We start from the raw sequence: 130138 nt of genomic DNA, 5'->3' as shown, positions 1-130138 counted from the left end.
TGCTCTGATGACATATTACCTCCTGGGGAAAGAGTGTCTCTTCCTACATGCTTGGACAGTGCCTAGAAAAATGGGAGCCTAAACTAATTTTTAAGCTCTTGGTAAATCTGTAAGACAAAGGAAGTATTAAATCCAGTTCTAAGAAATTTCCATCTCATGCTATGTTGAGTCTTCTTTTTACTGCCTCAAGGCATATTTTACTCTGTAGTTGCAGTTGTAATATGCACAAATTCATTAAATTGTGGCATTATAGAACATAACAGTGGATGAAATAATAACTTTCCCCATTGGTGCAAATAGAGTGTGGTCACACAGCTAACAAATTTGGAGTGGTGTTGCATTTTGTTAGAGAAAACTCCAGATTTCTTTCTGAAAGATACTGATAATACAACAGGATAGCATTTAAGAGATAGAAACTATATTATGCTCAAAACACTGTTTGTTGGCAAAGAGGAAGTATGCCTACCTCCTATTTAACTAAGGTAGTAATTTGTTGAAAGTGTAACTGAAATTCTATGTGTCAGATTATTATGAGTCCAGCACTGTTACACAAAAATAAAGAATAATGGGGTTTATGCCCATATTTGCTTCCTTCCTCTGTTCTTGGTGCTATGCTCACCCTTCTGCAGCTGCTCTGGATCCTGAGGTTACTGATTTAATTCTTGGGTAGTGGTGAGAGGAAAGGACATTACAGCAGGCTGTCAGCACCTGGAGCCCATCTCTGAGAGGAATATGATATTTACATCGCTGGTTTCTTCTTCCTCACTTCAAGGGGTTGCACTCATACTTGAGGCAAATTCTAAGAAGTTTTTGTAAAATAATATATGTTTTTCTGGTTAGCTGTAACCCCATATTATGTTTGAATGTACTACATAATATGCTGTTTACATATATTGGATAATACTTTGTTCTGGTTTTGCTCTAGGTGACTCTGCTTAAGTGGGGCTGATTGGGTAAAATTACCTCAAAGGGAGTCTGTAAACATCTTGTGCAACTTGTATGCTGCCTGTATCTGAGATCACTCACCAGGGATTACATCTGCTACAATGACTGCATTCATAATAACTCCCATCTCTACCATTGAAAGTATTAATTTAAACTGTATGGAGTGCTGGACATGAAGTTAGACTGGCAAAGCTGAGGGAATGGTAACCTGTTTTTGAAAGTAGGAGGAACAGTTTGAAAGCTTTCTGTTTGGCTTAGATGTGTCAGAGTAGCACATCTGCCACTGATCACAAATTTCTCAGGAGAACAGACACACTGTTCTTTTTCTTTACGGCCATCCAAAACAGAGCTCCCATGCAATGCAAACAAGCCATTCTGGCTCATGAAGCAGCTTACTCAGCTTCCTTGTTTAGGCAAAAAGTAAAACTGTTACCACAGTGGGTGAAATTTAATTCATGAGCCTCCCTGCTAGTTTCAGATGCTGCTTTGGGAACTGGTGAACAGCTTAACACAGTTGCCACACAGAGATGCTCCCACTGCAGATTCTTCATCCTTGGACATGTGTCTGACTGAAAGCTGATAACTCGCAGCACTATGCACATTGTACTACACACACACACACACACACACACACACACACAATCTAGTGGTGCAGATTTAACTTCACTGTAAGGCAGAGAAGCTGGTTCTGTTGCTTACCCACTTGGCACTCTAACCTGAGTTCTGTCTTGATGCTTCTGAAACATGAGCAGCTACAAAGGGTAGGGTTAATAGATGATGGCTAATGGGAAAATAACAAAAGCGTTAGTTCAAAGACCACTTCCCAAAATTTCCCAACTGCTGCAGGAATTTGTTTTGATGCTTAAAGCCCCTGCTATACATTGAGATGTTCCCTGCAGAAATACAGATCTGGTGTCACTTCTCTGCAACAAAAGGCATTAAAGTTCTTCAACAGGCGCACAACTTTTCAAATTGTTTTTTTGATGAGCAAAATCTGTTGAACATGGTGGGGCAGGTTTTAATGAGTTCTAGTGTGTTTATGAAATGACATAGGACATTCCTTAACGTTTTCATGACTAAGCATTGCTGTGTTATCTCACAGCACGAGATAAGGCGGAAGTGCAGAGAAGGCAGACAGACACTGCTGGCCTGGAAACCCAGCCTGGAGCCCCAGACCACTTGATACTAATTTTAGTAGATTAATTGAACTGATAGCAGTGCAATCCATGTTCTCCCCCGCTCCAGCATCATGTCCTGAGCTAGGAATTCAGCTACCTTTCTTATCTCTGACAAATCTGGCACAACAAAAAACAGCAGGAAGGGAGCGTCCGTCTTAATTTCGAGTCATCCAGGGAGGTTAATTTTGTTTCATTTTGTTTTTTAAACGTGTAACTTGTTTAACACGACTCTTTAATTTGTCGTCGTGGTTTGTTTCTTTGTTTTTAAACTCCAGCAGAAGCCCCTGTCCCGTGGGTGTTGGGCCGGCGCCGGGAGCAGCTGTGGGCAGGGCACGGTTCCCCCTCAGCCGCGGCCCGGCCCCGCCGCCCTTCCCGCCGCGGGGCCGCACGTGCGCGGGCCGGGGCGCGCCCGCCGCGCCGCGCGCCCATTGGCTGCCGGCGCCACACGTGACTTGGCGTCAGGGGCACGTGGTGCCGCGTTGAGGGCTGTCGGCGGTGGCCGCCATCTTCTGTCGGCGCGCAGCTGTGGGGCCGTGGGAAGGAGGTAGGAGAAGGGCTGCGCGCTGCCCTGAGGGAAAGGGAGTGATTTTCCGCGGGAGGGCCCCCACTTCCTGCAGAGAATTCACACCATCCCTTCCAGCGCAGCGCCCAGGCCGGGCGCGCTCACCCCCGCCTCAGGCATCGCCGGCGCGCCGTGTGGCGAGCCTGAGTTCGAGGCGCCATTTTCTCCGCTTTGGCGGTGCTCTCCGGAGCCTGGCCAGAGGCGGGTGCTGGTGTGTTCTGTCTCCTGCAGGCAGGTTTGGCAGCGTGCAGCATGTTTGAAGAAGACTGGAATGCGGAGATAGGGGACGAGGCATTGCTCCCATCCCTTCAGAAGGTATTGAGGTTGGGGGGGGGACAGCTATGGCGATGGAGTATATTTGCTTTTCCATTTCCTTTCTCCAACCAGTGTTCCTGCAGCCTGAGTGGCTGCTGGGCAGTGGTGTCTCCTGTTCCCATGAATTTTGGAACTATGGTAGGCAACCGCAGGAGTTCATTGTTACTGAAGAGAGGAGTTTTTCTCTGCATTAGCAATTTACTTGCTGCTGGTTTGTTGAGCTATTAGGGATTGTTTTGAGCTTAAGTGGGTTTGACGTGTCTGCTGTGTGTAATGTGATTTTTGGTAACACTCAGATGCAAACAGTATGCCATTGACTATCCTGAAGTGCAATAAATTGAAGAAAACAAAAGGATAAGAGTTTGTATTTCAGAAGATGCAGGAGACAACTAACTTCTTTCAAGTACATGACTTAGTAGCTGTGTTTGTATTTATGATGTACTTTGCTAGGCCTGAAGTCGTCATGATGTTGGTGCTTTTTTTCTTTCTGCAGGTTAACTTGCTTGAGAGACCAAATGACCCCTCACCTGTTTTCAGTCCTAGTGTAGACTCATTTGGTATGTGAAAGGCATTTTTTACTTCACTGATGTTTGGAAGACTTGGTCCATTGAGCATTGCACAAGATAAAAGGAAAATACAATATTATTGTGATATTTTCATGGGATCCCTATGGAATAGCAGCATCACATTGTATATAGAACATAATGAGTAGAGTTTTTTTTCACTGTCAATGCCACCTTGTTCACTGCAATTACACAGTAACATAATTATTAATGAGTCAAAGATAGCTTTGAATTTTAACTTAATTCTGTTTTTTTAATTATAGGTACTGATGATTTTGTGAACACACAGCATCAGTCAGTGAATAGTTTTGGTAGAGGAAGGAACTTTGCAGCCAAAGGTAACTTCCAGCAGTGGTTGTGTTTCTAATGGCTGGTTGTTATACCATACATTAAATTTTGCCATGTACTGTTTCAATCAGCAGGCAGGTTCAGCTCCATGAAAGTAGAGCTCTGTCATGCATGACTGTGGCTTGGGAAGTCAAACACCATCACTCCAAATGCCCTTCTCTTTCTCTTTCTTTCCCTGGCTTTGTGTGCTGAGCTTGATGCCACAGGGGATGGGATCAGCTCTCCTGGCTCCCTCCCATCCCATCTTGTGCTCCCTCACCCCCTTTACTGGTGGGGTGGAGTGAAGAAGCCCCAACTCAGTGTGACTGCTGCTCAGCATTAACAAAAGACATCCCTGTGTTATCAATACAGTTGCCAGGAAATCCAAAGCACAGCCCTGTGCTAGCTGCTGTGGAGTCAAACACAGCACAGTTAAAAATTCTGTACCATTTCTGCATCATTTCTTTTGAACCCCATTATATTGGGTGAATGAATGCTGAGCTTATCTGGTGTAGGGCACCAATGACAAGCAGTTTTGCTGTGAATTCTCCAGCAGCAATTATGAAGTGACTTTTAAGCTGTATTTAAGGTTTATTGTATTTATGGATACTTAGGATACTGTCATTTACATATGAGCCCTTAAGATATAATTTTTATATCTTTTAACTGATGTGGAAAACCGAACTGACTGACATACGTGTATACACAGCAAGCTTTGGTGGAGAAGAAGCCACAGATGCTGTGCTAGGAGAAGTTAAAGTCCCAATGATTGATTTACTTCTTGAAATTGTACAGGAGAGCAGTACTGTTTTGTGTCAGACTTCTTGGCAAAAAGTACTTCCTGTTTTAATTTTTTTTGTATAGTTAGGTAAAACATTTAGTTATATTTTGAACTTCTTGTGAAGTTATTAAACAAGGACTGAGAAGAACCAGATGTAAGATGCTTCACCTGCACATCAAAATTAGGCAAGCTTCAGTGACTCTGTGCTGTTCTGCACTGCAGGTTTTCAAGAAGGAAATGGAGAAGATGGTGTAACACAAAACAGAGGGTTTAAAGGATTTGGGCAAGGTGAGAATTAAATTTTTTGTATTGACTGGTGTGGATGATGGCAGCATACACTGGTCCTTCTTTCTGGCTTTGCCCATTCTCTGAGAACTAGGAGTCAAGAGTGAAAGCTTTGAAATGGCTTCTTCAGCCAGATAAAAGGCACTTGATCTGCTCATGCCAAAGTGGGCAGATGGAGTTACTGTGTGCTGTACTGTGTTCTTGCAGGTTTTCAGGAACAAAACTCTGTAGATGGTGCTAGTCCCCAAAACAGAGGGTTTAAAGGCTTTCGTAGTGGCTTTGGACAAGGTGAGTTGGATGGTTTGGGGTTTTTTTTTCATACTGCGTGGTTTGTATGGGTAGAGCATGTGTGTGGTGATCTTTGTGGGTTTGCTTGCTCCTTGAAAGCAACCAGGACAAGGGTGAAAGCAGTGAAATGGCTTCTGTTCTTCAGCTAGATAAACAGCATTTGATCTATATGTGCAAAATTGAACAAACTACGTTACTTTGTGTTATGCTATGCTGCAGGTTTTCAGGAAGGAAGTGGAGATGGTGCTATTACACAAAACAGAGGATTTAAAGGGTTTCGTGGTGGCTTTGGACAAGGTGAGAAACAAGTTTTTTGTATTATCTGGTGTGGATGATGCCAGCATACATACACTGGCCCTTCTTTCTAGCTTTATTCAGTCCCTGAGAACTAGCAGTCAAGAGTGAAAGCTTTGAAATGGCTTCTTCAGCCAGATAAAAGGCACTTGATCTGCTCATGCCAAAGTGGGCAAATGGAGTTACTGTGTGCTGTGCTGTGTTCTTGCAGGGTTTCAAGAGCAAAACTCTGTAGATGGTGCTAGTCCCCAAAACAGAGGGTTTAAAGGCTTTCGTAGTGGCTTTGGACAAGGTACGTTGGATGGTTTAGGGTTTTTTTTCATACTGAGTGGTTTGTATGGGTAGAGCATGTGTGTGGTGATCTTTGTGGGTTTGCTTGCTCCCTGAGAACTGTCAGGTCCAGAGAACTGAGAATTCCTTGTGTTCTGAAGAGCAGAACTGGTTCTGTTCTTCAGCTGTGTTGTGAAATATGAAAGGTCTCTTTAGAAAATCAGTATTCCTGAATATAATAGAGTATAGTTTGGAGTTAGAGAAGTTGTTGGGACTGTTGCTCTGCAGATTTGTTGGAGTAAATAGCTGGCTTCAGTTGTAGTATTTAATTATACTAATGTGCATGTGATTTAGAAGAGCTGATCCAGCAGCCCCCCCAACCCCCATGCCAGCCATTCAGGTGAGCCAGGGGCCGTGTTTGGGCTACTTGGATGCAGTTTAAAACACTTTAGGAGCACTAGTGACCAAGAGTGGGCAAACTGGGGTGTGGCCCCTGAGGGGTGTGGCATGGCAAGTGACAGGAGTGGGAAAATGGGCATGGCAGGGCAGTGGGGGTGTGGCATGCCAGTTCGAGCAGGTGGAGCACAGCCATCCTCGTGGTAATGGGTTGGGGTTTTTTTTGTTGTTTGTCTTTTGTCGTCTGCCTCCTCTCCACCCCCCAATTTACTAGATTCAGTCATCAGTAATACTGATTTACAAATGGTCAAAAGTGATTGGTGCTGCTGCCAGCAAGGGTTTGCTAACCCAAACAGAGCTCCCCCAAGAGGGAAGCAAGTGTCCAGGCCACTGGCTGCAGGGAGTGTCTGAGCCTGGTGTTAGTTCCAGAGGATGGTGCAAAAAATACCTGCCTATGGTGTAAGCAGGTGAGTGATTTACTTTGTCTGGGTGCAGAGCTTAAAGAAGAGGTGGAAAGGCTAAAGAGTATTAGAGGAAGCAAAAGAGAAATAGATGGGGGGAGTGACACCCTTCCTTCCAGCTGTAAAAGAAGCTCAGCAGATGTTGGAGGAGGCCTGACCCTCTTGCCATCAGGGAGGAGGAGGAGACCTAGTAGATGGAAAGGGAATGGAAAGAGGTCGCTTCTTTGGAAGGTGAAAAAATTCCTTCCCAGCCTCATTGCCTTCCCAGGTGCCCTTACAGAATAGGTATGAGACCCTGGGTCCAGAGGGTCAGGCAGATGGTACTGAAGAAAAGAGTCCATCTGGAGGGTCTTCCAGTTGCACTTACTCTGTCGCATGGATCACAGCCTTACATATTAACAAGAAAGGAAGGGTGGTCGTTGTAGGTGACTCCCTTTTAAGGACAACTGAGGGCCCTCTATGTTGACTGGACCCACCCCACAGGGAAGTCTGCTGCCTCCCTGGGGCTCAGCTAGAGTATCGCCAGGAGACTCCCTGAACTAATTGAGCCCTCTGATTATTACCCACTGCAGGTTGTCCAGGTTTGCAGTGATGAGGTTGGCAAGAAGGGCACCAGTGCAATTAAAAGGGACTTCAAAGCTCTGGGTCTGTTGGTTCATGGGACAGGAGTGCAGGTGATGTTCTGCTCAGGTCCATCAGTAGCAAAGATGAATGATGAAAGGAACAGGAGAACCCATGTTCCCAATAACTGGCTTAAGGGCTGGTGCCATCAGTGAATTTTGGTTTTTCTGATCATGGGACAGTTTTCATAGCAGTGGTACTGTTTTCATAGCAGCGGGCCCAGTTGAGTCAGGCAGACTCTGTCTGTCTGACAAGGATTCTAGGCCAGAGTTGGTAGGGCTGATTGAGAGGCCTTTAAAGTAGGTTTGAAGGGGGAAGGGGATGAAACCAGGCTTTCTGGAGTGGAGGCTAAGGGTGCTAAGCCAGAGTCAGTGGTGAAAGCCCAGCTGAAGCCCATGCACACAAATGCATGCAGCAGGGGTAACAAGAGGAGCTGGAAGTTGTTGTGCAGAAGGACAACTGTGGCATAGTAGCCCTCAGGTAAGTGCTGCAGTGGATATCTGCTTTCCCTTCAGAAGGGACAGGCGAGGGAGAAGAGGTGGAGAAGTCACTTTGTATGTCAGAGAGGCTTTCAACACTATAGAACTTAAGATTACTGATGATAAGGTTGAGTGCCTGTGGGCAAGGATCAGTGAAGGGGCAGCAAGGCTGACATCCTAGTGGGTGTCTTATAGACCACCTAACCAGGATGGAGAGATAGATGGATTATTCTGTAAACAGCTAGAGGATGTTTGAGGATCACTAGTCCTTGTTCATGTAGGAGACCTTAACCTATCAAATAATCTCCTGGGAACTCAACACAATGGAGAAGATGCGGTCTGGGACGTTCTTGAAGTGTATGGAGGACAGCTTCTTGTCGCATATGGGGACCCGCAGGCCTGTCAGCCTGCATTTGGTGCCCAGCAAGATTATGGAACAGATCATCCTGAGTGTGATCACATGGCACACATAGTATGGCCAAAGAATCAGACCCCACCAGGATGGATTTTGGGGGAGATAACGTCCTGCCTGACCATTGTGATCTCCTTTTATGACCAAGTGACCCACCTGGTGGATGAGGGGAATACTGTGGGTGTTGTGTACCTAGACTTTAGCAAATCCTTTGACACTGTCTCCAATAGCATATGCCTAGAAAAGCTGGCAGCCCACAGTTTGGACCACATGCTGGGTTGAGAACTGGCTGGACAGCTGGGCCCAGAGAGTTGTGAATGGTGCTGCATGCAGTTGGTGGCCAGTCAGTCACTCGTGGTGTCCCCCAGGGATCTGTGTTTGGCCCAGTCCTGTTTAATATCTTTACTGATGATCCAGGTGAGGGGATTAAGTCTACCATTCACAAATTTGCCGATGACGCTGAGTTGGGTATGTGTGTTGGTTGATCTGCTGGAGTGCAGGAGGGCTCTGCAGAGGGACCCAAACAGGCTGGATCAATGGGCTGAATCCAGTGATAGGAGGTCTAACAGGTCCAAGTGCTGCTGGGTCCTGCCTTTGGGTCACAGCAGTGCCCTGCAGCACTGCAGGCTGGGGCAAAGTGGCTGGACAGCAGGCAGGCAGAAAGAGACCTGGGGATACTGATTGACAGCCAGCTGAACATGAACCAGTGTGGTCAAGAAGGTCAGTGGCATCCTGGCCTGGATCAGCAGTAATGTGGCCAGCAGTCCTAGGACAGTGATTGTCCCTCATACTCAACACTGGTTAGGCTGCACCTTGAGTGTGGTGTCCAGTTCTGGGCCCCTCCGTTTAGCAACGATCTTGAGATGCTGGAGCAAGTCCAGAGAAGGGCAACAGGGCTGGTGAAGGGTCTGGGGCACAGGTCCCATAGGGAGCCGTGGAAGGAGCTGGAGGTGTTTAGCCTGGAGAAAAGGAGGCTCAAGGGAGACTGTGGCCAGAGAGGGGATCAGCCTCTTCTCCCAGGCAACCTATGACTAGAGAAGAGGAAAATCTTAAGCTGCACCAGGGGGTGTTTAATCTGGAAATAACCAAGATGGTCTTCAGAGAAAGGGTGATTAGGCATTGAAATGGGCTGCCCAAGGAGATAATGCAGTTACTGTCCTTGGAGGTGTTTAGGAAAAGCCTGGACGTGGCACTCAGTGCCGTGGTTTAGTTGATGAGGCAAACTTGATGATCTCAAAGGTCTTTTCCAACCTAGTTGGTTGTGTGATTTCTGTAATTTTCTACCCTATATGCAGTACACTGTCTGTTACAGGTACCAAAGATGGACAAAGGGGTGTGCCTCAGTCTGGAACTCTCCGCTTTAGAGAAAGAGGAGTTCTCGCAGATGGCGCAGGTGAGGCTTTTTAGTAGTGGGGGTGAACTGTACAGATTTTCTCACTGGTGAGTTGTGGCAGTGTAGCTAATTGTCAGCTTGATTGGGACTTAGAGCAGATCTCTAGTGGATGGCAACCCTGCCCATAGCAGGGAGGTTGTAACTAGGTGACCTTTCAGGTCCCTTCCAACCCAAGCCATTCTATCATTGCTATGCATTTCCGGAAGTGCTCCTTGATATCTGAAGAGCAGTTGATTTGATTCTATTTTTGGTTCAAATAATGATTTTTAGTAAGTGTTAGAGGCAGCATGCTAGTACTCCTTGAGGACATAAACAGCATCCTTAATACATGCTAGTGATTCTTTTCTGTTAAAAAACAAGTTGCTTTTTTACAAAACCAGCACAATTTTTATTCTTTAAAGAAATTTAGACCACTTTCCCACCTTACGGGCTGAATCTCATTATGGTAGGGGAATGCAAGATTCGTTTGACTGAGCAAGACTTTGATGCAGGGCACTGATGACAAGCAGTTTGGCTGTAGACTCTACAGCAGCAATTGTGAAGTAACTTGCAAGCTGTATTTAAGGTCTATTGTATTTATGGATACTTAGGATATTGTCTTTTGCATGTAAACCTTTAAGATGTAGTTTTTTATTTGTTGATGTGGGAAAACTGACGTACTGTTATACACCAGGCATTGATGGAGAGGAAGCCACGGATGCTGTGCTAGGAGAACTCTTGGTGTCCTGTACCAGATGATGCTCTTTGTTTTTACAGCGTGGCAGAACAACTGAATGCTTTCTGGCAAAAATATATTTCCTGTCTTCATTTTTTCATATATTTAGGAAAATCACTTTGTTGTATTGTCCTCTTTATATGAATAAAATAAGGACTTAGAAGAACAATTACTAGATGTAAGATGCTTGACTTACACATCAAAATTAGGCAAGCTTCAGTGACTCTGTGCTGTTCTGCACTGCAGGAGAAGGAAATGGAGAAGATGGTGTAACACAAAACAGAGGGTTTAAAGGATTTGGGCAAGGTGAGAATTAAATTTTTTGTATTGACTGGTGTGGATGATGGCAGCATACACTGGTCCTTCTTTCTGGCTTTGCCCATTCTCTGAGAACTAGGAGTCAAGAGTGAAAGCTTTGAAATGGCTTCTTCAGCCAGATAAAAGGCACTTGATCTGCTCATGCCAAAGTGGGCAGATGGAGTTACTGTGTGCTATGCTGTGTTCTTGCAGGTTTTCAGGAACAAAACTCTGTAGATGGTGCTAGTCCCCAAAACAGAGGGTTTAAAGGCTTTCGTAGTGGCTTTGGACAAGGTGAGTTGGATGGTTTGGGTTTTTTTTTTTCATACTGAGTGGTTTGTATGGGTAGAGCATGTGTGTGGTGATCTTTGTGGGTTTGCTTGCTCCCTGAGAACTGTCAGGTCCAGAGAACTGAGAATTCCTTGTGTTCTGAAGAGCAGAACTGGTTCTGTTGTTCAGCTGTGTTATGAAATATGAGAGGTCTCTTTAGAAAATCAGTATTCCTGAATATAATAGAGTATAGTTTGGAGTTAGAGAAGTTGTTGGGACTGTTGCTCTGCAGATTTGTTGGAGTAAATAGCTGGCTTCAGTTGAGTATTTCGTGATACTGATTTTATACCCTCTGCTATGTTTCTTTTACTTACAGGTATGAAAGGTGGGCAGAAGGACATACCTCAGTCTGGAACTCAGGGTTTTAAAGAAAGAGGAAATCTCTCAGATGGTGCAGGTGAGGCTTTTTAGTAGCAGGGGTGAACTCTATGGATTTCCTCACTGGTGATTAATGACAAACCAGTTCCTTCTTAATTCTGTCAAATACTGTCACTAGTGTTTCTCTCTATGAGGAACCTCCTGCAAATGCTAGGTATCTTGGCTGTATGCCTATAAAAGACATGTTTGTAACTCACTTGGATTTTAGTTACTGGGTTTTCAAAGCTGTTGTGTTGCATAATCTTTTTTTTGTCTTGCTGATGCTGTTTCAGTTAATGCACAGTGAAGCACAGGTGCTAATCCCAGAATTGAAAGTAAGCCTTAAAAAACTTGCGAAGTTTTGAAAGAGTCATTCTAGACTTGTACCATTCTACCTTCTGTAAGGGGAAATATTTTATTGTCTGTGCTGACAAGTAAGGTGTGTAGGCCACTTATTCCTGATTAAACTTTTATTTTAATGTTGAGAGTGTTTTGTTCTCTGCTAGGGATTTCCCCCCCATAATCCCGTTGTATTCTTTTCCCACTGATGCTGCTGTACCTGGCTACGTATATGTTATTCTACCTAGAGTATGGTAATATTCACAGAAGTACCATAATTCAAATTAGGAATGGGATTAAAACAGTGTAAATGGTCAGTGGATGGCTGATATTCTCCATGTTAGAAAATCTTGTGTGTTACTCGTGAAAGAACTTTTCATTGTGGAAAAGATGGCTAAATAGTCCTTTACTCAGAGGATGAGTTGCAGTGAAGCACTGGAACAGGTTGACCAGAGAGCTTGTGGATACCTCATCCTTGGAAGTGTTCAAGGCCACATTCAGTTGGGCTTTGAGCAGCGTGGTCTAGTGGATGATGTCCATCCTGAGGCACAGGGATTGGAAATGATCTTTAAGGGTCCTTCCAACTCAAACCATTCTATGATCCAGTGACTAGTACGCATGTTCGGAAGTGATATTTAATATCTGAAGAGCAACTGATTTGCTTCTATTTGACTTCCTTCAACTCATTTTTTTTTCAGGTTTTTTGTTCAAATAATGGTTTTAAGGAGTTAAAGTCTTTATATAGAGGCAACGTGCTAGTGCTTATAGTGGACATAACTGCATCCTTAACACAGAATAGTAATTCCTTTTTCATGACTGCAGTGTGAAGTATTAGTGTGTTACAAACTGGTCTTGAATTTGGTATGCAGCAGTTGCATCTATCTATGGAATTCCATGTGGAAAGAGAATTCTTCAGAAAGATTAATTTGTTGTGTGGGAAGCAGGTCCTTCCTTGTGTCATAAGAGCATGTGTCTCCCTGGATGATAAAGAAGAGGCTAATTTAATTTTTGTGAGTACCTCTTGAGAGTGGGGTCCTTGAGTGAGTGAATGTAAGACATGAATACTTTACAAGTCTGACATCAAATGGAGGTAAGCTTTAGATCTTGTAATATAAAATTAAATCCTGGTAGAATGAATGTATGGAATTTCATGGCTTCCTGAAAAATAAAGGGAAATCCAGATATCTCATTGAACTTAACTTCAGTAGCTTCATACTTAAAACAGTTTTATTTTAACTTCTTTGTATTGTTTGTGAACTTAAGTGGTTGTGTTCTTAAGGTCCAAAGGTGACTTATGTGCCCCCTCCACCACCTGATGATGAACAAGCCATCTTTGCACGTTATCAAACAGGAATGAATTTTGACAAGTATGATGAAAATGTTGTTGAAGTGTCAGGACTGGACCCTCCAGCAGCATTAATGGTTAGTGAACTGGTTATTCTCACAGTTTATGTGAAGCATGATTTACAAGGATGTGTAGTGGGGTCAATATTTGCAGCTAATGAAAATACTAATAAAAAATACTGACTCTTGCAGATAGTGTGACATTGGAAGGAGGTGCTCCCCCATTTGAAAGATAAAAATTTGAATTCACAATAACTAACAAAACTACATAAATGGTCCAGAGAAAACAATATTGGATATATAGGAAGAGTAGTCATTAAATTGTGGAAGAATACCAGTTTAAATATTGAAAGAAAGAGGTCTTTGCAGCAGTTTCTGCGCAGGCTGGTATAGTTACCTTACTGAAGTAAATTACTGAGGGATCTTCAAAAGTGTAAATGAAGACCTGTTGAGGTAGTATTCATTTGGACAAAGGGGTGTTTTAAAGTAATTTTTAGCCCTATTCTCCATGGTTGCAGTTGATTGTTTAACATACAGCTAAGTTTATCTGTAATGGGTGGCCAGTGTTGAAAAAGGATGAAGCTCTTTTTAGGGAGGAGAGTGGGAAGTGTAGAGGGATTAGTAGCACACTTATTGAAAGCGAAAATGCAGAGGTATTCTCCCCGTCCATCTTGTGAAAGGTGTTCTTACTGAAGTTAAACTGATTTTTCTCACCTGTGTTGCTTTTTGGTCCTGACTGGGAATGTTGTTTTAGCTACTCTTACTGGTTTTAGCAGAGACCACGTGTAGCTCCTATCTGAAATGAAAGTAAAGAGTTCCAGGTTTTTTCATAGCATGCTATGTGAGTTTACTTGCTTGAATCCAGGCATATGGCTTCTGAGCAATTTTGTCTTGAAAATAACAAGACCAGCTCAAAGCGTTCAAGTTCACTGTCCTGCAGGCAATGTTTTTTGAGTGGCATTAGCAGATTTTAGAGACCTTTAGGGCTTTTACTATAAGGAGCCTTGGCAACCTAAATGACTGGTGAGACTACCTCTGAAGTTAACACTCTTTAGTATTTAGATGTCTGTATCCTACAGTAAGCATTTTGGGTTTTAAACTTCTACCTTCTGTGATTGCGTAATGACTGTTAATAATTTTTTCTCTTACAGAGTTTTGCAGACACTAACATGTGTCATACTTTAACTGTGAACGTTGCTAAAGCTGGATACTCTAAGCCCACTCCAGTGCAGAAGTACAGCATTCCTATTATACTGGCAGGACGGGATTTAATGGCATGTGCCCAGACAGGATCAGGAAAAACTGTAAGTGTTTTGTGCAATATTTGTGCTACTGAAAATGTGTGACTGTGAGCTTTTAAAGGGGGATGCCTCACTCTTCCATGTCACATGCTTAACTGTTTGTTGTCCAGTAATTTCACTTGCACAGCAGTGGCTGGTATCAGGCACAGGTACAAGTGATAGAGTTGTCACATTTTCGGCTTTGTTCTTTATTTCAGTAAACCAGTGTCTTAATACAGCAGGCAAACCTTCAGAGATATAGCCATGGATTGAGAAGTATGGGCAGGCAGTCCTAGAGACTGTTGATGACAGGAATCAGCATTTGAAAGTGGAGACTTCTGTGTTGCATGGGGTTTTGTCTTATTTAAAGTGAGGGTTTTCTGTTTGCTTGGGTGTTTGGGTTTGTTTGCTTGTTGTTGTTGTTTTGGTTTTTTGGGTTTTTTTTGGTTTTGGTTATGTGTTTTGTTTTGTGTTTGTATTGTTTGTTACCTTTTTTTTCTATTGTATGTGTATGAGTTTTGTGTGGGCTTTTTTTCCTTTTTTTTTCTTCAGACTTATGCCGAAGTGTAACTGCATTGTGCTGGTTCATCATACTTGGTTTGATGAAGTCTGATCTGCACCAGTCTTGGTTTTAGGTGATTTGCTTTTAATCATGGAGCCGTGTTGAGAGTTGATACTAAGTTGAAAATTGTCTCAGCTTTTTAAACTGATGTCCCCAAACCTAACCACTGACAGCTGGTGGATGGGAATGTTCAGTAATGAAGTGTAGCTTTTTGCTGTTCAGTTTAGTGTGGAATCCTAGTTTTGTTTTACTGTAGCTTACTAGTTACTTCTTTTGAAAGACCTCTTTTGTTGGCAGAAGCCTGTGCTCTAAATGTTCTGAATGCTTTTGGGACTGCTGTACAGATTCAGGTTTGTGGGTATCTAGTCTTACATGGAAGTAAGTGTGCTGGTGTGGTGCAGCTGTGTGGCAAACTGATCTGTTATTCTGGTTGTCTGAGGAATCTTAGTACGTGATTACTTTACAGACCTCCTGATGATAACTTACAGCTTTCAAGTACACATTAAGGATGGTTTAGGTCTTGGGTTACTTAATTACCAGGGTATGTAATCAGTGTGTGGAACTGTCTGGAAAGTTAGCCACTGCATGATTGTGTTCCTGTGTTACTAGGTAAGATCCAGAGAGATACTTGCAGACTCCTTAACAAGGAGAAATAAGCTTAAATGTTCTGTTGTGCATTCAGGTCAATCCTTTTGCAGTCTGCTGTCCTTGGTTGTTGTGTGCATTGTCATTTAAACTTTAAGATTGATACACAGATTTTAATGTGGCTGATAAAAGCTTTTAAGACTAAACAGCCCAAATACTGCTGTGTTTGTTTGGTTTTTTTTTTCTCAGGCAGCTTTTCTTGTACCAATTGTGGCCCAAATGATGAAGGATGGTGTAGCTGCCAGCAGCTTTAAAGAGCAGCAAGAGCCAGAATGTATTATTACTGCCCCAACTAGAGAACTGGTAAATCAGATCTTCCTAGAAGCAAGAAAATTCGTCTATGGGTAAGCTTTTCCATGGTTGCCTGATATTATTGATAGTTACTTTGCTTGAATCAGCAGTGCTTTATTTTTTTCATAAATATTTGCAAATTTTATTGTGCCAATCAAATTACAAACACTTGAGTTTAGATTATAATGAGTTCAGATTATTATACTGATTAGCAGGTTTCTTACTATATGACTAGGGATTTAAGTGCCTGATATTTCTGATCTTGGGGTCAGTGAGTGGGACTGGTGAATGGAAGGTTTTCTCCAGCTTCAAGCAGATATAAATATTCAGCTTACTGCAGGAGAGAAGTGAAATTTCTTAAAAAATGTGTTAAGAGAATTTTCCTGTCTGATTGTCCAGGAGCCACTCTGGCAGTTGCTCTGACACCACCTGTGACTGCAGCTGCTGGGACTAAAGTCCCTTTGCAGCAGATGGCTCTAGTGAGCTGCTGGCTGCCCTGCTTGACTCCTACACACACCACACAGAAAGTCGTGAGGTTTCGTCACTGACTCGACCCCAGGTTTCCCATAGCAGAATCTCAGACCTGTGTTTCCTTCAAGTAATTTCATTGTTTTGCAGCAACATGTAATAGCTCAAGCAAAGTGTCTCCTGAAGGGACCCCTGAGCAATGGAATCATTGGGTTTTTATAAGCTCACAGTTTATGTACCTAGTATTTTGAGGTCTTCTTACTGAATTATTTGCTCCTGCAGAGTTTGAGTGTTGGGTGACCTGGCTAGTGATGCAGGTCCTTATGCCCTTTGTTAAGCAAAGGGTCAGCATGAGTTCATGGTCTTTTGCTTGGGCTCTAGTATTTCTTGCCACCCAGAGATCAGTCAGGAGCTTGCACTGCAGCTGCTCACTGAGCTACCTGCACTAGATGTATTCAATATGAAGAAACTCACTAGCTTCTCATATGTAATTTATACTTGCTTTACTTTCATCTTGGCAAAGTGGAGGTGGGTGCTACGGTTTTTAGTTAACTTACAGTTAGGGTTTCTAATTACTCTTACTTCCCTGTGTTTCTGGTCTTAGACATGTCACAGCTCAAAGAAACTCTTAGAACAAGAGATCTAAGCTTTTCACTGAGTCCTTTAATGTTGTGTGAGAGTACATTTGTACTAGATTTGTCATAAATCTTTTTACTAAGTAATAGCTTCTACCAGTGTACAGAAGAGAACTAAATCTATTGTATGTAAGTTTGTTACTGTTTGGAGGTGAAGTGGAGAACATCATCACTGCAGAATCTGGTGGGATAAATCATACTTGCCTTTGTTAAAGCAGACTTACACTTGGAGACTGTCTTCAGGAAGAATGATAATAACATTACTAAATATGTTATAAGGAATGGCTCAATCTCTAAAACTGTTATAACTTTGTAGCTGATTCTGTTCATTATGCTCTTTTAAATCAGATGAAGATGATTTCACCATAAAATAACATTTGAGTTCTCCTACAGCTGGCCTGTAGTAAAAATGTGAATGAGTTAAACACTATCAGGATGCAAATCTGTAGTTTCTAAAGAAGAGAGCATGCATGTTGATCAGTTGAGATTTATGATCTTAGGCTCTTTGATTTAATTTGCAAATAGGAATATGAAATATGTATGTATACTAATGGTGAATAAATACAGAAATTGTAAGATTCCAGAGGGAATTTATATTCTTGACTAAAGCTTTCTGAAAAGTTTTGATTAACTTCAGTAAATATTTACCATGTTTATCTGGTCAGCATTGTTGCATATGAAGCTGAATTAGTATCTTCAGTAAAAGACCATTTGAATTTGGGTGTGAAAATACTCATTGCATGGATGTAAAAGCCATAGCAGAAGTTATAAAGATGAGCTTGTAAACATGATTCAAAGCTGTGTAAGGTAGTTCTTGCTTCAAGAAGTGGTTTTCTACAGAAGAGTATCTGATGTAGCTCTGCTTGGCAGATCTAACCAAAAAGCTTGGTAGGAAGAGCACTGAGTATTCTTTGAGTGGATTTGCTCAAAGGATACACTAATCCTTGAGTGTATGGAGTGAATCATATGAGTGTATGTGGATTTGCTGTCTAATCCTTGGCCTATATGGCCAGTGTGATTAGCTGCTTTACAGAGATGCCATATGTGTATTTATTTTTTAGCCCTTTTAAGGTCTGCAGAGGTTATTTTTGAAGCTCTAGAGGCATATGTAGTGGTGATTCTGCTTTTTCTGAGGATGATGTATAAAAGGGAGCAAAGTCTTAACACTATTTTGACTGTTTCTGTTAGTAAGTCTTAGTTAGAGAGGAGAATGCAGGTGAAATCAAGTGTTTGTTCCTGGCAAGCCACTTGGGCAGCCTCTGCTGTGTAGTGTGAGGAGGAACTTCAGGTTTACTTTGAGTGAGTTTCTGGTTTTGAACATTTCTGGATTGACCTATATGCTGAAGGAGTTAAACCACTCTTAAACTGATTTACTGATCTGATTATTTTCTGTGAACTTCCATGAAACAATACTATTTGCATACTTAAACAATTAATCCAAATGTTATTCTACATAACAGGACTTGTATAAGGCCTGTTGTGGCCTATGGAGGTACACAAATAGACTATTCAATTCGTCAAGTAATGCGAGGCTGTAATATACTGTGTGCCACTCCAGGAAGGCTTCTAGACATCATTGGAAGAGGAAAGGTAAGATCTTAATGTTTCATCTGGATTCCCTAAATATTCTTACCTAAAAGATAAAATATTATTTTCAAGTTTTTCAAAATTAGCAGAAGCAGAGGTTGGTTTTCAATGCCTCCATCAGTGTGCTGTCTTTGTGCAGGCACTGAAATACAAGTGAGGTTTTCTAGGCTGTCTAAATTCCATTAGGTTTTTGAAGGAGTAGCCTGAGTCTAGATTTCTTCAGTTCCCTTCAGAGACAGCTGGATAATACCAGTCTAAATCAAAGTGGCTGCAGTCATCATGGCAATAAAATTTTATAGCTTAAATACCTGGAATACCTTCACTTAGTTTTTGTGGCATATTTGATAGCAGATCTTCACTTGTTTATTTTGCTACAATGGCTTTTTATCTATCTGGCACTGTATTTTCATTTACTGATCCAAAATACAAAAACTTCAGGTTATATAGTACTATAATTGAATTTTTATTTTCCCCTGTCATTATAAATTCATCTAGAAATTTTTACATGTTAGGGTGGTGACTCAGTGATATTCACTGAACAAACGAAGTTGTGAGGCTTTTAGTCAAAAGTGAACTTCAGCAATGGTGAAGTTGTAATATTCTTAATAATGCTTTCTGACTTTTTTTTTTCCCAGAAAAAAAAAAAAAAAGGTTTTTTGAGACTGTTTGAGGGTTATGAGGGAATCTTTCTAAAAATCAAGGCATAATTCCAAAATAGTTTGGCTGAATTATAGTTGGTCTCTATGCTCTCTGTGTTTGCATTGCTGAGCCAAGTTCTGAAGCACTATGGTGTGTGAATTTGTGCAGATTAAAAGGCTAAGCAGAGGTTGAGATGTAAACAAATCATTGTACTTCCACTTTTTAACTCGAAAGAAATAAGCAAAAGATAGATTTTGGAAATTAGGGTATTTTGTAAGCTCATACTGCCAGTGAACCAATGGTGTTTCTCTTTGACTGAAATACTTGCAGATTGGTTTGCATAATGTGAAATACTTGGTGCTAGATGAGGCCGACCGCATGCTTGATATGGGTTTTGGTGCAGATATGAAGAAGTTGGTGTCTTTCCCAGACATGCCACCAAAAGACAAGCGCCAAACACTAATGTTTAGTGCCACTTTTCCTGAAGAAGTTCAGAGGTGAGTAGAATAAAAATAGGAATATGTCTGAAGATGCACTTGTATAGAACTAAGTATCTGAAGAGTTAAAAGCACTCCTTATTTTTAAGAGCTTGAAAATACGGAAAGCTATGATACTCATGCATTGTTGAATTTAAACAGGGACTCTAAAACATTAACCGCTTAATTTAGATGGGGACTCCTAAGCAATTTAGAAAGTTGTCTGAAGGCTTTTAAATTCCATTTCTGCAGAAGTCCTCATGTTTCCCTCTGTTAGTTTTTTGTTCCTCCCCCACAACATCTGTGCAAGCTCAAAACCAGTGATGTTGCTGATAACACTTTGGCTAATGAGACATACCAATTATTGCTCAACTTACCAGCATTTATGATATGCAGTTCTTACTTTTGTAGATAGTTGGTATTTTCAGTGGTTTTAAAGCTTCTACAAAGGGATTTACGATACATCTTACATATTTACTACTCGTTACCTTTAAAGTTCACTTAAGGGAACAGTCTTCAACAGATGGTAAGTGTTGTTGCTGAGTAACAACAAAACAACTAATTCCCTGCAGGCAGATAGAAACTTTTTTAGTATTTCTTCTGCTTTTTGAGATACCAGCATCCAAATACTCATTCTGTTAAATCAGAAGAGTCTTTAACAGTGTACTCTGATTCTCTCAGGTTTTGTGTCTGAAAGAAGAATCTCAGTTCCTTTATCTCTAGGTCTGTTTTTAACATTGTGGTTTTGCTCATCCTTTTCCTATGTATTTTTTTTGGCATACTGGGGGACGAATTGAGAGTACTGTAACTACCAGCATATGAAAGGAGATCCCTTGAATTGTTAAAGATGTTTACTGTCTGCTTCTGTTTAATGAAAAAAAAAAAACAAACCAATAGATCTACCTTTCTGCTGTCAGTCCTGCAGAATTTACAAGTGCTGGTGGAAGACTTCAGAAACCTGAGTGCTTGGATTGTGGTTTGGAAGTGCATAATAACATAGTCCTAGAAGCATTTAGCTTAGAAAAGACCCTTAAGCTGATTAAGTCTAACTGTTAACCCAGCACCAGCAAGGGAACCACTGAACCAATGTCCCAAATGCCACATATCTTTTAAGTACATTCTGGGGTGGTGATTCCATTGCTTTCCAGGCCAGCCTGGTCCAATGCTTGAAGACTTTCAGTGAAGATTTTTTTTTCCCTAATAGCCAGTCTAAGCCTCCCCTGGTGCAGCTTTGAGGGAGTTTTCTTTTGCCTCTGCTGTTCTTGTAACCTTTGGAAACTGAAATGCCTAAGGGTAATGTTCACATTTTAGAATGTGAAAACCCTTCTTTTCTGGAGTCAGTTTGTTCCTGGATTTAATGCTTTTCTGGTGATGAAGTCAGCTAATGACTTCCCTGTACTCTTTTGCCAGGAGAGCTTTAAACAACATACTATTTTGCTAGTATTGGTCACAAAGGTGCTTTCTTTGGACCTGTTGGATTCAAATCGTCCTGCACTTCTGTTCAGTGAATATAATCAAATTTAGTTATAACACAATGTTTGGTTTTATACCTGAACTTGTTTTTGCTGTTACATAGACCTTTGATCTGATAGTTGAAGGTCTTTCTACATTTGTGTTGAACCATGCATTTTTCCAGTAGTTGACTGGAGAACTTCAGTTTAGCATTTGAAGCTTCATAACTTCCAGAAGGCTATTGTTTAATCCCATCTGGCAACTAAGTGCTCTACAACTGCTCACTGTGGAAGGCTACTTCAGGGTCTCCCTGAAGCCTTCTCTTCCCCAGGCTGAACTCCCCACCTCTCGTCAGTCTGTCTTCATAGGGGAGGTGCTCCAGCTCTGTTATCAGGTTAGTGGCTTCCATGAACTCATTCCAGCAGGTCCACATCTTTCTTACACTGGGAACCCTGGAGCTGAACACAGGTGGGGTCTCACAATATCAGAGCTGAGGGGCAAAATCCCTTCTGTTGCCCTGCCAGCCACAGTGCTTTGGATGCAGCTGAGGGTATAGTTGGCTTTCTGGGCTGCACGTGCTCCTTGCTGGATCATGTCTAGCCTCTCATCCACCAGCATTCCCAAGTCTTTCCCTCCAGGTCTAAACTGGATCCATTCTCTGTCCAGCCTGTACTTGTCCTATCCTGTCAGCCTGTATAAAAGATTTCTCTGTCTTTCTTGTAAACCCCCTGTAGATACTGGAAGGCTGCAGAAAGGTCATTCCAGGCTCAATAACCCCCACTCCTCAACTTTCTCAGCGTGTCTTTAGAGGAGAGGGGCTGCAGCTCTGTGATGATCATTGTGGCTCTCTGGATCTTCTCTGACATGTCTGTCTTCTGAAGATGCCACAGCTGGATGTGCAGGACTCCAGCTGAGGGATTACAAAGGCAGAGGCAGAGCCCACTGACCTGCTGGTTGCACTTCATGCAGCCCAGGATGTGGCTTGTGTGCTGGACCCAAACTATGCAGATTCCTCTGGCTTTTCTAATGAAAATAGTATATAAGACTACTTGTATTGTTCCTCACAAAATGGGGGATAAAAACATTTGTTGAGAGCATTGCTTAAACATAAATGAAAATATGTGCTTTGAAAGCAAAAATATTTATGTATTATGTTTCATGTTGCTCAATTACTTGTCTTTTTCAGGCTAGCTGGTGAATTTTTGAAAACTGATTTTTTATTCGTTGTTGTCGGACGTGTGGGTGGAGCATGCAGTGATGTTCAGCAAAATATTCTTCAAGTTTCTCAGTATTCCAAGAGGGATAAACTGATCGAAATTCTACACAGCATAGGTAACTTTACTTAATGTCAGTTGTTCACCAGGGAAGTCAAAATTGCTTGGTTTTAAACTTAGAGTTACGGCCGTATGTTTTTATTGTGTATTACATGCTTTCCAAGATGAGGCTTGAAGCAGAACTTTGGGAGCTGTGAGTTTTTAGGCATATTTAAGAGATATTTCATAGAGTCATAGCAGAGTTTGGGTTGGAAGGGACTTGGAAATGTCTTTTAATCTAGTCTAATGCCCAGTATTTGTCAGTTATTAATTTCTATTAAGTACTGTTCTAAATAGTGAAAATGTGTCATGTTTCAAACTGCAGTGGCTTTAAACTTCTGTTCAACATAGGTGATGAACGAACCATGGTCTTTGTGGAGACAAAGAAAAAAGCAGATTTCATTGCATGCTTTCTTTGTCAAGAAAACATACCAGCTACTAGTATCCATGGGTAAGTATTTTTAAAGTGAAAGTCACCTGTGTTTTGTAAGAGGCTTTTATTGAGAATTCACATTTGGCCATATCTGCGTAGTTTAGCTTTCTGTGTGTTCTGACAGACACCAGAATATGGAGGTTGAAGAAGGGCTAAAATGGTCTTAGCATGCAGATGCAGGATGTTTGTGTATATCCTGTGACTGTTGGATTTGTAGATGTGTGGAAGCCATACAGCTTTTGAGAAGATCTGGTCTTCCAGTCCTGCTGAGCCTGAATTGCTAATTCACAACCAACCCCCTTGTGTGAGAGGAGGTTCTTAATACATTTCTGTAGAATTACTATATTGTGAATTGAAGTATACATAGAATAACTGGTTCAACAGAAGCTGTTAAGCTGCCATAAGTGTTACTGGTTTCTGGTTCATTTTGCCTTTTTCAGTTGCAGTTAGGATAATTAATCTTCTCTAAAGTAGTGTTCATTATGGGCTTTGCTACATATCCCATGTTAAGAGCCTACAGAGCACTCTTTAGCTTTCTAATTTGTTTTCTTATTTGGACAATAAAGAGCATGAGTGAAGTTCTGACCCAATGTAGTTCAGTACTGGATAATCTGTAAATATTCTTCAAACATGGGAACACCAGAGCAAATCTATTTCTTGTCATGATTATGCGTGGAATACAAGTTCTGTACTGCTGACTGGTCAGTTTTTTTAGAAAAATGGTCTGTGTAGACTTCTTTGCTATTCCGTCTCCTTCCTACAAAGCTGTAGGAAAAGAACTTGTAATCAATTAAGCCAGTGGATTTTCTTAGAGAGGCAGTGAGTTTGATGCATAATTATTTCCAGATTTTTAAAAAAACCTCAATTTCTCTAGAGACTTAACAGTTGCTCTGTCTTGCTGCTCCTCAGTTAAAAATTCAGAAAACCTAAACTGGGCAGCGTATGAATTGTTTAAGGTTTTGGGGTTTTTTTGTTTTGCATCCATTGTCCACACCACCCCCCCCCCCCCAAAAAAAAAAAAAAAAAAAGAAAAAGAAAGAACTTCTTTCCATGAAATGTGGCATTTAAATAGTATCTTAAATAGTACTGTAGATTTTAGAGACATCCAGTCTAACCCTTGCTTTCTTTATAGAGATAGAGAACAGAGAGAGAGAGAAATAGCTCTTCGGGATTTTCGTTCTGGAAAATGTCCAGTTCTTGTGGCAACCTCGGTGGCAGCAAGAGGTCTGGACATTGAGAGTGTTCAGCACGTGATTAATTTCGATCTTCCTTCCGCCATTGAGGAGTATGTACACCGAATTGGGAGAACTGGTCGTTGTGGAAATACAGGGAAAGCAGTTAGCTTCTTTGATAACAGTTCAGATGCTCATCTTGCACAGCCTCTAATTAAAGTGCTTTCAGATGTAAGTTTCAGATCTTAGTGCTTAACTTTTTCTGTTCTTTAAGATTTCGCTTAAATGTACTGAGCAACAGTGATGTTTTTGGTACTGTTATGGAACTCCTAACTGAATTGGTAAAGCAGTTAAAGTCTCTGAATTGATTTTCCTCATTGAATAGGCTCAGCAGGAAGTTCCTGTTTGGTTGACAGAAGTTGCTTTTGAGGTCAAAGGAGGACAACTCCCAGTTAATCCCCAAAAGGTAGGTCTGGAAATGAACTGAAAGTCTTTTCTATTAGAACTTTGTCTCAGTTTAAAACTGTCTTTATTGGTATATATCCAGAATAATGCCACTGAAACTGTTCTGACTGCAGTAGTGTCCCTTTTCTTAGTTGTGCATCTTCAAGGAATTCAGTATTACTGAAACTAATTTCAAACAAGTTGCTTGACTTGGGCTCTTACAGTGTGGCCCCTTACTAGCTGCCATAGTCTTGATCTGGAAAGTCAGGGTTCCTCAGGAAGAAAACATTGATGCAAATATACACAAAAGCTGGAGTTCAGAAATTTCTCTGCTGCACATGTAGGATGGGAGCAAATAGTTGCTGATTATACAGTTACTGCTTGTTATGAATCAATCACCCAGTCAAGCAACTCATTCGACTGAAAACTTCAGCTGACTATAGTTAGATAAATGCCCCAGTCTTGTCTGTGTCAAAATTCTTAATGTCTGTGATGGGGAGAAGCCTTTTGGTCTCTTACTGTTGCTGACTTCAGGATTTAAATTCTGTGCTTACGTATTCCTATATGAAAGCCTTTCCTTCATGTCTTGATTCCATAAGAACTTTATCACATTTCACTTACTTCCAAGTGTTTCAAATGCACTTTCTTTGAGACCATAGTAGAAACAATTGCACTCAATGCTTACACAGTGTCTGAAGCTTCAGTTCAAGGTCTGACCTTCCTTTCATTAATTATCTTTTCCTATATCATATTTACTGAAAGGATAGGGTTGTTTGGGTGTTCTTACCTGGCTGGCTAGTCCCCTTGCTAAATCTGAATAATTTTTCTGGGGGGCCTTAAAGAGATCTCAGTTTAAATGTCGCTTCCTTCTCAAATTTGCAGGCTAACATTACAGCTGTTCTGTATGTTTGCATTAACCTTTTCTTCCAGAGTAATTCTTGACTCAGTGGATCTTTCTTGCATATTCTAGTTCAAGGACGCTTTATTTTTGCTTTTTTTTACAAGATTACTGTCAGAGGTGGATTTCACTAGATCACTTCCAAATGCAGGTCTCCAGCCTTTGTGTAGTGTCTCCCAGGATTTCATGAAATCCATCATTCCTAGGTCCAAGTCTGTCCATGTCCTTTACAACCTCTGAGTTACTAAATCTGACTGTGACTTTGTCCAGAATAGAATAGATTTCAGTGTGAAATCTGTCTGCTTGCATTGGGAATTCTGCCCTTAATATCACATACATAGAGTGCACCAGCTCTTTGAGTTGTAGATTGTGAGGTTCTCATTATTATGAGACCTTCTCATGTCAGTCTGACAGAAACTCTTCATTTTTAATCAGGCCATTTTTTCCTGAAAAGGCCATTTGATAATCAAGTGATGCATTTGAAAAAGGAATCTGTTGGAGGAAGTTACGTGATTATTTTGAGGCAGTTTTAGAGATTACTGAGCTTTATTCTTTTTCCAAAGGAAAAAAAATTACTGGGAATGTAATGCAGGCAGAAATTCTTAAGTATGTAGTGGAGAAAGAAGGAAGGAAGGTTTTTTTTTCCCTACAATTAATTGTATTAACTGATTTGTGTTGGGTAAGAAAAGAAGTAGGAATGTGAACTGTGGGAAGTGTTATTCCCACAAGTGATAAAATCTGAGGTTGATCAAACTGCGGTAATTTCACACCAGCGTCAAAAAACCTTGTATATGGGAGGTGAATGGTGAAAACTTTCTGAGTGTTCAGATTACACTGAGACAGATGCATGCAGAAAGCTATAACTGTTTTTTGCTGACTTAACCATTAAATGATTGAAAGTGTTAATAATTCTAAACTAGGACCTTGTGTGTTTCCTAGAATTACAGAGGCAACATGAATGGAGGAGAAGTAAAGAGGGAGTGTTCTGCAAGAGAAATCGAGTCATGGGATTAAACTATACCAAACTAGTTTATACTCTGTTGCACTGTAAGTGGGATGTTGCATGAGAAGATAATCTTGTAAAGTCCTAGTTTGGGAAGGAGCTTTATGTAAGGGTTTGCCTAAACTTTGTTCCTTTTTTTGTAACATGTCAGTTTAAAAGTTTGAATCTTGTGTTACAATGATTTAAGGATCTGTTAAACAGCTCTTAAGCAGTTAATAAAGGTTTGAGAAGTGCACTTTGATTGTTGTCTCTGTATCAGTTATATGTCATTGCAGTTTCATGAACTGGTATTACTTTGACATGCGTGGAGCATTTGCATCTGCATGTGGAACTCAAGGTCAGTGGCTACACCCACAGCTTAGTGAAAATACATGTTTTCTACAGAGCCATCTTCAGAGAAGGATGGAACCCTGTGTTGCATCTAGTAGAATGTTTTTAGCTTTGAATGACATAAATATACTTCCTCTATTTCTTAGGAAAAGTTTGCTTTAGAATAAGCTTGGTGCCTTATATGCAGAAATTTACCCAGGCTTGCAGAAGCTATAGGAGGTAAGCAGTCACTAACAGTTCTAAATTCCTGTAAACTGCTTTTTCAGTGAATTTTTTTCCCATTTCAATACAATATGCTACACAGATGCATATCATTGTGTCCCCAAGGAAAAAGGGCAAGGTCATTACATTCTGTAGTATCTTGCACAGCTGAGCAAACTTTCAGGCTTCTCATGGTTTGCTGTTCAGCACACAGTGCTGAGCACTATGTCTTTTACAGTCTTCCCTCTAAATCCGGGGAAATGTTACATGTGCTTACAGGACTAGAGTCCTAGTACCCAAGTTTGCGAGGATCAGAACTGACTGGACAGTAATAAGAAATCTCTCATTGTGGAAAAGTGAGCTGTCATTCTTCATGTGAATATCTTCGCAAAACTATTTACTTAAATATCTACTTAGAGAAATACTGTTATTTTTGTAGACTGTAATTTTACTGCTATATATTATGCAAAAGGAGTAAAGTCCTAATCGTGTACTTGGAAGTGAGCTGAAAGGACAGTATATTTAAATTGCAGCTCAAAGGTAGTGGATGCGTTTATGCATTATGTTAATAATTCAGTGTAAAATACTCTGGGTAGTATGACTCATTTTCCTGAGAAGTATCCGTGAAGATTTTGGCATCCATTCTGAATTCCAGGTAAATTGAGGGTGTTTTTGATGTCTGACTGCAGTAAGTTCGAGTGAACTGTTGGAAGAAGCTGTGAGCTGATAAAACTTGCCCATTTCTGTGAAGACATGTCAAAGAAAAGAGTCACCTGTAATCTAGAGTAAACATTTGAAGGGAACCTAGTTTACCATTCTTTAAAGGACCACTGGCTGTTTTTTTGTTTTGTCTCCCATCATATGACTTGTGAATTGTGGTCATGCAACAGAGGGAGTTTTTCAGTTGTTAACATTTTCTATAAAACAACTGTTCTGCCCCCATTCTTCATAATCATTTACACAGAAAGGTGATAAATGATGGCTGTTCTAGTAGGGAGCTGCAAACTCTGATAAAGAAACAGAGCTAACAAACCAGTCCCTAGAATGATACTGAAATAACTCAAAGATGAAAAGTCATGTTTACTACTTCTTTTGAGAGGGTGAGAGCTGGGAGGACCAAGTCTACTGTGAAGGAGAAAGAAAAACTTGAAGAGCAGTATTTTCAGAAACATACACTATTCAATTTTGGTTTAAGCTTTGTGATTCTTTAAATAAATATTTAATCTGCAGGAAAATACTTCAGTGTGATTTTCAGCTGGAGGAAAATGCTGACAAAGGAAGTTGGGGTGGGGAATGAAGTGCCCTGTCAGCTGCCTGTTTATTTTATTTTTGCACACAAGTAATCTTATATGGAGAATGTTGAAAAACTGAGAAATTCCACATCAATACATTACTAATTCAAGATAATCCTGTTGCCCTGGTGGCAAGTCAGGATAAATGTTCTTAGAAGGTTTTGCTGAACCGATTTTAATTAACCTGAGGTTTATGTGAAGATGCTATTTGTACTGGAACTTAGTTCAAGATTATGTTGAGGGTTCTTGACTGACTAGTATTACAAAATGACATCAAACCTTTCATTGAACAATGACTGTGGATTTTTTTCAAGCTAAATTCAATTTTTGTGGAATGTATAAAAACACTGACAACGTGTTTTCTTTTAATGCTGGTTTGAGCACAAGTTATGTCTAATTCTTGTCACTAAAGGAAAACATAAATTAGTGTGATGGTTTTGCATGGCCTGGCTTTTGGTAGCGAGGGAGCCACAGAGGTGGAAGTGTCCACCATGTTCATCAGAGCAAATCCCTGATGGCTCTGAGGATGGACATGCTGCTGGCCAAGGCTGGGTCAAGTAGAGGTGATGGTAATGCCTCTGTGACAACAGAATTAAGAAGAAAATCAAAATGAAGTGACTGAACATGTTTTTTTAATAGTCAGAGAAGAGGGGGAGGTGAGAATGTGAGGGAAACAACATGGAGACGTCGAGGTCAGTGGAGAAGGAGAGCAGGAGGTGCTCCATGCACCAAGATTCCTCTGCAGGCCCTGGTGAGGACCATGTGTGCCCCTGCAGCCTGTGGGGATCCGTGAGGGATGCAGAGATCCACCCAGAGCCTTTGGGGATCCCTGGGGGATGCAGAGATGCACTCACAGCCCCTGGGGGAGGTGACCATGCTGGAGCTGGTGGATGCCTGGAGGAGGCTGTGATCCCGTGGGAGACCCTGTGGAGAGAGGGGCCTTGCTTCCAGGCTGGAGCAGCCTGTCCCTGGAGGACTGCCCCCCGTGGAAGAGTGAGCCATGCCAAAGCAGTTGTGGGAGGACTGACTGCCTGTGGGAGGGACTTCGAGGCAGAAGTTTTGGGAGGGCTGCTCTTGTGAGAGTGGACCCACACCGGAGAACTGGAGAACTGTCTCCCATGGCTGTAGTAGGGTAAGGACTCTTATTGCACATAAGCAGAAGAAAATCTTTGGATGATAAACTGACCAAAACCCCCATGCCCTGTCCCCTGCACTGTTAGTGGGGAGGGAGGGGCTGGGAGAAGAAAAGGTGTTTTTAAGGGTTTACTTCTCACTATCCACCTCTGATTTTGTTAGTCATAAGTTCACTTTATGTCTATTAGCCAAGCCTGTTCTGCCTGGTCCTTAACTCATGAAGCCTTCATTAATTTTTCCCTCTCATCTGCCCAGCCCTGGCAGAGGGGGGTGAGTGAGCAACTTCCTTGAGTGCCTGATGTTTGGCCCGTGTCAAACCACAACAATTAGTAATTTACAGCCTTTCATCGTAGCTGTTCATGTGCTATGGATGAGTTCTAAGGAGTCTTCAGGTAGCAGCTGAATAAAGCAATGTTTTCACAGTATGCTTAACTTAGCTGATTAAGGGCTGCATCTTACCACAAATATTACGGCCATAAGAATTGAAGGACTGTAAATGAGAGTTCTGAAAAATAGAAAGAAAATAGAATGTCTGCAAAACTAATACCAGGTTGATTAAAATCCTCCAGAGTGTTATGACAGATAGGAAAGCAGACTATATTCTGCTGAAGACATAATAAACAATCTATTCTGAAAACATCTCTTTCATTGTTGGTAATGCTTATAGAAATTTGCTTTCACCTACGAATTGGCTTTAAAAATACCAAAGAATGGACACTTAAAAGGCTGGGAACAAAAAGCAAGCTTGCTGAATATTTTCAGTGTGTCAGCTGGCTTTATACAAAATCTGTATTCCTCTTTGATTTAAATCAAGTGTAAGGCTTCATTCAATATTAGGTAATAATGAGGGTTTTTTCCTGTTAGCCAAGTTTAATAATTTGAGTATGCTATCCAGCAGTTCCAGGAATTCCCTGGTGACTCAAGAGGAGGATATTTGACATCTGTCACAACCTCTTCAGTGACACCATAAATGGATGGGTCTTGGTAAATCTGAATGTCTGTACATTGTCCTGTACTTCAGAAATTGTGAAAGGTAAAAATACTACTGTGCCATTGCAAATCTTACTTTTTTTGTGTGACTTCTATTGTGTGTGGTTAGTGTCAGTCTTTGGCAGTAACATTTCTTACCCTGAGTTATCTGAGGATTTTATGGTATAATTGTCTTAACTCCATTAACTAATAAGCAACAGTAGATGAAACCCTTTGACTCCGAAGTTCGGATCAAGGATGTGAGAATCTTACATCTTATCATGTTCTCTTCAGATTTATCTGATACTTGTATTTCTTCTAGATAGCTTAAGGAAAATGTTGAACTCTGTAGAACTAATTCTGGACAATAGTTCAGTAGTGCTTGAAATACAAACGTTAAATGTTTTTTATTTTATGCTGTTTATTTCCTTCAAAGGAACTATGGTACAGTCTTTGGCACTTCTAAAGGTAATGAGTTTGGCTTTTATTTCTTCTTATTAAGCAGAAAAAAGAACCTGTTGCGAAAGGACACTTAGAGGAACTACTTTGTATTCAAGACTGGGGAGTCATCTCTATGTTCAAAGTTGACAAATTATTTAGGAGGCAGACTGCTGAAAATACATCTTCCTCTTTATGCTTCTAAATAAATCGGACTTACATTTCAGAACCTGATGTCCATATATAAGTAAGAATAATATTTTATTTTCTCACTGTAAATGTAGAAGTTGCCTGCTGATACTGTCTTAGAAAACTATGGACAGTGGCTGTAGTCAGCTAATTTCAGTGTTTTATGAACTTGTCATTCTTCCTGCAGTGCAATACTATCAAGCAGGATTTCCTTGCCCTATTTATTTACCCTCCTTCTTTAACCAAGTCAGCTAAAATAGTTTTCAATACCCAATCCTTAAATATCTCCCACCTTTAAAGAATGCTGTGCTTTGCTCATCCTCCACTCTTCAAAATGAAATACGCAGTCATAGGAGATGGGATGGTTGTTGACAAAGACTTTGTGTCCTGGAAAGATGAAGTTTCTGCTGAAAGCAGCTGACTCAACTTTGGCCTCTTAGTGCCTCTACTGCTAGTAGCAGGGAGATGAAAAGAGGCAGATGGTTTCTCAAGAATTCTTTGTCTTCATCAACTCTGCCCCTCCACTCCCTCTGCTTAAAAATTCTGGGTATCTTCCTTTAGGATCATTACCATGTATCACTTGAAACTGTGAAGCTATTCCTGTAGCAATATTTTTGGGCTTTTTTTGCCCAAATATGCCATTCAAATTAAATTATATTGATGACCTGTTTTTCCTTAAGAGATTCTGTAATTATAAGGTCATATGCAGCATACACAAATGTACTAAGCAAAGGAACATTCTTCTCCAGAACAAATGAATTTCTGATCTTGCAGTATAAAGTTTTTTGTACTAGTTGATAATTTCATTTCCAGATCACTTCTAGAAGTTAATTTACTTAATTCACATTTACTGTCTATAGTGGTGAATATGTAATCCACCCTCTCTGAATGACTTTGGGAAATTTTGTGCATGTAGACTGCAATATATACAATTTAGGAATACAAAACAGTGGTTTATTAGAAGGTGTAGATAACTGGTAGCATGTTTGTCTTGACTAAATGGTTCATGAGATAGCTGACAAGTTATAAGGAAAAACCTGACCTCAGACCACAGCATCAAAAGAGCCCGGCCTCACCAAGTGAAGACTTGGTGGCCTGGCTCCTTGGAAGGTGCAATTGTAGGTAGCCAGACAGGAAAGAGAGGAGGTCAAATCATTCTATTAATTCTTTATAGGAATTTTAGAGACTTAGAAACTTGCTAATTACTTAGAAGTAATGTGTCCAAAACATTTCCTAAACTGTTTTTACTATTCCAGAAATGTGGTGCCCTAGCGAGTACCCGCAATGTCTCAAATTCACATTGGTCATGCTTTGTACTGTAACACCTCTCCAAGATGTGAATATTTCATTTTATGAAAAGCAGTTGTACTTTCATATTGTATTGTTCAGTCACCAAGATTTACCTCAGATTTGCAGGTTAGAGATTCATTAGTGAAGTGTTTTACCTCTCACTGTTTTCCACTCTGAAAAGTTTCACAGAGTACTTAGTGTCATCTACCTGTAATAAAGCTTTTGACACAGTTTCCCGCACTACTCTCATGGAAAATCTGGGAGACCATGGCTTGGACAGGTGCACTGTTCACTGGATAAAAACTTTCAAGATGCCTAAGCCTTGAGAGTGGTGAGTGGAGTAAATATCTAGCTGGTGGCTGGTTGTGGGTGGGGCTCCCCTGGGCTCAATACTGGGAGCACTTTTGTTTAATGTCTTTATTAATGATCTGGATGAGGGGGTTGAGTGCACCCTTAGTCAGTTTACAGATGAAACCAAGCTGGGTGGCAGTGCTGATCTGCTGGAGGGCAGGAAGGCTCTGCAGAGGGATCTGGACAGGCTGGATCATGGGCTGAGGCCAGTGGGGTGAGCTTCAACAAGGACTCAGTGTTGGAGGTCTTTTCCGGTGTTAATGATTCTATGCTTCTATGACAAGTAGAAATGGCCTTAAGTTTCATCAGGGGATGTTTATATTGGATACTAGGAAAAACTAACTAATCGAGTCATTAAGCATTGAATTTGGCTCCCCAGGTTGGTGGTGAAGTTGCAATCCTTGGCATTGTTCAAAAAATGAGTCAACGTGGCCTTTTATGATATGATTTAGTAGGCAGTGGTCAGTGTAAGAGAAGAATATCTTATAGTATCTTATAGTATGATAAGCTGTTCTTGTCTCCATAACCTCTTTCTTTGTTAAAGTATATGTGAGAAACTTGCTTCATTGCAGGTGGTGCAGCTCTCCCTTCATAGTGAGTCTCTGCTAACAGTGACTCATGCTGATTAAGTTGTCATGAAGAGTCTGCTTACAGTGGTCTTGGAGTGGAAAATTACAAGAAATGGCACTTTGTAATCCTGCTTATTAAAATGTCTTGGGATTTTCAGTAATTCCTGTAGCCTGTTTGTACAACTGCATTTAAATCTGTTTCGCTGCTTTTGCAACTGTACTGTAGTAAAAGGCTTGGGAATCTTAAATTACCATCAGATGAAAACATGTAAAAAAAATCTGTAATAAATCACTAAAGGCATTACTCTGGGAATAAAGCATCCCTTCTTTGCCAGCATTTTACAGATTGCAATTACAGCTGCTGTGATGTCGCAATGCTGTGAAGAAAGATGTGACAGGAAGGAAATAGTGCATAGTTCTCTATTCTGAAATTGATAACAGCTTTGTGGACTTCTTAGCAAAACACCTGATTATTTTCTTGAGGAATAAATCTTCTCTAGGGTGTGGATGAAGAAGATACACAAATAATTGCACTTAGGCATTAAAAGCTGTGTGTATTAAACGTTGGTAGCTGCACACTGCACAACATAGTAATTGGTACATTTCTTATGCCTTTTGTTAGGTTTGAACAGTTTGTAGAGTCTGCCTCTGACTGTAAGTTGACATATTTTTATATGTGCCCAGTGTAAGGGCACCGACTTTAAGCACACAATGGATTGTGGTGTCCCTTTTTCTCTCTCTCTCTCTCTCTCTCTACGCCTTTATCAGAAACGCACTGCTGTGTGCTTATATAGTAGGTCAGGGACTAACACAAATTTCCATGCCAAATGTGTAATTTATTATTAAAATTTTCTGATTGATTTTGAACCATTTGACTAGTCATTCCTTTTGACCAGTGAGCATTTATAAATCTTAGGTGCTTTGTTCCCCTTACACTGTTGTCACACCCATTATTGGTGCTTATTGAGTAATATGTTACATAAGCTTGGAAAATGCATTGCATTTAAACTAAGGCTTTCATCATAAACCAGAAATTTAAGAGCATGGTTTTGAGGCTACTGCTGTTGTTGAATTTTTATGTTACACTAAAGTGAAATTTAAGAATGTCATAGTTATTTTTTTTACTTGTTAAATGCAGCCTTGCATGGAGGTTAATGGTAGTAGATTTCTAATGACAAGCTACTCACTGAAAAATGGAGTTATGGGTATTTGGAAATTGATATCAAAATCAGACTGGTTTCACTGTAATTTTTCTTCCCCATGAGTGAAATCACTAGAGAAAAGAAGGACACTCACAGTTTTTATTTGTGTTTTGCAATGCCATAAGTCAATGAAAGTCAGTTGTCATGCCCTCCTCTTTACATTTAGAGGAATTAAGTGGTTCAAGTCATTGGCATAGGTAGAAATCAGCCTAATGGATTTCTTGGTTAAAACCAACCCTGCAAGTTCCTGAGAAAATTCAGTAAATGTTTTCCATCAAACCTGCTTTTTCTAAGACTGCACAATTAAATGCTGCAAGGTCCATTTGAGGACTGGTCAATGAAAATGCACCTAATTTTTTCACTGAATTACAAAATGCTCTATTCTGTGCCAGTGTTAATTAATACAGGCTCACTGTAATTATACAGTGGTCAGTAACTTTATAGGGTGTGGTCATACATAATACGGAAGATAAATGTTTTTCAGAACTGAACTACTATGGGTAACAAGTCTATTTGCAATAAGGGTCAGATTTTTAGCAGTAGTTTTGCAGTCTCCTGTCTCTCCCTGCCAAATGAGATGGGGAAATATTTCTCTTTAAGAAGTGGTGCCATCTGGGATCAACCAATGTCTGGAGCATTTACTCCTGAACCACCAACCCAAACAAATACTAGTAGGGGCATCAGCAGTGGAAACAGTTGAGTCTTTCTGTGAAGGCACTTCATTCCTTGTGTTGCAGGAACCATAGCTTCACTTGCTCCTACCCTCAGGACTGAAAGACTAAGTTCTTCTAGAGCATTCATGTGAGAAGTGGATAAAAATTTCTGTAAGTGTAGATATGGAACACGTTTTTTGGCAGCATTTCTATTGTACTCTGAAGGTTTCCCGTCTTCTGTGCCAAATCACTTTTGGTAAATAACATTACTTTTGTAAGATGTTTTTCTTTGTACTATTAACTTGCTACAAATGGTAGTGGCTGAAACAGTTACTGATGCTATCATTAAGTGCCATTTCCATCCTGGAATCTCCTAAGTGCTACTGTACAGTCCACAGCCAAACATTTAAGATTGTGGAAGCCTTAAAGTAAGCATGTACATAGCTCTAAGGCAGGCAGAGAGTTGACTCAAGGTTTTTAAAAATCAGACAAACGTTTAACTAGTCTGTTAAGTCTGGTTCAGCTTTTCATGATTTTGGAAGATTGAGCAGCCAACTTTCAGTGTGTCAATAAAATCAATGTATTAATCAGTTGCCTGTGAGAACAGGCAACTAATCAGACCAAGTCTAGAATAGAGGTTCAATAACTAAACATAATTAAGGGTCTGGTCCTGCCCTTTCTTGTATTCTCAGTAAAGAAAAAAAAAAAAAAAAAATCCAGTATACCAAAGAGTACTTAGGTTGCAGTTTATATATGCTTGTTTTAAACCACATTTCTGTTTCACCTGTTACCTCATAGTAAAACAAATGCAAGTTTTCAAAATATCACTATGCATGCTATTTAAATAGCAATGGGGATTTAAAGACATTAAAGCACTTTACAGTGCAGGCTCACACTGAGGTTATGGATGATGGGAAGATCATTCAAACATAAAAAGAGAAGCAAATGGGCTACCTGGCTGAATCTGATGATTAGCTACAGAGGGTGAAGGCTAATGAGTGATCTGGAAGTTCGAGTGGGTGTTGAGCCTGTATGTTAAAATAGCCTGAAAAAAACCTGAGCCGCACAAGTCATGGAAGTTGAAGCTTCTGTTGTGTGTGACACTAGTGCAGGATAAAGAGTTTGTTGTCTGTGCTGGATCTCTTCCTGAATTGTGGCCAAAATCTCTTGATGTACTGATTACATTATTAAAATCCAATACCTCTTCTTGGAGAGTGTGTGCTTAGCAAGGACTGTCAGTGTGTAATAGGAGGCACATTAACTAGGGACTTTAGATTGCCATTTACTAACTTTACGGCATCTTAATTGCAAAGTTCCTTCTGATTTTCAGTCCCGTTATTCCCTTTTATGTTGCTGATGGCTGCAGCCTTCCTCCAAGCCATTAACTGGAATACAGTTGTCAGTTTTCAAAGGGATCACCACTCGCTTTATCCCCTGCCTGTGCCCTAAATGATGCATGAGGTGCTTACGCCTGAGTGCTCCTCGGCGGTGGCTGTTCCCCAGCACAGCTGCGCGTGTTTATGCGATTTCAGGACACTCTTGCCTTGATTCTTCTGCACCGAAATGTCACTGGGTGCGCTCCCGGCTGATTATCTCCGTTGGGAAGGGCGGGGGGGCTGGAGGGGCCGGGGGGGCTGGAGGGGCCGGCGGGGCTGGAGGAGCCGGGGGGGCTGGAGGGGCCGGGGGGGCTGGAGGGGCTGGAGGGGCCGTGTCCCCGCTCCGCCCCGTCCCGTCCCGTCCCGTCCCGTCCCGTCCCGTCCCGGGAGTGCGGTGCGGTGGGCGGGGGCGGGCGCCGGCCGGGGCTCCGGGCAGGGCAGGGCAGGGAGGGCAGAGCATCCGCCCGGCGCCGTGCGGGGCAGTGGGGCGCTCTGGTCCCGCACCGCCAGTCCCAGCGGCGGGGGTGGGGGATTCTGCCTTTCGGAATTACGGGAAAAAGCGTTACTTGCGCTCAGCGACTTCTTATTTTGTCCGCCCCTTGGCGCTGGCGGGAGGCAGACCCTGTTAAGCCGAACGCCTGTTCTGTAGTTGAGGTAAGTGAAAAAGATGCTTTCAGCAGAGGTTTTTCTGCTCGTTTTCATTTGTGTGAAGTGTGGGAGAGTGTGAAACTGGCGGGTGTTACTCGCGTGGATCTCTAGCAGTGAGGCTTGCTCGCATTCGCATCTCTCCAGGCTCGTCCCAGACTCGGGGCAGGACGTGCTCCTGTGTCTCTTCAGCCAAAAAGATCCTTTTGGTTTCTTTCTTTCAAGTCCATGAGATAGTAAGAATTGAAACTTTCTGTTTGGCTCGTTGCATTCGTCTCATTTTGTAAAGAATGCGATACAGATGCTTGGCAGTGGTTTTCCTTGTGAGATAATGGTCGAGAGTCAGTTCTCAAAACGTTTGCAATTTGTGCAATCGTCAAAGGAAGGAAAAGCTCTTACTTAACTCCTGTCTGCTTAATTTCTATTCACTGAGATTTTCTCCAAGTGATGTATCAGATTTAAATGCATTGGCCCCAGGTTTCCTCAATGTTTGCAATTTCTGCCTTCTGGGGGAATATTATTTTTGTAATGTGTTTGTGTACATATCCATTATGGTATCATCTTCATGCACTCAGGCTTAAACTGGGGAAGTGTCACTTGCCTTCTCACCTGTAATTGGCGGCATGACTTGTCTTTTGGGAGTGGAGGGTCGTGTGAGAAGCAGCTGAGGGAGCTGGGGGTGTTTATCCTGGAGAAAAGGAGGCTCAGGGGAGACCTCATCACTCCCTGTAACTGCCTGAAGGGAGGTGGTGAGATGAGGATCAGTCTCTTCTCCCAAGTTAAAAGCAGTGGACAAGGAAATTGCTGCAAGTTGCACCAGAAAAGGTTTAGATGGGATACTAGGAAAACTTTCTCGTCAGAAAAAGTTGTCAAGCACTGGAGCAGGTTGCCGGGGAGGGTGGTGGAGTCATTGTCCCTGGGATATTGAAAAGGGCATGTAGGTGTGGCACTTGGGAACTGTCAGCGATGAACTTGGCAGTGCTGGTTAATGGTTGCACTTGGTCTTTTTGAACCAAAACGATTCTATGATTGTCTAAATAGTTGAAACTTCTAGACTCTATCTCTGAATTAGGAAACTGATTGGGCAAGAGAATGTTTTCGCGCTTGAAGGAAACTTTATGTATTGGGTGAAAGAATGGAGTGGTCAGTTCAGATTTTTCTGTCAATGGCTTATCCATAACAAAACAAGTCTCAAAAGGGATAAAAAGGGAGAAAGAAGCTTTGGGCTTATATCGTAGAGGTTGCAGTATTGAAGATTAAAGATCTTGATTTTTCTATAATAATCATTTAAACGTGGGGAATTTTTGCATGGTTTGGTGCTTGTAGGGGGCATTTTCAATTAAAAAATGCCATACTAAGAGATGTCAAAACATAGATGTATTTAGCAGTGTTTGGAGCCTGATTTCTCACTACCATGCCATGTTTTTCCTTGCAGTTTTAAGATACAAAAGTATTGTTAGTAAAGTTTACAGCATAGATAGTAAAGAAAAACAGGAGATATATATAACATTTATGAGCTGATCTGAAGCAGCAGGGTTATGGTATGCAATTAGTCTGAGTTTATAATGTTTTCTAAAATACATGATTAAATATCTTTTTCAGACATGTTCAGGAATGTTTCAGGGTCATGGTAATTTTTTTTGAGTGTGAAGGAAGTATGAAAGTGAAGTTTTGTCCGTATTTTGTTCTCTTGCCTTCTCATGTCTGTGGAGCATGGTATTACCTACACTGTGTTTTGTCATCTTCTTCTTGAAGCACTGAGTACTGCAGGGATTATAACTGTATTCTGCATTTTGGGGCTGTAGCTGGTTCCATAACAGTCCAGAAACATATTTGCTTTCTTCCAAAACATGTTTTGTTGACATTATTTAAGTAGATGTGTGTTTTACACCTAGTTCGGCTCTTAGTTTGAAAGGCAAGACTGGAGAAGGTTGACAAATGCTCTGAAGTAGTAGAGAGAATCTTCTTTCTGATTTTTTGACAGGTATGTATTCTGTACAATACAGATTGAAGCCACCTAAATCTGACAAATGTAAAGGGTTCTGATATGGCTACCCTCTTTTCAGTGAGAGCTCTGTGTTTCTTTAGAGTTCAGTGCATGGATCCTCCGACCCTGCCCATCCATTTTGCTCACTTAATTGCTTGCCACACCAGAAACTTTTTCTCCATCAACCCAAGGGCCATGAGGGCAACCATTGTCTAATAATGTCTTACTTAGTGGCCCATATATAAAGATAAAGACAATAAATCTTGTGTTGTGATTGTAACTTTAAGCTTTTTCCATTAAAATTCTGTTTCTTTTATGAAGTACAATACATTACTTAGTAGAATACCTGTTTTGCAGCCTTTTTATCTATCTGAGCATTTTATACTTTAAGATTTATATAGATGCTTATTTGTTATCCTTGTTCAGAGAATAATGAGTTATATTCTATTTTTTCCTATTAGTATCAAGCTCATGTAGTTAAAAATATGATTTAAATTCCAATGTAGCAGCATTTTATATTGCAATGTATGAATATTCAGTGTGCTGTTTATAAGAAGATAAAGGGTTTCTCAGAACATGTTTTGCATCTTTAACTCCAGGGTATACTGACCAAAATAACTGTTATCAGCAGTTATTAGCAGAACTGACTTTTCCTGGTCACTGTGTCTTTCAGAATTTTAGAACAAAAGTACCTTATCCTTTTGTGCCTACATTTGCTATTTAGAGACCAAAAGAGGAAAAATGGCTTTCCTGCTTTTTCAGTTTCCAGTTGGTTTGAAGTTTTTAAATTAACAAGTTGTTTTACATGATGATGATTTTTTTTATTTTTAGACGTTACGGTGTTTTTAGAACAATTTTTTGTGGTCAACAGTTGATACAGCATTTTGAGGGCCTCACCATGTGGCTCCTTCAGATATGTCTGTAAGCTTAGTAGTTTTCTGAGTAGATATGCATTGTTTGAATTTATTAAGTGATGTTAGTAGATTATGCCATGATTAAGTTTTCTGGTAGGCCATCATAATTTAAAATACATATAGGTTTATTTTACAGAAGAAAGTGCATCTAACACCTGTTTCAATCAAGTTCTATTTAAAGGCAAATATTTTAAATCTTATTCATCCTGCTCTGATGTTCAACTGACTATTTTTAGCTCAGTTAAAGACTGTGGATTGTGAAGTCAGTGTGTCCAGGATCTTTCATCACAGTGTCTGTCATTTCTCCCATGGATGGGCTTGTCAGTGCATAAGTCATGGGGGTTAAAGACTTGAAAAAACCCATTAACTGTCCCTCAAATTTATTGCTTCTTCCATTATGTTTGTGTCATTGTCTTCTCTGACCAGTGTAGAAAACTGTCCATTTTCCTCTTTGGATGCTCACTGGTATTCACCTTTGGTGAAATCCTGACTGATTGTGGATCTTATTCACCTTGTTACCAAAAAGGATGCTGAAGTTCATATTTGAATAATTTTCCTGAAGTGTCCACTTCCCCTCTAGGGTTTCTGTAAGTACTGATGGATTTCAGTCTTGGAGTTATGAAAACTGACAGTTATTGCTTTTCCAGGAGCATTTTGCAGAACATGGTGGTTGGATGGCCCAATGGGCTAGGGCAGAGGCTTAGGCTCCTGGCTTTGAGCATTTGCTGGCTGTGGACAGGACAAGGTCTGTCTCTCCATATGGCAGCCATCATGGCAGAGCTGTAGCAATGGATAGTAAAGACTAAATAAAAGGAGTGTCTATTCAGCTTTGTTCCTTCATAGTTGTTAGAAGAGTGTCACACTAGAACAAAGAGTGGTGCCACATCCAGTTGGCAGCTGGTTCCTGATGAGGTTCCTGGGGGCTCACTGTGGGGCCACATCCTGTTCAGTATCTTTATTGTTGATTGTCACAAGAGGATCAAGGGCAGCCTCAGTCAGTTTATAGATGAAATCAAGCTGGGCAGGAGTTGATCTGCTGGAGGGCAGGAAGGCTCTGCAGAGGGATCTGGACAGGCTGGATCATGGGCTGAGGCCAGTGGTGGGAGGTTCAACAAGGCCAAGTGCCAGGTCCTGCCCTTGGGTCACAACAGCCCCAGGCAGGGCCACAGGCTGGGACAGAGTGGCTGGAAAGGACCTGGGGCTGCTGGTGACAGTGACTGAACATGAGGCAGGGTGTGCCCAGGGGGCCAAGAAGGCCAAGGGCATCCTGGCCTGGATCAGCAATGGTGTGGGCAGCAGGAGCAGGGCAGGGATTGTCCCCCTGTGCTGGGCACCTTGTGTCCATAGACACGTTGCAAGGAGGAGGAAGGTTGGGGATAATGTGGGCCCTCTTCAGAAGTAAATGGGAGACATGGATACCCTGGGCAAAGAGAAGGCTGAGGTTCTCAACAACCTCTGTGCCTCAGTCTTCAACACCAAGTGTTGCAGCCATGTCAATCAAGTTGAGAAAGGTAAATGCAGGGACTGGGAGAATGAAGGCCCAAAACCCACTGTAGGATCAAGTCTGAAACTATCTAAGGACCCTGAAGTGCACAAATCCATGGACTCCTGTAAGATTTTTCTGTGGGTCCTGAGGGAAGTAGCAGAAGAAGCTGCTAAGCCACTATACATAATTTTTGAAAAACTGTGGCCATCAAATGAAGTCTCTCATGACTGAAAAATGAGAACTGTAACTCCCATTTTTAAAAAGAGGAATGCAGAAGCCCCATGGAACTACAGACCAGTCAGTCTCTCCTCTGTACCAGGAAAGATTATGGAGCAGATTCTTCTGGAAACTGTGCTGAGGCACATGGAAAACAAAGAGGTGATTGGTGGTGACCAACATGGCTTTACTGAGGGCAGACCATGCCTGGCAGATTTGATGGTCTTCTCTGATGGGGCTACAGCTTTGGTGGACAAAGGCAGAGCAAGGGTAGTCTCATTTTCTACCTGGACTTAAGCAAAGAATTTGACACTGTCCCACTTGCCATCCCTGTCTCTGTATTGGAGAGATGTGGATTTGATGGATGGACCATTCGTGGATAAAGAACTGGCTGAATGTCACACACAAAGAGTTGTGGTCAACAGCTCATTGTCCACATGGAGAGCAGTGACCAGTGGTGTCCCTCAGGGGTCAGTCCTGGGGCCAATACTGTTCCACACCTCTGTCAGTGACATGGACAGTGGGATCAGGGCACCCCCAGCAAGTTTGCTGCTGACACTGAGCTGTGTGGGGCACTCGACTCAGGGGAGGGAAGGGATTGCACCCACAGGGACCTGGACAGGCTGGAGGATGGGACCATGCAAACCTCAGGGAGTTCAGCAAGGCCAAGTACAAGGTCCTACATCTGCACTGGGGCAATCCCAGACACAGCCACAGGCTGGGCAGAGAAGTGATTGAGAGCAGCCCTGTGGGGAAGGGCTTGGGGGTGGTGGCTGGTGAGAAACTCACCATGAGCCAGCAGTGAGTGCTCCCAGCCCAGAAAGCCAAGGAAATCCTGGGCTGCATCCAAAGGAGCACTGGCCAGCAGACTGAGAGAGGGGGTCTACCCCTCTGCTCTGCTCTGCTGAGGCCCCAGCTGGAGCACTGCATCCAGCTCTGGGGTCCCCAGCATGGTGACAAGGAGTTGTTAGACAAGTGCAGGGGAGGAACAGGAGGTTGCTGAGAAGTCCTGAGCATGAGCCCTGTGAGGACAGGCTGAGCAAGCTGGGGCTGTGCAGCCTGGAGAAGGGAAGGGTGTGTGGGGATCTCACAGACACCTTCCAGTGTCTGAAGGGGCCTTTAGGGAAGGTGGAGAGGGATTCTCTGACAGGAACTGGAGTGACAGGACAAGGAGGAATGGTTACACATGGAAAGAAGGGAAATTTAGGTTAGATATTAGGAAAAAAATATTTACTGTGAGGACAGTGAGATCCTGGAACAAGTTGCTCAGGGAGGTTGTGGATGCCCCATCCCTCAAAATGTTTGAGGCCAGGTTGGATAAGGCCTTGAGCAACCTGGGAGGTGTCCCTGAACATGGAAGGAAGGGTTAGGATTAGATGGTCTTGAAGATCCATTCCAGCCCTTAGCATTCTGAGATTCTGTGATACTCTGTGACACACCACCTTTACATTTACAGGTGTGGCATGTTCTTTATTCTTGGTGTAACATCTACACTGTATACACAGGCATGTAGTTCGTGTAGTTAAAAACAATCTTAGAAATGGATCTGAATGGAAAAGAGTTTTGTGTCCTGAAATGGGAAAGAAGGGCAATTAAGAAGTGGTCTTTAAAACAATATGGAGAAAAGTCTGGCTTTGATGAATCAATTTTTAAATTATTTGAAGAAGACAGTTCTGTTCATATTTGTTAAGCCATCAGAATTTAGCTTTTATAGGCATCTTTAAGTGAAGCACTCAGGCACATATGGTGTAATTTTCACTCTGACACATCCTTTTATCACTTTTACATATACAACTTTTTCAGTAAACAGGCAAAGAACTATTTTGTCATGTATCATGTATCAGTTTCTGACAAGCACATAAGATTTGAGCAGCATGGTGACCTGCTGAGTCATTACATTGGTTTCTGGCAGGTAGTAACTAGCAGTAGCCAGGCCAAATAAATAGCTGCTAATTGACACTGAAGAAAGTGGAAACAGGAGAACTGAACCAAATTAACAGCTCACATCTGGGAAAAGTCATGGAGGTCACTCTCCTCAGTTCTTTCCTCTATTTCACCAACTCAGATGCCTGTCTGATCACGTAGCAAGTTGCTTACATTTGCTAATGTAGTACAAATACTTTTTTCCTTAGTTGTCTGCTATTTTGGCAAGTGGAAGTGACTTACTGTGTGGCTGAGTACTAGAGAAGCACTAGAAGAGGGGGAAAAGGTACAGGATGAATGCAGGATGATGAGCACCCACTGACTGGATGGAATTTTCAACTATATAAGCTTTCTGGTGTGCATGTTAAACTAGATTTTTTCAAAGACTTCTAACTTGACATTGGTCATTGGCCAGCTTGGTCATGCCTATTCTTGCAGTGCTGTGCTCCACTGTGGTGGGATATGTCATGGTATGTGGTATTTTCAGTTTAAGCATTCAAAAATGTTTTCATGATTTGCCAATGCTTCTTGAGTTCCAGCTCCTTCCTTAAAATTCCATTCCTTCCATATGGGATTACTGGAGCTGGTTAAAGGAATATGATAAAAAAAATTGCTTGCTTTGTTCTTGGAGGCATCTGAACTATTTTGGTTGAAATGCAGCCTCTTCTGTCTCATATCCCCTCAGTAACAGCAAATCCTCATGTGTAGGGTAACAGCAGAAACCTTATCTCTTATTATAAGGAATAAAGGAGGAGTTAGAGACATGCATGTGCCTGCGGGGCTGTGATCTTTTTGGCATAGTGGAGATGTGGTGGGATGGTTCCTATGGCTGGAGTGCTGGAATGGAAGGATACAGGTTCTTTAGGAAGGACAGGCAGGGAGATGGGGAGACAATGTCACCTTCTATGTCCGTGACCAGCTGGGGAGCACAGAGCTCTGCCTGGGAGTGGGTGAGGAGCTGACAGACAGGTGATGGGTCAGGGTTAAAGGGAGGGCAGGGACAGGGGATGTGATAGTGGATATCTGCTACAGGCCACCTGACCAGGAAGGCTGAGCAGATGAGACTCTACAGGCAGATACAAGCAGCCTTATGTTCATAAACGCTGGTGGGGGTCTTCAACCTCCACAGTATCTGTTGGAGGGATAGCACAGTTATGCATAGGCAATCCAAGAGGTTTTTGGAATATATTGGTGTTAGCTTCCATCTCCAAGTGACAGTGGAGTCAATGAGAAGAAGTGCTGTGATGAACTGTCTTGACACCAGCAAGGAAGGGCTGGTGGGAAGGTAAAGCTCAGGGGCAATCTTGGCTGCCATGACTGAAATGCTGGAGTTTGATCAAGATCCTTAGGGCACCAAGGACAAGAGGCTCTTTATCCTGGGCTCAGAGGAGCAGCCTTTGGCCTCTTCAGGAGTCTGCTTGGTAGAATACCACAGGATAAAGCCCTGGAGGAAAAAGGGGCCCAAGAGAGTGGGATGATATTCAAGGATCATGTTACTCAAACTCAGGATTGATGCATTCCAACAAAGAGGAAATTGGTCAAAAACACTGGAAGGTCTACTTGGATGAGCTCCAACACAGAAAGGCGATCTATACAGGGTGGAAGTAAGGACAGGTAGCCTGGGAGGAATATAAAGAGCAGCCAGGGATCAGGTTAGGAAAGGTAAAAGTCCTGATAGAATTAAACCTCGCCAGGGACATCAAGGACAATGGGAAAAGCTTCTGGTGTTGTGCTGATACAGAGTACTTGGAACAACGACTTTTTTTTATTGCCATCAATAGTGTGATTCATCTTTATTTGTTTGAGAACAAGAAAATACACCCTACATGTATAGTAATAGTATATTCTCTTTTCATACTGGCTTTGTTTCTTGTTGGTACACATCTTACTACTCCTGTATTTTAGAAGTATGTCACTAGGAAAACTCCTCCCTAATTTTTCTTTGTATCCCACATGTCCTTTTTATTTTATTTTCATTTTAGATTACTGTAAAGTTTAATTTTTTAGCAAATCCAAGAAGTTTTTTTGGAAGGAGACATGGCGTAGGGCATAACCCCTACTGCCTATATTCAACTTAGATCTCTGTCAAATGACCTGGTGCACACCTGCTTCCTGCTATTATCTGAACCTGTGGGAGGAGGAGATACTTTATTGGGACTGAAAGCTACTGGTATGCCTATTTAAGGGACATAGTACTTGCCTCCCACCTGAAGCCCTTCTGAGACACAGGTTTGATGGAGAGCTGAAATTCCAGACAAATCTGAAAACCCAATGTGAAACAAGGACGTTAACTTCCTGCAAAGTAGTAATGCCCACCTGTTGTTTATGAGCATAGTAACTAGAACTACTTGTCCAGGAAGTAGGAGTACTGGGCTCTAGGCCCTCATGTGGTGAAGGGGATCTGACACCTAATTTTCTAGAGGCAATTTTTCTACTTACTAGCCAAAGGAGTAGTGTGGGGTTGCCATTTGTGCTGGAGTTGGGCCACTTTGCAGACAGGGGTTCTTACAGACAAGCTGATGAAGCATGGACTGAGTGAGCAGTGAGGTGAATTGAAAACTGGCTTAATAAATGGACCCACAGGGTGGTGATCAGTGGTGAAGTCCATCTGGAAACCAGTCTCTGGTGGTATACCCCAGTGGGCAATACTGGATCCAGTCCTGTTCAACGTTTTCATTAACATTCTGGATTAGAATGCTCTGGCAGAGTCTGCCTTTGGTGAGTTTGCTGATGACACAAAACTGGAAGGGGTGACTAATAAGCCAGAGGGTGGAGCTGCTGTCCACAGCGACCTTGGTGAGCTGTAGAAATGGGCTGGCAGGAACTTAATTAAGTTCAATAAGGAGAAGTGCCAAATCCTTCACCTGGGGAGGTACAACCTCAGGCAGCAGCACAGGGGCCTGGCCAGGTGGAGGGCAGCTTTGCATAAAATGCCCTGGTGCTCCCTGACACCCAGTAGAACATGAACCAGCAGTCTGCCCTTGTGACAAGGTTTCCTGGGCTGCGTTAGGACTCCAACCAGCAGGTCAAGGGACGTGATCCTGTCCCTCTGTTCAGCACGGGTGAGCCCATGCTTGGAGTGTTTAGTCCAGTTCTGGACTCCTGTTAGCAAGAGAGACATGGACATACTAGAGGGAGTTCAGGGAATAGCCACAATGAGAGTTAATGTACTGGAGCATCTGCCATATGGGAGCTGGAACTATTCAGCCTGGAGAAGAGAAAGCTCAGAGGAGATCCCATCAGTGCCTGAGGGGAGAGTACAAAGAGGCCAGAGCCAGAAGTTTTCCAATGATAGGACCAGAGGCAATGGGCACAAGTGACACACAGGACATACTTCTGAATGTCAGGAAATACTTTTTTACTGTGAGAGTGAGTGAGTACTGGAGCAGGTTATCCAGAGAGTTTTGTGGACTCTCCATCAAGGGAGATCTTCAAAAGCTGTCTGGACGTGGTCCTGAGGAGCTGGCTGTAGGAGGCCCTGTGTAAACAGGGACTTTGGATCAGATGGTCTGTAGGGGTCCCTTCCAAGCAAACATTTCCATGATCCCGTAAGTGCTGACAGTAGCACTTGAAGAAATGAGTCTGTTTGATTTTTCTAGGTTTTTCTTATGTAACCCTAGATTAATCTGTGCTCTTAGAAGAAATTGGTCTACCACTTTGCTTTCATCCTTCTTAACCTAGAGTCTGAAGGTTTTTTGGCTGCACAGTAGTTCAGTATTTCTTTTATTCAAAAAGGCAAAGAAGGTGCCTTTCTTTGTCTTTGCAGATTGAATTCAGGTCTGTTGTCAGGGACACTTAACCAAGAAAAAACCAATATGAATTCACCCTCTTGGGTGAAAAGTGACTTGGGCTGTTATCCAATTCCTGAACAATTTCTTCATTAGGTGGTGATGAACAAGATAGGCAAATCCTTCCTTCTGCAACAGCCTTAATTTTCAAAAGAGTTCACTAGATGAATCTGCTTACAAAAGACTAGTCAGGGTGAATGTCAAGTGGATGGAGATACATTTCTTACCAGTTATTTACATGATCCTTGGAAGGTAAAACACTTGTGTGGATTGGATTGCCCAGCAGTGTTTTAGGTACACTTGTCTTTCTCTTTGTTATGGGAAATCTATGCAACTTGTCCTAGTAAAACTGTGTCAAATTTCTCCATTATTCAGGAAAGTAACACTTAAGACAAAGCAATACATCACTTGAATACAAGTGAGAAAAGCTGAGTAACATTACTAAGTCTTACACAAATGCTAACAAAGTATTAAAAAGCGTATTCACTTTACTTTTAAAAATAAAAAACATATTTTTTATTTTATGACAGCATTTTCTGCCCATACTTACTGAGAAGGAAATGTTCGGTAATTTGATTTGGATGTTTGTCCTTCTCTGCAGCTCTGTAGCAGGTATGTTTCTGGATTATTAATACCTGTTTTGCCATAAGAAATATTTCCAAGAGGTAACATTCACCAAATGAAATTTTGAAGAGTTCTGAAATATATTATATTGCAGCTTAGTTGTAAATTTTAGCTTACTGATTTAATGTATTTTTGGATATTGTAGTAATAATGATAAATGCATGTAAATTACATGCATATCTTTTACATATAGGAATGCTTTATAAAAATAGGCTTAAAGTACAAGACTTTCTTTACTTCTTTAGAGAAGTAAATTTAGAGCTATTAAAAAGTATCTGACTGGAAACTTCCTCATTATTTCTGTGAAGTTGTTGAAACACCACTCTTATGTAATACAGTAATTAATGTGGACTGCACTTTCAAACAGCAATGTCTGATTTGAATGACTAACTGGGCACTTTATTTGAATTCTGTATGAAAAACAAAACAATTTACCATTTTTCCAATAGTATTTTAAGAGGAATATGACTATGTGGTGTCTTTGATTTTGTTTTTAGATGAAAGCTCTATCAGCGATGCTGAAATTTTTCCTTCATCTCCTGCAATTGAAAGAGGATCCTCTCTGGAACTATCCTGTGTCCTTAGGAAGAACTACATGCCTCAGAGAAATGCAAGCCACATCATCTGGAAACTGAATGATGCATTGATTGCTCCAGAAAACTACCATATTGTGAATGAGACTGTATCTAATGTAACCATCCATAATTTCACTTACAGCACAGCTTATGTGAAATGTTTCATGAAGTACTTGGACAATGAACTACCTTTGGCTCACACAGAAGTTAAATCTGGCTGTAAGTAGAAAGGCAAAACAAAAAAAATCTTAACACTTTTTAATACTTACTATAATAATTTTACTTTTAAAACAGCTACTTTTGGTTGTGGCATTTTAAAACACATTTATTCAAGTGTGCGTATATATATGTATATACACACATATGTATGTATGTTTTGGGGTTTTTTTCTCTGAAATAAAGCATGAAATTACCAGCATTCCTTACTAACATAGGTCTGTAAGCTCTCTGACCCTGACTTTTGCCCAGCCAAAGTTTTCTGATGAGTTCCAACGGTAGTGGGTCTGTCCTTTTGGTTGTATCATCTTTCTAGCCTAGACAACTTTAGCTTTTTCCAGAGAGGATTTCCTCTCTAATCCTGTCTTCTTAAGAAATTATAATCACACTCTCTTACGGAGAACGTTAAAATATGTATATGAATTCTCTAATTTATTGAACAGATTAAGTCCAGATTATACTAGTGTGTATATATGTCTGGGGTCCCATTCTAATAAAGAAGCAGTAAAAGCAAAACATCTGTAGAAAAAATCCAGCAAAAGGTCTTGGTTGTCTGCAAAGCTTAATGTGCTGTAAGCTTGTTGATAAAAAAAAAAGATCTTTTGACAATTCTATTAGATGGGACAGAAAAATACTGTTTTGAAAAGAGGCTTTTTCAACCAGTTTGTTTCACTGGGCACAGTTCTCTTCTACTCCAATTTCTTCTAACCAGTGAAGAAATTGAACTGTAACAAAAAAGTCTTTCAGGGTGTTACATCCATTTTTATGGATGACTTCAGACTATAGAAATTGCAGAGGATTGTTTCCTTTGTGCTATCTTGCTTAAAAGATAAAGAGAGCCCAGAATCAGTGATTTGTTCGAGGTCACATAGATCTGTTTCCCAGGAACTTGTCTTCTGCACACTTGAGGCTGCGTAGGTTTCTCAGGTTTGAGTTTTTCATAGGCTAAACAATTAGATATTTTGGGAGAGAACCAAAGGGAGTTCTGTCTGTCAGAGAATGCCTTTTTTTGGTGCTTCTGCTGTTTTTTTGTTTTCCTCTTACTTTTTGGACTCACCCTAAACTATGGGTGTGTTGTAGGGGGGAGGTGGGGGGATGTGTATGCTTAGATGTTCAAGAGAGTGTTTGCCATAGGTTGATATATGATAGTTAAAGAATTACTGCCTCAGTATTTCTGAGAAATAGTTGAAGAAAATCTCACTGTCTCCTCAGGGTAAGAAAGAGTGGTTTTCATTTTGGTTTTATGAGGAGTTCTGAGGGCAGTGAGGGATGATAAAATGAAGTGCTATGAAGATAACAAATGAAGTTTGCCATAACTACTTTTTGACCAACAAAATCAGGTGTACATAAAGTTACTTATTTTTACTGTTTTTTTTTTTTTTTTTTTTTTTTTTTTTTTTTAAACCTCTGTCATTGTAGTTCGTCCAGACATGCCAGAAAATATCTCCTGCATTTACTTCTATAGAGTTAACCTTACTTGTACCTGGAATGCAGGAAGAGAAACAAGTTTTACAACGAACTATACTCTTTACCGAAAACTGTAAGTACTAGGGATATTGGGCAATGGGTTGCTGGGGTGTGACAACCAGTTCTCTTTCTCTCTCGTCCTGACTTTCGTTTAAAGAAAACTTGAAATCATCATGGAGATTGGAGTCTCGGCATTTCTCAGTAATTTAAATCAATTAATTTGGGGTTGGTAATTGTTGAAAATACTTGCTGTCTGATACCTTTTTAGTGTGCTGTATAAACAATATTCAGTATAGAAATATTTATATCAGAGCTGATACTCACTTGTTCCTTTGAAGTAACATTACTAATAAGGTTGAAAGTTGAATGACAGATGGAGAATGAAAACATTTTATGGGAGAGTTTCCCAGAAACTTTCTACCTAATGAACTGTCCTAATTTTGAGTGTGTAAAAAAGATTGCTTCCTCATTTGCTTTAAAAAATTCCCATCAAAATTCATTAAGCCACTGCTTTACTGCAGTATTCTGTTTGACTCCAGTAACATTTAACCTAGCGACCCTTGGAGTCATAAAATTTCAGTGAAAAAATCCAGAGCTCTCCTTTTGGATTGCTTGGGGATTTCTATTTACAAATACAAGTTATGTGGTCTCATGCTTTTTTTTCAGTGTTGAAGCACAGATACTTGGTTCTTTCAATTTCTGTTAGATTTTAAGTATTGGTTAGGGGCTTGGTTTTTCATAAGTGACTGTGAAAATGGTGAAATCAGTGGTGTTCCAAGGCAGATCCCAATAGTATTTTGAAGGTGATAGCACAGATTTGTCTGAGATGCACTTCTCAATCTGTCCTTTATAGTGCTGCTTCTAGTAGTGCTCTTTTTCTGCCGAACCAAGACTTCAGGTAATATTGTTCAGTGCAGAAATTTCTAAAATGCCTTAAGTTATTCTTGAGAATGGGAAGGAATTCAGACTCTAGGAGATATTGTCCATGTTGTACAAGTGTATACTATTGACAGCTATCTTTTTAATTTAAATTGTAAGGTAGGAAAACCTCTTTAGTTTTATTTCCATTTTAGCTTTGACATTTTAGGCTTCCACCTTTTAAATATGAAACTTTCTTGCTACTTCTGGTGTTTCTGTATTTTATAACTTAGTTGCGTTTTTGAAGCCAAAATCTGAAAGAGCCATTGAAAGCTGCTCATTTCAATACTATGCCTTCCCATATAAGCACAGACTTTTTATTAACCACAAAGTGAATTGGATTGCAGAACTGTTTCCAGCCAAATCTAAACATTAGTTTTAATCCAGGTATCTCCCTAGCTGAGTTTAACATGTGACTGCAAAAGCACTGGTACGAGGGGGCAGAGAAATTAGGAAAGGGTATTCATTTGCACCAACATGTTGTCTAAAAATGTTCACTGGTAAAAAAGTCTTGCAAGCTCAAAGATATATAATTAATAATCTAAAAATTTGTTTGAATTATTCTAAGAATGTCTAGTTCCTAACTACTTTAATTTTTCTCTTTTTTAGGATGAGTTCTCCAAATTCCTCCATATCCTGCCAGAATACAACAGAGTCATGTTCATTTCCTAAACGACACGATGTTTATAGTAATGATTTTTGTTTTCAGGTGGAAGCTAAAAATGTTTTGGGTGAATCCTTAACAGAGTGTGTTTCTATACCTTTGCAAAAAATAGGTAATTAAAAAGAATTAATAAAGATTTAATTTATGACCTTTCCCTGTAGAATTCTTTAAACTGGTTGGTGTTACAGCAGTAATTTTCAGTAGTTTCTTGATCTTACCGTGAAGTGCTGAGAAATGACAGGGTGTTTTCATGCTTTGCAACATCTAACTGCAACAATATTTCTTTAAGCTAATGTCTGATACATCCATTATAAATTTTTAATTACTGAGAAGTAAAGGCCATACATTAAAACTTTTTGTCAACTTAATTGATACTCGGACTCTAATATTTCTGAGTAGTACCAAATATCGATGCAACACCTGGCTGTAATGAATAGTGATACTTTAATTTCTCAAGGGTCATCCATAATTTGCTCTTCTATTCCACTTTCTAGTTAGGAATGTTAAAAAACCCTCCCTGTTCTATGTGCAGTGAGGATTGCACATAGAAGCAATAATAATATTTTGTCTACCTCTTCTCCCTCTGTCTTGTGCTTCTCCTCTGTTCATTTTTGTGGTGTAGTTAATCAATAATCCTTATAACTGACTACTTTTTACTGCAACACTTGTCATCAGTCATATATTTTATTCCTGAGTTCAGACCTGCCATGTCTCCTCGTGCCTCTTCACATTCTCTGTGCCAGTCATGTCTTTTCTCATTGCTAGCCCATTCTATTCCCATCATCTCTTTCACACTTCTCTCCCCCTCAGATCCTTTTCAGCTGAATTCTTTCCTCATCTGCAGTTCAGTCCTGTCAGATCCCAGCTCTGCTTCATTTGTTTTCCCTGCTGTGGTAATATTTTTCAGTGTTGATACAAATGAAAGACATCTGCACATCTATTTGAAAGCAGTTTTGTGCTAGAATCACAGAATCACAGACAGGCTTGGGTGGGCAGGGACACCTTCCACTAGACCAGGTTGTTCAAAATACCATTTAATTAAGTCAGTTATGTGTGCAATTTCTCTCACAGATAACTTCCCATATGTAAAATTATGTCTATAACATAAACATCACATGAATACTCTGGTGGGATGTGTGTTACTGGGATAAGGATTTAACTTCTTAGAACACAGAGAGAGAAATTCTGGACTTTTATAGAAGCATTTTTCCTCTCTTAATGTTTTTGTTTCTTCATTCTAGAAAAATTTGCCCCTCCTGAAATACTTTCAGTTAAAAAAATCCCTGGTATAAAGCAGTTACTTACAGTAACCTGGAAAATGCCTGAGAAGATTATCCCTCTCAAACCTATAATTTGCCAGGTTCAATACAGAAACTTGTATTCAAACTTTACCGTAAGTTACATAATTTTTCTTTTGCATGCTAATTTCTTTGTGACAAAGAGTTATAGGAATTAAATAAATAAAACAAGAACTAACTGGTATCATAAGAATTTAAGTAGAAAAAATGCAACACATTGTTTGAAATAATGATTATAATCGTGTTATTTTAGGGGAATATTATCAGGGATGCATGATCTTAAGAACAATGTTTGGTTTTCTAGGGTTAATTGTCCTTATTCTTTTGGTCATTAACTGTTTTGGTATATATCGAGCTTCAAATATTATTCTGTGTAAAGATGAGGGATGACCCTAGGCCGAGGGATTACACATGCAGTCCGTCAAAATATTTTCTTTTTCCGTTGCATTCTGTTGTTGAAAACAGCACCCATTCAGAACCACAGTATTTGAATGTGGTTAAGATGGAATGATGTTAAATTTATTTTAAAGTGAATGAAAATATAAATTTTGGAAAATAAAGGAAGTTATTTGCCTAGTTTGTCTTTCTGACACTTAAATGGAATTGTTGTAAAAAACCCCACTATTTGCATATTTCAGGTGATCTGTTCTTATGGTTCTCAGTATGGAAGGGATTGTGCTTGTAGTTTTACTATTTCTTCTTCCAAATTAAAAAACTGGCCAGGTTTCTTGGATTGTTTTTCAAGTTTATTGAACTGGGATGTCTGCCTTGATCTTACTATTTTATGCACTACATGTATAATCTTGGGAGAGAAAAATTCATCAAGGTAGTAATTGGAGCTATAAAAAAGTTTCTGATATTAAAGATGTTTCTAACTAGTATCCTCACATTCTCAAGCATCATTACTGTAAATATGACATACTATTTCTTGCATTCAGGATATAATATTCAGGATGATTGGATGGGCATGATGGCTCAGGTCTGGTTGGGGTATTGGAAATGGAACTAGTGATTGTTTAAAAGATCTGTTTGAGATGTTTATCCCTTTGGAGCCAAGGCACTGGTGGCCTTGTGCCACTTGTATGCTGTGAGTCCCAATATGCTCATAGTCCTTGGAGGGCTACAGCTTTATTGTATATTGTGTCTATTTTTCAGCACCTGCATTAGAAATCACCTGTCTGTTTGGTTTTTTTGCTATCAAATACATTCTATGTCCATTTGCCTCCTCAGCTTACACCTGCACTTTCACACAGACATTCCAGAAGAAAAGGTAGCTGCCCATGACTAGTAAAGACATAGGAGCTGTTTCTCTGTCAGCACATATAAGCAAAAAAACTCCCAAAACCAGCCCCCCAGAAAACCTAACTAAAAAATGTTTGAGCAAATGACAGATATCTTCTTGGCCTTTAAAGTCATCTGATCAAACCAGTCTAAACAGTTAGTTGTGAACTGTTTTTACTGAGTGAAAAACATGTGACCTGTTTTTGTACTTGCATATACTAAATTTCTAACTGTAATGCAATATCAGTAACAACCTTTTGACAGGTAACTAAAACCTAGTATGGGGTATCTCCAATTCTATGTCAGGTTCTGCCAGAGGTTGATAATAGTTTTGGAGCCCCTTTTATTGGAGATTTGTTGCAGAATCTGTCACCTACAGTGGTTTGGACAGCCCTGAATTTGTTCTCATAGAAGTGGGTATTTTTTGACAGTGAGTTTCTTGAGATCAGAATGAACTAAAATTTTCAGTTACATTAGGCAGTGCACTTCCTGTTATGATCTTCATATAAGTGGATGTCTGCATTTATTGCAGTTGTTATAGATTGCTATAGTACAGTCTGTATTGTTACAGGACTGATTCACTTTTCCTTGAAGGTTCAAGTGATGGAAGCCAAGAATTTCTTCACTGTGTTTTAGCCCTGTTTTGAGTGTTGAAGTGAGTGAGGTTCCTTTTAAGACAAAGAAATGACTCACATTGTCATTACTTTCTGAAAAGATACCACATCATTTATTTTTCATACTCCCATCTTCCTTCACCACTTACAGGTTTAATCTTATTTTTTGCCTCTTGGTACCAGAATTTGTAGTCTTTTTATTTGCCTTTTCATTTTAATCCTGTGCTGATGATCTTTGGGACAGCCCATGGCCACACTGTTGTATGGCTAAGAGCCGCAGGCCTTGTAACTCAGATAAACAAGACAGGAAACCAAGTACCCAGCTGACTCACAAACTGTGGGGGAATCAGTGCTTCCCCCAGGATGCTGTTGTGGGACATTATTCTAGTAATGGCTTTAGCAATAACCACTTGCTTCCCACCAGTGGGATCTGCATTCCTCCAGCGGTTTCTGTGCACAGCTGCCCTGGAGTCACATGTGAGCTGCACACTGTTCAAGCCACAGGGCAGTCAGTAGAGACCTAGTTTAGGATCAAGTTTTTCAGACCCTGGAGTTTTACAGGAAGAACAAATGTGCTACACAGAAAAATAAAGTATGAAACAAGCAATCTTGAGTTTGCTCACTCCCAAAGAGTGAGGTGGGAATCACAAAAACTGCATCTTTTGTGTTTTTTTAAAGAAAATAAGTCATATATCTGCACTCAAATTTATATCAAATAACTTTTGTTCATGTACCTATTTCCAGGAATTTGTCAATGTCTCACTGAATTCTCTCAAGCATCCAGGAACATGTAATCTCACAGGTCTGTGGGACTCCACAGACTATGCTGTTGCCGTTCGGTGTATCAATAACGAGTCAGCATTTTGGAGTGGATGGAGTGGAGAGAAAAACGCAAGCACAGAAGAAAAAGGTAAGCTGCCTACCTGTTAAAGTTTTCTTCTGTTATACTTGGAGGCATTAGGATTTAGTAGGGAAAAACTGTGTTTCAGCATGTTATCCTCTATTGAATTTAGAATCCTGTTGCTTAAACAGAATGTGTGTATTTTGTTTAAATATAGAAGAGGAAAACAGAAAGACAACAGCAAGTGTTGGAGGAGATTTGAAAAGTAATTCAAACAACATAGGGCTAAGAAAGAAAACAGATGAGTAGACAGTGAAGAGAGGGAAAATTGAGAGTGTAGATGGAGATTGAACAATGCAAAGTAAGATAGTAGCAGAAAAGTCGAGCAGCATGTATGTTCAGTGAAATAAATTATAAGTAGAGAAATCAAAATTCCAGTTATAAAACAAGACTAGAAAATCTCTTCTAGGGGACTCTAGAACTTAACTAATAAAAGTAAGCTGCAGGAAACTTATGGAAAGAAAGAAGGACCTAATTAGGGGGAAAAAGGCATAGCACCATAGAAGAGAAAACTTAATTTTAGTAAGTTTCTCTTAAACCCTATGTTTGAAACCTTTTGATTTTTTTCACCATATTAAAATACCTTTTTAATATAGCAATAAATTGCAAAAGTGTTTTTTTGTCTTTAAATAGCTCCTCCAGGAAAAGTGGATTTGTGGAGAGTAATTGAGTCTTCACATTCATCTAGAAATAGATCTGTACATCTTATGTGGAAGGTATATACATTTTTTTGTGAATTGATAATCATATTGGTATCATGTACCTGATGTTATATTTAAGTATTTTAGTTTGTAGGACTTAAAACTGCCAGAGGCATTTGCTGTTACCAGAAAAAAAAGCTCACTGAGCTAAACTAGAATTGAAAAGGCTTTTGTTTACTGAATGATAGATGAATGGAGTATTTTAATCTGTGTGGAAAGGGAGCATTTAATTGTGTTCAGATCACTGGAAAATCTAATTGAAAGTCCTTAAACTGCATTTAAATAATCCAGTTTACCAAAGCTGTGTTTAAATTCACTTTAATCTTCTAGCAAAGTGTCTAAAGGCTCTTTGCATTTCAAATCTCAGCATTTGACTTTTGAAATCCATAAAGGAAATGATCATGACTGTCTGTCCTGAAGATGGGCCTGAAGACAATACCTTACTTTTCCAAATACAGCATAATAGTTTTGTAATTTGATCTTTAATACAGCATATATTTTTGCTTGTGCAAATAACACAGCAAAACACTCCTGTATATTTTTTTAACAGCCATTAAAGAGCTTTCCGCCTTCTGGGAGAATTCTAGGCTACAAAATACAGTATTTCCCAGAAAACAAGACTGCATGTAAAAGGACAAACAACTCTACTGAAAAGAACATCACCTTACTTTTAAATGAAGAGGCACATATAATATCTGTCACTGCCTATAACTCTGCTGGAGAGTCTCCTGAAGCTATTTTGAGGATTCCATCCACTGATGAAAAATGTGAGATTTCTTAATGTTGTATTTTTCTCATTAATAGAAATGTGATTTTCATGACATCTGTTTAAGGTCTGATACAGTAGAAGCAAAATTGTGCCAAGGACTTCTGTCATATGTATCTATGTATATCTTGTCATATTTTGCCATCACATACCATATTTCTGCTATAGACAATTATTGTTGGGCGTTTTGTTTTGAGATACAATTGTTAAGATATTAACATTTTGTGATGTTTTATTGAATTTCTATTCTAGTACTTTCTGAGTTTTTTGTTGTTGGTTTAGGGTTTCTTCTAACTTTGCACCTCCCAAATAAATTTAAAGAATGCTACCCAATTCTTTTGCATCCCTTTGTTAGCTCATAAGATTAGTTACCACAGGGCACTATTGCAGAGTATTCAACACCATCATTCAAATATAAACATAGAAGTCTCTAAGTTGTGTTAGTGCAGCAGGGAGAGAAGCCTTGTGTTTATTCTCATTTCATGTGCATTTCCAGAGTACCCATCCCACCCACTGGGGTTAGGAAGGGTTAGGAAGCTGGTCTGCTCTAGCACAAGAGTTGCTCTTTGGCTCTCATGTTTAATTCTGATACTACTTTGAGCCTTGTGTTGCAACATCCTGCTGCCAGTTGTGACCTGACAGAGAGGCTGTATTTGACACATTTGAATCACTTCTAACATCAGTTGTTTATGATGTAAGTGCAGGTGTCCCCCTGGAACCGCTCAATCAAATTCCATTTCTAATCAGAAAACTGGATATGTAGATTTAATGTAATTTTGAACTAGAGGTGGCTGACTACCTCCCTATCCACTTTTGCATCCCATCACAATTTTTTTTTTTTTATTTTTCCATGTTGTAATGTACTTTCCCTCTACCAGATAGATCTCTTTTTACCTCTGTTTCATCAGGTCTTTTTTGCCTCTGCTTTGCCAGGTTGGGTTTTTACTTAGACTTCTATTATCTCTATTCTGCAGGCTGATGGTTTACCTTTGCTTCAGTGACATTCTTGAGATTGCTGACTTGCTTTCCTGTTACATTGCCTTTGTCATCTTGATCAAAATTGCTTATGAGCTACCTGCAAAATTGGTAGTATCTTGGTTTATTAAGTTTTACACACTGTGAAATTTGGATTCTGAAAGAGAGACTGGTTCTTGAATTCTGTATGTATTTTTCAAGCTTATGAAGATAGAATTGCTGATATTTTTTGTTAAATTTTTAGCCTCTCAGATGATTGAAATGGTGATAACCTCTACAGCAAATGAAGAAGTGGTGGTACAATGGATAACCTCTGAACCAGAAATAACCAAATATGTGGTTGAGTGGTATGAGGAATTGGAGATGGACCCTTTTGGTAGATCATGGGAATATGTATCAAATTCTACAGAGTGGAAAAATAACAAAAGTACGTTTATAAGTTACAGCTGTATTTATGCATAGATTGGAAAGAACAAACAAGGATGAACTCACCCAGTTTTCCTCAGGCCATTTTCAAACATAACAGTATTATTGCATGCTTTATTGAAATCTCTGCAGGTAATGTAATTGCATTTTTTAGTCTTACAAATTTTTATGCAACATGCAAGGTAGAGTTTTCTCCCATATAAGATTAAGGTACAGGATTGGTGTTAAAGCAATTCTGTGGTTTGATTGTATATCAGTAGGGAGGCCTGTGACTGATGTCACTGATGTGACTCTTCTAGCAGAGAAATCTAGAATGAAAAAAAAAGAATATGGGAAAAAGTCATGTTCTTTCATGTGTTTTAGAGAAAGAACATCATAGTCCTCCAAGGGCTGCAGGGGGACAGCTGCTTCACCATGATCTTCACTACCAATTGCAAAGGAATCTTTAATCCCCTGTTTCAGGGAGTTCCCACCCACAGGCGACAGTCCTTACTGAACTTCTCCGACATGGGTCCTTCCCACTGGCTGCACTTACTCACAAGCTGCTCCAGCATGGCTCCGCTGTGAGGACACATTCTCCTTCAGGCATCCACCTGCTCCAGTGTGGAGTCCTCCGCAGGCTGCAGGTGGATGCTCCATTGTGAACTCACACATCATAGTCCCTTCAACTCAAGTTCACACTGGAGTTTCAGCCTGTCCAGTACATCAGCACAGAAACAGCAGTACTGCCCTGGCCAGCCCAGGCCACATCCCCATGGCTGTTAGCAAAATGTTCTCAGGCACAAATCAGTAAGGTGTTAAGCAGTGCAGCACTACAGCAAGTAGCAAAAGCAAAAAGCACCCACTATCACTAAACTAATACCCAGTCAGGCAAGCGAGCCTTGTGGCAAGAATAGGAGCCTGCTTATCACTGGCTGAGCAGCACTAACAGCTATGAGATCAGTCTAGTGCATACCAATCAAATCTGTAATTTTCTCAATGGTTTGACTCCTGCCTGGCTCCCCAAAAAGGACTGTCATGGTTTGATCCCAGCAAGCAGCCAGGCCCCAGCAGCTGCTCATTTACTGCCTTGCCAGTGAGATCAGGGAGAGAATCAGCAGGGTAAAAGCAGGAGAGCTCATGAGGTGAAGACAGTTTCATAGGGAAAACAAAAACCATGCACAGAAGCAAAGCAAAACGAGGAATGAATTCACTGCTTCCCATGGGCAGGCAGGCATTCAGCCATCTCCAGGAGAGCAGGACCCTGTCACACGTAATGGTGACTTGGGAAGACAAACATCATCTCCAAATGTCCCCCCTTCTTCCCTCACTTTATATACTGAGCTTGATGTCCCATGATCTGGAATATCCTTCTGGTTAGTTGAGGTCACCTGTCCTGGCTGTGTCTCGTCCCAGCCTCCAAGGCAGCCCCAGTCCCTTCACCACCATGGCATTACACACACCAGAACAGACCTTGGCTCTGTGTGAGCCCTGCTCACCAATAACATCTCTATATTACCAACCCCGTGTTCAGCACAAATCCAAAACACAGCCCTGGCAAGAAAATTAACTCTACTCCAGCAAAAACCAGCTGGAGTAATGTATATATATAATGGCCATTATATATAAGGTGTAAATATAAGGTGTAAGGGACTAAAAGAGCAGCAGAAAGCTGATATAATGCAGGGGTCTGTTGATAGCCATTATTCTTGCTCAGCAAGCTGCAGAGCTTCAGAGGAATGATCTAGGAAACCCTTTACACTGGTTTTATTCTGGGGATTGTAAAGCTACAGATATGTTATCTCAGAATTGATAGGAGTTGTTGTGAGTAGTGGGTGCACCCTGTTGATTACTTGGCTTCTGGATTGTTCAGAGTTTAAAACTTCATTCCCAGAATCTGGAACTATGTATTGAAACATAAAGTTCTACTGGAGACATCTCACTTGTGACAGCCGTATCCCTGAGTCAGGCTCGTTAGAAGTAGTTGGCATGACTGGAACATCAGTGCAGAAATAATAGAATAATACAGTATTCTGTTGTAGGTGGCCCAGAAGAGTCACTGAAGTCCAACTCCTGGCCCTGCACAGGACACAGATGTGTCTGAGAGCATTGTCCAAATACTTCTTGAACTTTCCCAGGCATTGTGACCACTTCCCTGGGGAGCCTGTTCCAGTGCCCAACCACCCTCTGGGTGAAGAACCTTTTCCTGATATCCAGCCTGAGTCTCTCTGACAGTTACTTGCCATTCCCTCAGGTCCTGAGTGTTAAGAGTAGGAGACCCCATTGCTTTTCAATCTGGTGCATGAGACAAAGTTGTCTCCTGCAGAGCAGTAAACATAAAGATATGTGAAATTAAAAATACTAGCTTCCAGTGTAATTTTATGCTGGTTATTTGAAAATAGAGGCTTCCTCTAAAACCATAGAGGGTTTCGAGATGAGTAAGTGGATTCACATAGAAAAGTTGTATGATGTTGAAGTACAATTACCCATTCAAACTATTTCTAATGAAAAATGAGTCAGAAGCCATGTGCTCTTAAAAATACTACTATGAAAAAAATGTGTTAAAGCCAGTAGTGGGCATTCAAATCAATAATTGCATATTGCACTTGCTAGAGAGTTGAAGAAAATAGTCGGTGACAATATGTTTAAAATTTCCTCGTGATTTAGTCTATTTTCATTGTATTAACATCACATAGAGATTGTATGTAAGTATTCTTTTCTTTCCTTTACAGAAAACTTTAAACCATTTGTATGCTATAACATCTCGGTGTATCCTGTTTATGGAAGTAACGTAGCAGCTCCATTTTACACACAAATCTATGCCCAAGAAAAAAGTAGGTATTTTAATGTAATCATATTGTGAAAGATGTGTTGTAGTGCGTTTCTCAGGATGTATTATCTTTGAGTGATTTGGTAGTATCATTATTTGAAAAGTGATGACAATGGTGGAAAACCCCCCAGGTTTCAGGGTTCCCTATTTCTGTTCTGTTCAAGAACAAAATTGGTTTATAAGAAACATTAATCTTCTGATACAGGTACATTGCTGCTTGCACCCACTAATTTTTTGTGAAGTTTACAAAGCATTTGGAAAGAGTATAGCTACAAACATGAAAGAATTTTTAAAACTAGCTATGTCTTCAATGTTAAAGCTCATTTAGATATGTAATTTTAATTGATTGGCTGAATGTATTTTAATGCTTCATTACATTTGTCAGTCTTAATATATGAGGAAATTCTACTCATAAGATGGCTGGTTTTAAAAGCATACTTTTTGTTAAATTTTATAACATAATAAAATATTTATAGTCTTGCACATAAAAAAACCATAAGAATACATGATGTTTGTAATTGGATAGAAACCATGGATGAAGTAATGTTTTGCAGGAGAAGGGGTAAAGTTTCTTTATTTGTAGTTTATTGTGAATTCAGTGATTTATACAACCAGCTACAAGAATGTAGTTTACTAGTAATTTTAAGATTCTGTGTGAAAATGTTAATTGGTGTGTGTGTGCTTAAATAGGTCTGTGCAAATGTGCATCCACACACAGTACCGTGCACCACTAAAGAACAGTAATTACTGGGGGAGGCAATGGAGTATTTTACGTTTGCATAATAATTACACAGTCAGAACTGTGTTTTCAAAGCTTTCCTGTTTGTAAGTAGCTGTGACAACACTCAAGGTTGTTAGAGAATGGGAAGGAAGTTATTTATTTTAAAACTGCAAGACAGAGAACTCTTTCTTCAGAATTATGAGCAATGCATGTGAGGTGGTGTTGTGTAAGTGGAAAGGCTTTGTTCAGTGTGATGGGCAAGGCTGAGGATGCTGGGGTGCTGCAGATGCCACTTGAATCCCAGCTCCGCCAGAAACCTTCTACAAAGGCAGTGGTCTTGCACCTGAGTGCCCCCCATGAGTGCACAAAGGATGATCTTCTTCTCGATCTCTCCCTGATGTTGTAACAATAGAGCCTTTTAATGTTCTCAAGGTATTTGAATACAGTAACACCTAGAACTGTGTAAATGCCAGAACACATGAGGGGAAGTTTTTTCAGAAGAATTCCAACATCAAAGAGAGTGATTTTTATCAGAAGAATTCCAACATTAAAGACAGTGAGAAAAGTTAAGGAGTCTGTCAGAGCACTAAGGTTGCACATTTTTTTGTGCATATGTTTCCTCTAATGTTACTGGTATGTGTAAAATAACAAAGGAGGATAACACTGCAGTACCATGACTTCCTTCTTTTACTACTTTTGCTATTTCATAATGCTTCTCTGTAGAGCCATCAGAAGGACCTGTGGCTGATACAGGCATTCTGGGGAAAAATGAAGTTACAATAAAGTGGAATGAGATTTCAAAGGCTAAAAGGAATGGATTTATCACTAACTATACAATATTTTATAAATCTGAAGATGGAAAAGAATTGAGTAAGTATATTAACAACAATACTTTCAACACGGTTATGAAATTTTCAGTCTCTCTTCCATCTTGACACACCTTTGAAGTCAATAGAAAAAGTAATGGCAGGAGTAGAGGAGCTAAAATATGTTGGAGAATCATAGATTCTGTGTAAATTCATAGATCACAAGGGTTCAGTGAATTTATGAGTTTCATGCGTGTTCTTGGAAGGATATGCCTTCAGCTTCTGGAAAAGTGGTGCAAATTTTCTATTAAAATATTTTTACTGTCAATTTTATATTAAAAGCAAATTTGGAAATAACAGTAAAATAAGCTGCCAAGAAATAGTTTCTTTGGACATTGTTTTAGATCAGTTTCTTCAGATGTGTTTGATTTACCATTGCTTTTCTGGTGTGGAGGCTGATACCATAAATTTGATCATACTCCTAATCTCTGCCTCAGGAATAGTGTCCATACAGTCTGGCCGTGAATGGTATCTGTTCAAAACTTCTTTAGTTTAACTCTCAGCAGAAGCTTCCATGGAAAGTATCTGGGTGACTTAAACTTTTCTTCCTATATAGTTTATGAAGAAAGTAGTTGGATCATTTAGTGCTTCAGATTGGATTTTTTTCCTCCCTTTTTTAGACATCATTGTTGTCGGGCACCTGACACAATCTCTTTAGCAAAGTTTGCAGACTTACAAATCCCATGATGTTTATTTCTTATGGATATCCAGTTCAGACCCACGGCAAGAGTATTCCTGGTAATTTTTAAATGTGAAAGAGAAGGCTAATTATTTCTGTCAGATATAGTCACCTGCACACTGTTTTTCCTACTATGTTGGTTTCTGAGTAATTTAATGCTGACTGCCTTGTGCGGGGCCATCGGTGAGACATGGAGCCTCATGTTACAGTGCTGTATTTCTCCATATTACTTGTAATGTAAAGCAGGCTGTGTCCTCATGAGGACTTCAGATTATTTTCTTTAGAAAATTAGCTGTAAATACCAATGAAGGGGAGTTGAATTTAAAGTCAAAATGTGCTGTACTGATGTTTTTTGAGGCTTCTCTGATATCACGTGTTCTTGATAATAGTAGAACGTGGGGGTGTGTGCCAAGGTCCACTTCACCAATGACCTTTTAACAGTAGTACTTCAGTTTCCCTCCCTTGACTTAAGAGAAACTCAGCTTATTTTAACTTGAGACATATTGCAACATAAGTATTTCCTGCGTGTTTCTGGATAGAAGTGACAGAGGAAATGAGTTGCCTTTGACCTTATGCACCAGAAAATGTTTCAGTGACTGTAATGTCTTACATGAAGATGCATTTGGTACTGTTGGTAGACAAAGGATGATAGGATACATGCCCTGCTTAAAAAAATTATAAGGTGAAGCATATTTCATTAATTTCAATACTGAAGAATATATTGGAAACACTGAGTTCTATTCATAAAAGCATTTTGAAACTTGGAAAAAAAATCCTGTTGATTTTGGCTTTCCTTTGACTTCATTGGGGTGGTATCCCAGTGCTGATAGATGACATTTTCTTGCATGGTCAGTGTCCAACTGCATGTAGTAGAAATACAGTTGAATTTCACAAACTACAGAAACTATTTGAAGTTCTTAATTTCTGAGCCAACTATTTTGAGGAAATGAAGTCCTCAAAGCACTGTTTTCAGTGATAAATGGCAGGAGATCATAATTCACCTATCTTCATAATTAGCAAAAATATTTGTATTTATTTTTAAAAGTAAATACATAATGATTCAGATTTTTTGTCTCAAACTTATAAGTAGTACTGAGAAATACTGTTTAGTAATATAGGTTTTGTCTTTTAAAGGACTGGTAAGATTGCTTTGTATTTCAAATTACCTTTAAAATAGTTTGGGATATGTTATTTTAGAAATTGCTAAGTAAGTGTACAGTTCCCTGATACAACATTACTTTTGTGTATTTACTGACATAAATCTTCTCCTAAAAAGATGAAACAGTGAACCCTGATGTTCTGCAATACAGACTGAAGTCCTTACAGGCTAATACACAATATACTGTTCAGATCATGGCAAGCAACCAAGCTGGTGGAACCATTGGAGAGGAAAAAACCTTCAAGACTTTGAAAATGGGTAAGTAATAATACAGGTTAGTTATTACTATTTTAAAAAATGGGCTTGGAAGTAAGAAATACAGGACATTGTCGCTTAGGCATTTGTTAACTGCTGTTTGTTGTTTAAAAAATGTTGAACAAAACAAGAATTGGCCACAGTAGTAGAATTTAACTTAATTCCACTGACAATCTCACAGACTAAAAACCTGTCAGAATTAGAAGTCAATCCCAAAAATCTTGATTTACTTGTCAGTAAAGCTATGGAGTACTTGTGGTTGTTTGTGGAAGCAGCAGTGTGTATGCTGTCAGCTGTGGGATGGGATGCCTAACAGTTCATTCAAAAGTAGACTTTTCCATCTGAGAGATTTACCATAACCACAGATGGTGTTGCACATGTTCTGGTACGTAAGCTTACCTGAGTGCAGAGGTTGTGGCCAGTGAGTGTGCAGGGAGATACCTTTGCCTATCTCCTACTGTTTGTTTTAGCCAGATTTGACAAGGAGGTTTGTATAATGGCAGCAGGTCAGCAGCTCAGATATTCCCTCGTTTCAAGTTCTGGAAGAATGTTCTTAGTATACTCCTAAATGCCCTGGTACTTGGAAACTAGCTCAGAGATCTGAGCAATGTTTCAGTCAGAGTAACTGTTTGTTTGTGGTGGTTTTATTTTATTTTTATCTATCTATCTATCTATCTATCTATCTATCTATCTATCTATCTATCTAATTATTATTTCAAATCTATCTCCTGCACTTAATTTGCTATTTATCTTTTTGTAACTTTTGGTAGAAGTGAGACTGACCACAAGATTTAGGTGAGCATAGAATAACAGGTGACCAGGAGGTGGTAGAGTCTTCATCCTAGGTTGCTTTTGAAGGTTGGCATGGTGTGACCCTAAGCAGCCTGATCTAGTTTTAAAATTGCATGAAGTGATCTACAGGTATCCCCTCCAATCTAAATTTCCATGTGATTCTGTTAAATAAAGGAAATTCTAAAATGTGATAAATCTGTTCCTAAAACATCCTGGAAAGTCTTGTCATGACCTGGTTTTCTGGCTCAGTAACTGTGGCTTGTTGGATTCCAAATACTCACCTTTTGACTCATCACAGAATGGGTATCCTACAGTATTCTGAGTAATTTTGGCTAGTTTTGACAGGGCTCTTTAGAATTGTGCTGATTAAGTGACTTGGATATTAAAAATCAGCTGTCTTGAAGAAATGACAATGTGGACTGATCAGTGTTTTTATTTCTTTGTTTTTGTGTAAAGATAAAGAAGATCTCCTTTTTATTGGTATACCTGTTGGGATAAGCATGTTGTGTCTGATAGGCCTTTGGATAACGTGTGTTTTGAAAAAACATGCGTAAGTATATTTTCTACTGTCTAAAACTGAATGCAACTTCAAGTTAACTTGTAAAATCGGATTTTTAATTTATTTTGTAAATGCCTTTGTTGTGTTCAAAACCAATGTCAAAATAGAAAGCAAGCAATTAAAATAACAAATAAATAAGTGTACAGGTTATACTTTGGATGCAGTTTATGTGCTATAGTCCAAAAACAAGTATTAATTTTAGGAAGTTTAGTAAATTGAAACAAAATAAATTAGAGAAACAGATTTACATATCAACTATATCAGTTTATGTAAAATACTACATACATGCCATTTGCAGTTCTGTGGTCATTTAAGTGAGGAGAGCAAACTCAGAGTCAGTTTCTGAAAAATCAATTATGCTAAGAAGTAAAGCTTTCTAGACACTTTTAATATGCTAGGATGGTACTAGGACATATTTCACATAGCCCCTATTGCTTATCTTGCCTATAACAATATGACTCTTGTTAGTTTGGGATGCTTGCCTTGAGCTGCAAGGAAGTAAGGAAAAAACCTAGAAATTACACTGTGTGAAAACATTTGGTTGCTTGATCCTAAAGTATGGATCTATATGTATACATGATTCAAAATCCTTTCATCTGCTTTCATCCTTTCATCCAATCTGTCCCCTGACAGATTTTAGTTTTTTCTCTGAGCACGGGGATCCAGTAACATTCCAAAGATGACAGTGAGGGGTTTTTTTAAGGTTATAAAATACACTTTTCTTTCACAAGAAAAGTGACAAGGTTGTTTGGCTAATGAGAAGGTTAAAAATCTGAGCTATTTTGGGGCATTCCAAGCTACTGGAACTAATACTGTTGTCAAGTGAAGCATCAGGTAAAGCTGAAGAAGCAATTTCCATCCCTTTTACATCTTCATGTGTGTTGAGTATACTGAATTTTTACAATAAGTAAAAACTATTTTTTGATTCTGAAGAATACTTTGAGATGCAGTAGAATGTCTATATTCCTCTGTAGATCAGATTGCTATGTGAAAAGTCAAGCTAAGGACTGGTTTTCATTCCCTTACTTCTCTACCCAGAGTCAATGGGTGAGGATCATTCATCTGTTGTCAATTTAGGAACTCAGTGTAGCTCTAATGTGGTGTAGTGCTACAGACACAGAGCAAAGTTCACCTGAGGTGGCTTTTTGAAGAAACACCCTGAAAAATGATCACAACAGTATTTCATACAGTCTTATTTTGGCATGCTCTTATTTCATATAATATTTAATTGAGTAATATAATAACACATTTTATATAATATAATAAAAAATGGCTTTTGTGAATTAATAGTTTTTCTGCAATGTGTCTGTAACCCAAGAGAAGATCTTGTTGAGATCTTTAGTAATAAAAATTAGTGTATGGGAAAATAACTTTATTGAAAAGCATTGTGTTAATAAAGAAAAGACTTCCTTTGTGAAAGTTTGATACCTTAGCAGTATTTGGAATTTCTGGTGATTTGTTAATGTTATTTTAATAATCTATTTCTTTCATAATTTGGCTATAATTCCTTTCTCAATTATAGGCTTAAAAAAGTTTGCTGGCCTGATATACCAAATCCTGAAGAGAGCCTTGCAGTGGAATGGCCTCCTACTTCGTCTATGGTAATAGTTGGAATTTTATGCATTAAAGAAGAGATCAAATGGAGAGAAAATAAATCCTTTTCTTTTCAGTCATTTTATGAATCAACCCACCACCTTTATTGAATTCTCTTCTTCTTTTTAAGTGCTGCAAAATGCTCTTTGTAGTATTCCAAAACAATAGAGAAGATGCATCTTCATAAAGTATATTCATCTAATTCTTATAGGATATTGAGAAGTAATGTTTTGAAGCGACACAGTGATTGGTGGACATGGTTCATTTAATAAAGTAAATTAAATTTGCACAGGATATTGAGTCTATTAAATCAGGTTTCCACATCTTCATGCCTCCTCCCTTCTCCACAAAAAAATGTATTGCAACATATATTAAGATTTGGTATGTGGTTGTACGAACAGTTCTGTCTTGCTATTTTTTGAATATTTATTCCTTATTGAAGTTTTGATGTTTATTTGAATAGAGTGGAGTTGATCAGGCTTACACAGAAAGTGTAATTTGTGGGTAATGGAATTTAAACTTTTTTCTCAAAAATGTCTGGTTAGACTAGAAAAGAGGAACACAATCCAAACCTGATTCTGAGCCTTCACTTAAACTTGTTATTTCATTAAAGACAGAAAACCTAATATGAAAGTGTTTAGCAGATGGAAAGAATAACATTGCTTTTTAAAGTACTCATTCACATGTAACTGCATCCCATCTGAAATGCACGTGAACTCTTTATTAGTGCAAGTCTGAAATTATGAGTCAAACAGAGCTCAAATAGCAATAATTTATTTATTAAAAAAATGACCTGGTGCATTATGTAACTCTTTATAACTCTCCAATTTACCTCTTTTTACTGACAGAATAATTCATTTTTGAAGAGAGTGTCATCTCAGAGTAAAAGTGTAGACTTTGAAGACATAAATGTTTTGGAATATTGTTTTCATGAAGAAAGTCAGGAAGGATCACTACTAATAAATTATGAAAACCATGTTTCTGAATATACTGATATTAAAACAGAAGGCATAACTAACAGAGATGAGAAGATACTGCATAATGAAGAGAATGAAGTTGCTAAATGTTTTTCCCCATCCATGTCCTATGTAATTTCTGATCAATTTACCAGAAGTCAAATGCCTTCAGCTTTGACACCAGCGAAGGAAGTCCAACCCATAGAAATGGTGGTAAATGATTTGTGTGGATCCCAACAGAATCCAATTAAAAATGAAGAAAATGATGATGAAGAAGTTTTAAAGCTGGAAGATTTCAGTGAAAAAGCACTGTTCAATCCATACCTTAAAAATTCAGTTAAAACAAGGGAATTTCTTGTTTCTGAGAGCTTGCCAGAGCACAGTACAGATGAATGCAAAAGCCAGTCAAGTACCTTGCCTCCTTTTCAACCAAATGTTTCAGGACAATCGTATGTAACACTGGACATGTTCAGGCTGCCCAAAGCTCAGTAGCATGAGAAAACTTCATCGTAAAATCCACCTGTGAGATACCCCTTGCCACTGCTGCTCATAGGCATTCTTATTCTAACGTGGCTGATCTCAGTTAATCTGGATGAGAACACCCTCTGCCTTCAAATAGCTGTGAAGTTATTTTTTACACTGTGTACAAGTCAGAGTTCACTTTCAGTGTGGATGTTTGAGGTTTCTGTTGGTTTGGTTTATTTGTTTTGTTTTGTTTTTTTTTACCGGGCATGCCAATAGTGAAGCAAAAGAAACAGCTTTTGTCATTTCTTCTTAGTTCTCCTGTATCAGCTGCTAAAACAAACTGTGTTTGCTGCAGGAGCATCCAGCAGTACAAGCAGCTCATCTCTTTCTCCCCACACAACCAGTTCCCAAGGCTCAGCTCTGATGGGGAAACACGGGCGGACTTGAACAGAGTCAGAATCTGCCAAATCCTTCCTTCAGCTACGTGAAACAACTACTTTCCTGTTCTTATTTCCCTTGATTGTATCTTATCTGGTTTTATATGCCATGTTTCTCTTGTTTTACAAATATTTTCTAGACTTCAGTAGTTGTCTTTTTGTATCCTGACTCTTGAATTAAGAGTTTGGGTTACAGTTTCTTGTCTTTAATGGGAGTATACTTGCTATGTTATCTGCATTTCGGAAAATGCGTTATGCTTGCTATGTTGCTTCCTTTCCTTTCTCATGTTTTTAATAGTCCTCAGCATTTTGTGCTGTTTTTGTTTCTCCTGTTTGTTTCCTGCTCTTAAAAACTGCTTACTGAAGGGTAACTTCTTATCCTCTTGTTCCTTTGCTTCTAATTTGTTTCAATTTAAAACTATTTCCCAGTTGAGATTTGGATATTTTGAACTGAAAAAAAAAATCAACTAAATATGTCATCTTGTGTTAGAATAAGGACTGAGTTAGGAATTAATTTTTTTAGGGAGGTAATGAAAAGACACTGTCTGTAAAATCTTCCCAGATATTCTCTGGTAATTGATTTAGGATTAGGTATTTCTGCATGAAGGGTATAATTTTTGTGATTTGTTTTATTATTTTGTTAAGTCATAAATCAAATTGTAGTTTCCATTTTACAAATCAGCAATTAAGCTGATTGCGTAAGACACTCAATCACACTAATTTTTTAACAAGAAAGAGGCCATTATTGTAAAACTCTTACTGAAATACTCTGCTAAATAACAGGTTTAAAAAGATGGAGAGTCAAAGTGTATTAGGGGATGTTCAGTATGTCACATATGGGGGATATAGTAATTTTAAGACTCTGAATCATTTTTACAGTATTTAGAGGCTGGATGCCATCAGTCTCGTTTGCACAAGATTGTAGTTTGTACAAATGCAGATTTCTTCCAGGAAAAAAAGATACAGGAGTTATGGGGATAGAAAAATGAGAGACAAATGCAAATAGGATTAGAAAGCCTTTCCTTTCTGTGCAGGAAGAGGAGTAGAAAAATGGAAAATATATTGTAAACTTGAATGAGGAGGCTGAGCCTTTCCCTGGATCCAGTGGCTATTATTTGCATTGTTTTGTGGGAAACAGTGTAAAGTTTTGCATTTGGGATTTTTTTCTATCGTTTGGAAGCTGCTTTAACTTAGAACAATGTTCCTCTCGTTGCCAAGAAAGGATGGAAAAACAATTTCTGCAAATGGTTCCTTATCCAGCAACACTGATTTCCACCTCTCATGTTTGCTGGATCACTTTCTCAGCCACAGTGCTCCAAGATGAAATGCGTGTATGTTTGCTCTTATAAAAGCCCTTGCTTACTTAGATAAGTCATACTCTGAAATTAGGACAAAGCTTTGGTTAGGTCAGTGCTTTTTTCTGCTGCTTCAGTTGGTTCTAGACTTCTCACTCACAGCTACATTGTCTCCCCAGGCTCAGAACTCACTGATCCCATCACAGCATTTTCCCCCCTTAAATCTCTGTGTTTGCTTTAATATCACAATATATTAAAATAAGCATATGCAGAGATATTTTGGGCCTCTCTAGGAATTGTTTAGCAGCCGTATGAAAGCTGCATATTCTGAGTTGCATGTTTGAGACAGGTAAAAATGAAAATAATGCAACCTTTAAGGGATCATTTGAAAAGGGAGATTCTTGCTGGATGACTTGGGTAGGTTATCCTCGTAACAATTCTTAGATTCTGGAGGTTAAGTATATCCTTCTTTTTTATCCCACTTTGTTTCCTTCCCTATTGATACTCTGCTTTTCTCTCCTCATTTTTCCGCTTCTGTTCGTCATTATTTCCCAGAAAAAGCAAAATGCTAGAAGTGGGCTCTATACATTCGAGAAAATAAAGCTGCCTTTTGCACATGCTTTGGAATGAAAGCTTGTTGCACTTGGTTTGTTTTGCATTGGGAATTGTGCTCTTTCTGACTTTTTGCAATTTGTCTTTCAAACTAACACTGTGAACTATTAAAATATTAAAACTGAGAAAATGTGTAACAATTTTTTTATTGATTTATACTAAATACACCATTTAGACATTTTAGATTCTCATATTCACATAGAATAGGTCTCACTTTGGACTGCTGTTTATGGGGTCACAAGAGAGTGGGCTTTAGTCATAGTAATTTTCTACGGCCACAATTTGAGTCGGTAACTTTCTTTGAATGTTCAAGTACAAAAATATTATTCCACTTGGGTTGTTATTCAGGCAAGAAAAATAAGTTTCCAAGTCAGTTTGTTAATGAAACAGGTCCTTATTAGACAGCACTAATTCCTGGGAGCAGACAGTGGTCAGCCCAGGTGCTGTTTGTCAAGGCCAAGGACTAATGAGATTTCTCAGACTATAGTGTGGCTGATGAGGGAGTGTGGGATGCATCACCACAATCCACCCCATGACTAAAGTCAACTTCCCTGGGCCTGATGCCCAAGGCAGCACTACAGCCTTGGGACAGAGCAGCAGGAAAGCTGTTCCCTGGAAAAGGACCTGGGGGTGCTGGTGACAGTGACTGAACATGAGGCAGGGTGTGCCCAGGGGGCCAAGAAGGCCAAGGGCATCCTGGCCTGGATCAGCAATGGTGTGGGCAGCAGGAGCAGGGCAGGGATTGTCCCCCTGTGCTGGGCACTGCTGAGGCCACACCTGGAGTGCTGTGTCCAGTTCTGGGCCCTCACTGCAAGAAAGACACTGAGGGGCTGGAGAGAGTCCAGAGAAGGGCAATGGAGCTGGGGAAGGGTCTGGAGCACCAGTCCTGTGAGGAGCAGCTGAGGGAACTGGGGGTGTTTATCCTGGAGAAAAGGAGGCTCAGAGGAGACCTCATCACTCCCTACATCTGCCTAAAAGGAGGCTGTGGCCAGGTGGGGGTCGGTCTCTTCCCTCAAGTCACAAGCAGCAGGATAAGAGGAAATGGTCTCAAGTTGTGACAGGGAGGGGTTTAAATTGGATATTAGGAAAGGTTTCCTCGTCAAGCACTGGGCCAGGCTGCCCAGGGAAGTGTTGTAGTCACCAGCCTGGGGGTATGTAAAAAATACATAGATGTGGCTCCTGGGGACATAGTTAAGTGGTGAACTTGGCAGTGCTGGGTTAACAGTTGGACTCTATGGTCTTACAGGTACCTTCCAACCTAAAGAAGCCCATTATATAGGGCACATTCAAAACATCACCCACATTATTGATGTTACGTTTTTCCCCAGGGCAGAAAGGAGCTGAGAACTTAATAAGATCTGAAGTCTGATCAGACTTGTGCACCTACAGTGCACCCATGCATACCATTCCTAAACACAAAGATTACATTAGAATTACCTCTGTGCTTTTCTAACCTACTCAACACACTCATTTCTTGCTTGTTCAGAACTTCTTTTCAGCTAGTTATCCATTACTTGTATTAGTATTTGATCTCCCCTCCAACTTCTTTCTTGTCTCCCTAATGGTTGTTAGACCTTACATGAGGAGCTGTTCAGCTGCCATATATTAGTCATCATTGCTGTGAGAAGAAAATATGTTGCACATGCACAGTTAAGAAAAGTTGAAATGCACCCACTTTCTTTCTCTACTGTTTGCAGAAGCAGACCACCTCCAGATGTAGCCTTATGTGAAAAGGAGAGGAGTTGGCCCTCTCACTGCTGCAAGGTGGTGTAGCTTCACCAAAAGTGATAGAGTTATGAAGAGACACACATATATGCATATGCATATATGCATCTATGTCTCTACACTAGTTCCTTTGAGAACTGCCTGTTAAAGTGCTTGTGCACACCTGAGCATATTCATGTGTGCACATGCCTGAGCCCAGACACAGTGAGGTGACTTAATTAATCTAGTTACCCACAGAGAAGGAAGTTGTTTTTGTGATCTATATTGCTGCACAGTGTCATTCAGTGTCATTCACCAGCACTGATGGCATTACAGGCTGCTTCCAGGCTGCTTCACTGCTGGGATCCTCTGTTTTGCCTTGCGCATGGAGTCTAGTACAAGAGCCCACAAGGTCCTGGCCCTTTACCTGAAACCCCAGCCCGTGTTTGTGCTGTATCTGCTGCTTTTGGATTGATGTTCCTTGTTTCTGAGTTTCCTGCGTGAGGAGGTGACAGGCTCATTCCAGAGCTCAGTGCAACCCAACACTTGGACAGGATGCTCAGGAAGCTTTAGACACCTGGAGGCTCGAGCCCAGAGCTACAGGGTAGGAGTGTCATCCATTGCTCCCATGATACAGATGATTGCAAAGATCAATAATTGTGATTGCAGCAGTGTTAGGCAAGGCAACTCTCATGGAAAAGTTGAGTAGATCTGTGCAGACACAACGACTTTAGGGTATTAATACAGGTATCATGCATATTAAAATGACACTGTAAGGCCGGGCAGAACAAATGTCAGAGACCATGCTCTGTGCAACCTCAGATGAACTGTGGTGCACACATTGTGGTGTGGGCATGAAAGTCTGGTGGTTTTTTCCAGTTGAATGCTACCAAACCCTGTGGCCCCACCTTGTCAGGGATTAGAAATATTACAAGAAAAGATAATGAAGTTCTACCTCAAAGAAATATCAGATTTTAATTTTGAATGCTCCCTTGATGAATTATAGTAAGAGACCTATATTATAACAGGGGTTTCATGTATTGGGTTGTAAGATATAAGCTTTGTTCATCTAGGTGTCAAAATACAAAATACCAAAGATTCAATAGCCCAGGGTTTGGGAAGTAGTTTGTGTAGCAAGCAGTGCAATTCTAAATCTCAATGCTCACACAAAATACTGTTTTGAATAAAAAAGTCATGCTCCTTAGGATTGTAAGAGGTAATTTGTGAATGCTTACTCAGTAGCTTTATGTTTTGCTAGTAGCTATTCTGATATAGTCAGATACGATATTCTGCTAAAGGTCACTTGAAAATAATGCATAGAGCTTATATACCATAAATTATTTAAGGCTATATGAAAGCTGCTTCTAAAGAGATGAAATGGATAGATTAAATGGATGAAATGGATTAAGCTAATGTCTAAGTTGCTTTGCTCTTGTATCATTCTGCTGCAAATATAGTGGAAGTTTTGTTCTACTGCTGTGTGTTAATGTCTGACATATTGATAACAGGAAGCAAGGGATATTCCCACTGCAGGTGAGTCTTGAGCCCATAAGAATATGAGCTTATTGCTAAGTACAGGTAGTTGTTAATTGTAGCCTCCTTTTTCTCCTGGCACAACAAAAGTAAAATATACAGTGATCTTATGGTGTTTCTGTAGAAAGGCTGGACAATGTGCTACTTTTGCCTTCTTGTGTAACTAAAGGAATTTATATGTCCTGTGAACAAAGGATGACATTTGTAAGCAGAGCTGAAAAAAATGATTAAGCATTGTTTTTGTAGCATGACCTGTTCTTAGTCATACTGTTTATTAGATGCATTTATTCCAAAATATTATTTGTACCCTTCTTGTGTACATATTGTGTTTTGCAGTCTGAGAATTTATGAAGAATGCTCTAAGCAAAATAGTGCCAATTTCATCTGTTATGTCTTTCTTCTACTTTGCAGAGTTTTTGTTTCTCAGTATTTGACAAAAATATAAATTTTTCTAATGGACTTGGACTAATTTGCCTACTCTTTTACTGGGCTTCCTAATGATTATTTTGTTTGCCCTTTTTCTCAAAAATAAATAGTTGTTTTACTGCTGCCTTACTATTTGGTTAAGAACGACTGTTTTATCTAGGTCTCTTGAACTCAGAACATGAAGATTGCAATCAAAAAATGGGAGCAGATGTTTGACTAACACATTCTTCTGTGAATCAAAATTCTTAAAATAGATCCATTTTCAAGAATACCAAAACATGAATAAAAACAGATGTGCATACTTATACTGTAGATTTATCTTGCCAGTATCCTCACAGGATAATTGAAAAGTAAACAGTGTGATTATTTAGTGCTGCCTGTTTGTAGCAGACTGGAGGAAAGTTGAATTGCTCAAAACAACTGAAGTGTGTGCTCAGAGCAGGGAACAGGACAAGTTCTGGGTAGGTGGTGCAGCCACTGCTCCACCCTCCACCCACTGGAGCCTCTGGCCCAGCCCCAAAGTGGTACCAAGCCACTGCCCCCCACTCCCTGCCCCACAAAACCTGTGTTACTTAAAATTGGAGTTTGCTAAGTGAGTGAAGTGCTTTACTTTAATTGAACATTGCTTTAAAATTTGCCAAGTACTTTATTCTCTAAAGTTTGCAAATAAGTTTGCTATTCAACCTCCTCAAAGAAGTCTGTTGTTTTCTGAGGGTGTTGAAATACTGCAGCCCTTTCAAACACTTGCTGAGTGAGGCTGGGGTGTAACACCATTCCTGTGCTGTACCTCCTTCAGCTCTTAAGAGAGTCAAGTGTAGAAAATGCTCTCAACCAGACAGAAAGGGACACAGTTCCAAACCAGTAATGTATCTAACTTTGCTTGAGGGGGTTAACACTCCAGGGTCCAGACTGTCCTGAGATTCCCCAGCTGCAGATTAGGAAGTCTTTTCCCAGGGTCCTGAGTTACTCACGTTATTTAAGTGATCTTTAGGAGCATGGAGGAGGGTGGAGGGTTAACCTATAACTCATTCACTGGGGGATGAGGATTCTGGGAGAGTTGCCCACTGGGTGCTCAGTAACAGAACAGGTAAGGCTGCAGTGGGCTTGTTTCCCAATTCAAGCTGTCAAAGAGACTATGCTAGCTGTAATATGGTGGTTTATGTTTTAAAGTGCTGCTTTAACATTGACTATTCCTATTGCATGGTGAAGTCAAGACTTTTGAGTTTGAATGTCTCTACCAATATCTTTCTCAGCCTCTTAGGCTGCCTTGATTTCCAGGCACTGCTCAACCCCACACTGATTGAGTAGCAAGTCTGCCGAGCCAACTAGTGCATTGTTTCAGTTTCAGTGTGTGTGACCTGATGGAACTGAACTTTCTGAGTACTCATTTCTTGGAAAAGTAGCCTGATTTGTATTTCCTGGGTTGTCATTGCTATGCTCAGAATGCAGTAGTAACCTGGCCAAGGCTAACTTCTGCAGAATTTTCACCACTACATGAGCAACTGTATGTCTAATGAATTTAACAAAGAAGTAACACTTTTCATAATCACAGAAAGATTATGCAAGAGTATCTAGGGATGTCAGAGGCAATGAACATAAGATTATAATCACAGTTAATGCTTTGGATGTCCACTTAGATCATCATTGATCTAAACCAAATACTTTATTCTGAAGCAAAGGAGCATAAAAGACTTTCTAAAATGTTAGTATGGCAAATTATGTCCTAATGTCAGAAATTTCTTTATTATACCAAATGAGCCCAGCAGTGAATCTTCTCATAACCAGTGTCTGCTAAGTCTGCACATGAAACAGCTGAGAGGGTTTGAGCTGAGAGGGGTTTTAGGTTTTGTTTCTTTTTCCTGTTTGATTATGTTTTGTTCCCTTTTAGTGTAGGAATTTATGCCAGCATCAGTAGTTTATGAGCTACAGATATTTTTATTTACAAAATGTGTTTCTAAATTCTCTGAACACAAAAAGTTTTGAACAGTGAGGGGTGGTGTCTTTGCTTGGAATGTAAAGCTTTTTTTGTCACTAGCATAGTGCCTAGAAATGATCATAACCAGCTGTGTTCATGGCTTGCTGCCTTTGCTGCCTGCTTCTCTCTCCCATGACCTTACACCTCCTTCAAACATTCTCCATGCATTTGCTTTCAGCTCTAGCTATTTCTTTTTGTTTTGTTTTATAGCTTGGCTCACAAAGAGGCTTGGACTATTGCTTGTCTTTAGGGACTGCATGTCTCCTCTGCTTTTGCTTTTATTTTCTGGAGAGCTTAATTGCTTTTACACTTCTGATGAAAGGCTTCTACAATTTTTGGGCCAGACAAGGCTACTCCACATCTTATCTGCAAGGAAGCAGGGGAGTGTTGAATCATTTTGGGTGAAAAGGAACACACAGGACTTTAGATTTTGTTATTTTTAACCTTTCTTCCAGCACACAGAGCTGGTTCTCTGTTTTTAAGTACTGTCTTTTTAAAGTAAAGTATAATCCTGGAAATAATCTGTGCATTACATCTCCTGATGCACTATGGTGAGAGGGAGAGGAGATGCCTGAGCTTGAATAGGGCTTGACCCATCCTTTGCTCCCATCCCTTTTTGCCTTTCCTGTGCACATTCAGACTTCTCCAGCTCCATTGTCTTGATGCAAAACGACCAAACAAATTTTTGTGAAATTACCTAAGCCTTGGGTTTATTAGCAGTCTGCTAGTTTGTAGATATGGACCAAGTTCCTGATCTAAGTAGCAGCAAGGTAGCTCATTTCTCAGAGAGTGAGCTGGCAGTGCTGTCTCTAATAGGATAGGAACACAGCTGTGTGGGGTAAATCACTCACGTGCTTCTGCTTGTTTTGTGGTGATTTGGGGTTTTTTTGTTGCCATGGCCTCAGATAAATTCTTGGATGCATTGTCTCCAGCTTGTGGTTGTTCTGCTCCCATGATGGAGGTTTAATTTTGTAAGGATTGATTTTTTCTTTAATGATAGGGCTAACTAGGGTTTATCTCTAGAGCCACATGGTTGTGCAAGGTATCTCTGTTTACTCGAGCTTTTGTGGCCAAGTCTGAGTTCCACTGCCTTTAAAGGAATTTATACTCTGTCAGTGTTTATTTTTGGTGTTTCTGTGCTGATATTTTTATTTAAGTTACACCACATGCTGCGCTCTCACAGAGTCTGACCTTTTTCCTGCATTACAGTCAACCTAATTTTAAAGGCTGATACAAGATGCTTTATTTTCAAGCTCATAAAATGATTCCATTTGCTTCCATTTACAGATGTGTATCTATGCCTTATCTATCTAACCGGCATTAATTTATATAAAGAAGTAAAATGGAGAGGCTTTCTGACACATGCAAGAATGTTAATAGTTTCACTTAAGGAAAATATCCAGCAGACAGAGGAGTAAAAACACATGCAGCAAATGGAGCATAATGGGGATGTGCTACAAGAGCTGTGCCCTGAGCAGGCTCTGGAGACATCTGCTATTGCCGGGGCTGTTTGGCAAACTCTTGTGTCTGAGAGAAGAAAGTGGGGAGGGAAGGAGGGACTCTTCAGGTGTCTGGCTGAACATGGCAAGTTTCGTGTAATGGACATGGATCCTTTACATGGATGTCCTTCCATGTAAAGGACAAGGATAAAGGATAGTCAGAGCAGGTTTATTACAGTGACTCCATTTAGGAAAGTTGCCTTAATACCAAAACATCACCTTTGCCTCGTCCAAGGTTGCCTTAGTACCAAAACATCACCTTTGCCAACCAGGTCCTGAGTGATGGTGGGGAGGCACTGGGCATGGGGGATGCTCCCCGTGGCTCTGGGGGGCATGTGCAGCTGGGCGTGTTCTTTTGCCACTGACCATCCTCTCGAAACGGGAAAAAGCTGCATCTGCTCAAGCAGGAAGAGTTGTGCTGCCACAGCCTCGGTCCAGAAATGGTCTTCAGGAGCCTCGTGTTTTTTCCCCAAAGCGCTTGGGCGAGTGGTGATGACTGATCTGGGCAGAGCAGGGCAGTGATTCAGGCTGCAGCAGTGCATGAGAACAGGCTTCCTGTCAGCACAGCCCGGCACATCCACCAGCCCCTGGGGACAAGGGACCGGTGATTGGGGCCTGTTTGATGTGGCCCGGCTATTGTGAGCCCCGTGCGGGGGGATGGTGTGGCCAGGCTGGCTCTGGGACACTGGGACACTGGGACACCGGGACACCGGGACACCGGGACACTGGGACACCGGGACACCGGGACACCGGGACACTGGGACACCGGGACACCGGGACACTGACCCGCTGGGCACAGGCAGGTGCTGAGCCTGCCCGTCACCTGCATTTATCACTCGGGATTGCGGGTGATGGAAAACCTTAACAAGGGTCAGGGCTTTTGCCCACAAAGGGAGAGGAAGAAGAGAAGCCAAGGGGACCTGCTAAACTGCCAGAAAACAAATGGTTAGAATCATTCAGGAGGTGGCCCTGGAGCAGCCAGCGGCTGTTACCATATGCTGCCCTCTCCCGGCACGGTCCTGGGGCTGGACCCGCTGGGGCTCGGGGTTCCCGGGCTCTGCTCGCCCCAAGTGCCCCGAGAGGCTCTCTGGGGCTGTGCTGGGCTGCTGAGAGCACCCGGGGCTGCCCCTCTGCCCCAGGTGCTCCTCGCTGGTCCCAGCACGGTCTGTCACCTGCCTCCTGGACACGAGGTCCCTTCTGCCTTCTCCGGGAGCTTTATTTGGGATTCCGGCGCCCAGGACCGGCTGGGGGACGCGGCTCTCGGGTGACAGGCGGTGCCAGCAGCAGCAGAGGACAGTGAGAGCTGCTGGAACTGTGTGCCTCCTGCAGAGCCGTCCTGTCACCGAACCTGCTGCTGGCCCCCGCTCGGCGCCCAGGCTGCCTGCGTGACTCAGGATCATTCATCACAGAAGGAAAGCCGGGGCCACGCCTGGAACACCAGCGCACACAATGCGCTTCCATTTCCAGGCGAGCCTGGAGTCAGATTACTCATTGGGAAAGTCATACCGCGTCTCCCGGTGGGGTCACTGCTGCCCAGTCTCCTTGGCTGTTGCAGGAATTTCCTAGCTATTTTGTAGGGAGTGGGAGGAGTATTTTGGCTCTGCTAGTTATTTCGTGTGGATGGATCCTGCTGGGAAGTCAGAAAGGCACTGGATCACTCGGCCACGCATAGCACAAATGACTGGAAAATACACGTAAGGTGATTTTGCAAAGAGGTTCAGTATTACTGTGACTATCAGTGGACAGAACAGAGCAGAGATCCTGCACTGCACCCGGGGCTGGGCAGGGCCTCTCTGCACCTCTCAGAAGTGCTGTGCTGCTGTCCACTGCCACTCCTGGCTGGACAGACCTGGGCTGCTTCCAAGGTAGAACCTCCTGCTGGCCTCTGCCATGGGGATGGAGAACTGTTTCCTTCCAGGAATCGAGCTGTTTCTGGCATTTGTCCTGCACTAGTGGAGCTCAACTGCACTAATCTCATCAGCTGTGAGCACAGAGGAAGGAGCAGGACACACAAAAATGCTGCGCCTCTCAAGGGCCTTATGTGAAACAGTGTTCAGGGAACTACTGTGCAGTAAGCCAATATTTGGAAAAGGAGTGTTGGCATCTTCCACCAAGCATTAACTCATGCATGACACGCCAGTGATGGCTCATCTGTGGCAGTAGTAATTACAATTAATGGAATGCCCCCTTCCCCACCCCACTGCTCCCTCAGCTTTACATGGGTCTGTTCATTTGAATGTGGACTTCAGCCAGGAAAGGGGAGCACTCCTTCCCCAGCTGCCCACCTTAAAGCCTTTTGTGAAGGTGACTAGCCCCTGAAGACCCAACTCCCAAAAAAAGCTTTTTCATACGTGTCAATACTTTTCAGTACTAAGACATAAATTTGTGAGGATCTTCCACCCATGAGAAACAAAAAAACTAAACCCAGGTGAAACCGAGCAGTGTCAGACATAGCCAGGCTGAGGATGCCTTTCTTGGAAATGAGGCTGTGTGGGTAGAGAGCATTGTTTCCGTTTCCAGGAGCAGTTACAAAGGCGGGGCTAAAGACCATTCACCTGCTGCTGAATGTGGTGAACGTCATGGTCTTGTCAGTTTCTTGCATGTGAGGCAGTGGCCCAGACTCCTCTTCTGTGGTTACTACTTGGTCAGCTTTACAAAACACCGACTCCAGCACACAAGTTAAGTATGGAATTTTGTTTTCTTTCTGCATATGATGTACTACAGAAATGCAACATTCAGGCTCAGTCAGGTAACAAAAGAGGAAGACATTCAAAACTGATCATAAAAATAAATTGTAGAAAGCAGATTTTATATGACAATACACATGCAGCTTGCAAAAGAATAAAGACAGTGAACAGGTATTAAAACACATTCCCATACAGAGACAGCTTATGCAGCAATTTACAAGTTTAACCTCTGGCCAGAGTAAGCAAGCCCTTTTAAAGCTGGCATTCAAATTACCACTAGTTTAATCAGCCATACTTAGTTTAAGTACATAGCAAAATTTAACTTAATGTTTACATTCACTAGCCATCCAATCCAGCATCAAGGCACTTTCCTTGTTGGTACATCTGTTCCTGTGTCGCACACCTCCACTCACCTAGATGCATATATTGGCACAGCAAACTGGGTGACCAGTAACTTCTTATCCCCAAATAAAAGCAATTGGTTACTAGACAATCCCTGGCTGTATCAAAGTGTCAGGCTATATGTGACACTGTAAACAAAACTGGTGTGTTAAAAAAACCACGGCAAGTTGACTGGATCTGTTAACAAATGTGCTTTGATGATGAAAAGTGATAGGTGTTATCAATTTCACACTGCAGAGAATGCCCATCTGCCACGCCCATGATCCCCAGAGAAGAACAGCTGACACTTTAGTCTGAGCAGGAGGATGTGGATGTGGAGCTTTCCAGCCATCAGTCAACAGTTGTGCCATAAGTGTTTTTCATCTATTGTTACAGAAGTGTGCTTCTGCAGAGTAGCAATGACATTATTGCATATATCCCCTTCAGGTTGTCTTTGCAAATAAATACAAGTACTGGCTAAGGCTGCATTCTTGGATGTACTTACTGCCCACCCCCCCTCTGCACTACAATTAAGAGGCAGGGAAGCAGACAACTGTTGAAAATCTGGCCCTTTTTTTTTTTTTTTTTTTTTTTGGTTTGTTTTATCAAATCTTATGGCCTTAGAAATGCATCCTTGTGCATTAAGTCAGCACTGCTTTTATTTTCAAGAATGGCTCAGATTGCACGAGTCCTATAAAGGAAACTACAGTGAAAGCAAATACACATAATTTTTAGCTTTTTTGTTTTACTGATGCTTTCACTTTAAAGGAAGAGAAATGGAAATTCATGAGTCCAATGCAAGATACTTAATTTCAACCTCCTCCAGACTTTTCCTCTTATACCTCCACTTTACTGCAGTTTTCTGGATCAAAAGCAAAGCTGAAGACTCAAGTTGGCTGCAATTCCCTAACAGCTGTTCCATGACAGAAAACTCAACATTTTTATACAAACTTCTTCTGTACAACATTACAAGCGACTCCTGGAATTTTAAATGGTTATATGTATCCATCCTTGCAGACAGACAAGAGATTATGGGGATAAATGAGCTCTTACTGTGGATCAGTCAAGAGAACTTTGTAACAGAGTTAAAGGAATGCATTCAAACAAGGGTTAATCTCAACTACAACCACTGTCTAGTGGGGAAAATAAACAAGTATATTTAGTCCCATTTAATGCACATAAATGACAATGTAAAATGTGTACATCCTGGAGTGGGGCAGACTATTAACAATCTGACAGTCTTTGGAATTTCAGATCCCACTGAGAAGTCAAGTCCACAGCAGCATGCACTGATGTGGATCTTGGGTATCTGAGACCTGGCTCTAATTAAACAATTAATTTAAATCAGTATGGTGATCCCCACACACAGGGCATTCAGATGTATGTTTTAAACCACCTGACAAAGCTTATGCTTTACAAAGCTGACGCTCCCACCCAGGTGATGGGGCTGCTCTGGAGGCCAGGAATGGGACTCAGCTCTAGCATGCAAACTTCCTCATCCTCCCAGGGCCAAGATTTTTTCCATTTTTTGCTAGGCTTCTGTACCAGACAAGAATACACTTGTCATAAACTCTCCAGAACAAAGTTTTAAAATTTTTTTCCTCTGCTGTGCTTTTACTGCCACATTAAGGCATAACAGGCAGCTTAATTTTTCTACAGCAGCATGTGTGAAACAATCCCAAGACTTTTACTACAGCAAGAGAGGATATTCCTAGACGATCTGCCCTCGAACTGAGCCAACACACTCCAGAAAACAATACTAATCATCTTCTGGACTAACAGAACCACCACAAGAGAACTACAAAGGGAAATATATTCACTTCCCTTGTAAACAGAGGAGCATTAATCAACCTGCATTTAAGAGTTTTTTCAAATATGCTAATATATTTCTACTAGCCTCCCTTCCTCACCCTCAAATTAGCAGCCCTTACAACTATTCTTCCATCTGAAAAATTCCAGTCCAAGAAATCAAGATGGATATGAAAGTGTCTATACTGAAATGTGACTTTAATAATGCCTTTGTTATGTGAACCTATGGGCACTGGTGAAAGGCAGGGGTGGGAGGAGGGAGAAAGCTTTTACTTTAATTACTATGTTAGGGCCAAGCTCAGAAAATTTCAGTGGATTTCTATAATTACACTGCAGATACTCTTAGAAACCTGTATGCAACTGTTTGATAGAATTAGATTTTTACAGTCCAAAGGTACAAAATCTTGTTAAACCCTGAACACTGCACAATATATTTGGCACATAGGTTTATAAACTAGCTATAAACCTGTTATTTATATGTACTGTGGCTTCTACAAGCTGTTCACCCACCAGGAGCTCCTGCTTAGTCTTCAGTATTTTAGCCCTAGATAAATGCACTGTCTCAAAAGAGAGCATGTCACTGCCAGCCAGCCAGAACTTTCTCTAGGACCCACTCAATTCTTTGAGTTTATGGGCCAGTGGTAATAAACAACAAAGAAAAATGTCAGAAATGACAGGCCAGAACTCTTGTTAGCACAGACTTCAGAAATCAGAATCTCTTGCTGCTGTTTAACATCAGGTAAATATTGAATGGTCCACAATTAACAGCAACTGAGAAGAAAATGTCTTCCCTTTACAGAAAGGCAAGTAGCAACTTAAAGAGTACCTGACCTTCAAATAACATTTGCTATCAAAAGTTAGTATTACTGAATCACAGAAACATAATTAAAGAAACCCAACATATTTTTGAAAACATCCAGACCTTTGCAGCACTGTTCAGACTATGTAGCCAGGTTGTGGCCTACAACATTACAGAGGTGAGAAGATGGATTAAATGCATGTGGCTGCTGGACAGTTTTAATAAGCATGCACACTGCTCAACAGAGCCCTTCCCTTTCACTTGTGGTTTCTACAGTCAATGTGAAGTTTGCATAGAGAAGATAACTCATCCCCCAGTAAAGTAACTGCTATTTTTTCCAAAAGGAATCTGTTCCAAAAAAGGAATGCTCCTTCAACCTCTGAAAAATGGAAGATGGTCTCTGCTGTCTCAAGACAACAGTTTTCATTATACTTTGACTGTGCAGTGTGGTGAAAAGGAAGAGGAATGATCAGAAGAAAGGTGTAATTAGAGTAAGCTACAATATAGCCTTTTAATTAAAAAAAAAAAGTGCCTAGATACAGAAAAATACTGTCAGGAGAAAGAAACTGTGGAATACTGAAATGTTATTAAAGATTCTGCATTCTTTATCTGTTTTAAATATTCCAAATTTCAAGAGGTAATCTTACAAATTTACTCTTGCACTTAACTTTGTCATAACAAAAGCAAAAGACACAAGTGGACACTTACATGTATTATTACCCATCCTTCCATGCAAGCTGGCAGACAAGAGAAGATGAAATGATACTGACACAGGCCTTTCAAGGGCTTTTAGCAAGTGCTCTGCAGAACAGCAGTACCAGAGGTCACAGCACAAAAGGTTTCAGGTGGTCTTAAATACATAGTTATTTTGCTGAAGGAGAAATAAAACTCTTGTTTTAGTCTCACGAAACAGCATTTAGTGTTTTGAAATGCAGTTTTATTAGTGTCAGATTAGAAAGCTGACTAGCCTATATTAGATTTAAAATTAATTTTAGAAAAATCTTTAAGAGTGCCATAAAATTTCTGGTTATCACTGGAGAAGGGGTTTATTGTCATGCAATTTAATTTTTGTTTAAACACTGGTAGATGAAGTTTCTAAGCTTCCTCAAAAAAACAGTAAACTATATGAGCAGGGAAAAAAAGTGAGTCATTAAGAAAAAAGTAAGGAATTTTAACAACTTAAGTGTGCTACCAGCAAAGTTCAAATTCAGAGTACAGGTTTTGGTTTTAGTTCCAAGGGCATCAATGACTTCAATGCTTTGGCTGCTTTCAGTTTCAAGGATATCCTGCAGTATTAGCAGTGAGGTTACAGCACACTAACAGCTGCAGTCTGTCAGGAGGAAGGTTGTATTTCCTTTCCCCTGAGCACTCAAAAATGGTGTAAAAGCTTACAGCTTGTTACTTGAGCTGTACACAGCAAATGTGCACTTATTAAACAAAGGCATGTATGACCACAGAATTTTCATATAATCAAGCAGTGACTAGGGTACAAAGCCTTTAAATAATTCCTGATCTGTGTTGTCATCTGATTTCCAAACTTTTGAATATGAGACTGAATTGCTGTGCATCAAGTTGCAAGGCACATATTTTAGGCCAAATTACTCTACAGTTCATGTGCACACAAATCTAAATGTAGATAAATTATCAATTGCTATAGTAGCATTCAGATTCAAGCAATCTTGGTGTTTTCCTACCTGTGCACCACAGCAAGTTCTATTTAATTTTTATGTTTTTTAAACAGGGATGAACATGATTTGCATGCCTGGTAAGCTGAAAATTGAGGCACTGGTCCAAATCAAAACTCCCTAAGTCAATTAAGTTATTGAAAAGTCTATCATACAAGTATTCTTCCATATCAGAATACTGAACTTCAGCCTTACTTTTGCACAAAGCTGCACTGTGCAACTAGAGCTGGCTTTTTAGGCTTGTACACAAGGCCACACATCAAAGTGTTTCTTCTGGGAGGTCTATTGGCCAATGTGGATATTTAAAACTTGACCTTTTCAATCATGTGAAATTCTGTTATGAAGAGAGACAATACCCAATGTAGCACAAAGGCTCATTCAGCTATCCAGATGTAAGGTTTTATGTAGTGCATAAAAGTAAATCTCCAGTAGGTGTGGACTGGAAATTTTCCACAAAAACAGTCCTTATTGTATTTTGTCAAATTACTCTTCGCTTAATTTCAGTTTTTCTATCTGCAGCAAGATAAAAATACCTAGCTTACTTTATCAGACACAGGGGAAGATGTGAACAGGCACTAATGAAGGCCTAAAGAGAGCCAGTCTTTTCTCTCACTGAGGCATATAGCCCCCTTGTCTCACAGTCTGTGGGAGGTAACTTTTTGGCATTTCATCAACTGACAGTGGATTTTCTTCCACTGTTTCAGGTCTCACAGTTTGTCCTTCAGTATATGTCTGTAAAACACTTGACAGAGCAGCTTCCTGGGTATTTTTTTCCATCCCAAGGCCCAATGGCTGTGAACTCTGACCTGAGATCTGCAGTTGAACAAATCCAACAAGATCTCCCTCATCAGCTTGAGTAATCTGCTTTGTTCTTTCAAAGCACGGCCTGTCTGTGTTGGTTTCATCCTGACCACCATTTTGTCTGAAATACTGCTGCCTCTGTGCTGTACTGTCAGCTCCTCCAGAATGATCCTCTGATCTCTCTTCTGAATCTAGCAGTGGCTGAGTTGACTCAGACCTTGAGAAGACTTGCAGAGGTGTCTGGTCTCTGTAGCCATTAAGCACTACAGTGGAATACTGGACAGTGCTTGAAGTGTTCTGTGTTGTTTCACCTTCATCGCTGTCAGAGACGCTCTGCCTAGGAGAGGACATGCACGAGGATCCTCCAATACCACTGCTGTGCCCTTCTGAAGTGCTTTTGTCTTTTTTAAGCAAGTCAAAGGGTTTTAGATCTTGCTCTGAAAATGACTTCTTGTCGTCAGCTTCTATTTCTACAACGCTTACATCTGTAAAGCTGCCTTCTGGGTACATCTGATCTTTGGAATTAAAGTTATGCTGAAAGAAAGAGATGTATGTTGTCTAAGAGGAAAGTTATGTTAAAAATCAAAAGCCTCAATAAATATATGAATTTTTATTCGTAATCCCTTTGAATTTCTTCATGTAAGTTCTCTTTACTAAGTCTGGCAATATCTCCAAAGCATGTGTTAAAAAACGAAGGCTACAGCTTTGTTTCCAATACAGACTCTTAATTATGCAGCTATTCTAAAATCAGTGGATGTGTGAGCAAGTCTTTGCTCTCATTTAATTATTCTTGAAAACTGTAAACACAGAAGCATTTGCTCTGTAGCATAGGAACATTCTATACTGAGTACCATATATTAGTTCAAATAATGTACTCAATATCAGAATACTTCACAGAAGTTAGCCACAGTTTGTTGAACAGGATTTGCCTGATCATTCACCTCACATGTGGCATAAATTTTGCTGCCATCTTCTCATTCATGAGGAACTGTTTATAGTCTTCTCTGTCATTCATGACTGAACTGTGCAAACAAGTTACTTCAGGGTTTTAAGAATGGGAATCATTGTTTACCTAATGCTGATTTCCCATGAATGAGCAAAGAAATGAGTACTTCACCCTTCCAACTAGTCAACTGAATCTAACTCACAACTTTAAAGCCCATGCTAGACTGTGAATTTGTGCTAAAACCATGTGAATCTAATGCTGAATCTACAGATGAAATGAAGTCTTCTAACCATATCATATCATAATATCAATGAAACTTAATATTCAGGGTTTTCCTTGAAATCCACGTGTGCTAGAAGATGGAAGACTCCATCTGGTTAGTTTACCTGAAACCTTGCAGACTAGGAAGATACAGGATGCACATAGGTATTACCTTAGCTGGAACTTGAGGGGACCACTGAGCAATGTTACTCTTGGATGGATCAGGTACTATAGGCCAGATATGTTTTTTAATTCTGTAAAGGATTAAAAATGGAATAAAGTCACAAGACGCACTCCCCAAATTCCCTGTTCATAACTACAGCAGAGTCCAGGACACCACTCCCTTACACAGAAATTCTGCACTCTCAATAATGCTTCCTACGTTACTTTTCATCTTTGTATGAGGCTGTAGTACTTAGCAAAACGCAGCACTGCACTTTACTCCTCCACACATTAGATTAAGCTATCAATGTAATGCAAAACAACAAATGGTAACAGTGAGAGATTTTCAAATTTATAGCACTCTAGAATATACAGAGCTATTACTTTGGTACCTTATGATGCATGCCAGCATGAAAATACAATCCAGCTTCTTTTTAATATAACTATGAAAACTAAGTCAAAATCTAAGCTAACTTCCCAATTAAAAATGAAATAAAAAAATTTGGAAGAAAACCTTGCATTGTAACTCTTAAGAATGCGCTGTTACTTAAAACCAGAACCTTCTGTTGAAATATCACCCCCAACCAAACCAGCTTTGAAACTGATGCACGTCTTTTCCACTTTGTAAATAGGCTACCACAATAGATACTCTGTAGGAGAACTCTGAAGAACAATTCAAGATGGGCTTTCCAAGTAATGTCCATTAAGAACTAACTTTAGGAGCAGTAAGGAAATTAAAAGGGCATAAAATGCTGTATTTAATTAGAAAGAAAGGATAGTAAACAGGGGACATAGGAGAGGTGCTACACCTTGCCAGGGGAAACATCGCAGCAATGCCATCTTGGTAAAAGCCACAGACAAGAGGGCTGGAGTGGGGGAGCAGGAGGAGGCAGGTTGCTTCCCAGCAGTCACTAAACAGGCACTGAGTTACTTGAGATCATGATGTCTGCCTGCCTAAGTTGTTTTTTTTTTTTTTTTTTTGGTTTTTTTTTTTTTTTTTTTGCCATAAAGCTTCATGTTTGTTAAATGCTGTAATTAAATTGCCCAAATACAACGTAGAGACTTCCTGCACTTCACAAACTAGGGACCATAATCCCACTCACAGGATGACTAAGAAACAAACAGTATATCCCGATCAGAACCTAACAAAGCTAATCCTAACTATACCCAGCAAGAAAAGCATTAGTTTTCTTCCAGGACTGAATCATAGAACATTTAGAATGTGTGTAATTAACAATAAGAAATTAATATCAGAAGAAGCCCTGGTTTCTCAAGGAAGACACAGGTTTTAACACCAATCAATATATGCATGCTTTAATTTTTTTTTTTATGCTCTAACTGAAGAATACTTAACTGGATTGGTATAAATTACTACCCTTTCTGTTACACTTAGAAATATAAAAGAAACAGTTCATTTCTACTTACAGGTCACGTTTGTTGAAGCAAAATAGAACTCCAAGGAGCACAATCAACAGGAATGCTAAACACACAGGTACAACTATGGCTTCAATTTCTCCTTTTCCTGAAGGAGGTGAAGAAAAGCAGTTATAGCCCACTTTGGCATTTGAGGACCTCAACAGCAGTACAATTTCCAAAAGGTTAGAGAGAACCTGAAACTGAAATACCTCAATCTCAAATCTCAAAGCTTTACATTCAGAAGAACCTTTTCACCATATGAAAAGTGTCTCCTGGTGAAAACATGAAAAGCTCTGTCTTGACAATCTAGTGCCTTTCATCAACAAAAAACATGGGTTGATCTAGAAGCTGTAGTACTGACAGAACAAATAGTTTTGTAGCTTGGGCAGGTATGACAGTAACATCTCTGCCAATTCATTTCTCCCCAGGTGTTTCAGTCCCCAGTGACTGTCATAACATGGTCATGGTCAAATAAGTAAAGTAAACTGATGGATGAGTGACTGCTCATCCATCAGTTTATTCTGTACACAAAGATTTCTTCTGCTGCAAACATCGAAGTTTGCATTATTGTTATGTATTTCTTCCAGTGTTATACACATTCTTAAGTAACCCTGGAGAATGCTTAGGCAAGAACAACACTATACAGAAAAATGCCTCTGCTAAAATTAAGAATTTAGGTGTCTTGCACAGTTAAATTCAGTTAGTGATGTTGCTGTTACCCTTACATATAATAATACTGAACATACAATAAATTTAACCATTCAAAACAAGTCTCTGTAAAGAACTATAGAAAACTTTCATAGTGATATGAAACAATGTGGAAGGGCTCTGAGAATGACATATGCTGACTGGTACCTACATCAGCAGATCAAGATACAAGCACATATTTCTATAGCTTCTTCAGGACATCTTACCAGGATTAAAACAAACACTGACTAGAGGTAGGTGCCACTAGACATCAAAAGAGACAAGGGTACTAGGAAAATCCTAACAACTCAGGAAAGATCAGGGCAAAACATTGTAACCTGAAGTATACATAAAACACATCCAAAACAGCATGCTTAGTAACATAAAAAAGTATAAGAAGTCCAATTCATGAGGTTTGCAGAGGATATACTGTTCTCTATATAATCAGAAAAATCCTGACTAAAGTACCTCTTAGTAAAAGAGCACTAGACAAGCCACCCAGGTATTATGAATATTACAGGTTGACTGTAACAAAACTTTAAAATAAAATCACTTTCCCCTTCTAACACATCTCTCAAAGACCCCTGCTGTATTGTTGCAACATTAATTCCTACTTCTACCAATTGTGCCACTCTGCCTTACCAAATTTTTGAGTAGTAAATGTGAAATCAGGACCGGTGCTGCTTCCATTGTCGGTGGATGCCATCATCCGCACAGTATACAGTGTATCACTAGTTAGAGAGGAAAGCGTGTACTCTGTCTTGGAGGGATCCACAGTCACAACTAAAGAGAAGAAATTTATATTAGTTTTTTACAAACAAATCACACCTCCACAAAAACAGCAACATGAAGACATTAAGACTTCAGATGTGAAAGGTAGTTTTACTAGAACATGTAGCAGATGGAAAATACAACAGTCAAAGACTACAAACTTGGACAAGAAATGCTGGGATTCATTAATTTCTGTCTGGGTGTCTGAATTTACTCTTTCTGTATTTAATTTCCTGTGAGATTTTTTCCCCAGAATGCACCTACAAACTAAACTAGCAGTATAACTGAGACGAAGTCTGTCTAGTAAGCCAAATATGTAGTGCTAACGAGGAACTGCTAGTACTGACTAGAAAAAAAGCTAAGGAATATTAAGACATAGGTATGCATAACTACCTGGCCCTTCCAATTTAAGCAAATCTAAAAATTAAAGTTTTGATAGTGTCAGCTGCCTGCAAGTCATACACACTACTGAAAACTAAGACGCACTTCAAACAAGATGATCTACATCAGTACTATATTGATCTACAGCTCCAGAAGGATGAAAAAACTCCTCCCCACTTCCTTAAGGTTTTATCATAGTTAAATACAGTCAACTCCTTTTGTATCTTGGTTTGCCATCATCTTGATATACCATAATCTCATTCTGTATTTAGATAGCAATATGGGATAACAATACTCACAAATCAGCTTTCAGAAACTAAACTCAGTACCCCACTATATACAGACTGAATGTTCTGAATTCTTTACTAGAGACTTCCTGTTCTGTATGGAGGAGAATTATGGCTCAGACACCACCTTTATGTTCTCAGAACAGAATGTCAGCTGTAACTGATTCTGTGTATTTTTTTCAGGAACAAATATTAGGAAGGAAACACATTAAATACTTCAATGCCACAAAACACTTCTCTATTTTCTGGTACCTGTTTCATTTCCATCAATAGTTTTATAAAGTATGGTGTAATTTCGGATAAATCCATTTTGTTCCTCAACTGTGAGATGGTTCCATGTCAAAACAGCTTCAGCTTTTCCTACTTTTTTTGTCTGAACAGTAGGTCCTTTTGAAGGGCCTGTAATGGGAGATAAAGATTAGTTTCTGCTTGGCAACCCTGCATTCACAGAAGCAGCATATTAACAAGCACTGAACTGTTATAGCATAAAAATATCCATGGAATAGTTTGACTAACTGATCTGGAAAGCACTGTTTTCAAACAACATAAAAACTACAAAGATGTTTTAAAAAATAAACATTCAGGACCAGATATGAAAAGAAAGTCAGCATGTTGTAGGAAACCTTCAAATGAAGTTAAGTCTTGATTTCGCACTTGAAATTTAAAATAAATCAGCACACAAATATCACTATTATAAATTATGAATATATAATATGTATATTATAAATATATCACTAAAATAACAAATTCATGTCTGATTATCTGATACAGGTTGGAGAAACAAAGAGCCAGCCATAGTCAGCCATCTGTCTAGTTCCCAAACACTGTAAAAATGCAGAATGGATAATAACAGAAGGGAAAAGATCAATGATGTCACCTGACCCTCAATTACTAAACCATGTTTCATTACACAGTCCATGTTAAAGCAAAGGTTTGTTTATTTTTTGTCAAAATGTGCTTCAAGAAAGCAATTTATACTTACGATCTTGCTTAAGATAAGCCTTCACAGACTGTCCACTTCCCTGACCATCAGCATACAGAGGGTACACAGTTATCAAGTAACACTTGAAAGGCTTTATACCTAATAAAAGGAATTTAAAAGGTATTGTTTCACAGAGAGTCAAATTGCCCACCATCCTCATTTACTTCAGATACATGCTTATGAGTTTTCGCTGTTTAACTAGGTGCACTTGTACCTAATGCAGCTGAGTATTTTCTAGAGTTCATTAATACACTGCTCAAATATTAACTAAAGGAACAATATAATGGTTCACACTCAAATGTAAAATTTAGTAAGTGCACTTCAGAGAAATCAGGGTTTTTTTTCTAATTTATTTTAAATAGAAGGTCTTTGTCTGTAGCATATCTCCCCAAATTACTGATTTCAGACACTGATCATAATCTCAAAAGAACAATAAAGCCAATCAAGTTTCACTGTTTGAAAAGAGTTATCAAAGAACTTGATTTTGAAAGAACTCAACCTTTTCACAATTTTAATAGTTTCTAAGAATGACAATACTAAACCCAAAATGTAGATAAATCCCTTGTTGTTACGTTATATAAATTTTAAAATACAAGATCAGATACAGTTGTATATTAGACAAAAACACACAAATACTTCCATACACTCACAATAAACTAACTGAAACCCTCAGCATTAAACCCCTATTCTACCAAGAAATTCTCATCACTGAGAATGTTTCTCATCAGAATACTAAGCAGGTTTTTAGACTGTCCTACAAACTATATGTAGATTTATGAGCTAAATACCTTTTAAATCGATTCCTTGAACATCTCCTTGTGCAATCTGCCATTCTATGATGCAGTCTGAGCTGCTAGACACCAGACACCATTCAATCACATACTTAAGAACATAACTGTTAGGAGCAGTCCACCCTACCCACAACTTGTCATGTTTAGGTAATGTTCTAAGATTCTTCACAGGAGCTGTAATGAAAGAAAGGAGAAAAGTGAACAGTATTGACAGTTCTTTCAAGATAGGAACTGTTCTGGCAAATGTTGATACTTTTGGGTAATGGTAGCAATTTGACAGAACTAAAGTAAGTGTAAATGCCATTTTCTGAAATTTCGAGGTTTACGCATGGATCTTTGTATCAGAGATTCAAAAGCAGTATCAGGCTAAAAACAGGAAGTTAGACTCAACTTCTCTATTCTCAGAAACACTATGTTTCTTTCTTCCAAAAAAAGGTTTTATTTCAAGACAGAAATCAGACTTATAATGGGAATTTACAAGTGTATCAAACAGTTACTCTCAGGTAACCTTACTAAGTACTTATACTTTATGTATAGTATGTACATACGTAAATAGATAGTATAAATAATGTCCAGCTCACAGCTGGACAAACATTATGGGATGGATGAGAACTGGCTCATGAGTTGGACACAAAAGGTTACAGTGGATGGGTGACATCAGACTAGGGACCTGTCACTAGGGGGGTTCCACAGGGCTCCATCCTCAGCCCTGGGCTCTTTGACATCTTCATGCATGACTTGGACTCAGGACTGGAAGGGACACTAAGCATGTTCCCAGGTGACACAAATCTGAGAGGAGCTGTTGACTCCCTCAAAAGGCAGGGAGGCCCTGCAGAGAGACCCTGACAGAGCAGAGGGCCAGGCAATTGCCAACCATATGAAGCTCAACAGGGAAAAGTGCCAGATCCTGCACCTGGGCTGGGGCAGCCCTGGATGTACAGACAGACTGGGCAATGAGAGGCTGCAGAGCAGTGCCAGGGAAAGGGCCCTGGGCTCCTGGGCCATGGCAAGTTGAACATGAGCCAGCAGTGCCCTGGCAGCCAGGAGGGCCAAGAGTGTCCTGGGGACATCAGGGACAGCACGGCCAGCCGGGCAAGGGAGGGGATTGTCCCCTCTGCTCTGGGCTGGGGCAGCCTCACCTCCAGGGCTGGGGGCAGGGTGGAGTGCCACAGGATAATGAAGTTATTGAACTATAAGAGAGTGTCCAAAAGAGGGCAACAAAGACAGGGGAGGGCCTTGAGGGGAAGCCATATGAGGAGCAGCTGAGATCACTTGGTCTGTTCAGCCTAGAGAAGAGGAGACTGAGGGGAGACCTCATTGCAGTCACAACTTCCTTGTGAGGGCAAGAGGAGGGGCACTCTTCTCTGAGTGACCAGGGACAGGATCCGAGGGAATGACCTGAAGCTGCATCAGGGGCAGTTTAGATTGGACATCAGCAAAAGGTTCTTCACTCAGAGGGTGGCTGTGCACTGGCAGGGAAGTGGTCACAGCACCAAACCTGACAGAGTTAAGAAGCGTTTGGACAATGCTCTCAGGCACCTGGTGTGACTCATGGGGTGATCTGTGCAGGGCCAGGAGCTGGACTTTGAAATACCTGTGTGTCCCTTCCAACTCAGGTTATTCTGTAATACATATTATATGCTTATACACTATATATGTATACGTTACTAAGTGCTTCCTCCTGGCTGCAACACCACTTTGTTTGAACTACACCTGTAACTAAATCACCTAATAGTTTTAGAACCAGTGGCTCTCCCTTGGTGTTTACCTGCATCTATCCATATACCTTTCTGCTTCCTATCCTGGAAGATTGTCTAAGAAAAGGCTGGAAATGAGGATAAACCAGCCTGTCCTTACTATTAGTGCATAATGAAAAGAATATAAAAACAAACACAAGGAAACAGTGGAAGCAGATGACAAAACAATCAGTTATGATACTGAAAATCTGTGAGAATGAGACTGGGACAAACAAAAAAATGAATGGGAGGGAGATCAGGAAATCAAAGGAGGAGCAATGGCAGAATGGAATACATGTATGTATATACCAACCCTTTGATTTTTCTTAAAAAAATGGCTGCTATGCTAAGAAAAGAAACAACACAGAATATAGTACACAGAAGCCCTAAGAATCAAAAACAAGCAGAACAACATACACACCTTCAAATGATACTATGAGTACACAAACTCACACATTCCCTTGTACCCAAATGGCCGTATATACAAAAGCCATGAGACTGCTGATAATTCAGTAATACTTTAATTATGTGCTAATGTAAAAGATATTATTTTACAACATCAAAGCTATCTTATAAAAAGAGCCATGCAGATTTACTTGACGGAGACCTTACGAAGACACTTACCTTTTGAATTACTTGCTGGGATAAGTAAAACTGATGGAGGAGATGCCCCAACACTGTTACGGGCAATTAGAGTTACTTCGTACGTTCCTTCTGGCAGCTCTAAGGTGTGGTTGGTGCTGGTAACATTGTATTTCTTCACTGGACTGGAAAGAGATGATTTATCTCTGACAGTCACTTCATATTGCAAGATTACTCCATTGGCTTCAAATGGCTTCAGCGCCTATCAGAAACATATCTTTGATTAAGCTGATACTGAACAAATGTGACATAACCCTTATTGTTGTCTTTATAGCACAGTTAAAAAATACAAGAACAAGCCAAGTTCCATAGATCAAATACCTGTACATTAAAAAAAACCACACATAACCTGTGCGCATTTCTATAAAGCAGTCACTTCCAAAGCCTATTTCTGGTTTAAATACTCCTTTTCTTTGATCATACCTAATGATTTACCAAAAGCTATTCTGTAAGGACTGCAAAACGTGTTGATAAAACCTCCACTTTATGTGACTTTACAACACAATGGCATAAAAGTAATCTCACACCTTTGCTTGTGTTAATATGACAAATATGATACAGTTTATGGACCAAAAGAAAACAGCAGTTGGGGAGTGACCACAATTACATTCCCCTTCTGAGCTGGAGTAACCATCCAGCTGGAGGCAGCAGCCTTACTGCACACAAATGCCCAGCGCTGTTTTTAACAACCTTGGCCTCTGCAGTATCTCAAGGTTTAATGGATTTTGAAGCTGGGGTATCACTGTCCAGTGTTGCCATGTTTCAGGTTAAAGCAGAAGGCACAACATGAAGCTATGCTTAGTTCAAGTGGCAGTTCCAAATCCACAGAAGGACAACAAATGAAGAATCTAAAAGCAGTCTGTGTATTTTAAGTCACAGATGACTGTCAGTTAAATGATGGCTTTTACATCTGTACATTTAATTTTTCATAACTAATTATTATAAGTAAAATCACTTCTCATATCAAAAAATCCTATACTATCCCAGCCACCTGTTGAGTAGATTTTATTCCACTTAAAAACTCATGTTTTTAGAAGAATGCTCAACTTTTGCAATTCACTTTACCTTCCATATTAGACGGACAGTCCAGGAACCTGGTGAGTGAGATGTATCAATGATCCTCCATAGGGGTGGTCCTTTAGATGGTTCTGAGGAAACAATGAAACAGTGCTTAACAGTAGAAATAATTCAATTTAATCTGTTTTAATTCATCCTTTGATTATCATTATATGCGTACTTTCTTTAAAAAAATAAAAAGTACAGTAAAAAGCGTTTCCTTACTTTCTCAATTAAAGTAATGCTTGGCATATTAAGTGGAAAATTTCCTGAAGAGATGAGCAAGACTCCAGTCCTGCTTTAAGTGTACAGTATCAAAAGTAGTATGAGTCACAATGGTGGTCATCTGCAAATTATACTGAAGGTGACAATGCTGAGTGAGGCATGATCACACCTACAGCGTGCAGCCTGCAGCCAAGGGCACAGCCCTGCACACCTGCAAGTCTTGCTACAGCCTGTATCCTCTACCCCTCAATCTCAAGTTACCTAAAAAAGGGAAAGTGCACAAGACTTAACAAGGACAAAAAATTCTCCTGGCAGTAAGACTCCTTGATTCTGAAAGGGTAACAGAACAGCAGTATTTTCATACAATGCTACAGGAGGTTTTGGCATCTGTAGTATGAAAAGTGGTATTTCCACCAGAAATTCATTTTCAAATTAAAATGAACCAACCAATACTACACTGCACAAAGCAATAAAAAGTAGCCAATCTTTTGTGAGGGTCTTAGCCCCAAAAGAAAGTTCATCTCAAAATGAATTGTATCTTTAATCTCATAAGACTATTTTTTCTCAGAGTACTTTCATAGCATTTAGTATATTATGAGGTTTTGGCTTTTAACCTCAAATACCCCTCAGTATCACATATACAGTGTGCATCTCATCTTTTATGCTTTACATTTTCAGAGGAGAACTACAAATTGAGGGAACAGGAGCTCTTTTACTCATTTGAGTACCCAAATTGATTCACATGAAAGAGAAGCAATTGTACATCTTGCCTAATAGAGATCATGACTCTAACATGACCTGTCCAATCTAACCTGACTATCTAACATGATGTTCATTGATGTTCAACCTTTGTTCTGAGGCTAAAGTAAGACATGAGTACTTAATCAGTATTAGCAGTATTTTTGCAAAGCCAGTCACCAAAGCAGAACAGCAATGCAACCTAAATAGGCAGGCAGTCCTGAAATCATCATTGCTCAGCCTAAGAGAAAACAGAAAATGAAGTCATACTATCATTAGGAGTTGAAAAACAGATTACAATATTGATATGTTTTATAGTATCTCTCTCAGAGAAAGTAAATTTTGTGCAGAACTGAAGCAGTGCCATCATGGATACAAGTTCCACTTGTTTTTAACAAAAACTACAATAATCCCTTTTATTTCTTAACTAAGATGACAAATTAACTCCATCAGGATAAAAAAGGAAGGATTTCAAATCTGTTTTAACAATGGTTTAACTTGATGTGCACTGATACTCTGCAGTGAACAGACTGCTCAGGAAAGACATGCCTTGGAAGACACTATGGGACACACAGGATATTACAGAAACAAGATCATAAAGGTGCAAGCAGGAAAAGCTAAAGCGTATTTAAAATACAGAAAAATACCAATCAGCTTGACACTGAAGCTAAATAGCTGTCACAAAGTATTTATGGCAATTGGATGTAAGAATAGATTTCCTACTGAGAATTAAGTACACAGCACTGGCTCCCTATGGGGTAGCATCAGCCTAAGCCAGAAACAAAGCCAACCTTGCAGGGTATCAAAGTGGAAAAGAAATGAAAATTAATACTTTATTAAAAGTAAACCAGAATGTCTTATTTAGATGCTTTAGTGGTTACAATTACCATATGCACATTATTTTATATCACTGCTTTATTAAATTTGTGAAGAAGTCTATGCATCCTGTATGACTAAAATCTTCTGCTTTGTAACTGTTGATGATTGTTCACTTGTGATTTTTACTAGCCTCCTAAACATCAAACAAAGTAAGGCAGTTGGTCTACTAGGACAACCTTCTCTAGGCAGGATAACTTCTGTTACAGAGAATAATCTTCAGAATAAAAAAAAAATCAAGCATAAAGTCTAGATTTCTTTCAGAAGACTTTGAGAATACAGTTTTCTGTGAAGAAGGCTCTTCTTCTCTGTTGCTGTTCTAGTTGTTTTCAGGGAGCACCTCTACACTAGCTTAATGGGAAACTATTCTTATGCTTCCTGGAATACACGGGTCAGGTCAGAGGTTGCTGAAAGTAACTCAGGAGAGCTTTGTTGCTTATACAAGCAAGCAGCTCAAGCAAGGATACACCATTTCAGCTGACCATTGCCAAACTGCTGAGCACTCACACACTAGAAATCAGTGACCTACTTTTATACATTACTTACTATCTTCAGGGGTAATCCCGGACTTTTCATCACTCCAGTCACTCCAGTAGCCCTGTCCATCTTCCTTCATGCAACGAAGGGAAAAGACATACTCTGTGTAGGGTCTGAGACCTTGAACACTGAATGAAGTTCTTGGGGAAGCTGTATCCTCAGAAGGAACCTGCAAATGTGACAAAGATCTCAAAGGCACTGATCAAAATACTGTAGAGCTGAGTTCTGTGCTAGCTCAGCTGTCATCCAAGAAGGTTCCCCACCACACACACATCTAACACAAATAAGCTTTCCTTCCCTCACGCTTCCAAAAGTTCAATTCTCAAACATTGTTTGATAAAAGTTCAGTCAGAGTTGTGTGTCTTTACCAGGTGTAAGAATGAACATACACTAGAACAGTTAGGCAGCCACCTCAGGAAAATTTCAATCTTTTTAAAATAAATTAGCATTGCTCTCCTTCCTTCCCACATAATTCTGCTACTGACCTGTAGTATCCTGCCTCACAATTCAGAACTTTGCTAGGTTACCTGCTTCATTATTGAATGCAAAATTATTGGTTACTAGAAGTTAAAAGTTAAGGATCATTGCTGTCACTGATCCAGAACGATGTTTCTTGAGTGAAATTAAAAATAGTTTTAGAGAAGTTTACCATTTTGTTAATAGATTATTTTCATAAGCTCTTTCTTTTATTATCTTAGGTGAGCAACCAAACGCCAGAGAAGTATTCTTAGTATGTATGTGGAGTAGATAATGGACACAAGTAGCTACACACACTGACTCCTCATGTTATTCCACTTGCAACTAAGGGCTTTTTACAGTGAGGACCCCTGCAAGGCATGACTGCAGATTAAACACAAATGCAGGACACTTAAGAGGTTAATCCTGAGAGCAAAGAATTATCAAAATACTCCATAGGAGCTATATTAAATCTGTCCTATATTAAAAATATGTCCACAGATTGATGTAAAAAAAAAAACCCAACAGCTCTTGATGACAGGAACACTTCAGAGTACATTATAGGTAAGGCTTACTCCTTACGTTTATCCTGTTCTTCTCGACTGCCTCACACTTGAGGCATGTACACAGGGCAAGATTTTACAGAATCATCTAGGTTGGAAGAGACCATTGAGTCCAATCATGTACCTATCACTGCTAAATCCACACCCAAACCATGTCCCAAGGTGCCACATCTAGATCTTTTCTAAACACTTCCAGGGATGTGTAACCCTACAGCTTCCCTTGACCAATCCTTGACAATTCTTTCCAGAATAATTTTTTTCCCCTATATCCAGTGTAAACTGTCCCTGGCACAGCTTGAGGCCATTTCCTCTGGTCCTAACACTTGTTACTTGAGGGAGCAGACTGAGCTTGACCTCACTACAACCTCCATCCAGGTAATTGTACAGTGATAATATCACCTCTGTACCTTCTTTCCTCCAGGCTGGATAACCCCAGCTTCCTCAGCCACGGTTCCTCAAACTTGTGCTCTAGACCCTTCCTCAGCTGTGTTGCTCTTCTCTGGACATGCTCTGCTTAGCACCTCAGTGAGGGGACCAAAACCAGGATTCAAGGTGTGGTTTCATCAGTGACAAATACAGGCGGATGGACACCTCCTTGCTGGCCACACCATTGCTGATCCAGGCCAGGATGCCACTGGCCTTCTTGGCCACCTGGGCACACCCTGACTCATGTTCAGCTGCTGTCACCAGCACCCCCTGGTCCCTCCTGGTCACTCTGCCCCAGCCTCTAGCACTGCCTGGAAGTACTGTAGCCCAACTGCAGATAGAGTAAGTTCTAAAAAGCATCCCAGCATGATACAGTATTCACCAAAGCTCTGGATGACATTTAGATCACTCATTTTGCACATGCATGGGAAGATGAAAACTCATTCTTGTTCTATAAATTGCACATGCACAATAAAATTTAAAATAAACATACTGCATTGTGACAGGGAGGACAGCATAAAAGTTCAAAGATATGAAAAGGTCACCACACTAAGACTGTGCCAAAAAACACCTAGATTACAGTCTCCATGAACAAGCCAGATAAACTTCCTTGGGTGGCCATGTAAGACAATGAAATGGAAGTGAATGCTCTGGACTGCAACAGAGGGAACCCCAGTTTGACAGATGGCTGGGTTACAGAATCATGGCAAGGGACATTAGTGGTATTACCTCCATCCAGTTTGTGTCACCAGCAATCCTGTAGCGAATATTGAATTTCAGCTTCATCACAGCATCTGAAATCCAATTCTCCCAGGAAAGCTGCAGAACACTAGGCAGAACTCCTGAGCTGACTGATACATTCTGTGGAGGCAGTGGTTTAACTAGAAGAGAAGAAGTTAAAGTCAACTCCACAGCTGTACTTTACCATGCCTTTAGAAGCTGGCACATTAGATTTCAGCACTACTATTAAAGCCTTTCAGGACCTGAAATAGCTGCTACTTTACATTACCTTCTAAATCAGACTATTCAACACAAATTTGCTATCTGAATTGTGACAAAATCTCCCACCATCCCTACACCTTTGCCAGCACAGTTCAAGCTCCAGTCAACAACACTTATGGAGTGATAATTTTTATAGTGAAGAAACATTAACATACCAGTTCAGCAATATGCACAAAGGCAGCAGTAATGTTCTATTAAAGCTTTAAGGGGCATATAGTTACCAATGTCAACGGGATCAATAACAAGATGATCAGACTCAGCCTTCCCAAGGGCATTTGCTGCTTCTACCCAGATCTCCGTGTTAACGAAGAACTGAATATCATTAATGGTGCAAGAATTGTTTACATCTTTTGGTATACAGTCAGGAAAGTCCTCTTCTGGCCTAAAAAGAGAAGGACAAAACAAGCTACAAAGCAGTAAGTATGGTTTCCTTTAGAGAATAGTTTAAAGTAGATTAGAGTGAGCAATCAGTTTATCTTGTATGTTTCCCCTCTGTCTTAACTTTGCAAGCAAAGGGAGGGGAAGAAAAAGCAAGAATGGCTTCTTCAGCCACAAATGCGTGATTGCGTTAGAACCGAAACCAAAACAAAATCTCTTGACTTCCAGTCACGTATCTTCAAAAGCACAAGCTACAGCACTATAATTAAATTTGTATAAAAACCCTGACTGGGCTTAAAAAAGAAAAGAAGAACAAAAACTGATAAAATTAATCAAAAGTAATATGGCCAGTAACTAGAATGCATTAGAAAATGTAGTCAGTGCTACCTGCATACCTTTCAAGAGTACAGCATTAGAAGTGGAATAATAATTTCTGTTCACTGTCTTCTGCAACACTAACACTAGATAGATAGCTCTAGGGGCATCATGAAATTTGCAAAGCATTAACTTTTTCTATCTGTGCGTACTTTCTACTACACCTGTTACCAAAACTTCAGCAGAATGGGGAAGCTGGAAAGCTGTAGTCAATTATTCCTGTTTCCAGAGCAATGCAACTCCTGTTCACTCCATTTTAAACTATGAGAGACGATCCAAAGAGTTTGGAAAGTGACTTAATTTGCTTTCACAGGAGAAATACTTTGCTGAAGCTTTCATGTTAAAATTAGCTCAGAATAGGGTTTGCCCACAGTTCCTGTGAAGTGCAGATAGATAATACCTTTACAAAATTCAGTCGTTTTATGCTAGTTTCTTTACTTAGAATAGTTTGGATTGAAATGGACTTCCAGGAGTCATGTAGTCTGATCCACCTGCAACGAGCAGGGACATATCCTGCTTGTTTAGAATGGGATAGAACTGTCAATCCAGAAAAGTGTAAAAGCTTGGGTAGAGCCACCTATTACTAGATGTATTGTAGTCAAGCCACACTAATCATGTATTTGAAGAACAGAAAAGTATGCGAATACTGTTACTCCAAAACAAGTTCAGCAACAAAAATTCAAGTCTGACTTAAAATTACTTGAATGTCAACTTCTTTAACTCTTCCCTTCCCCCTCATACCAGACAGACAGCAATGCTTCAGAAAACTGGACATATGTTAAGAACTCCTCCAAAGAATCAGGAATTTCAAGGACTGTTGGTATAGCATAAAAATATTCTTCAGAATTATTTAGATATTGTATAGAGTGGTACTCACCAGCTGTATCTCAACTTGAACTGAGTATCCAGGAATGTATGCCTTCCAGGGTTCCAGGTACAAGTCATAACATATGTGAATTTTGACACCTGATGCACAATGCAACTTAAGTTCTTCGGCTTCTCTGGGGCCACTGTACAGAAAGAGTTAGCAATAATTAATCTATACACATATTTCAACCCATGAGAATCCTTTTAAGTGTCCCACTAGAGTGATTCCTGTGAACATCAGAAATATTTAGTCCATTTTTTCCTAAAGTATTTTGCAAAAAGGGCTGGATATCATCCTGCAATCAAAGTCAAGAAGCTTAAATAGCTGCTTTGACAAACAGGCTGTATAAGGATTAAGCACCTGCTAGTAGGGAACAACAAAGACTTCTCATTCTGAGGCAGAAAGCCTTGTATTAACCATGTCTCATCTAAATATATTTTAATTCACACAGAAGAAAAATAAATTAATAACCACTACTGAATTGGAACATGGTGACTTTGCCAGTAACCTGAGCTCTAAAGGCAATTTGATAGGTCTGCTCTCCTCCAGTGAGGTATGGAAGAAGCTTGAGCTGTAAATCCATGCAAAAAAACTTGGGAATCTTCATCAATCCACTGTAGTGTGCAAGGAACTTCTTCAGACTTCAGCAAAACTATTTTCTTTCCTTCTTAAACTCAAATTATAACATACGAAGAGTTTGTTTCTACTTCCTATATGATCACTATTTATAATAGTATAATGTACTTAGGAGAATTGCATTTGCTTTCAAGCAGAATGGTAGTTTCAAAAGAAAAACCTTATTGCTTTCTTCCTGAATAATTGTATTCTTCTCAAACCTGTTGCTTACCTCATTATTTGGTTTTTCTTTAATTGATAGTACCAAAATACAACAGCTTTAAATAAAAATGCATCTCAAGACTTGTAACATGAATTACAAATGCTGAATATTATCTGTTCATTTATAATATTAGAATAATTTATCTGTCCTCACTTTTCCATGTATTTTACCTTTAAAAATACTTTTTATTTTATCTTTTCTTGTACAACATTTACTCCTCAGAAACTGAAATTGAAAACATTACTTTTCTGTGATAGCAATTTTGTTAGTCATGCTAGAAGCACATAATTTCAAATTGTGAATTCAAGCTGGCCTTTTGCATGCAGACCATTCAGCAACTGCAGTATCTTTTGCCATTACCAGGAGACAACATAATTCATCAGCTATACAATACAATATTTAGGACACTACAACATTTGTACTATTAGCAGGACACCAAGTAATTATAAGAAGTAGCATATTAAGTTATTCATATGCCTTTCTCAAGACAGTCTCATCTAAAAGTCTTGGTCTGAACCATGCAAGTGCTACCATTCTAGAACAAATGAAGTTTGCAAGTATTTAGAAGTGTTTTCTTAGGTATAGAGGTGAAGTAATCCAAGTAATACGTTCCATCCTTAAGGCGATTCAGGTTAGCTTTAGTGATACAGATGGACTAAATGTTTCTCAGTCCATTAATGAAGAAAACATTATTTTAAAAATGTTAGTATGAAACCAGGACATATCACCCAGAAGTATTTCCTCCAACTCTGATTGATGAATCAAGAAAGCAGGAAATCAACTTCTCCTATTTCAGTTAAATCCGCATCTTTAATTTGTAATTCAAATCTGCTGCTTTTTGTTGTTCCATTTCTTTCCTATTTCAACACTGAAATGCTCCAGAGTATTTTCTACTTTTTAGAAAACTTTATTCAGTGCATCTTGAGCAGCTGTGGTGGCATGTAATTTGACAATATTTTGATTCAATTATCCAGGAACTGAGGGAATAAAAGTAAGTGCCTCAATATACACATACATTCTATTGTGTGCATTTTCCCATTTCTCAGAAATAATTTTCTTAAGAACAGAATAAAAGGTAAAAAACCAGTACTCACAGCCTACTGTAACTGTAATTCCATAAATGTTCTGTTCAATCTGTCCATCTGCTAAAATGTTGCATGTCAGAGGAGTAGCTAATGAAGAAGTGTCATTGAATGTGACACTGGAAACTGTTTTGTTTATTTCACGATACTGTTCTTTAGGTACCAGTTTATTTTTAATCTTCCAGATAATCTGACTGGCATAGATATTGCCAAAGTCAAGACAACTCTCATTCAGAATGCACAATGCTGTGAAATTGGAACCAAGGGCCAGTACAGGTGACTCTGGGATGATGTAACCACATGACTGCACAAGTCCACTTGAAGCTAAAAAGAAAACAAATTTCACATTTATTAAAAATTACACACTACACAACATTCCCTAATCATACTGCTGATACATTACTAGTGCAAAGTTGTTGCATGTGTCTAAGCAGCAACTTAAGTAGTTACTTGACAATTATAGAACTGAAATGCATTAGCAGACCACAAGGAAGATCTAAGGGCAAAAACCATTGTAGCATTCTTTGCAAAAGCATTTTACCAAGCTAGGAAAGGTCTACTAATAAACAGAGGCACTTAAAAAGAAAGAGGGGAGAATCAAGAGTTGCATGATTATATCTTTTGAAGGAGGATGTTATTATACTTGAGATTACTCTTGTGATAAAAAAATATTTTCTGTTAAGAAAGTTATCATAGGAAAATTGGGTTTAAGTGCACACCTCTGTTGTGGTAAACTAGTATTAGAAGACCAGGTGTGTCTATCCTAACATACCTTGCTTTCTGTCCCCATCCAACAAGTATCTAGACAAAAAGCAGGCAGGTGCTGCAAACATCCAATGTAACTAGTTTATACCCTCCTGTATTTGAGACACAGAACTCTTACCGTCAGGAGAACAAATATTCAACACCAGACAGAAGCCACAGGCCACCCAGCTCCACCTAGAAAACATGCTGCACAGAATTTCTGTAACAAGAGAAAGATATATATTTTAAAATTTAAACTATTACTCTTTATTTTAGATCAATGTCAAAATCAGATTTGTATTTGCTCTAAGACAATTTCTCACACATACATTTATTTTCCTGGAAGCATTTGTATCTTCTCACATTAGAATAGCCATACTGTGTTTCCATTGCCCTCACTGCTAAAACAAAATCAAATGTTTACTTAAAAAAACTGAGGCTGTTTAAAGTTGCTTTAATTTTAAGAAATTTATCAGCTTTAGGTTTTCACACTGTATATGAAAACGAACTTCACTGGTAACTCTGTGGGAGGTTCAGTAAGAACACAGGATGTAACACTGTGGTTCGGGTTTTAAAATATAACCCTATGAATTTGATTATGGTTATCATAGTTACCTAACTTTCAAGGGCACTGATTCATACAAAAGCTTCAGACAAGGTTCAGAACAACTTACCACAAGAGTGGTAAGTTACCACTCATTCACAAGAGTGACTTAAAACACATTCAGGAATTACAAAGCATAATGCTTCCATATCAAGAACTGCTGTCTACTATAGAAAAAACACTAATTAATTCTTCAAAACTTTACAAGGGAGCTTGCAATTCCCCAAAAGCTGGAGTACATTTTATAACACTGTATATATTTCTGTATTGCAACAAAGCACACTCATTGTCAAGGTTTGACATTTCTAGAAAACACATTAGAGAAACTGAAGCATTCAGACAGTAGCTTCCACCCCCACTGTTCTGAAGCCACTAAGACTGTTCTGGTTTTCTCAACTTACAGTTTTAAAGCAGCCCCAAACTACTAAAAGCAAGTGACCATTCTCTACTAAACATATGAGCTATATTATTTTTAGCTACATTTACACATCTTTACAGGAACAGGTAGACTGGCTTAGTGAAATAAGGCACTTAGTTCACAAGCTGATTTCTGGAAGCAGACTTCATACTATTCTTACACCTAGAAACTAAACATAGGCTCTTTAGGTTTACTAAGATTTGAGGTGAGATGGCCTATGGTAATAATGTTTCTGAAGTCTTATTTTCCTTCTTTGGAAACTGAGCTTTACCCAATAAAAGGAAACTCCTAAAAGTTTTAAGGGAATTCCACAGTATTCCCTAGACAGGAAAATTAATAAGGTAAACTTACTATTATCAGAAGAAGAAGAAACTGCAATTTATGACAGTAAGCATGCCTTTGCTTTGATTGCATATAATTTACTTTATAATGACCGAAGGACACAAGGCATTTCACATATATAAGTAAAACCAGACACACATTTAAGCATGGATCACTACCAAGCAAGAACCTCCTTCCTTACACATCAACACAACTAAGCCATTTTTTTCTTTACAAATCAAGATAAACAAGGTAATGTAAAGAAAATCTATTCACAGGAATAACTAAATGAAAACAGATCTCAAACATTTATAGCAGTCTCTGTAGGATTTACCAGCTTAGATGTCTTTCAGTTAGAACTAAAATAAAAACCATCAGAATCATCCAGCAGTATCTTTATTTGCTTCTATACTTGTGAAGTATACACAAGCTGAAGTTCACTGCCCAAAGCCCACCAAAATTTGTTATACAGAAACTTTACAGTAGAAACATTGATGATTGAAAGACTTGACAAATATATTAACAAGTATTTGTTTGTCATTGAGAACCAAAAAGCTATGAATTTTTCCTATGTTCTATTTAAGTACTCTCACTGGGTTGGATAAAAGAACCACTACACTGCTCTAAATGCAATGTGTATTTGGATATTTATTAAAAGAGTGCAGTAAAATAACAGTATTTTTGCTTATTTTGGAAGTAAAGTGTCTAATATCTGAAAAATAAGGTTTCTACCCACATATGAATTTCTGCATTTAAAAAAAAAAATCCCAACTAGTTTAACAAATTTTTATAAGTTTTCATGGTGAATACGAACCAAATCCACAGAGTATTCTCTTTTAGTTTAAATAAAACCAGCACATAGGGATCTACTTTAATGCCTTGACATATGCTAACATTTATCAGAATACTGTTTGTTAACCAAAGTCTATTAAGCTCTACTATGGATAGACCTTAGGATCTGTTACAAGCAAAATTCATTTAAATTATTTAATCAGAACAATTTGAGTTGTAGAAGATCTGAAATTCATCAGAAGCCTGAGGCAACTACAAGCTAGGTGGAAAAAAGTAGGAACTCTGCTTCACTGCTAATTGCCAAAAGCTGCAAGACAACAGCAGAAGCACCTTTCACACTGAAGGGGAAAGAAAGAAACAGATGTAAAAAGGAAAGTTTTTAAAACGTTGTTTAATTTCTCTCCCATTTGCTATTATGAGTCATGCCACCTTAGAACAACATCAGGGTCACCTAAGCTATTGCATCATTACAAAGTTATTGGTTTTCTTTGGGGTCGTTATTTATTAAAATTGAACAATATTTCCACAAAACTATTCACTGTTTTCACACCAGCCATATTCACATATTAAGTATAGCTCAGGTTATTAAAAACATACTGCAAAGCAAATGAAAGAATAAAATAATGAAGAATAAATAAAAAGCAACAACTAAATAAGTAAACAGTAATATATAATTAGCACAAATTTTGTCCTAAAGTACGATTTTTTCACTGGAAATTAAAATTAAATTACTATCTTTTCATATCAATGCTATTTCTATATTCAACTGCCTTCCAGACTTGAAAAACATCTCAGTTGCTCCAAGCAGATTTATTCACACAGAAGAGACTGAAGTTCAAATCTTTACTACTCTGCACCACTTTGGAAGGTTTAGCAATTATTTTGAGGGAGCAGATAAGCCCTCCACAAATCAAACTACTTGATTCCACTGCAGGCAGCTCCAGAAAGGCCAGAAAATGGAGCTTCATGCTCCATCACCTTCAAAGGAAAGTTAAGTGCAAAGCCCACCCACGTACAGTATGGGAACCACGCAGCTGAAACTGCAGCGTCAAAACCATGCCACGATTTAAAATGTATCTGCTTTGGGCTGTTCTGATGTATTTTACTCACCCCCACCCCCTGCTGATCAATGCAGTTTGAAAAAGACTGAAGCTACACACCTCCAAACCCACAAAGGGGCTATTACAATCCTTTCTAATGTGTGCTATTTTAAAAAACATTAGTGTCTCTGGCTTTCACAAGACTGACTCTTAATTGAAATTTCATTCTAGGGGAAAGATCCAGAGTTACGCTAGACACTTCCATCCATCTTACCTACATGAAAGCCATAAAAGAAATTAAAAACCAAAATAAATGATGGGACTTAAAACTAACAAAACAAGGAGCCATACTTCATATTAGAATGAGGAAATATTTCTATGCAAACTAGTGTTTTCTCATTTGAGTGTGTAAAAATCTTCAGGTGAAATCAGTGCAGAAATCCTGCATATAAGCTACACCAAACCTTAAAAGATAGGACCACCATTCAACAGTAATGCTAAACGATAACTGTTCATCATTAATGATTTTAAGTCAGACTAAGCTGTTAGCCTAGACAACAGAAAGCTCAATAATTTCTTTCGGTCACTATGCACAGCTCAGCCCAAGTTTTATGTTTTACTGACTGGTACAATGTATATATATCTAAGGTGACAGCTGAACCTGAGGCTGAACAAACACTGAAACAGCCAGTCAGTTCAGATGCTTTTTATTAAAAACAAAAACAAACAAATGCAAAAAAAAAAAAAAAAAAAAACAACAAAAAAACAACAACAACAACAAAAAAACACCCCAACCCAAAACAAACCAATCAAACAAGAAACCAAAAAAAAAACACTCCACAAACAAACAAAAAATCCAAACACACGGAAGAGCCAAACCAACCCTTTTATCTATACTATGCAGTTGCTCTTAGTGTGGATCACTAACTGAACAGGCAAGGGAGACAGAGAAAGAAAATGACTTTAGAAGTTTGCCAGGTTATTCTCATGCATTAGTGGCAAAAGATCAAAATCTATCAAAATACTACTGAGTAAAACCAGCATGGTCAATTTAGAAAGCTGCTGGTGACAGTCCTTAATTCATGGAAAACTAATTACCTCAAAGAGGAAAAAACTGTTAAAATGCTCTGATTATTTCCATAAAGACAGACTTATAAAACTCGTATGTCATGAGATCACACCATTTAATCTCCAAATCAAATGGGACTTCTATTATTCTTCACATCCTGCAGCCATTTTGAAAGGAAAGCACTAAGCCTTTACGCCTGATCTGTAAATTGATGCTTCATGCAGTGTCTATGAAAAGCTAATAACAACCCTAAAATCAAACCTTATATGCACAAAGTAGCAACAGTGTGGAGTTTTAAGATCAACCTGTGACTAACAGTTTGTGAAGAAGTACCAGGCTTTCATGCAAAACAGGTATCACAACTTATTCTAAGGAAGAGAGAAATCTTAAAAATTAATCTCATTTCATAAATCATGAGATCTGCCCCAAAATGAACACAGGGATATGTCATTATATAATGACACGCATAATAAATCTCTCAATTTCAGAGAAGTGGCAATTCCTGTCCAAGGGAACCTAAAAAATCACAATGTCTGTTTAAGAAACTATAGCTAAAATAACATGTACTTGCCAGCAAAGCCAGCTTGTAAGCCAGGAAGTACAGATAACACCACAACCACCACAGGAAGGTGTCCAGTCTATTAAGGCTCATCATCACATCAATCACAAGAGACCAAAGGTTGCAGGAAAATGGATTTCCAGAAATTCCTCAAAAAAGATAAGACGACCTATGTTTACAGCTTCAAGAGGTAATCTGTCACAAGGAATCTGCATGGCTCAGGCAAACAGAACCAGATGCTTCACAAAGCAGCTGCTACTTGAGGTTTTATAACAATCCGGACTGTACTTAAAGCCATCTGAAAACTGTAACTATCCTCAAGGAATTTTCATTACTGAAACAGTAACTGCTTTCTAATTAAGCATATTTCAAGCTTCCTTCCTTCCTTCCTCCAAGCTTCCTTCCTCCTTGGAAATATTTATGTTTTTATGTAAAAAAACCCAAAAAACAGACACTTCTAACAGAAGCACTTAAAATATTATGTAACATTATATGAACAGAATATTCTGAAATACATTTTTGTATTTAAAATATCTACATTCAAATGACATCTCTATCCCTTTCACCATCTAAGCAAGTAATTTTTCTACATTACTTATTCTTCTGCCCCTAGAAGAAGGCTTATCCCTGGAGTTTCAGTGGAGCCCCCAGGATAAAAAAAACATAAAGAAAAAAGGAAAAAAGGGTACACAGTTTAAAATTACTGAAATACCTAATTAGAGACACCACATATTAGCTTATAATAATTGAGTCCTTTCTGGTACCTTCTTAAAACTGCAAATCAATTTCTTTGAAATACTTCAGAATTTTTTCACAGCTAGCAAGTAGTTTTTGTCCAAAAATCAAATTAGTTTATACAAAGGAATGTCTTAGCACTCCGTGTTCTCATTTTGAAATCAAACTGCCCAGACTGATCACAAGCAGTGCTGCTTCTCTAACCTACACCGTTCTTACTAGTACAAGAATAATTGATGAAAATATGGCCAAAAAGCTAATTTCATTTCATATATTTGTGGTAGTGCTAATCCTCCAGACAAGCAGCTTGGGAACAGTGTCTCCATTTGGTGCACTCACTTAGAGATGTGCATCTATCTTTCTCCTCAGGCAAAAAGATTCACCTAATAACTTTAAACACCACATTTCCAAATATATAAACAACATCCAGATAATCACTTTGAATGCTCGACGTCTAGGAGGTAATCTCAAATTTTCACTATCCACACTTACATTCTTACTGTGCTACACCAACATACAGATAAAAAAAAAATCAGTTCAGAAATTACATGCTTCAAACGGTATATTTTACAAAATTATGCCTCTGAAAGTAACGGCATATAGAAAGCATAAATGTTATAATTTTAAAGAAAAGAGAGTGAAAGAAAAAAAGACCTTAACTCCCAATAGCATCCAATCTCTTCAGGTTGTGGATTCCCTTTTTCTCTTTGTGACAGATCACTAATGACAGACCTATAATCCCACACAGTTCTGCTCTCTGTTAGCAGAACTACAACTGTGTGTAGAACTGCGCCTTCAGACCGCCTCAGCCTTCAGTAACAACCAGCCACCAGCTGGAAACCCCTAGTCAGCCTAAAACAAGCATAAAAACTGAGACTAGGAATTATTCCCCTCAACCCTGCCAACACACTTGGCAGACTGCTTTCCTTTGTGCCTCAGTTTCATCATCTGAGAGATGAAAATAACGATGCCGATTTTTTTTATTTTAGGGAAAGCATCAGAGCCCCACTTACAGGGATGGCTGGAGCTCAGGACCGCATGGGAAGCGACCATTCGGCCGCTGTGCCCGCTCCTCCCCAATTCCTCAGGGAATCCCCTCCGGGACCTGGACCGGCAATAACACGAATCGTGCGTTTCAGGGCGGCAGTTTTCTACCATCTACAGGCAACGAGAGCAGACAACTTGTGACGGCGACAAAACGCAAATCTCTTCATCAAGGAAATGCCCGCCGCTGGCACTGCCACGCTTATCTGACAGCCCAAAATGCCGAAAGACGCGAGTCCCGCCAGGACCGCGACACGTCTGCCAGCTCAGGCGGCGGCACCCACCACCGCCGCCCCGGGAAGGGCGGACACAACCTTCAGGCTGACCCTCCGGCCAGGCCGGGGCAGGGCTGCGGACGGGGCCCGGCGGACCAGGGGCCCGGCCCCCACAGCCCTCAGGGCCCGGGCGAGGCCGTGCTGCGCTCTGAGCGGCACCGCCGGGCAGCTCCGCCCGCGCCGGGCGGCTGAGACAGCGCCGCGGGGCACGGCTGGCGATCGGCCCGGGAACCGAGTGGCGCAAGGCTCGTCCGGCCCACCCCCGCCCACCCCGGCCCGTCCCCCGGGCAGCCCCGAACGGACACCCCGGCGCCTCCGCCCGCGGCGCACGACCCGGAGGGAAAGGACGGCCCAGCACGGCCCCCGCCGGCAGACGCCCCTCGGAGAGAGGACGCCGGGGAGGCTGAAGGAGCCCCGCACAGCACAGCCCGGCCCTTACCCAGCGCCGCCGCCCGCGCTCCGCGGCCGCTGCCCCTAAATAGCGGCCCCGCCGCCTCGCGCCATCGCGCAGCCGTCCCGCACGCGCGGCCCCGCGCCCGGTCACGCTCCGGCCCCGCCCCGGCCCCCGCGCGCCCCTCCCCTCCTCCTCCGCCCACACCGCCATTGGCCCGCGCCGCGCGTGACGTCACGCAGAGGGGGCGGGGCTGCATGAAGGGGCGGGGCTTCCCGTAACGCGGCGGCCCGTGCCAGGATCCGGGGGGCGCGCGCGGGGGGCGGGAGCGGCGGCGGGGCCCGGGAGAGGCCGCGCCCCTCCCCCTCGGTCCGTCCCGTCCCTCGGCCGGGACCGGCACCCCCGCACCGCCCTCCCGCCAAGGTGTGCTCCGGCTCCGGGGACAGCCGGACCCTCCCCGGGCCGCCCGGCCTCTGGAAGGTTCTCCCGGGCCTGCGCGGCGGGGGGTTGTCCTGGGCAGGCCTGAGGAGGCAGCGGCCTTCCCCGCGTTTCGCAAGACTCCCTTGGGAGCTGGAGAGTGAGTGCTCTCCTCAACAGCCGCGGTGTAAGCAGAGAGCTGCCATCCAGAGCAGTCTCGATGTTTCAGTCTCCCTGAAAATCGCTCAGGGTTCCAGTCCCTCAGAAAGGTGTTCGTGGAAGGCTGGGTTGTTAACGAATGGTCCTTTAGTATAGATCGTTAATATCATCATAATCCAGCTTATCCTTGGAAATTTTTTCATTCAGTAACTCTTGACAAATTACATCTGTAAATCCGACAGGATCATGTGCTCTAAGATGCTTTCTTCATTCTGGATTAATTTATTTTTCCAGTTCATGAGTAAGGAAGAGCACACTTCAGTGTCATGCCACAGCCCTGGTGTTGAGAGTGTCAAAGGAGGCTGTTCCTGGTGAGGAAAGTACCAGACATCACTGGTGCATGCCTGAGCTTCTTCCTGCCATATGCTTTAGGGTTTTGCCCCTTTAGTTCTTAAAATATATTTGAGCTTAAGAAGGATATGAGGTATATTACACTTCGAGTTACATCTGTAGACGAGTGGGCAGATTGGTTAGATAAAAAAGACATCTCGTTCAATACCCTATTTCAGGCACTGGCATGAGCTGCTGGTAAGACAAGATTTGGAACTTTGGAAAAAGACAGTGGAACATAGTCTGTTTCTCATGGATTAGTGCCATTCTCTGATTATGCTTGGGGTACTGTCTAAGATGGCTTAATATCCAGAAAAAATGTTGTTGCTAATTCTGAAAATACTGTATTGTTTCTGCACAACAGAGTAAAGCTAGATGGACATTTTAAAATGGTGATTTAGTTGCTCTGCTTTCCTAACAACAAAATTGTCTGTACTTACATAATTTCTGATAAGTATTTATCTAGGCTGCAGATTAAATTTATTTCTTTGTTGTCTCTATTTGCTGTCTAGTAACCTTAGATACTGTAGATATCGCTGTTTTCTCCCACTGGTGGTCTCTACACTCAGGAAAGGACTCAGTCCTTTCCATGTTCTCCTACAGGATTTTCAGTGTTCAAACCCTTCTTATGGTATCAGGACAAATGACATCTGGGAAATAAATTTCACAGTTTTTTCAGTACAGTAAAAGCATTGACTGTTGGTCACTTTTGCTTGATAGTGCTTGATAAATAATGGTTAGTATGTGTTTACATTGATTCTAGGTAACTTGTACAGTTTGAGACTGCACAAGTACAGTTTGATTGTATAATTGGTAGATTTCAGTGTGTTTGGATATGCCTGCTTCAGCATCCTCAGAAAATCAGTGTTTGGCAGCAAAACTTTTGAGTGGAACCAGGCTCTAACTAGAAGGACCAAAAAAGTAATGTTTTTTCTCTTGTTTTAGCATGTCCTCTGTCTCTCTTGTAAGATCACCTGAGTTCTGCTGCTAAACAGAAATTCCAGAAGCAGACTCTCCACTCTCCTCCCTCCCCCAGCCAACAGAAAGCCTCTTATGACATTCTTACTCTGAAATCCTATAGCCTGAAGCGATTCCTGGTATATTGCCAGAACTTGTAGAGCAACCTCCCACCTCCCTTCAAAACCAGTCCTGTGACAGGCTTCACTTTCATATGAAATGCTTTGTACCTCTTCAAATAAGCAAGGGATTGTGTATTTCACATTTATGGACTCCGTGTAAAAGTATGCATGTATATCTGAAGTTGTGTAGAAAAAAAAATAATTTGTTTGCAACTGTATTTAATTTTTCTGTATTGACACAAAATACCGTTTATTTATTAACAATTTAGTTACCAAAAATCTGGTTGCTCTTAGGCACCAGCCGTTTTCTGGTGCAAGCAGGTAAAGGTTAAGAGCATTACAACTGCCCCTGGATAGAATCAGGACATTTGGGATCCCTGGTGAAGAAAGAATTAATCCGTTCAAGCATGTTGTGAAGTGCCTTTTCTGCACATGGATGATTTCCTGTAAAGACTCTTTAGTTTGATTTACTGCTTCATAGTCTTCCCTACTGAGACATGTTTTATGGCTTTATACTGTACTGTATGTGCAGTACAGTAGTGGTATATAGGTAATGTAAACAACAGTTATTTAAACTATAAAATACTGAGAGAAATGAAAAATTCTGACCACATTTTTAAAATGTCCCTGCCAGGTAGCATTTTAATCTGCTCATTGAATCAAGCATTTTATGAAATGTTTATTTTATATATTTCATTAAATGTTTGGTCATTTATTCCATAAATATGAGGCAAGAATAAAAGAAAGCTAGTTGTCAGGAATTGGAAGGTCTTTGATATCAATTACCTCTGCTTATTCACACTGCAATTTATATTCCAGCATCAGAGCTATGTAGGATATTTCAAGCTCCCGTGATCCACAGTTAGGGTATCAGTCAGTGAAGCACACCTTCACATCCTCTGCTTTCTCAGTCCCAGAAAGGAGGTAGCCTGGAAGTGTAGAGATAGGCACTGACACTTGAAAAACATGTAGCTGTTTAACTGTGGGAGCAGAGATGTTTTTGGAGAAGCTGTTGGAGATTGCTGAGGAATAAACGTGTACCAGTCTACAGATATTTTCAGTGGTTTGGTAACAAGTGAAAAAATATGCTGTCTGTGCCAAATCTTACAATAGGTGAGCCACAGAGAGGAAAAAATTCGTTCTGGTATGTATTATTATCTTTGTATAACAACATGGAGCATCCTAGAGATGCATCAGGGGTGTGAAAAGATTCCTCAGTCTGACTACATGTTGTTTTTTTTGGTAATGTCACTCTCAGAACAGGGATGTTGGGAATGATTCTCAGTATGAGAGAAGCTGAACAAGAACACCCTTTAATGGCAATGTTCTGACCCATGCCAAGATATTTACTGTGAGATGGGTGAATCACTATATAGAGCTGTTTGCCTGGGAGGTTTGGTGAAACATCTGAGCCTCTTGCCAAAGTGATGGTGTTGTCTCAGCTTGTATCACTTCTCCTGAGAGCTTGAACTTAGGATCTCCAATGTCTGACATTCTTTAATATGAAGAAGAGTCACTTTATTTTTTCCCCCTTTGGCCTGGGTGGTGATAATAGTAGCAGACACAGTCTTTGAGGCCATGGTCTTGTAGGTCATAAAGTCATGGTAAAGTCCTCTGAAGAGGTAGGGAGCAGACAGCAGCAAGGAAAAAGTGGCTGATGTAACTGTTAGAAATGATTTAGTGACAGCTGCAGCAGTTCACAGCCTTTTAACTTACCAAACATGAGTAGCTCAGTGGCAGCAAAAAATGGACTTAATAATTCATTACTTCCTCTTGAGGGAGATGGGAGCACATTGCTTTTTTTCAAGGGCAGGTAGGTGTTTGCAATTTGTGTGACAAACAAGTAAAGTTCACTGAGCCACTATGGCAACCTTGTATGTACAGCTGCATGCTTGATGGCATCTCTTTACAAGGGAATGAATGATGCATGTTGCAACAGGACTCACCTCATTCTTTAGCTTGGCTTTGCCCAGTGCAAGGGTATAAAACTTGAGACTCTGGACAAGACCTTGCAAAATTCAGCCGGGGTCTGTAGTGCTCCATCAGAACTTCTGAACTTCAGGAGAATCTTGTGATCATTGGAAGAAGCTAGGAATGGGGATAGATGGGTCCTTCACGTGTGATATGCTTGATAGGAAAGCTTTGGATTGCTTGACCTAGTTCTTTCATTCTGATTCTCAAGAACAGGAATGGTAACACCGTGAAGCTGCAGCAGGGCGTACAGAATAGAAAGGAGATTGTTATAGCCCACTTTAAATTAATGGAACATCTAATGGAGCAGTGCAGAACCTAGCAATCTACTTGTTTTTCTGTGGTGGAAGTCAAAGAACTAATGACATTTTAGACCTAGACTGGAAGCTCTGCCTGATGGAGCATGTTGCTAGGGGGCATTTTTTAGGAAAAGATAGTTGGTGGGGTAATCAGAAAAAAAGTGGTCTGGTCTTCACTGGAGGAACAAGACCAAAAGTGAGATCAGAAAAAGGAAAACAAATATGAAATTTTGGTGAAGATAAGAAAACTGTAAAGGATTAAATTGATCAAACATGGAAAATGGTTAAGTCAGAATGAGCAATACATACAGTTCACTGAGAGGAAATGCTCGTTCAGAGCTAAGGTGAGGTGAAGGTGTTGTGCTGCAGTCTCTTACACCACATGGGAGAACTGCCCATGAATATAGTATGCTTTTGGCAGCTGCTGGAGCTAAAATGCCTTTGGAGTAATCCTGCACACACAAACCAGAATGTGGATGTGTCCTTAAGGCAGAACTCTTAAGCAGTGAGTCAGAAGACCCAACTAGGAGTAGCATAAGACGATTAAAAAGAAAATGATGTCTCAGATTGGACTGGAATTATGTTTCCTACTTGGCCGCAAAGACTTCCATGAGCAGTATAGCCAATAAGAAATATGCCAGAAAATGTAAGTAAGTATATTTTTGCCAAAGTAATGAACTATTTGCACAAAATAAAGTAATGTGTGGAGAACAGCTGAGCAGAGCCTAATTATTTGGGCTGACACAAGGCATGCTAGCAATTGAAAAAGGCATTCTGAAACCAAGGCTGTGGTTCAGTCAACTCTGTTACGGGAGGCCAGTCTGTCTTGTATCAATGTAGTTGTGCAATCCTTTCTGATGTCAACCTTTTAGAAGATACAAGGGTGACACTTCTGTCCTTTCCTGTGAGCCGAGGACCAGTTTTAGTCAGGCAAATTAGCACTGACCCTGGTTATCTAGGCTTCCCTTGAGTCTTGGGCAGGCTGTAAGAAGGTTCTAGCTAGTGCAGAACAATGCACCAGGACATGCCTCTTCAGATTGTATGATGACTGGCATACAATGTGTGGAATCACAAATGGAGCTCGTGTTCCTGGTCCTCAACTGCAGAGTGTAGCAGGGAAAGCACAGAGATGCCCTAAATCTGTACAACACTGTGGTTGCTCCATTTAGTGTTAGCCTCTCCAGACTAAGGCTAAAACTTGTCTGTGTGAGATCTGGTGTTAGTGGAATGACTCTAAACATAGAGAGTATGTAAGAGTTAAGCTGTAATTGCAAATGTTGGCTTTCTGATACTGCAGCTTGTGATTTCTCAGTAAAGGATGGTAGAGACATATTTAAGAAACTGTATGTGTAGCTTACAGAAGGGAAGTATGCTACAGGCAAACTACTGAGAAGTCCTTTTGTATTTTTTTCTCTGCTTTACCTGGTGTTCTACACTGTACCACTGAAATCAATACCGTGAGATACCACTTGACTGCCAGGAAGAGAGCTATGAGAAGTGATAATTGTCTTGAAGTGACACATTAAAAAAAAGGCCTTGACAGCATTGTGCTTCAAGTTTTCTGCTTGAACTGTTAGAAAACACGGAAGGCTGGAGCCTGTTGCTACAAGTAAAGACTGTGGAATTCACAGGGAAGTATATTCTCATGTAACACTGAAGCTGTTAGTATTAGATAACTCCTCACTGACTGCTGCCTTAAGGTTAAATTAGCTAATGCTATTCAGAGCAATTAAGGATATACATAGTAAAATATATCCAGTCCTGAGTACTTTACTGACAATATCATAACAATAAATGCTTTTGTGAGAAAGAGTAACAACTTCATATCATGAAGGAATGAAGACCTCAGAGTAAGAACAATTGGAAAAGCAGCAACAAAATTCAACATGCCAGGTATATTTGTGTGTAAACATGCAACTAAGAGATGCAGAAAGGAATATAGGATTTTTAATATGATATTGTATAGAGCGTAAAGTAAACAACAGAATGAAAGAGAAAAAAAGGAGAATATTGGGTTTTGGTAATAATTTCTAATTGCTGAGACAGTATACTCTCTCTCTCTATATATATAATATAGCTTCCATCAGCCACGAGACTAAATAATTTCAGTCTGGAGTGAAGAAGTACCTAGGAAACTTATGCATTCATTAAAAAAAAAATAAAAGAAACAGTAGAGATTTGTGTTAGCCAATTCATGTGGCAACTTCATGTATGGTACAAAGATACAGGTAAAGATCTTTTCCCCCTATGTTTCACTATGTGTGAGAATCTACTTTGTATTTTATATTTCTGGTTTCATTGATCTGTCTTCTCTTCTTCCACTACTCTACCATTTCTGTACCGTTCTTTACCATTTGTTAAGAGTTCTTATTTTCTTTTATCTCCTTTTGCTCTTTTTGTCCTTTGCTACTGCCAAACTCACATTCATGTATTTTCTTATTTTTTCTGCTCCCTTTAGAGTTACTTGTTGTATTTACCTGTTGTAAATAGTTTTGCAGCATCGATCTGTCAAAATAACTCCTTTTAAGAATTATTTTAGGAGAAGATTAATTGCCTAAAAATACTTCCGTGGTCAATTTATACTATCACTCAGCTACATAACAAATCAAATTCTTCCAAAAATCTGAAGTGACAGAGTTGCTTTTCTTCTTGTTTCACCAACATGGCATAACAAATGCTTTGCCGTCAGAATTTAGCAAACAAAATTAATGGTGGTCATTTATAGTCAAGCCCAGTTTGTCAATATTGAAACTCCTCTGTAGTTCCAGCAGCACTGAAACCTTGCTTTAAGAGATAAGCCAGAGACATGCAAATCCTGGCCTGAGAGCATCTCCTTCACTAATCTGTGAAACATTCTGTTTAGAGCCAAGGCCCCAGTGTAGAAATTGTCATTGTTTCTTGAAATTCCGTTATGAATATTTGTAATCAAACTGCAGCTTCCAAGAACAGAGCTTGGTATGTTTTGTGATTTCTTTTTTGTTTTGTTCTCTCACTCACATTTCCCAGACTGGAGTAGGAGCACATTTTGCTGGTGTATAAAAGCATGGAAAAAATGTAGATCTTCCTGAGAATCAGAAATCCTAAAAGATAAAACAGCAGAAAAATGTTAGTGGTAAGAGATGTAACATACATTCCAAACTATTTGCATAAACATAGACTAGTGCTCCCTCATTGTTTACTTTATCATTGCTTACTCATTTCTTTCTCACTTTCCTGTCTTTCCTTTTGCTCTTCCTTTCTTGTCACTTGTCATCAGTTCTATAAGGATTTATTTAAATATATTTTGTTTGTAGTTAATTAAGCAGTGGGAGAATCCTCTTGAAGAGTCCTACATACTCTAGATCAGGTCCAAGTCACATCATCATCAGTATCTCCTGAGAGATATAAACTTTTCATATTTCAGTGCCTTTTCTGAGTAGATCCTTTATGAAACTACTTGCTAGTATTTTCTCTGAAGTTGTAGTTAATTACATATTATTTGAATTTTATTATATGACTGACTGTGACAATATTAACTAAAATAATAATTCATTCACCAGTGAGAAGAGACATTAAAATTTTTTACTATCCTGATAATTTGTATGCAGTCCTTAATCATGTGAATAAATATAGTCTAGAAATGCTTATAAATTCATATATCACTCATTTTTGCCTGGTAAACTTGATTCAACATGAGTCATTAATAAATTACTTCTAATGCATTGGATATGATGAAAATCTCTCAGATTATGTTGATACTCACCTCCTAGCTTCTTCTTGTCATCTTCATACTGTAAATTGCATGCATGTCAACATGTAACATGTTGGTATAGAAAATATATATATTTAAACTAAATTTTTGATAAACAGTAGTGTGGAGTTGGATCATCTCATCTTTGGATGTGTTGAGTGCATGGTTCCCCCATAAACTGATATGTGGGTAATACAAGCTTTGAGAGATGTATGGAACCACAGTGCCTGCAGAGCTTGCTTTCTAAATTATTTACTAAATTATTTTACAATTCTATGGTAATCAATAACTTATCACTAAAGATTTGGCTATTAGCCCATATGCTGTCCAATGCATTTACTACTTACTGAATTACTGGAATGTATTCAACATGTCTTCTTTTTTTTTAATGTTACATTTATACATACCTCATTGCAAGTTTAAATGTGCATCACTGATAATATACCTACTTTATACAGACTTAGGTGACCATTAATGCCTGGAAATGCAGCAATACATTCACAATAACCAACCATCTCCTACGGAGTGATTCCAGTGTAAAGATGTCATATGCCATTTTGAAAAGAGCTGCCCTACAGTGCCTTTGTGTTACCCTTCCTGGTTCTGGGAAAGCTTTTCAAACGTCGTTTAAGCTATGACCTAAAGTTGCTTTGCAAATTCTTGACAGCTCAGGGTTTTGTAGAGCTTGGTGTTCTCAGGAGTGACCTGGTAGCTGCTATCTGTCTAATCTCCTGCACTAAGTGTCAGGCTGTCCTTTTCCTGCTTTGTATCCTTTAAATCTTGTTCCACTACATTTCTGTTCCCTGACTTTTGCATCTGAATTTATTTATTGTTATCCAGGGCATGTCTCACCATCCAGACCTCACAATCCAAATTTTGTTCGGTAGATTGGTGTCACAGCCTATGATCTGGGGGAACCCTTGCTGCTGACAGAAATACCAGGAGCAGGTACAGACAGGGGAGAAAAGGAAGCTGTGAATAACAAGGTGCTCTTCTAAGTGCCTGAGTTAGGAATTTATAGTGGCTGTATTCAGCACTAGTGAGGCCACATCTGGAGAGAGTCCAGAGAAGGGCAATGGAGCTGGGGAAGGGTCTGGAGCACCAGTCCTGTGAGGAGCAGTTGAGGGAGCTGGGGGTGTTTGTCCTGGAGAAAAGGAGGCTCAGGAGTGACCTTATCACTCTATACAACTACCTGGAAGGAGGTTGTGGCCAGGTGGGGCTCAGCCCCTTCCCCTAAGCAACTAGTGACAGGATAAAAAGGTACGGCCTCAAGCTATGCTAAGGTTGGTTCAGATTGGACATCAGGAGGAAGTTTTTCATGGAAAGCGTTATTAAATATTGGGATGACTGCCAGGGAAATGGTGGAGTCACCATTCCTGGAGGTGTTCAAGAAATGGCTGGAAATGGAACTTAGTGCTTGTGACACTTAGTAGTGATCTGTCAAAGATTGGACTTGATGATCTTAGAGGTATTTTCCAAACTAAATGATTCTGTGATTCTGTGAAGCTTGTACCTCACATACAGATGAGCTATTGATGGTATTGTGATGGGATCTTGTCCCCTGGGAAGCAGCAGTTCCTGGCTCCTGCTGAGTTCCTTCCAGCAAGTTCAACCACTGAGCTAGAAAAGAAAAACACAATCTGACATATAATCCTTGACAAATTGCTGACCCTTGTATCTGAGAGGAAACTATTATCTGTGTTCACACAATTCTTTTCTCTGTAAGCAGCAATTCTTTGTCCTCAGCCTTAAGAAAAAAAGTCTGAGTTGAAGACAGAAAGTTCAGTTTCATTTCTCTGTGCGAGAAGTCCCTTTTAGAGGTGATTGAATTCAGCTGTGTCCGGAGTGAATGTAACAATTGTTTAAAAATGTGAAGTTTTAAATTAAATGCAGCTCATTCTTGTAAGGGAATTTTGCAGGCAGGAAGAAGTTAATTATTCAAAGCTTGGTCCAGATCAGGATTAGGTTTATTGGTTCACACACTGTAAACTTGATAGCTCTAATGTAGTGGGTGACATTTTTTTTTAATAATTTGTGAGCTTGTGCAATGCTGTAAGGAGGTGTTTTCCCAGCCAGCTCAAGAAAAAACTTTTTACCTGTTCATTATTCAGTTACACTTTTCTTGAGAAATGGAATGCAAACTAACATAATATTCCAGTATTTTCTGGAAAAAAAAAATCCAGGTAGAAGCTTTTCAGGTCATCATTTAGAATTCTTTGGTTTTGTTTTTTTTTTTTCCCTCAAAATGGTCAGGGTCAACATGACCAGTATGTTTTCAGTGTTCTCATTTGTAGTAATGTGATGTTATCTTGATGGTGTGATTATCCTGAAGAATCACAGCTAGATTTTCGTCATATTAAGGGCTGGCAGATTTGGTTCCTGAATGATGAAGTGAAACTTACTGGTGAAAATCTAGACCAGCAAAGCTAATGAATATTTTATTAGTGACCCTGTAGTGTAAGGATGTTCTCTGAGGAATTAAATCTTCAGCCATTATTAGAAAGTTAAAAGCAAGTATGATTTTATATTAATCCTAATTCTGATTTTATTTAAATGAATAGGTGTTTTCTATTGCTTTTAGTAACAACTGGAATGGACTCCCTTGTTGAATTCTGCAAAATACAGCTAACCTCTGCTAATCCCTTTTATTTATATGGAACCTAAGGTATCAGTACCACAGATGAGCAAATATTTTCAAGAAAATACTCAAGAGAATGAATTTTCATAAGATCATCTTATTTAATTTCTAACTTCAATTCTGACTTAATATACAAATTAAAAGATTTTAGAGGTTATAGCCCATAGTTAGGGTGATGTTAGTAAACTTCTAAAATAAGTTTAGGGAGGATGAAATTCAGACTTACAAAACAATGGAAATAAATCTGTCTGCAAAAAACAGAAGAAAGAAGGAGAAAGAAATAAAATTGTCTGCACTTAAGGCAAGTTGGTCTCAGAAATTAGTAAGAAGAAAATACCGATTTTTAGTTAAAACAGACAAGACATTTTGAGTTACTTACAGAAAAATAGGATCGTTTTGAAAGTACCTTGAATTATTCAGAAACTTTATAAAATACTGGTAAAAAGTAAAGTTATTTCAAGATACAGTGGTATTGTTTTTCCCTTTTCATACGTTGTTATGGTTAACTGAGGAGAAAAAGTTTTCTAGGATATATATAGCCTATCCTATATCAGGTAAAAGAATCTTTACTTCAGCAGGAACCTTCTTAAGCTGTATAAAACTTGGTACTGTTAATGCAGTATATCCGTGTTGAAGGAGTTTGACCTGTTTGTGCCCCAAAAATTGACTATCCAGGTGAGTAAATGCAATCTAGGCAAACTGTAAAGAAATGTCACAGTAATAGAGGTCCTCTGCATTTTCAGCCTTTAATGGTACATTTTTTGCAGCATGTATCTTTTCAATTACAGTTGATTTTTGAAGCATGGATGACAATACTAGCATCAATTTCTTTATGAAATCAAGCTATAGTATAATAATGAAAGAAAGGATGCTAACTGCTTGACTGACTGACACAGCTTGAAAGGAAGGGAAACAGAGTGAATCCAATTCCTATTTGAGTCAAACCCTAGTTCTAAAAAAAGAATCACTAATAACAACAAAGTAAGTTATGTGAACAGGGCCAAAAACTGTCAAGGTAAAAGGAGGAAAACACAACAAGATTATTGAAGAGATACAGAGGATATTGTGCTTCTGTCAACAATATTGGGGTAATGTATAAATTTTAGCTACTGCAAGAAAAACAAAATTTATCTTTTATTGTTTACCTTACACAAATAATGCTTCAAATAAATTGCTTTAAGCAATAGATTTCTTTAAAACCCCACCAAGTTTCAACCTTTAACCTTCTATATTTCTTATGCCAGGACCTCTGGGGTTTCTGTTGTTTTTTGGTTACATTGGTACAATTTGCATATAACTCATTTTTCTGTGAAACCAAACATACTTCTCTAATTATCATGAATGTGTTATATTACCTAGCTCACTTCTTTGGATTCTTACTGATGATAGGATTTTCTGGCATTTCAAAGGTTTATTAGGTGACCATTTTAAGTATAGTAAGCATAGGTCTAATATAGGTATAGGAAATGCTTCTTAGCCCATCTAATAACACCAGGAGTTTGGATAATTTTATCATCTGAGTCTAATGTTAGTTGTGGTATAGCAGTAGTGGAGTCAAACCCTGCACCATTCCCCTCAGGCACGAGTTTGTTAAAGCTTTTCCTACCAGCCTGTATTTCCTAGACAACAATCAACATCTAAGCAAGGCCTTGCATTTAAATAAAGGATTTGAATTTGTGAGCCAAACTGTATAAATTTACTGACTCCAGACTTTTCAGAATCTGTAAAATTTTCATTTTTTTGGGACATCTGTTATTTTGCTAAGCCTGATCACCAAGCAGAGCCCTTTGTGTTCTCCACTAACCATGATTAGCCATCTGGCAGCTATCTGTAGATTTAGTTTCCCAAACCGTAATTTCTTTCCAGTGCTAAGTCTAGGCGGGTGACCAGGGGCCTCCATTGGCATCTGTCTTTCTGTTATTTTTAAAAATTACTTCCAGTATTTCTGCCCAGTACTTAGCACCCTTGTTTACTTTACAGTATTTCTAGCAGATGGGGAAGAATGTTCAATTTTCCTCACATTCAGCACATTTCCAAAGAATGCCGATCTCTTTTTATTTTTTTAGAGGTATAGTGGAACAAGATACCACTGGAATAATACATTTCAAAAGGGGTTTCTTTCATGCCTGCACTTCTTGATGATCATAGAGATCTCTTAGATGCCACTGTTCATCTTGCTGTGTATTGCTTTGACTATGGCAGAAAAGCAGAGGCGTATTCTGTAGAGTGAATCTGCTCTAAAGTTCTCCGGGTCTTCTCCCTTGCTTTGTACAGCTCTGTATTCGTGCTAACCATGGCTGACAGTTTCAACTGAGAAAACAAACAGCTGTTTCAGATTACAGGAAGAGCAAAAGAGTGCTCAATTCCAAAATAACAATTGTTTAAAAAGTAAAAAAAAAAACCCACTGCAATATTATCTGTAGTTTTTTTCCTGGTTTGGAAGAGTGCCATATTTGTATACTATGGAAGCTTGTAGAGGTGTTGAGTGATAAAGACAAACTCAAGAGTTTTGGTAGTGCTTTATGCCAGTGACACAGCTTCTCCAGCCCCTGTTCAGTATAAAGGGTTTATATTCTAAATTTATTGATCAATACCACTACAAGACTGGAAAGCACACACTCTTCATGCACTTAGCAGTGTTGGGAAACCAGTGAAGCTAAGGTGAAGTTAGGCTGATGTGGTTTACTTTTAAGGGTAATGAGGATGGTGCTTTACTCCACCTGTGTAATGTATTGTCAGAAAGAAAAAAAGCTGGTGCTTTCCACTTGTGTATTTTGTGGCTCGCTCTCAAGTTTTACCTAGGTAGTATTCTCATCAGACAGACTATGATTTTTCCACTGAAACAATTCAATTCCAAGCCCAGGAAATACAGATAAGAAATGAAATAGAAACATTGATCTAAACTTTGTGGTTAAATAATTATTGGTAGCAAGAAGTCTGCCTTCCTATTTTATTCATCCACTGGTTCATCTAAATCAGGCCTTAAATCAGTTTTGAATGGACTGAAGTCAGTGTAGTTTAGAAAGCTGTCATAGAAGTTTCTGAAACTTTTCAATCTTATGTTAAGAAAGGCTGTGGTAGTGTAGATGCATGATAGGAGTCTCTGTGTTAAAAAAAAAAAAAAAAAAAAATATATATATATATATATACTATGCAGGGTACAGAACACACTCAAATAACATTGGTGGGAAAAGTCCAGGGAAGAATCATGGGAGTAGGTTACAGTTTCTAATCTTTCCAGGTTGCAACACAGGCAGAAGCTGTTTCAGAGTGTATTCTGGAAGAGTGGGTGTAGAAAGTCGTGCAGTGCTCAACGAGCTTATGATTTGGCAGGTGAATTCCCTCTTCATAACATGTTCATAGCCTGTAGCTCCTGGCATCTTGCCTGCTTTTCTGGCTTGAAATGGGAGGAGTGAATTTCCATGTATAAAAGTACTTTTGTCTACAATTCACCTCAAATAGTAGTTGAGCAGCTGCCACACTTTCTAGCTGGCCTTAAGCCTCAAACCCTATGACAGAGAAACTTTTTTTTTGTAAAATACGGGGGAACATAAATATATATTTTTTGTGATTTTTAAAAAATATCAACATTTGAACTACATTGGAAATACTGTTCAGACACGAATTGGACTTTCTTTTAAAGAAGCCAAGAAATATTTGGAGATAAAGATATTTGTATTTTTATTTTCACTTTCTGTAATAAATCATTCAAAGCTTGTGCATGTTGATTACAGCATTTCCTCTTTACTTCTTGTAATGTTCTTCTCTAAGAGAAACACTCATATAAGCATTGCAGGAAATGGGTCTACCATGTATTTGATTCTTCTCTTCACTTCAGGACTGCAAGTGAGCCTAAAAAAAGATTGTAAAAAATGTTTTAAATTACTAACATGAAGAATTTATACACAGTATATCTTGAGGTTCTTGTGACATGAAACGTAAAGGGTTCTGAAAGTTCTGCTGCACTTATCTACTAGTATATTTTGCAGTGCAGTTTTATCCCTGAGCTCTGTAAATACTGTTTGAGAACTGACTGGAACATCTGAAGCTAAGTCACTTCTTGATTCTGACTGGCCCTATGTTCCTCTACAATCATTTTACACTAGCGTGTGCAAGAATTCCAACAGCTGTACTTTTCAACTGGCCTTGCAATCTCTCATTTTAGACAATATGTTTACATCTCTGGCTTCTAACAATAGTAACAGAAATGAGGTGAAGGGTGAGAAATGCTTTGCTGGAAGACTAAAGAGCACTCTGAAAAGGATTCTTCAAAAGAATGAAGCTAAAAGAGCATGTATTTCTTAATTTACATACATTGCTGACATGTTTGAAGGAGCATGGGCTGTTACCATTAATTTAAAAATAGTTAATAGTTAGAGAAAGTTTAAGGAATCATGCATATGTGATAATTATACTTTATCCACTGCTAAAATGCAGCCTTCTCCTAGGGTGAAGCAGTGAGTGGTCAAAAGGGCTTGTCAGCACTGCAAGGATTCTGTGTCAGATAACCAAAGTGACTGATATTAATGGATGACTTGAGAATACCACCATTTTGACTTGAGAATACCACCATTTTCAGTAATTAACTGCAAATGGCCATCATGCATGGCTGAATCAAGAAACCACCTAAGATATCTTTGCTGTATCACTTTGACCAAAATAGTTTCATTTTCCCCCTCTGTGTAGCCTGCTTATTTCAGTTATAAATTTGGGGATTACAGGGGTCTATTTCTTGTGACATATTTGCTAAGTAAGAAATGCAGTGAGGTTTATATCTTCACTGGAATGTATAGGTGCTACGTTGATACAAGGGAATAAATTGCAAGCAGTTAAATAAGTAGTCACATGTATAAAGGGTGCACTTTAGTGCAATTGGAGTCTAATGGAACAAGAATACATGGCAAAAGATTTGGCTGCAGCCTGGGAGAGGATGGATGCAGTCTAAGACAACGCTGGCTTCTGCCACAAGCTGTATTTCCAGTTACGCTGACTGCAAAGTGAAAGAATATTTTGCATAATGGAATCAGCCTTTTTTTTTTTTTTTTTTTTTTCTGTATAAGCCAACCACATGAACCACACCCTAAGTGGCTGCTCTTTTTAAAATCACAGTACGGATTACTATCATGTGCCCCGCTGCTGTGTGACATTGAGCTCTTTCATAAACATATTTATTGCTTACTTTCCTAAACTCCTGCTAGACACTATTAAAAGTACTCACTGCTGAGATCTTAATTTAAACTGGGTAAGTATTCCCCAGAAAGTCAAAACTGTTAGCATAGTCCTGGAATTTATGGCATAGCTGTATGATGCTAGACAGCTTGGGTGTATATAAAAAACACTCCTGAGGTGGTGTGTGAGCCAACTATGTTGGTGCTGGCCAGTATGAACAGGTGGTATGAAAACCAGTGTATGATCCCAGCAGAAGGTGGCCAGGAGTCCACCAGAAGAGAGACTCTTAGGATGACAATGGGAAGAGAAACAATAAGCTTCTCTGACTCTGCCTGGAAAGAAGGTTCCCATTTTTTAAATACAGAAACAGAAACTTGATTCTAGTGCTTGTTTCTTTGTATATAGGGAGCATAACCCTGCTGATATTGAAAAATAATCAGACCAAGTCAGAGGCCATGCTGCTTACCTCTCATGTATCTTATTTAGGTTTATTTGCTAGTCACTTAGGATCCATGCAATAGTTACTCTCACAACTACTGTGAATACTTCCCTGAAAAATCCTTAATTTAACTCAAATCACTTTGTGAGGTTCATCATGGGAACAGGGTATCGTGTAGTTGTTCCTCAGTTCCTTTCTTCCCCCTTGCAAGAGTTTTGCAGCATGCTTTTGTATGGACATCTGGGAC

At 39.8% G+C, this 130138-nt stretch overlaps 3 protein-coding genes across 7 annotated transcripts; 2 read left to right on the top strand and 1 right to left on the bottom strand.

Annotated features, from left to right (window-relative positions):
- Positions 1–8494: 8494 nt before the first annotated feature.
- On the top strand, positions 8495–26277 carry DDX4 (DEAD-box helicase 4; the record flags this gene model as incomplete). The annotated part of the gene is made up of 15 exons (XM_083884269.1): positions 8495–8645; positions 9490–9570; positions 10532–10591; positions 10796–10876; positions 11229–11309; positions 12888–13030; positions 14104–14256; positions 15629–15783; positions 18294–18423; positions 19390–19556; positions 22174–22319; positions 22652–22751; positions 23866–24136; positions 24291–24371; positions 26187–26277. The coding sequence occupies 15 exons, from the start codon at positions 8495–8497 to the stop codon at positions 26259–26261; spliced, it is 1875 nt and encodes a 624-aa protein (XP_083740395.1). The 3' UTR covers positions 26262–26277.
- A 10523-nt stretch (positions 26278–36800) lies between these two features.
- Positions 36801–71945, top strand: IL31RA (interleukin 31 receptor A). Of its 2 annotated transcripts, XM_083883805.1 has the most exons (16): positions 36801–36898; positions 47734–47815; positions 48325–48621; positions 50038–50158; positions 51613–51779; positions 52909–53060; positions 55605–55770; positions 56395–56477; positions 57013–57229; positions 58448–58630; positions 61341–61442; positions 62883–63029; positions 64981–65121; positions 66367–66460; positions 67992–68070; positions 68911–71945. In XM_083883805.1, the coding sequence occupies exons 2-16, from the start codon at positions 47764–47766 to the stop codon at positions 69508–69510; spliced, it is 2601 nt and encodes an 866-aa protein (XP_083739931.1). In that variant the 5' UTR covers positions 36801–36898; positions 47734–47763; the 3' UTR covers positions 69511–71945. The 2 variants fall into 2 exon arrangements, with proteins under 2 accessions (XP_083739931.1, XP_083739932.1); XM_083883806.1 differs by lacking the exon at positions 47734–47815 and having other exon boundaries at positions 36876–36898.
- Positions 71946–81643: 9698 nt separating this feature from the next.
- IL6ST (interleukin 6 cytokine family signal transducer) lies at positions 81644–113704 on the bottom strand. Of its 4 annotated transcripts, none has more exons than XM_083882950.1 (16): positions 113649–113704; positions 106492–106572; positions 105621–105932; positions 103698–103830; positions 102289–102473; positions 101795–101946; positions 99630–99789; positions 97254–97336; positions 96171–96390; positions 93808–93984; positions 93020–93118; positions 92290–92436; positions 91241–91381; positions 89921–90017; positions 88506–88587; positions 81644–87660 (listed from the first exon to the last, which is right to left on the bottom strand). In XM_083882950.1, exons 2-16 carry the CDS (start codon positions 106556–106558, stop codon positions 86935–86937), a joined length of 2781 nt encoding a protein of 926 aa, XP_083739076.1. In that variant the 5' UTR covers positions 106559–106572; positions 113649–113704; the 3' UTR covers positions 81644–86934. The 4 variants fall into 4 exon arrangements, with proteins under 4 accessions (XP_083739076.1, XP_083739079.1, XP_083739078.1 ...); XM_083882953.1 differs by having other exon boundaries at positions 102289–102449; XM_083882952.1 differs by lacking the exon at positions 113649–113704 and adding an exon at positions 107726–107832.
- Between the last annotated feature and the right edge of the window lie 16434 nt (positions 113705–130138).

This window comes from Zosterops lateralis (assembly GCF_965231275.1).
Source record: "Zosterops lateralis genome assembly, chromosome: Z".
Lineage (NCBI taxonomy): Eukaryota > Metazoa > Chordata > Aves > Passeriformes > Zosteropidae > Zosterops > Zosterops lateralis.
This window is presented reverse-complemented; position numbering and strand designations above follow the sequence as displayed.

Coding starts and splice junctions, on each gene's coding strand:
- IL31RA (XM_083883805.1), top strand. CDS start 47,764: ATGTTCGGTAATTTGATTTGGATGTTTGTCCTTCTCTGCAGCTCTGTA. Junction 57,230..58,447: donor TCCATCCACTGATGAAAAAT/GTGAGATTTCTT, acceptor TTAAATTTTTAG/CCTCTCAGATGATTGAAATG. Junction 58,631..61,340: donor AGAGTGGAAAAATAACAAAA/GTACGTTTATAA, acceptor TTTCCTTTACAG/AAAACTTTAAACCATTTGTA.
- IL6ST (XM_083882950.1), bottom strand. CDS start 106,558: ATGTTTTCTAGGTGGAGCTGGGTGGCCTGTGGCTTCTGTCTGGTGTTG. Junction 103,831..105,620: donor AATTACAGTTACAGTAGGCT/GTGAGTACTGGT, acceptor CTTTCTGTACAG/TGGCCCCAGAGAAGCCGAAG. Junction 88,588..89,920: donor TGCTTCAACAAACGTGACCT/GTAAGTAGAAAT, acceptor AATCCTTTACAG/AATTAAAAAACATATCTGGC.